Here is a 144,179-nt window from a genome sequence, read left to right as displayed (position 1 = left end):
TGATAGGGCGCTTTTTCGATAGCAAATATCTAGCTACAGGAGTTTTTCATTTGGCTTCACAAAGTACTGAATGTGCAATCTAAGGGTGATTCATCCGCCAATCTAACATATCAGCCATTTAACCAAACCTAAGCTAACGTTTGTGGTAAGATTTATTTCTTATCGTGCGCAATATAATTTCATAAATGGAAATTTCTACATCAATATCCATAGTTTATTTTAAATAACAATTCAAACACGTGCTAGCACTTCAAAATCTTCCCCTTATAATGAAATTTATACAAGGAGGTGCGAAATTAAACTTCTGATAACAAAAGGTACACAAAAAATGCAAAACAAGCAGAAAACAACATGTACTATTCAAGCGATAAATCACTGCACGATCGTTTCTCGCATTCGGTCTGACATCAGCCTTAAGGTGTGAAATCGCATTAATAACATTAATGAATATAACGTACACTAATTATAAAATTTTGACACCTGATAAATCGTAAATTTTCTACTGTAATCTTCGAAGTTGTCTCTCATTTTCTAAAAAAAAACGGAATTTTATCTTCTATATTAATTGAAATGTGCCAATGCGAAATACTCGTGACTAGCACAGTGTTATTCGACGTAATAAGTCAAAAATGTTTCTTACTTTCTATGTCAAACAAGATTAATAAATAATCAATTATTTTGAGTAAGACGCTCTTTAAAAACTATATTTTAGATTATGGACGATGATTTGACTGTGAAATTTCAATAATTATTGAAGGACATGAGCATTTACCATTTTTTCCGAGTTGTTGACGCTTTTGTAGTTAGTGTGCGATTTGGCATAATTATAAGTATGTATACGAAAATTCTACGTTTCTTTTAGGGGATGATTTATATTAATTATGATGTCCAAAAACGATAAAAATTTAAGGTATCCAGGTATTCAGTAATATTTTTTCATTGTTCACTTATGTTTGGAAGGTGTATTTCCTGAAATAAAGAACTAAATTGATATATTTGCATTGTATATTGACTCGCACTAAAGTATGTAATTTTATTATTCGTCTGCACCGAAACTAATATACCCTTCACAGGTGCATTTATTTTAGTAACTATGTGTTTAAGTAAATCTAAAGACGTAAAAGGGCGGTGGTTTTCATCTAAACTTCTTTTTCGCCAGGTTGTTAATAAAGAAAATATTTCCTTTAGACGTTTATAGTTATTTAAGTTCTAAGATTTATTATTAACATAAACTTAATGAAAAAAAAATTATAATATTTATATATTTATATATTATTGTATATATAGTATATCATATACATATATATTTACTGTTTGCTTTATAAAAACACAGAGAAAATGTAATATATATTTATATTTCTATAATACATATTTATGCTATATAAATTATATTAGTCATATCTATGATCTACACCTAAAATTATTATACTAAGTTGTACTAATATTGAATCTGAATATACATATCTAAATATATAACATATGTATCTACTCTCTAAAACTTAAAATATTCCGTCATGATCACTATATGGTGTTTCATATGTGATACATGAGGTCATTGCTGAATTCATGTTTGTCCATACCCAATCTATTGCTGTTTGCTGTTTTGTTGTGGCAGCGTTGTCCAATGTACTAGATTGAAATCCCTATCCTGTTGTTGTTGCTATCCCTGTTGTAATCGAGCTCTAAATCGTCAGTTGCTGTGAGGCGACATAAGTTAAAGTCTCCAAGGACTACTGATGGTCCATTAAACTGCTCATTTGTCTGACGGATATTATTTACCACTTGCTCTCTAAATTCTGGCAGTCTATACGTGGGGTTCCTGTACACAAGTGATAAAGAAACTGTCGAATTGTTTACGTTTAATAGTTGGTAAACGTTTGCTGAACCTGTGACGTTTCTTGAGAATGATCCTTCTGATAGATAAAGCTGACCTACTAGCTCTACCCTCTAAATGAACTGCAACTTGAGCGTATGTTCCACCTTGGCTTTTATGTATCGTGATGGCTTCAGCTGGGATGACAGGAATTGTCTACGTTCTATAGTTATTTGTTAATCTCGCTTGTATTGGAACGCTCATGATTGGCGTCCAATCTGCATTGCGACTATGAGGCTGCTTGGAACGTGCAAAGCTTCTAATTCTTGATTCTGCGAATTTCATCCATAGACGCGCCAATGTGCTTTCAAGTCCAGGCGATTCGATATCCACCTGCATTAGTTACCCTGTAGCACCATTTACTACTCCATCACTCGTGCTTATGTTGACTGTTACCATATATTTAACATTGTGTTTTGAGTTGCAATGTAACAGGCATTCCTTGTGTTTCTGATGGCTTGAAGCCCTTCACAGCTTCTAATATGTTTGCCCTGCTGTGTTCTGTTAAGGAACTTGACTTAATTGTATCCATCGCAGTCGAAATGAACTCGTCGGTCATCGTGTTCGCCAGTTTTATTGTATTGAAATTATTTGCTCCATCATTTGAATAAAAGAGATGGATGGCTTCGTTGGGTAGAGGACTTTTCCCTGCTTTTGATTAATTGGATGTCAACGTGCGTCATATATCCCTCTGACATGTTATTCAAAGCGATGGCAAATTCTTGATCTTCACGCTGACGCATTATTTCGGTGAGCTCGAAGTATCAAAATTGATCCCAAAGCGAGGTTTCTGTAATTGCACTGTAATGATCATTCCAATTCGGCGCAAATATCCATAGACCTCCTACTGGTGGCAACTGTTTTAAGTCACCTAATACTATGTTCGGACCGACAACGAACATAGTATAACACTATAATTAGAATGCCTCCAAAGTAAGCACTTCTCCAAAAATTTGCTTTAGCCTACAATCTAAATACGCAAACATCTTTGCTCCAACCATTGAAGGACTGGTTGACGGGGAATGAAAAAACGGAATAAAGTTTTAGACCTCAAATTCTAAATGTTGCTTTGCCATTGTCTACGCAGAGACCTTGGCAGTTTTAGGTTTACTTCCTGGTACACTGTTAGCGCGCAATGTCAACTACTGATATATAGTCGTTATAAGTCGGATTTTGCCCACTCCAGCACCACCTTCGACATATTCGTAGAAGATTTTCTTCTTACTGACATTGTGCATTACTTGAGCAAAATATTCCCTCTGCTTGTTGTTAAGAGATTGTACCATTGCCAGTAAATCTCTTTCTAATATTAGAGGTGGTAGTTTAATTAATCGAACCGCCTGTTCCACATTATTGTTATCCTCGTGAAAAACATTAACATCTCCTACTAGCTCTGTAACAGCTAGAGCTCTGAATTAGCGATCCAAAAGTTGAGAGGCAGCTTTCTCATCAACTGTTTAAAAATTTGTCATATTTGAGCTTATTCTGCTCAATTCGCAATTGTGTGCGTTGCAAACACTATCGACATCATTATTTAAGAGCTCGGTATCCTCATTTCTCCATGGGTGAAACATCATGGCAGTTTCTCTGAAGAAATCTGCTCTTGAATTATCAACGCTAAGCGTTTCCAGCGCAGAATAAGTACTTGCTTCCTTTTCCTTAAAAATCCTCATCCATCTTTTAATGCCATTGGAAGTGCAGCTGTCGTGTCATCCTTGTTTTCTACTTCATTGTAGTCTTTATTAAAGATATATTCCTACATATGTAGTTGTTTTGGAAAATCTGAACCATGCTGCAAAATCTGCTAAGCATAGTTCTTCCAATTGATCGGGTCTTTGAGAGTAGTGCTCCAGTACACTCGGTACATATGCAGTGGACCAATAAAGTTTACATACACCTAGTTCCATTAAATTACGACACGTTTATTTGTTTTAAAATTAATAAATTTTGTTGTTTTTTTCTATCCATTTCAAGATATGTATATTTAACATTAAATATAGCATATCAATTTTTTTTTTTTTCACACAAATACAAAATTAATGCTAAAGCTTAAAATGCGAATAATTCATATCAAAAAAGTTTACGATTATTTAAATAACGAAAAAGAAATTACAATAGTTTAGTTGGCCTACATTTTGTTGCTATTATTGTCCCTAGACGTCGACGTATGCTCCCCACTCGATTTCCAGTATTATTTCCGGATATTTTGACACACTAAGTCGATGATCCAGCTTATTTTGGCCTTATTTTGAGATCCAGATTATTGAATAGGATTAATGCCCGGTGATTGCGGGACCTATGAAATTATTTTTAATTCCATAACAACCATTCGCGTACAAGATAAGACATGTGTTTGTGTTATCCTGTGGTAAATAGAAGTGGCTGCTATTAACAGCTGATTAAAACACACTTAAAATTTAAGTTTTTTCTTAAAATGTTCAGATATTTATGTACATATGCTTATCCATTTTTGAAATGTACCAAAAAAGAATCCCCAAACAGTAGGGAATGTGTTGAATAGTGCTGGTTTTCATAGACGAATCGCACATACATAAGTAAGGTTAATAAAAAGAAGAGATCGGCGGTCACTGAACAATATTTAAACAAACCGTATTGGTTTTGGGAAAACATTGTGTTCACCGACGAATCAAAATTTAATATATTTGGTTCGAATAGATCACGAAATGTGTGATTGGATGTGATGTATTTATAAATATCTCCCAATTACTCGCTTCCGATAAATGCACTCCCAAAATATTATAAGCTGCTTCTTGAGCCGACATTTCCGATCCGTTTACAAATTTGTTTCCGACGTGCTGCAGTTTTCTTTTAATGGAGAAATTCCCAGCATTTATTTCTTCAGTAGTGTTGATATCCATCTAATTAATTATATAGCTGCAGCAAGCATAGGCGTCTAAAATTAATTCAATATCCATATTTGTTCTATGCAAGTTAAAGATATTTTTATTGTAGGCATTTAGAAGTCCGAAAATTTTCCCTTTCAAAAAATATGGCTTTTTAACGGATGGGCGAAGAGCGAGCTTGTATCCTTCATAGTCAGTAATCCGCTCATCGGCCAAAAAATTTTCAAAGCAGTTCAATCGTATTGTTTCTTTTTCTGCGAGATCCGTCAGAGTTAATAGTTCCTGTATTTTTAGAAATTGCAGTTTGTGTTGCTCAATACCTTCCTCATTCTCCAAGGAGAAAAGAGATTCTGTCCGCGGCATCGGTGGATACGGGCTGTTGAATCGGCACATTTGTTTTGTATGCAGGTCTCTAAGGCAAGCTCGACCATGTCTGTGTTTTTGGTACCGAATAAATTCTTGTAAATCCAAATCATCCCAATCAGTCGTAATGTTTCGGTCGATAAAAGTTTCAACTTCAGTTGTGTTGATGATTCCATCACTTTCTAATTGCGGTGCATAGTTTAACCAGTACATGCCATGACAAGATGGTGATCCCCTATGCTGAAATTCAATTCTACAATAGTAACGGACTACTAAATGTACTCCAAACAGTCCGTTTTGTAACAATTTCAGCATTTGGCGGAATCGATTGTCAAAATATCTGGAACATGTAACTGGATCTGTCCTTATCAATCTCGCCTTTTCAGAACTTGCCCTCTTCTTTCGAAATGTCTACTTTATCTACTAGTTTCTTTAATATGACCAACATCTCCGGCCATTTTGTCTCTGCAGCTGACATTGTTATGAAAAATGTTGGCAATCCAAACCGACGTTTCATGGCTAAAACTTTTTTCTTTTCAGCCTCCCAATGTGCAGGTGAGGATCGAAATCCTTTGAGTATATGATAACCGTCATCATGCTGGATAAGGTTGCTGACATAGTTTTCATCCCTCACATTTACAGCAGTTATATTTCTGATCCAGACTTTTTGCACAGCAAATAGAAATAGCATATTTGATGCGCTCCAACTCCTAGAACTTATTAATATACAGAAGCACGTCAACATGCACGCAACGTCGATCATAGCATCGTATTTCAGATCGTGCAATTTTGCTATAAGTTGTCGTGGATGTCCTCTTCTTTCCGCAGTAAATTGTTGGATACAACTTCTGAGCATTATCGTCGGTTATAACATCCCTTAGGCACTGGTGCCATTGCAACCCGTTCAATCGATGTGTTTTCAACGCTACTTTATCTGCAAGATCTGCAATAAATGGCACAGCTTCCTCGTTTCCTACGTTTGCCAGCCAATCACTTGACATTTGAATGTTGTGCTTGACACAGAGCTCTGTATCCAACAGATAATTCAGTTCCTGCAATATTTTTGCTGGTCGCACTGTCATAAAATTTTGCTTATATTCCAAGTGCCGTGTCAGGTGCACTTGAATAATATGGCTGTTGTACAATCGTTCGTGACAGCATGGTGACCGTCTCTACAACCGATATTAGCCTTTCCTCCAGACACGTTAAATCTTGAAAACATTCCGGAATATCAGGAAACTCTAATCCTTCTGAGAGGCAGATATTTGGCATTTTACCTTGTTTGACCAACCGATAGCAGGTACTGCAAAAATTATATTTTCCGAAGATGGAAACTTCGATGACAAGTAAAAAACTTTTCTAGCATCTTCCGACTGCGTGAACTTTGATGAGGTGTGACGTTTTTCTAACTTTTTTACTTGGTGAGGGAACCAAGTGCCCCCACAATACATGCATATTTCAGTGGGCCCTTTTTTATTAGCAATGCGTACATATCAAAGATGTTGGCAGCTTGCTTGTTCTTCTAGCAGTGCATCCGGAGAAAGTTCACGACGTCTTCTGATATTCCTCCTGGCTTGCCTTTCACTCTCCAACTGACGATTTGCGAGATCCGACCTATGGAATCGTACTCTTTCTAACGTTGAATCCTGATCGTTTGCAAGTTGTTGCCTTGTTTGCTGGCGTGTCACTCATCTTTGAGAAGAATTTAAAATTTGTTCACGACGTCTTCTTATTGGATCTCCTCGACGACTTCTTCTCAATGCTGCATCTCGCTGCCTTTCTCCTTCTTCGTTCCATTGTGTCGCGCTCCTGACCTCTATATTCCGGATTCAAGCGCCTGATTGAATGTCCTATTGTGTCGCTCTCCTACTCCGCTGCTTTGTGAAGCAGGTTTTGTCGTCTATTAGAACGTGCAGAACTGTCCCGAATTCTCTCTTCATTACGGAAATCCAAATTTGAACTGTGTAATTGTGCAATATCGGCGTTCCTCAGTCGCTTTATTTCAAAATTTTGGCTATATTGTTGTCCGCTTCGATTCAAAGCATTGCGACGTCTTTGTTCCTGCGACTGCCTAGATACTTTGTTATTTTTAAAAATTAATATAAAATATTTATACCAATAAAAAATATACAAAAAAATTAACATTTAAAAATTAATACATAATAAATAAGTAAATAATAATATATTCCAAAAAATGATGGTTACTAAACAAAAAAAAAGGATTTTTTTCGATAAATCTGAAAGTTGCTTGTGTTGTTCAAAGTTTAAGCTGCACCCGTAAATTGAACTTTCCAACTTTGTTTTTTACCTAGGTTTTGTTTTGTTCCTACCTATCAGTTAGTTAGGGTTTTAAAACAAAACAATTATGTTTACAAAATTACCAGTTAATTAGGGTTGGATAATAGGGTGGGTCGATTCCGGATTTTTCGATGCGGGATTTCTAATAGTGCGGAAAAGTTGCCTTAGTACTTCCTGATTCCAATGCAACTTTTTGTTTTGAGATCGGATTGCATCTTCAACCCCAACTCCGGCCTTGAAATATCGAAAGTTCGCCTAAAATCGTGAAATTGTCTACCTAGCGCCTGAAATATGCATCTCAAGGCAAAATGTATAAAACAAAAGTTATTTGTCACGTCATTTGCTATCGAAATGGTACACGTGATCATGGTCGTAGGACAAACCGTTCCCGAGATACGAGCGAAAAGGCGGCGCGCCACAGCGTAAGGTGAAAATTGTTGCAGCTCTCAGCTACCCTGTATTGGTCACCCAGAACCCACCGCGTGGAGGTGGCTGCTCTTCGGGTTCCTCCCAAGCCCAACCCAACCAACCAACCATATGTCAGGCTTGTTTTAGTCTGAATCTGTGTCAAATTTATTGATAAAATCAGATTTTGTACTAAACTTTGGCACTTGTTGCCTAGATTTCAGTGTAGAGCGTATAAAACGATCACGAGATTGGGGGCCAATAACTTTAGAAGATGCCTCTGTCACCAGTTTGACGGTTCTCTCGACTGCCACGGTGTGAGAGGGGAATTCACTAAATTTCCATACCTCTGCAGTGTCTCCCGACAGCCCTTTTATGAGTTCTTCGTTAGAAACTGAACAAAGAACTGGTGGAACAGTCAAGGTAATAGTCTTCCAGTTAATCATATCGTAATAATTATTAGCTTTGAAATTCAGCTTTGGTACTTTATTACATCCAACCCTTCCATTTACAGTGTCAGACTCTGCTTCTCTGGCTGCCAGAAGACGGTCAAGGGCCAACTTTCTGACTTCTATCCGTTCGTCAGTCATCATACTAAGGAGAATGTTTTCTGGAAGAGCAAAGAAAGCATTCTGTTGAATGGATGAATCGACAACCTTGCGCAGTTTAGCAGGTAAGTATCTCGACCTTTGAATTGCAGCATAGAGATGGCGCGAGCCATCTTTGATTGAACTGTTGAATCTTACTGAGAACAACAAAGGTGAGTAAACTGTAAGTATGTACTTGACCAAAATCTTTATTTCCTTTGTTGGTTTGTCAGTAGAAATGTATAATCTCAGAATTCTATTTGCACAGGTGAGCCAGCGAGATTTGCACATGTTACCTGGATGCATCGACGCTAAATCTGAGGAACATTGACCGGAAACAGCTTCTGATATTTTATAGAGATAAGCTTGGTCTGTGCTAAGTTGGGTCGGATTAATAACCTCAGAAGGTAATTGGCAGAATGGAAAACTTTCAAATTTGACAACAGGCAACTTCTCACAATCAGGAGCAGTTTACCTATGTCGCCAGAGAATGTATTTGGACTCTTTGAGACACCATCTATGTGTTCGAAAAGAGCACGAAATGGAAGTTCGTTGAAATGTAGAAGACAAACAACCCACTGTAATGGCCTACATATTCTTTCTTCTAGTTTCCGAATGATTCCACCTTTCCAACCTGTGTTCGTGTTGGTGCCATCAGCACCGACAACTTTTAGATGTTCCACATCAACTGAATTGTCTTGCAAATGTTGCCATATAGCTTGCGTCTCATGCTCAGCTGACCCGGAAGGAGAGGTGACGTGGCCAAAGTAATGACAACCAGGTTCCGCTATAAGAGAAATATGTTCCTCTTTGACAGTGTCGCGGTAGTATTTTTCACCTTCGCTGACTTGTGTAAGTGTATTGTCTTTGCGGCCGTCAAAATACAGCCCATATACAGAGTCGATACTTTCGGTGTTTTGGAGCTTAACTCCAACACTTTTTTTTGCCTGACTAATCTTGCATTTGTTATAAAACCTGCTTTTTTGGCAACCCTAAAAGCAGATGAAACAATCAAGGAGGCTGCTCTATCACTTACTCCAAATCTTTGGGCAGCTAAAGCAGTGTGCTCTAATACTAGTGTGTTTTGTTTGGTTTTAGAGGATGGAAGAAAAAATTCATCATCAGCATCGTTTTTGGAAGAATCCATGCGCGACGCACCTACATTGTTATCGTCTGTATGAGAATCTGGCTGTTCTGAATGGTCACGTGTTCTAGCTGATACTTTTCTGGTAAGTGTTGATGTTCAATGACGTTTTGAAAGCTTTTCTTTACGTTCATTTTTCTTTGTAATATTTTTTGTTTCAGGTAGATCAACACTTCCAATGCGACCAATTCTTCTGGTTCTCTGGTCCAAGAGAAATGGTTGTTTATTGATAGGAACTTTCCTTTCCTTTGGACAAGTGCAAGAAAAAAAATAAATGCATTTACAAGCAGCGATGTCAAATAATTTTCCGGCAGAAGAGACAAATTCGTCTCTTTTAGAGCTCAAACCTATTGGGTTCCTTAAAAACATTTGTTTAAGAGTCAGAAATTTCTTATGGTATGTGGTGAGCATTTGTACAACTCTGGTGTGTGAAACTATCGGAATAGATGACTTTTAGAAAGTATTTTCAACTTTCAAAAGAACATCCTGGTAAGTAGGTAACTGGGACTCAGAGAGATTGTACGGATATATGCCAAACACAGGACATTTCTGTCTAAATTTAAATTTAGATACAGACATTTTGAGTCTGTTGAGAGAATATAAGTGATAGCACTCGGCGAAATCAACGACAAGACTGAAGGAACACGATGAAAAAATATTTATGTGGAGACCAGTCCGAACGTGTCGTATGGCGCAGAGAAATGAATGTAAGTGATAGCAATCGGCGAAATCAACGTCAATAATGAAGGAACTCGATGAAAAAATATTTATGTGGAGACCAGTCCAAACGTGTCGTATGGCGCAGGGAAATGAATGTAAGTGATAGAACTCGGCGAAATCACCGACAAGAATGAAGGAACTCGATGAAAAAAGATTTGTGTGGAGACCTATCCGAACGTGTCCTTTGGCGTAGGTGAATGAATGTGAGTGATAGCACTCGGCGAAATCAACGTCAAGAAGTGTGGCCGCAAGCCGATTTTCACCTTGCGCTGTGGCGCGCCGCATTTTCGCTCGTATCTCGGGAACGGTTCGTCCTACGGCCATGATCACATCCACCATCACCATTTCGGTAGCAAATGACGTGACAAATAACTTTTGTTTTATACATTTTGCCATGAGATGCGTATTTCAGGCGCTAGGTAGACAATTTCACGATTTTAGGCGAACTTCCGAAATTTCAAGGCCGGCATTGGAATCAAGAAATACTAAGGCAACTTTTCCGCACTATTAGAAATCCCGAATCGAAAAAAGTCCGGAATCGACCCACCCTATTGGATAATTATGCTGACAATGTTAATTATTCATAATTATTTGTATTAATATTACTAAATAATAACATATCTGGAGAAATTAGGGATTTATTTATTATATGACTAATTTAATCATATTTTTGGTTCACTATTTAATGGCAAAAGTAATTCATGTCAAATTTTGTGATGATATTTAGCCAGAGTTGCCCATATATGAAATTGATTTTGATTGGTCAGTTTGTATGGCAGTCCGACCTTACCAATTCTTTTGAAGATTAAAGCGATATCTTGGACAATAAGCCATGCTAAATTTCATGAAGATTTCTTGTCACATAAGAACTTAATTTTGATTTTTCCGTTTGTATGGCAGGCTTTGTTATCCGAGCAGCATAATTTCTTCAACTATGCAAGCATTTGATTTCGGTCATTTAGTTTGTATGTAAGCTATATGCTAAAGTAATTCGATCTAAACAATTTTTTCGGAGATTATATAATTACCTTAAGCAGTAATCCATGCCAAATATCGTGAAGATACCACGACAAATGCGAAAGTTTTCCATCCCAATGAGAAAGTTTCCCATGCAAGCATTTGATTTGAACAATTTCTTCCGATATTACATTATTTCTATGAACAATAACTCATACCAAATTTCCTGAAGATATATCGTCAAATGAGGAAGTTTCTCATGCAAGCATTTGACTCCGATCATTCAGTTTGTATGGCAGCTATATGCTATAGTTAATCGATCTGAACAATACAATTTCTTCGGAGATTATATTATTACCTTAAGCAGTAATCCATGTCAAATTTCGTTAAGATACCACGTCAAATGCAAAAGTTTTCGATAAAAGCCCTTGATTCCGATCATTCGGTTTGTATGGCAGCTGTATGATATACATATGTATGTATAGAGCCGCTCTGAACAATTTCTTTGGATATTACAATACTTCTATGAACAATAACTCATACCAAATTTCGTGAAGATATATTGTCAAATGTGATTTTCCTTACAAGAACTTAATTCCGATCGTTCAGTTTGTATGGCGCTATATGTTATAGTGGTCCGATATCCGACAAATGAACAGCTTTTTGAAGAGAAAATGACGTTTGTAAAATTACAAAACGATATCTTAAAAGCTGAGGGACTAGTTCGTATATATACATACAGATGGACATGGCTAAATCGACTCAGTTCAAAATACTGATCATTTATATATATACTTTACAAACTTTGTGGCAAACTTAAAATACCCTGTTCAGGGTATAAAAAAACAAATACAGTGCAAAGTGGCGTGACAATAATACATATATTAGAAAGTTAGCGTTACTACAAATAGTTAATTGTCGAAGTTGAATCAAATTTCTCCCAACTTCACCAACAATGGCTAAATCAAATATGAATGGGGAGCAAGCAATGTTTCCGCTCTCAATTAACGATGTCATTAAGGATGCTTTCTCCTCGTTTGAAGAGAAGTGGATGCTATTTTAGCCCTAATATACACTAATCCAATGGCATCTGAGTATCTTCACAAATGTGAACTTTTTAAGCAAGCGTTTATCTTATCAGAAGGCGTAGACCATGGAATAACAGGTAACGTTTGTCTAAAGTCAGCTTATAAAGCTTGAAAGCCACCAAACAAAGCTTGATTTTCTTGTAAATCTTTGAAAGTTCTTTCCCAAGCTTTTAGTAACTTCTTATGAGCCATGCTGTATAAATTTTGCAGCTCCAGGCGTTTTTGATATATTGAATGTAGGTGTTTCATTAACTTGCATATTCAAAGGTAGCTTCAGCGAAGAATGAGCTGTACGACCACCATCCACCAAAGCGGCTGCGATACCAGTAGAAGCTAGTACCAGTGGAATTTTATTTAGAGAACGTACCGCTGTTAACAGTAATGATATCAAAAATGTTTTTCCGGTGCCTCCTGGCGCATCCAAAAAACAAAATCCACCACCCCCACTACAAATTGCTGGTATAATAGATTCTGAACTGCTGATTCTGCTGAACATTCAATTTCGGAACATAAGAATTTAATTCATTGCGATCATACGTTGTTCATGTTATAATTCCTGATTGAAAAGATCATGCATACCTCGATTTGACAATGTAAGCCCAATAGCGCTAATGTCTTGTTTGATATAGATAAGCATACATTTTCCATTATCACCAAAGTTTCATTATAAATTTCTGGCGTGAAATTCATTAAAGGATCTGAAAAGCTGCGACGAACTCGATGTAAAATGTCTTCTGCCATATGTTCTCGATAAGTTGTCCACAATTCCATTGGATTGGAAGGAAAACACGTTGCCAATATAATCGAAAATAGTGTTCGTATTTGTTGTGGATGATCAGAAACTGATGCATCTGCAAGAATAGTATTCCAGTGCATATTATCCTCCAACAAAGAGATAATCGCCAAAAATGCTTAGACTCAGGTGTAACTCCCAAAACCAAAGAGCTCAAAATTCAGCGCCGGTAATATCACTTTCCATTAGCACAACATAATCACGGCGTGTCAGTTTTGAATTTGAATGCTTTACAAACTACAGACATTAATCCAATATAACCTGATGCGTGCAAACTATATTCCAATGTATTATCATAATTGAACGCTGCTCGAATAAAATTTCCTAAAACACGTGCCCTATTTTGCAAAATTCTTCTACCTGTAGTACGTTGCCGATCAACTAAATTTCTTTGCAAATGCTGCACATCATTTTCTCCTAACTGCTACCTGTGAAGCAGAACGAGAATATCTTCCAATATTATTACGTTTGGATGACATTATTCAAAATTAAAAATCAAAATCTGCAAATTTTAAATTGAACACAGTGAATAAAAATTTTAAATCCACTTGAAACAATAATAATTTTAATTTAAAGAAAAAAAATCTAATCAAGCACAAAAACAGATAAATTTGCTAAATATACACTCGACTCGTACGACAATATTCCTTCTTTGTTTTGTTGCCGTCTTATAAGTATATTCTTTTAAATCAATATTGAAAATCGAAACGTATTTCTATATAAACTTTGGTTTAATCTGCTGATTAGCTTTCTTGCCATTTTTTTACAAGGTGTTTTTGCCTGGTAGGGAGGCTGCGTTGCAGGTATAAACCATTTTAAAATTATGTTGTTTACTTCTAACAAAATTCTAAACTTAAAAAAAACAGGAGCCTGAAGCTCATTTTAGTAGCTTCTAGGGTTCTGTTGAGCTTCATTTTTGTGAAATAGCCACATCTAATTCGTATTTGCAGGGCGCGTGCACGTTTACGTAGAATATCTCATTATCCGCGCGTTTATCACGAATGTAATGGAAAACTTATATAAAGTGCAAAACTGTACGAACTTTGATATCCAGTTAAATGTAAACCAAAGGGAGAACTGTTTTACTTGGCATTGTACATTTTGCTCGAACCTTTCAGAATTTACTCGCTCTGATCAGCGTTATTAAGATAAATGTTAACATATTATCTGTCTAAATTTGACAATCTCTGTTATAAATAAGTAATGGATTTTTTTTAATTTACTCTCGTAAGTCTGTTAAAAATGAACTTTTCTTGATTTTTTTTACAAACCATCCTCATTGGATTCTTTTCAAAGTGGTTCAGGACATTTTTCATTTCATGTAACGGTTTAGTCAGCTATAGCGAACAGACAAAAACCAACTTATTTTTATATATTTGATGTAAGAAGCTGATTGCTTTATAAATGTCCAAAAGTTATCAAAACGCCTGCACAAAGCCCCGATCAGTAGAAAATCAGAAAAGTGGTGCGACAAAATTTTAAAAAATAATTTTTTTGTTTTTAAACTTTTAAATACTTATATGTTTTAGTCTTGCCTGAACTGCAAAGAAAAAAAATTGTACACTTCAAATAATGATTTTCGGTCCCATCTATGTACATACAGACAGTATTCACCTGCAGCCACGCATTACTTACCATTCAAAATTTTTAATTTTTACACATATTTGGCAACATTTTATAGCGGTATCGAATTTTTTCTCCATGGCAGAAAAATTACTTTTTTGCGAGTTTATTTCTAAAATATGGCTTGCGTAATTTTATTCATACCTTTTTACATTTTATTGAGCCCACTTCTGACAATAAAGGGTAATTTTTTTGTCACATTTTGAAATTTATAAATTTTAGACGCGTTTTTCTCAAAACTACTTTTTCAAATTCCGTTTTCACTGTCATTTCAAAACTACTTGACCGATTCATTTCAAACTTTGTATACATTTTTGACATATGTATATAATACCTCCCCCATCGTATAGGAATTCTTTATTTTTCCATAAGAGTGTTTTCCACCCCCGAAATGGCGCAAATTTTTAGTGGAAAATAGAAGTTTTCAATTTGAATGGCCGCCAAAAATTTTTAAATAAAAAACAAAATTATCAGAGAACGATGTGCGGAAGATTTGATTATAAAAGTTTTTTTTCAAGACGTTCTGAGGGAAGCCTATTAGTCTACCAGACTGACCTACAGAGGTTATTATAATAATATTTAATGTACTTAGATTCGTAAAGAGAAACCCGGAGATCGAGGGTGTATGGTGGGGGCCCCCTGATCCATCAATTTATTGATATTATGTTTTATCAATTTTGCGAAAAAATTAATTTCATTTATATTTTTTATTTATGTAAAATGTGCTCGTTACCATAAGTATATGATAGCTAGATCCTGAGGAACCATTGGTGCTGATCTCAATAAATTGAGTTTTTCAATTGATTTTTACCGCTGAGAACATTATTTTATAACATTCCAAGCAAATATTCTAACGAGATATAGTAATTCGAATAGGAACAATTTTTGTGAATTGTTGGAGAAAAAAATCTGAAAATAATTGTTTAAGGCACTAGTCTCCCCTGAGGATTGCTGACCCCGATTTTCCCCTGTCTCTTCTCTACTTTGTATACCGCGGCCGGATCGTCTAGTAGTGTATAAAAAAACCTAGATAAACATATTTTGTTCGAGCATATTTCAATTTAATGCCAAACAAAGTGAAGTTACCTAATGACATAAAGTAAATCAATTCTCACGACAGTGAGTTCTACGACATTAGATTGACCTGGGACCAAAGGTCTTCATCCAAATTCCACCTCGATTAGGTGTACTCGTAACACATGAGTTAAACTAACTCAAGTGGACCCTGAAAATTTCGATGCGCCGCGTATTTAAAAAAAATTCCATATCTTCGGAGTGACATGAATGAATTTTTTTGCATATTGCACCTGTTCGGAGTAGTTTCTTTCACGATGGAACTACCAATAATATGCAGGATCAATATTAAGTTATAATTTATACTTAATTAAAAATGTTAGGTGGGTTTCAGAGGTACAAAAAAGGTATTTTTACGATTTTTTTTTAATATAAACAATCATATATTTGAAAAATATAATATGTTATATAAGGTACATATTTGAACAATATCTCCTGAAATATCAATACAAAAATGTTGAAAATTCACCCGCTGAGACCTCATTTCCCTGGGCGGTTCATAAAAATGTGCTCTCGCCGTGGACAGCATAAATTATTATTGGTTCATATAAAATTAAAAAACTAGCCGTTAGTACCTATCTAAATCTCGTTTTTGAACATAGGAAATAAGAAAATATTAAACTTTTCCTTATTTCTCAGACTTTGAACAAAAAATCGAATTTTTTGGTCAAATTTTCGCCATTTATTGGTGAAAAAAATAAGTTGTAATGAAACAAGAAAAAATCCTTCGTTCAGTAACTAGATAATGTTATTTTAAAAACGTGTACACAATACGAACTAAATCGGTCGATAACATTTCGAGAAATCGTGTCCGGAGTGGACACATAAATTGCATAGATTACTTCGCAGAAGTAGTACTCGCGCAGACTTTAATTTAAGAACATAATTTTTTGTGTTGTTGAAAAATATATAATTAGAAGTATTTCAGTGAAAGAAATAATATAAAAAGGGATCCGGAAAGCATACTACAACTGAAGAAAGGGGAATAATTTGGAACATATATAAAAAGGGCAAAAAGAGGCCGAAATTGCTAAACTAATGGAAATTTCTCATAAAAAAGTATACAAAGCAATCAAATCATGTAAGGAGAATTCCCAAGTATTGGTCAAAGGCAGGATTCGGAAGCCACGACCATGTAAAACGGATGCGCGTACAGACGCTGCTATAGTATCGCCAAAAATGATCCATTTAAATCATCACGGCAGGTAGCAGCTGATGTCAATCAATCATTGGGCTTAGAAATATCCTCTAGACTTTTCAGAAGACGTCTGAATCAGGCAAAATTGTTCGGACGCATATCAAGGAAGAAACCACTCCTTAAAAAAAAAATATTTCAAAACGACTGATCTTCGCCAAAGCTCATCAAAAGAAAAGCTTAAATTTTTGGAAAAATGTATTGTGGAGTGATGAAACAAAGGTTAACAAAATAGGACCAGATGGCAGAATATTTGTATATCGTCCTAAGTGCCAAGAATATAATCCTAAGTACACTCAGAAGACGATAAAGCATGGTGGCGAAAATATTATGGTTTGGGGAGCATTTTCTTGGCATGGTGTAGGTCCGCTCGTAAGAATCAATGGAAATATGGACAATGAGAAATAAGAACTTGCCAATAAGTGCTTTAATGCTACAAGAAAAAGCCAAAACCTGCATACAAAATTAAAGAAAAACGAAGATGGTTTTTACGGTTTCAAAATTTCAAGCAAAGATACCGCATTCGACTTCTTCAAATATCGGTCGAAAGATTGTCTTCACAACCTCAGAAAATTAACCCTCTTATAGAAAAAGTTAGAGCTAAAATGACGGAATAGGACATGGTGATGGATCAGTTATATCATGCTGATGACTTCGCTTTATTTTGTGTTGCTCAAACGATATTGGAACTCATAAACTCAAAATATTGGGAATTGGGAAGGCATAGAATCCACTCTGTTTTAAAAATTTTTAATGTCTTATTAAGCAAAAGAACTTAAAATCCGCTTGGATGACGTCGTCTATTTTCATGGCTTCATGAATCATTCGTTCCGCAGGTACAAGTTCCTTTTGAATTTTGTCATTTTCTAAAACATATTATTTATAAGGTGACATCATTTTTAAAGGAGAGAAACTTGCCAATTAAAGGTCGTCCCCTAATCGACAATGCTCTGAGGCGCCTAAGGGAGAAAGCTGTATTTCAATTATTAGAAAACAAGAAAATACAAAAAGATTTCACATTTTTTTAAATAAAAATTTTCTCAAACTTACATTTCCTATCATATCCGTTAAGTACAAATTTATATGTATACGAAACTATAATAAAATGTGAATTTAAAGGTGTAAACAAACATATATTAACTAATTATTTTTGGGTTTTCGGAAACGTGAAAATTTCGCAATTAGTTCATGTTTTCGAGCGTGCGCTATACTATTATAGCTAACGATATTGTCATATCGTAAGTTTGTACCTTCGTAATTAAAATCAATATAAAACAAGTAAGGAAGGCCTAAGTTCGGATATAGCCGTGAAATTCATTTAGGTGCTGGCGAAACTTTATATTTAACAAGTAAAGAAGGATAAGTTCTGAAATAACCGAATATTTCATACTTTTGCAACTTTCAAAGATTACAACCTAGATAATACCTTCAGGTACATAAGGCTTCTAAGTAATTATTAATTGAGGTGGATTTCGGTATATCTAGATAATTAAGGTTTTCATTTTCATAAAAAAAATATTTTGAATATCTAGCAATTGCATTATTTCTGAGCGTAGATCAGTTTGCAATTGTTCGCGCATATTAATGGTCAATTAAAGTGTTTCAACATTTCATCATTGACTTAAGAAAAGCGAAGAATGAGTGTACTGCCCGTAATCACCACACAGTTGTGATCTAAAATTATGATTGAACTTTTTCTCAACACTGCAGTAATTCCGCTGTTTTGTAATGTTAAGTGTATGTGTTAGGTTTGTTATAAATGCTCTTGCGTCGTTCACCAAAGTAGCCGTAATGCCAGGCGTTGTAACTGTCAAAGTGTTTTTCTGTTGTGATATTAGAAATGTTTTACCGGTTCCACATGGTGCAAAAAATTCGTCTTGTTTAGTAGTAACTATCAGTATAATCCATATATGTATACGAAAATTACTATACTTTTGAAGCCACTATGTGTTGTTATTCATTTTATTTTTTTTTAAGTAAAAAATTATTTAAATAGTTTTTATATGAATTTTAAACACATATTTATGATTTAAAATATAGTTTACGTATTTATGAATTGTATTGACTATTAAAATAAAGAGATAAAAAGTATCCTATGTCCGTTCCCTGATTATAAGCCATCTACCCACAAATTTCAGCCAAATCAGGTTAGCTATTTTTGAGTTATATGTATATAGTGGAACTAACACGACTTTTTTTTATACATATATAAAGATATAACCTAATCTGTCTCGATTAGTTTTAGGTGATACATACAACTGTTAGGTTAACAAACTATTAAAAATCATGTTTTGTTTACTGAGTGCGAAATGTTGTTGATAATTTCTGTTCTTATTGCCAACTATCCCAAATTATTCCAGTGGTTTAAGTTCTTGTTATATGGTTTAGAAAGCGACCCTAATCAGCATATACAAGTATTATATAATAGGTAACATGTTATGTTTATTTCAAAATCAAAAGTTCATGTTTACATCTATTTTAATGTTGATTTAACACCGTACTTTGTAATTAGGCGTGTATGTACATAATTACAGCACTTACCTGTTAGTTTGAAAATGTGCCTTTAATTTTGTCCAATCCACTTTCCAAACCGTCCCTTATCTCATCTTTTATTTTGTTAGCTGTGTCATCCTCGTTCTCATGATAATAAATAAAGTAGACCAATATGCCGACGATTAGGAAGACCACAAAAAATGCGCTTATAATTGAAATTAAAACATTTAGCGCACAGGTAAAGCAGCTGAAAAAAAGTTGAAATTTATATACATACAAAGCCAAAATATCGAAAAGTATAGACATTTAATTCATCAACGAAATTATCTTTTAAATTTTGAGTTGATAAACGTGAGTACATTGGAGATATGATGAATCACGAACTAGCTGAGTAGATGAATGACAGTATTAGAATAGAGGTATTTAGGGAATGCTCAAGTATACAGCTATATCTCGACCATTCTCGACTCTTCCAGTAGGATTCTAATTTTACCCACCGCCAAAAAAGTTCTGAAAAAAAAGGTACGTCAACTTCCAAAACTGGTCACCAGCCCCAACTAAATTATCAAATGTATGCAAATGCTCAAGTTGAATTCTTAAAATAAAATTGCCTTAGAGTAATACATTCTCGCGAAGCAATTAAAAAATACCAACACCAAACTTACCTTATATCTCAGTTAAAGGTTATTCTATTTAATTGTCTACATCCATTTTGAAGTCTACTTGAAATACGAATACGTCAAAACACGGTTATATTCTCCAAACCATAACACCATCGTAACATTTACCTTTTTTTTTAGATGAGGAGCTTTTATAACGGGTGATCCAAGTACCGTTTTCTATAGTCTTCTTTTGACAGGTCAGCGTGAGTCGTGTCAAGCCGTCATGTTGTTTCTGTTCAGTACTGTTTGGCATTGGAGCCATGTGTAGAAGTTCACATAAGAAAGAAAAGTTCCCTGAGCGCCATTCACTCGGGAGTGGCCAGAAATGATTCTCTTACGTATGGTTCAAGCAGCTCACGACTTCCCGTCTTAGACCAAGTATCCTCTGTGTAGCCAAAAAACATCCGTTTGAAGGCTTAACGTCCCCTCACCAGGGATTGTGACCTGGAATGTTCGCTCTCTTAGTTGAAAAGGTGCCGCTGCCCAGATGGTTGATGCCCTCGTAAAAAGAAAGGCTGAAATCACCACCGTCCACGAAATGCGATAGACGGGACAAGGACTGAGACGAGTAGGTCCTCGCGGCCTTTACAACAGTGGTACTATAAAGGAGCGCGTATTCGGTGTGGGATTCGTAATGAGAGAGAGATGTCAAAATCGTGCTTAGCGACTTTAGCGCCAGGGTGTCCAAGGAAGGTACCTTTAAAACAATGGTTTGTGGCTGGTGGACTTCTCCGGGGGCCGAACTATGGTTATCTGTAGTACTAGACTCCAGCATAGGAAAATTCATCGAGCCACCTGGATGTCTTCGGAAGGAAAAGCCACCAACCAGATCGACGGTGTTGAGATAGACGGAGGACACATCTCCGGTGTTTTAGACGAACGTACGCTCCAAGATCTTAAAATTGACTCGGAAAACGTCGTATCGGAGCGGAGAGAAAACAGACTGCCTACCTCGCAATGTTACAATCGACCACAACACGAGGGATAGATACCGAGAACTAAAGAGGGAACCAAGAAGTATTTGCAGACAAAAAAGAGACAGATTGAAATGCGTGAGTATGAAGAGCTTGACACGCTGGCCAATAGGGTAATGCAAGAAAATTCTACGAAAAGATGCGGCGTCTAACAGAAAGTTTCAAGACTGGAGCATACTGTTGTAGAACCTCCAGAGGTGATCTAGTGACTGATGCCCAGAGCATACTTATGGAGGGAACACTTCTGCAGTGTGCTGACTGGCAGTGAAAGAACAACTCCTGGAAATGGTGAAACCAATCGAAGAACTGTAAGGTGGCGAAGAACTGATAAGGAGCATGCATCAGCTTCTTTGTAGAATATGGTCAGACGAGGGCATGCCCGACGAATGAAATTAAAGTGTGCTCTGCCCAATCACCAAAATCGGAAATCTCACAATTTGCGTCAACTACCATGGGATAAGCTTATGGCATATAAGGTTCTATCGATAATACTATTGTGTGATATACAAATTAAAGCCCATCGTCAACAAACTGATTTGACGTTATCAGTGTGGTTTTATGCTGGAAAAGCAAAAACTGACCAGATATTTAGGAGGATGAAGTCATGTGTAGAAGTTCGCGCAAGTGGGGAAAGTTCTCTGGTCGCCATTCACTTGGGAGTGGCCAGAAACGATCAGAACGAAGTATTCTCTGGGTAGCCTAAGGACATTCGTTCGAAGGCGAGCTAAAGTGAGAAGGCGAAATATCCCTTACACATGGTTGTGCGCTGGGTTTGGGACCCGCCACGTAAAAAACGCCCCCAATGAAAAGATACCAACTGCCTCGGATGAGCCCCAATCGATGACAATGGAGCAGACGTTCCATTGCCCGACCATGAAAAAGTTGGAATAGCAATTACCCGCCTGAATAACAAAGCGGCGGGGGCCGATGGATTGCCGGGTGAGCCATTCAAACACGGCGGTGAAGAACTGATTAGGAGCATGCGTCAGCTTCTTTGTAAAATATGGTCCGACGAAAGGATGCCCAACGATTGGAATTTAAGTGTGCTCCGCTCAATCCACAAAAACGGAGACCCCACAATCTGCGCCAACTACCGTGGGATAAGCCTCCTCAACATCGCGTATAAGGTTCTTTCCAGCGTATTGTGTGAAAGATTAAAGCCCACCGTCAACAAACTGATTCGACCTTGGAGTGTGGCTTTAGACCTGGCAAATAAACAACCGACCAGATATTTACCATGCGCCAAATTTGGAAAAAGACCCGTGAAAGAAGATTCGACACACACCATCTCTTCGTCGATTTCTGCTGCTTTTGACACCACGAAAAGGAGCTGCCTTATGCAGCGATGTCTGAATTTGGTATACCCGCAAAACTAATACGACTGTGTAAACTGACGTTGAGCAACACCAAAAGCTCCGTCAGGATCGGGAAGGACCTCTCCGAGCCGTTCGATACCAAAGGAGGTTTCAGACAAGGCGACTCCCTATCGTGCGACTTCTTCAATCTGCTGCTGGAGAAAATAATTCGAGCTGCAGAACTTAATCGAGGAGGTACAATTTTTTGTAAGAGTGTACAGCTGCCTACAGGAACCAGCATAAACACAACCGACAATGTCAGCCTGGAAATCCAACGCAGGATAACTCTTGCCAACAGGTGCTACTTCGAACTGAATAGGCAATTGAGAAGTAAAGTCCTCTCTCGACGAACAAAAACCAAACTTTATAAGACACTAATTAATCCCGTCCTGCTATATGGTGCAGAGGCACGGACGATGACAACATCTTATGAGTCGACGTTAAGAATTTTCAAGAGAAAGGCAACGGCGAATCTCGCAGCATTCATAATAGGAAAATATTCTACCGAATAGACCACATTCAGCACGCAGTAAAGAAAATAAAGCAGTCGTAGCTGAGAGTTTACACCAAAATCATGGAGTCGATTCGGCGGCGTTTGCAGCAACTCAGACTGACGTATGGAACGACTTGGCGCATTTTGCATCGATATACATATTAAACTGAAAGCGTAGAAAATACAGTTTGTGCAAGAACTGAAGCCGCTCGACCTTCCCAAGTGACATTGTTTCAAGAAGACCCGACGTTTACCAGGCAAATTTCTTTTTTCTGGCTCAATGGGCAAGTAAAATAGCCGCATTTGGGACGAAGAGCAATCTGAAAAGACTGGCATTTGATCCAGAAAAAAACAACGATTAGTGTGATTTGTGAGCCGGTGGAATCATCGGTCCAAATTTCTTCAAAAATGATGCCGGTGAGAACGTAACTGTTTACGCCGATCGTTATCGCGCCATGGTAATCGATTATCCGATGCCTGAAATTGAAACTCGTGATCCCGGCGACATTTGATCTCAACAAGACGACGCTACTTCCAACAAATCGCATCAATCAATGGATTTATTGAGAGAACACTCGGTCGGTTGGCCACCAAGATCGTGACGTTATAGCGTGATCAGCGAAAAACGCTACTCCCTGCCTCAGTTGCCTTCCTTAGCGAGCAAAATGTGTCAAAAGTTGAGCCCGTGGTAAAAACGTAGAAATCAGCCATCAATTACAATTCTTCATAATATAAAATATCAAAACTGAAAACAAACTATTAAAAGTAGTTTATATATTTATAAATAATAGCTTTCGACTCTGATTTTGAGTTAGTTTAAGAAAATTTCAAACATATTAAATACAACTTTTATAATTACTACAGTATATCGAGATTGGCAACCCTGCGTTGTGAGAGAGTAATCAGCTGACACGTTTCTACGGCAAAAATCCAAATGCCGTGGATTCCTACGGCATCCTACGGCAAAGCGAAAGGGAGTAGCGTTTTTCGCTGATCACTTACATTGCGCTCCCATAAGATAGGTCGTATCATCTCTCAGCGCTCTTAGACTTTTCCCTGTGGGGATATGTAAAGTCCAAAGTCTATGTGGACAACCCCGATATGCTCGAACCAGTCATCGAAAATTGGACTCAACAAAAGGACCATTTAAGCCGTAGCGCGGCCAACATTTCAATGAGATAATCTTCAAAAAATAAATGCCAAAGAATGTTATTTTGAATGATAAGCATTACCCATTACATTTGAAGTTTCTGCGTTTTTTCTTTAAAAGTAAAGCTTCGAAATGTATCACCCTTTAGAAGTCTTCCAAACTTTTTATTTAATAGCTGCACCACTTTTGATATAGAAAAAACGGAATTGAAAGCAATCCTCAGGATCTTGCAGTTTTCCGTTGGTGTCAAAGTTATTGCACTGCTGCCTTTGCTGCCGTTACACTTTTTCTTTTTTTCGAAATTAATTGATTTAAATATAGAGTTTTTATATGCAAATGATCAGGGTGACAAAACGAGTTCAAATCCGCCTGTTTGTCCGTTCACCCGTGCCCGTTCACTGGCACCATAAGAAGTTTTGTATTGTAGATAGGCGTAATCGGACTACTGCCGCGCCCATAAAACGTCATTAATCAAAAACGTATACTGAGGGACAAACGTTTTAGCACGGCTGGAGTTGCAAGAACGTGGGACTGTATGTTTGGAATCATTATATTGCCCACAGTATATTTGATCCACAAGACTCAACTTTTCTTCGCTTTGTTGCAAGTTTTCTTTCAATATGTTCATATATAAAGTTTTGGACATTACTCTATCAACAAATACTCAGTTCTCAACGCCTGACGAAGCCATACATCCTCAAACCATGACTCCATATTGTTTTACGGTATAACTAATATTGTCTCCATATCTGTATTCGATCATCGCTTTGGAAAATGTTAAATCTGTTTTCGTCTGTGAAGAATACTTTGTCCTAGAAGTCGAGAAATTTGTTTTTATACTCTAGAAAATTCTAAAGGTTTTTTTTTATTAACCTGGCTAATAAGAGGATTTTTTCGAGCTATTCTGGACTTGCACCCCACCCAATTCGAATAGCACACACCGCACTGTTTTCGGATGCGCATGTTTACATACATAATTCTTTCCTAAGGACAGCAATAACCTTTGTTGGATACGTGCCACAAACATTTTCTTACTACTTACGCGGGCGGCCCGAACGGCCAAAACTCTAGAGACAACGCACATCTTTAAATCGCTTAACCCTCTATCACTCAAAACTCTCAGCGTGGAAGAAGGCGAGTGGGAATTTTGTTATGGAATAATTAGAGTGTAAAGTATTTCAAAAAAAAACATCCCCAAGTGATTTGCGTGTTTTTTTCGAATGACAGGTAGGCAAAAGGTAAAGAGTGCCTCAGGGCGCTCATGACAGTTTATGCCAAATATATGATGTGGTATACACGACAGAGTAGTAGATTGGAAAAGAAAGATAAAGCAAAGATGAAAGATAAGCAAACACGAAATATATTCAAAAGAACTAATTTTTATTGTGATAATTAAACAGTTTTTTGCGTTGGTGCAGCACAAATGAAGATTGCATTTGGAGCAAACACACTTTGTTTGCGACTTCTTACAGAGTTTACACCATTTTTTTCCGCCTTCTTTGCCAAGCCAAATTGGAAAATGGTCTTGACCATCGTAGTGCACTTCATGTACGGGATGTTTTGACTTTTGGCCAACTCCCGAATTGCTTGGCTCTATAGCAGCTACAGCTTCACGAAATCGCGGGAACTGCAAAACCCGTTCATGTTTGGCTGATTCATGACTTGAGTCAGTTACCTTTTCTGCATAAATCCGTTTATGTGGTAAATACGCATTTGTGATCGCCATGTCAATGAAATGGTAAAACAATCGAGTTATTGCATCGTTTGACTTCGCTCGTATGTGGTACCGGCCGATCAGAGCGTCCATCAAGTCAACACCGCCCATGTGATTATTGTACTCTTTGATTATTTGAGGACAATCAATTTCCAAATATTTCTTCGCCTTTCTGTCGTAGCGAGCTGCTTTCGATGGCTGTTTGTTTGCATCTGTATTGGATCTTTGAAATGGTTGAACGCCGACGTAGTATGTTGATGCCAATCGTACTAATTTATTGTCTTTCCATAAGACTGTGGTTATGCCAACACTATATGCTCTCCCCATATACTCACATGAATTCGAGGAATTCGTAAGGTGCCTAAACTAAATATGCCTCGAGCTCGCAATAATACCAACACGGCAACGATGTATAAAAATTATCAAAATACAGAATGTGATTCCTGAAGTTTGGTATAGTTTGCGATAAACGAACAACAACGTTCGACGTGGCTCCAAGATCTGGTTGTCCTGGTAAGATCACATTGTCGCCAGCACCATTATAAACCTCGAAGCGATAAGCGAATCCGCTTGTATCGCATAACACGAATAATTTGATGCCCCACTTGTGTGGTTTGTTTGGCATGTATTTTTGGTGCCACACATTTGTTCATCGACGCACAATCGGGCTGTTTTGGGTACGGAATCAAACCGTGTGTTTAAAAAAATCAGACAACGCTCTAATACGGAACAACGCATCATAACCAGGCTCTCCTTTTTTGGCCCTAGTGTTTTCATCACGAAAAGACAAATATTGTTTTATCGCCATAAACCTTGCTTTAGGCATCGTTTTTGCTATTGGTTGAAACGCATTTGGGCCCCAATAGCTTTCCAAATTGGGATAGCGGTAAATGCTCATGTAAACAAGAATGCCAATGTATTTGTAAATTTCTTCGCGGGTGTTATGAACTTGGAGTTGATATCGACATTGCGAGCTGTCCAGCTCGATTCTAAAGCAATCTTGTCAACCATTTTCTTAGTGAAGAAATAGCGAAATATCTCCATCGGAGTTCTAAGCTCTTTGATTGAAGATGGTAGGCTTGAGTCACCACGGAAGGCCACCTCATTTACATGCAAACACATCGATCTTTTTCGCCATATAACTTTGGAAAACTCAGCCGAATCTTTGGTTATTGCTTCAATACGTATAATAAATGGAATTTTAGATTCACAAATAAAATGAACACAGCATCTAGACATATTACCTGTTCCGCTGAAACCTCCAGAGGAAGGCACAATAGACTGACCACTACAATCAAATTCAGGCAAAAGGGAATGGGCACGTTTTGGTGGCTTCAAACGTGGTGTTGAAGTTGATGGCCCTTCTTCTCCTGAAGCTTCTTCAACTTCTTCATTTGGCGAAGTTGAGGGAAGATCTTCCTTGATTGCACTCAAGTTCAACGAAAACTTGTCCGCTTTATTCAAAAAAGCAGATTCGTCTTCATCGATTTGGTGAACTACCTCCGATATGTACCGTTCATCTTCGGGGCTTATTTCATTAGGTTCGAAATCCGGATCATTCATATCGTCATCGCTACTAAAATCAGCTTCTTCGTCTGTTTCAACCGATTCCATAAATTCACAAATTTGCTAATCGGTCATTTCGCTCAGTTTGACCTTTTTACGGTTTCGAAAATCCATTTTCAGCTATAAAACAATGGCAGGCACTGCAAAAAAAACATAACAAAACAATAAAAAGAAAACACAAATTTTCATGTAAACTGTTATAAGTGCCCTGAGGCACTCTTCCATTTTGTTTTCTCACCCGATACTTTATTTCATTTTTCACTTTCACTTGTATGTAAAAGGTAAAAAGAACTACTTACCTTTGCAACAATAAAATTTTGAATAGAATCCGATAACAATATATATGTATATATATTTTTGTTTTGAAATTTTTTTTTGTGAAATTAATTTTAGCTTTGCACACTAGTAAAACTCATACGAAACGTAACGGTAAATTTAAACGCAGCGTGACAACCTGTCAAAAATAAACTACACTCACAATTGAAGTGTTGCCAACAAGCTTGTTTTTAAGCTTTATGCAATTTTTTATTTATTTATTATTTATTTTGAATTCCGTGATGCATGCCTGAATTAAGTTTGCTCGTCTGTCAGGGCTAAAAAGTCAGCCGGATGTTCGAAAATCCTGATATTAGTTATATGGGGGGTAAGTCAAGTTTTCGCTCATATTTATCTATTTTAGGTGCAAAAATACACTGTTATGAGTAAAACATACTCTGTACTCAAATATTGGTCTTTTATATTCGGCATAAAGTCACCCAGAAGTTCGAAAATTTTTATATTAGGTATATGGGATCTCTGGGAAGTATGGACCTGCTTCAAGATTTTTAACACACAGGCATACCATTGTCAGAGAAGTGCTTTCCCTGATTTCAACTTTTCTCGGCACCCTGATCATTTATATATAGATAACCCTATATCTATCTCGATTAAGTTTAGGTGATACGTACAACTAGGTGAACAAAACTATAATACCCTGTAGCAACTGGTTGCAAGAAATGAGCACTCGAATGGTTGATTAGTGATAAGCATTAACAACAGGCATTAGGAACGTTGAAGAAAAGCTTTGGCAGAGTTTGGGCGAATCTGCTACACAGGTAGGCATAGCTGTGTAATGCCTAAATTAACTATTTATTTATATACTTAGTTTTTATTATGTGTCTTTAGATGACACTCAACACTTTTCAGTTTGCTGGTGTGTCGTCAAAAAAGTAACATTGTGTTTATATGTACGATAAGTGTTTAAATGAGTTAAGCATCCACCCACTCTACCCGTAAAAACTGGCGCACCCTAATAAAACAGCTTAGTTCACCACAGCTGAGAACACCACAACACAACTCACCATGCCTATACACCAACAAACTGATCAAAAAGGATGGAAAACGGGAAACATTCAACATTTCATTTTATCACTTTTCGTTTTGCGACTCATCCCGCGCGTTTGCAATAACATCGTTTGGACAGCTGATTCGGTTGTTACACCGCTTCGCACATCTGTTTATTCGCTTGTGCATGTGTTTATTATACTCGATCAGCTGGACGAGAATCGGAATTTTGGCGAAATTTAAATTGATATACTGATGCATTTTTACTTTGAACAATTCGTCACACACTCGTCGCATATCAACATACTTTCGCACGTCAACAATTCGACCATCAACATATTCCATACACACATTCGCGAACACACTGCGCCCCGTGGGACTTTAAATTTCCAAGGGGAATAGTCACCGTCGCTGAGCTTTAAGCGACCGGGGGGGTCGGCAGGTCGCGGATAGCCGGACGGCCTGTAGTAGCAGGTTAGTTGCGAAATAAGTTTAAACGAATAAGCAGTCCCCGACGAGAAGCGGCGGGAGTGGAGGTCTTCACCGCTCCTTTGAAATATGTGTCTCCCGCAACATGCAAGGGCATGTTGTGCAATAAAAAAAAAATCCAGGCGTGACGGATCCATAATGGGCGGCTTTCTCGTAAGCGTCTATTCACCATGTTAGGTGCGGATGATTAAATCTACCTGACCGGTACACGACGCAGCATACTGGGAGTCCCTTAAACTCTTCGCAAGCGACTTCTCCGCTGACGAAAGGGAGAGGGTGAGGTGTCAGTAAACAGCCACTTCGGTCCTTGGTCAGGAAGTGTGCATTGGGCATAGGAGTAGTAGCCTATGTTGCCCCGGGTGAGCGCCGGTCCGTACGTGTACTCAGGGAACTGGGGTAGGGGCATTGTCCCCGAGGGTATACCCGTTCCAGTCTATTTCGGCCCACCCCCCTGCACACGATGCGCTGTATGAAAGAAGTAAATGGAAAACAATGCGAGAAACAATACGAACAACATATATAATGAAAGCGGAATTTTAATGAGTAGCCGTGCTGAAAACTCTAGATCAGAGGCAGATCTGACTGTGAGGACACCAAATACGGAAGTAGATCCATTCAAACGTGTATCGAGAATAGCCCGATCGCCCAATCAGACGCCCGTAATCAGTAAACCGGTGCGAGCGAGGTCCTCACCACCGGTATTAGAAGATAGTACACCTCAAGCCAAAGTAGCACAACATCCCGGTGCCTACTTCTCTGAACTAGGAAGTGCCATAAAAAGACTGACTGAAGCAATGCATCCGCCGCAGCGGTCTATAAATAACAACATGAGAAACATCCTTAGTTCTGTAGCAAAGCTATATTCAAAAGCCCTGGAGGAGCACACAGGAATGTTAGAAGCAAGACGGAAGGTACAACTCAGAACCGCAAACACGGAAACAACACCAAAGAGGCCGCGCGAGGAAAATCAGCCCAAACGGAAAACACCGTCAAAAAGAAATAAAACGACGCACGAAGAGGCACCGAAAAACCAGCAAGCGGAGCGAAGCAAAGAGACATCAGGAAATAGCCCTGATAAATCCAGAAAAGAAGAAAAAAAGATGACGGCTGGGTAAGCGTCAAGCGCAAGCCACAAAACCACAAAAAAATTGACCGAAAGCCACCCCCACGGCCCGATGCTATAGTCATAGCGCGCTATGGAGATATGTCCTACAGAGACATCCTTATGAAGGTGAGAAAAGAAGAAAATCTGCAGAAACTCGGGGAAAATGTATCGCGTATTCGGAAGACAGCCAAAGGTGAAATATTGCTGGAACTCAAAAAACCCAAATGGAAAGTACGAGCGAACTAAGGGGCGAAATAAGGAAACTGTTAATAAAAAATAAGCAAAGCGCTTTCCCACGAAGTCATAGTAGAGATTCAGGACCTGGACGAAATCACAACCAAAGAGGACATTTCGGAAGCTATACGGAAGCAGGTGAAAGGTGATTGGAATATGGGCATCTAGCAGCAGCATGTAAAAATTCGGACGACAGGAGCAAGTGCTGTCTAAGATGTGGCGAAAAAGGGCACTTCGCACAGACGTGCGACAAGGCTCCGTTGGTACGATCAACATGCTGGGAAGATCAAGAGCTGGCTCACGGCAAAAAAGCTCCAACTAGCAGCCCAAAAAACGGAAGCAGTGCTAATTACCAGCAGAAAAAAGTAGAAAATGCTACTTTTAATATTGATGGCTATAGCATAACGACTCAGCAGACGTTAAAATACCTAGGCGTTGTAATAGACACGGCTTAATTATTACACGCTCATTGAAAAGTCATGTGCAAAAGCGACGCGAATAACGGTGGCCCTATCCAGGATGATGGCTAATATTGGAGGACTAAGCCAGGGCAAGCGAGCACTCTTGGCTAAAATGAGTCAATCGGTGCTAATGTATGCGGCGCCAATATGGGGACCAGTAAGCATAATAAGACATACGCGAAGAAAGCAAGAACTCTGACTCGGCTAAATGCAATAAGAGTTATTTGTGGATTTCGCACGGTGCCACACGAGGCGGCCGGGGCATAACGGGTATCATACCACCGGACATAATGGCGTTAGAGCTCAAAAGAGTCTACGAAAAATCTAGAAGCGTTGGGAGGCGTCTTACAACAGCGGAGCGAAATAAAGAAAGGGAGGAAAGTTTAGATGAGTGGCAGAGGCGCTGGGACATAGCAGAAAATGGAAGGTGGAAATACAAGCTTATCAGAAATGTGAAAACATGGGTGGAGAGAAAGAATGGCGATTCTGATTACTACCTGACGCAATTCCTGACCGGACACGGATGCTTTCGAGAGTACCTGTATAAATACGGTCACGATAACGGAACAGAATGTTCATTCTGCGGAAATGGCAGCGAAAATGCTTAACGGCAGTGAAATGCAGTCGGAGTTAGGGTTTAGTACGTAGGTGTACTGTTACGCAAGTTCAGCATGGTATGATCATCCATACTGGGCGTGGTCCCGAAAGAGGTGTACCCTTAGCGTGCAGTATGAATCGCGCATGCCGTCCAGGACTGACGGTATCTATGAAAGATTCCCCCTTCGAAACAAAAAAAAAAAAAAAACAAAAACAAACACTGCGCCCCGTCGTCATCACCCGGTCCGCTTCGCTACCGCATCGATACTTAAATTGGAGCGCCGTCTGATCGCCGTTGATCTTGTCATCGATTCTATATATACACATACATACGAGTGGACTTATTTTTTCCTTTTGAATATTCCTTGTGAACCATGAATAATTTCGATTGAAAATTAAATGTGTCTTAAACTTGATTCTCATGTGCATTTTTTGTTTATCAGAGGTACTTAGTGCGACAGTGGGTGAATTATTAAAACAAATGAAACCTAAAACGGGCACGAAATGGAAAAGCACCTAAGCAACAAAGCATAAAAACGGATCAAGTGGTGAACACAATGACTGCGACAGACTGCAGCAGCACGACAGTGAACTGAAAACGTCGTTGTTCATCTTACTACATGTACATTTTGAGTAGCAACAACAACACAATGGCCTGCATGTACACAAAACAACGCAGTTGTCCATTTTGTACAGAGCCGTAACTAGGGCGTGGCGAAGGTGGCACCCGCCACGGGCGCAACAGTCGCAGAGGCGCAACGTAGGTTGAGCCTACATACGCCTGACGAAATATCGGTTGCTGAGCGTCCGAAAGAGCTACCGTCTGAAACTGGCGCGTCACCCACGGCGGTCGAAACAAGAGACATAGGGCGCGAACAGACCGAAAAAACTGCAGCGCCAGAGCCAGTGCAGTGGGCAGCAATGCGGCAGTACCACACGTGCCAGTGCGAATGTAATCGTCGCGAGGCGCGCACAAAGCAAGGGCACCCGTGGACGTGCTATTCCAGAAATCGGGGGCGCCACGCTATTAGTGCGAGTCTGTCAGTCCTGTTTCTGTGCCCACTGCCGGCCGTGCCGTGTGTTGTGCTATAGGCCAGTCAGCCACAATCTGTGTTCATCTGTGATCCAGGTGACAAAACGCATGCTTTTTTCAATAACATATGATGCAATGATGTAAAATTGTGCAAATTGTAGATTTTGTTTTCCATAGACAATGAAGACTATCGGAAGGTGCTTTCTGATTTTCGGTATAACTTCCGGTTTAGCCGGAAATACTATCAATTTTTGTCTTTCAAACGAAACATACATGTTTTTTCTTCAGTTTTGGAATAAACATTCATTCCCCTCTAGAATAATATACAATGTGCATAAATTCCAAGAAAATAGTATTTGAAAATTGTATCCTAATCTAGCAATATCAACTACACATCAAGGTTCCTATTTATAATATCCATGGAAACTTGCCATTAGTCGTTTTACGTTATTGTATAGGATAATTAGTTCCTATTCCAAAATCAAGGGAAAAATATGTAGGTGCCATTTGAAAAACAAAAATTGGTAGTATTTCCGGTCAAAGCGCAACTCACTCAGGTCGAGCACAGATGAATAGTGACGGAGAGATTGCAAAATGTAAATGCAATAATAAATAGATTGCTGTCACAATTAACCATATACCGAGAGACTTTCTTCACAAAAATTTTGCAATCATCAATTGTGACAGCTGAACAATTGCAAGTAACACCAGATTTCCAAGATACTCGAAAACGACCAAAGAAAATGATGCCGGGAGAAAAAGCGAAAGATGAATCTCCATCTATAAGTGCCCAAACTCATTTCAAAGCAGGATTGATCCAAGTTCTTGATCTTATGATTGCTCAAATGAATACCCGGTTCATCGCTTTAAATGAAGTTGCCGATGATTTCGCATTTTTGAGCGGTCAAGCAATTGTGAACACCAGTGTTACTCAACTAACCAAAATAGCGGCAGATCTCGCTATCAAATATCCTGATGACTTGGATCCGCATGAATTTTCATCAGAAATTGAGAGTTTCAAATTTCAAGCAACGACGCTGATGAGTGAAGCCAAAGACATGAACCATTTGAATGTATTAGAAAAAATATTCGATCTGTCGCTCGAGGATGTATATCCGAACATAACAACAGCACTGAGAATATTCTTATGCATGCCTGTTACGACGGCTACTTGCGAGCGTTCTTTTAGTAAGCTAAAACTCATCAAATCTTATCTTCGTTCCTCTTTAGACCAGGAACGGTTGGCGAATATTTCTATTTTGTCGATTGAGAAGGATACTACAACACGTCTTAATTTCGATAAAATAATCGATTTATTTGCAAAGGCGAAATCCAGAAAAGTATTATTCTGAACGATATAAGCGATCCTTGTATAAATTATTATTGAAAATAAGATGTACGTTCTTTCACTTGTAAATATATGATTTTTGATTTGGGCAACATCGGTTTCCATTATACTATATGGTAAGGGCGCAAGCAAGGTTGTTGCCACAGGCGCTGAAGCAGCTAGTTCCGGCTCTGATTTTGTATGTACACAATTTCGTTGCGGCCATACTAATTCCTTTCACTTCAATGAAATTTTAATATTTTGTTCAAAATGAAATTTTTTATGCAAAAAATAAGTAAATAGGTAAGTATTTTTGCTTTAAATTATCAATTGTTATTACAAATGATATAATAGAGCTATAATATAGCTATTTTATGCTCTTATTTGTAAAATAACGTCAAGTTTGTTAGAGCTGTGAATAATTTTACATTTTACATATTAATGGCATCACCACTCCACCTCCTCTTTCTATCTTCCATTCTACTGTCAACTCTACTGTCGTCCTACTGTCGTTGGCAAAAATAGGAGGATATTGAAGTTAGCGAGAACGACAACTGTCGGCCTGCAGTCGTGTAGTCGTGCAGCTATCAAAATAACACTGCCCATAAGAACGTGTGTATTTTAATATTTTACAGATGTAGTTTGCAGTCTGTCGCTCTCTATGTGTTCAGCGCTTCAGACGGGCGAGAATAATTAAAACAAATATACAGACAAACAACAGCACAGGGAAGTAGCCAGCTGGAATACGGCACGGAGAACAAAACGCAGAAGGCAGGCAATACATACACCCTACAAAATACTTATACCATACATAGTACCAAGTGAGGATGTTATGTCCTTTATTTATTTGATATAAGTATGCCTAAAGCTTATAAAATTTTACCAAACACGGTAAAAGCCGAAATATTGTTTAAAATAATAGATGTATATATCGGGATATGCAAGTGTAAAAATAAAGAAAAATGCAAATATTTACTTGTTACAAAGTCCCGCAGTACCCTTTATGCTTAATAAAGTATTAAGCAGGACTGCAGTGCATATTTACTTGCGTACGAATTCGCGCACTCCTTCTATTGAAAAATATAGAAAGGTACCTTATGCTTACATACGGCATAGAATCTGCATTTCTTTATATACCCTACACTGGGTGCCAAATTATTAATAATATAAATTATAATTAAACTTCAAAAAAAAAGGTAATCGTAACTTTCCGTAAACTTCTATACGGAACGATTAGGTGTATTGGAAGGAATACAGAAAAAAATCATTTTCACTAAAAATACATAAGTTTGTGGACACAACGATACAAAAAAACTCGGGTATACAAAAAATTATTCACTTGAACAACATACGTTCAAACATACATACATACGTACATACATATATGTATATTTAAACATACACAAATATTCAAAGTCCACATTGGCAATTATCCGGCCATACCTCTTTGGCAAACAAAAACAAGCAGGATTGTGCACAAAAAGCGAATTGATCTTTCTAACGATCTCTCAATTGCTTATAAACAAGGCATAATCATTAGCACAAACAATTCGTGCATACTTATGTACAAAGCATATTGATCTCTTCGACGAGCTCTCAATTGCACAAAAACAAGTACATACAAGCCAATTATTAGGGTGTGCCTATATACCTATATAGAAAATACTTAAAATTAATATTTAAATTATTACTTAAAATTATTAAAAAAAAATAAATTTAAATAGCAAGTAAACAAGTAACGGTATCAATAAAACAAATAACCCGTCTTTAAAAGAAAAAAAAACAGTAAGTAGAAAAAAGTATTCAGTTCACACTCTCAATTTAAAAAATATTTCTACGTACAACTAAAATAATAAACAATAACCAAAATCAAAGTATACCTGGAGCTACACGCTCAAAACAGGTTGCTATATTTATTTCACAAAGTGACAGTTTATTAAGATACTGCACTAGATTTGCCTCTTCACAAACTCTGAATCGTTATTAGAAATCAAAAATCAAAATCTTAAAAATTTTTCGAATCGCCTCCAAGCGGCTCATGACGCCATTCTAGATTCTGACGATTCAGATACACACAATTTCAAATCCTCGGCTTACGCAATATATGAAAACTGCTTAGACTAATACGAAGAAACAAAAGCTTTGATCTCCGATCAATTAAAGCTAATAAAAGCAATTGCACCTACTCCACGTTCGAGAGTAGAGCTGCCACAAATAGACAGTCAAGAGGTAAGTTTAGGCATCCACCTCGAGGTGCCGGCATGTGACACAGAAACATTCTATGGAGGTCATAAAGAATGGCCGTCCTTCCGGGACATGTTCACAGCCGTTTACATCAACTATCCACAACTATCAAAAGCACAAAAATTGTATCACCTCAGATACAAAACAAAAGGTCAAGCAGGCGAAATAGTCAAACAGTTCGCATTAAATGACGACAATTTCAATTTGGCTTGGGAAGCTCTAAAAGCTAGATAGGAAAACGAAAGAATACTGGTCGATAAACAAGTAACGACACTAATGAACTTGCCAAAATTAAGAAAGGAACAAGTGAAGAATTCATCAAACTAGAATCCACTGTTTGTAATTGCTTGTCAATTCTATCGACACTAAATATTCCCACAGACAATTGGGACTCTATTCTGGTAAACATATGTACCGCAGCATTACCAGAAAATTCGTTACTTTCATGGGAGCAATCGCTCTCATCACGAAAAAAGTGCCCAACGTGGCAACAAATGAAAGATTTTCTCACCACCCAATAAGAAATTGAGGAAAGGTTAGAAGAAAAAATAATCAAAACTAAGAACAAACACGACCAAAATGTAAGCTTAAATAGACCCCAAGTTAGTAACAAAAACAGTTCAAACAGAAACCTTTACAAAACGCAATCGTTCACATCCGGACTGAAAAAACAAACGTCATGCGAAATATGCAAAAGAGGGCATAGGCTTAAATGTTGCGAGAAGTTTAAAAACTTAAAAGTTAACGAACGAAATCTTTTTGTCAGGTCAAAAAGTCTTTGCAAAAATTTCGATTGCTACACAGCGAAACTCAAAGTAGACCAATTTCAGAACCAATTACCACCATAAAAACTCAAGTTGACGAAACCTAGAACGAATGCCTCAATTCACAATTGAAGAAATTTCGAGAAGTAAGAAAACCCCCTCCCCTATCAAATAAAACTATAAAGAATCAGTATTGTGAAGCCTCTTCTAGAGCCACAACTACTCGATCAAATATTGGCCGGTTCGTCGTATGACTACCACTAGAGCCACAATTTTCCAATACCCCACATATTAAAGCTAACAATATTAAAAACTCAAACACATACAACTTTTCGGCCCCGCAGGATAGCTTTCGCCAATAATGAAAAAACAATTCTGAACAAATCCTAGAGCGGTGGTGGGCTATTAAACGCCAAATTAGTGCATACGTACTAAAACATAAAATAATATATATCACAGTTGTATCAAAAAGTCGAAAAATCGACATTTTCATTAATTTTCAAAAATAAATAAAATTTCAAGAGGAAGTTAAGGGATCACCATCTTCCCAATGCGATAAAGTGACGCACCCACACTCAGAAAAAATTTCGCTCTTATCGCATCTATACAAGCGCTCCTCATATGGCTGAGTTAGGGAAATCAGCTCTACAAAGCATCAACTTAATTATGAAGAATTTTCTACTCTATAAATTGAAGCCGTTCTCCATTCACGGCCATTCTCTCGCAAGATCCCTCTAATTTCATAGTCCTAAATTTAGGGCTAAAGAGTACCCATTCTGGCCACATCTGAGCTAGGCGTGGAGTTACTATCCTTTATAAGTCGATAACATAGAAAAGGCAAATAATAAACAACTGGTATACCATACCGATGAAATAAAAAATTTAAAGGACCGCTAATGAAATGAATAAAAGCAAACGACGCATACACATGTTTACTATAATAATAAGTCGAATACGGGCCGTACGCACCTAAAAGTAAATAAATAAAAAATATTATCTTTAACCCCTTGCCGTATCAATTAGCGCAACAAAATTCGCTTCCAACTGTTCACACGCAACTTACACTAAACAAACCAGTTTTGATGCTTACGAACTGGCACACATGTTTTACAAATTTACATAAAATAGAATACTACGATTTAATACGATCATTATAAAACTGATCTGCAGTAGATAATGCGCTCAACTGAAGCAATGTTTTTTGTTTACATTACTTGCCGAAAATAACGGGAAAATTTCAATTCTCTTCATCAAATGTACACTTCTACACACCATGAGCCAGGCTCGTGGAAATACGTCTAGGGGTTAAAACCAAAGGCATTTTCAGGATTTACAGCATGTATTGTGTGCCCTCGGCAACTCTACTAGCAGTACGCCGAAATACATGCAATAGCATATACACACGCAATACTAGGAAAAATATTTGCCTAGGGGGCCCAGGATGTTTAAATGAGTTAAGCATTCACCCATTCTACCCGGAAAAACTGGCGCACCCTAATAAGACAGCTTAGTTCACCACAGATGAGAACACCACAACACAACTCACCATGCCTATACACCAACAAACTCATCAAAAAGGATGGAAAACGGGAAACATTCAACATTCATTTTATCACTTTTCATACATACTTTCGCTCGTCAACAATTCGACCATCAACATTCGCCATACACACATTCGCGGACACACTGCGCCCCGTCGTCATCACCCGGTCCGCTTCGCTACCGCATCGATACTTAAATTGGATTGCCGTTGATCTCGTCATCGATTTTATATACATATGTATATACTAGTGGACTTATTTTTTTTTTTGAATATTCCTTGTGAACCACGAATAATTTCGATTAAAAATTAAGTGTGTCTTAAACTTGATTCTCATGTGCATTTTTTTTGCTTATCAGAGGTACTTAGTGCAACAGTGGGTGAATTATAAAAACAAATGAAACATAACTATACATTAAACAGTAAGTACTTACTTGATTAGATGTTATTCCTAAAAATTTACTGATTTGAATAACAATGCATTGGTAATGCCTTTGCCTGAATCAGTGGCGTAGCTACAACTTCAGGCGCCCGGGGCCAAGGATGTTCTGCCGCACCCTTTTATCTACCTAACTACAAATTTCATGAGGTGGTTCGAACAAAAGTGAATTTTTACAAAATATCTTCGATATTAAGTATATAAAATTTAGGAACTATACGGTAATACGGTTTTTGAGGAAATTGTTGGTAAATTTACAAGACATCTTATTAAAAGTCATAGAAAAAACCCATTTTCGCCCTATATCTTGTAGATTTTTGATACAATTTGCAGGAATTGGAGTTTTTAAATACCATTCTTGAAAATTTGGAGAAATAAAAGTATTTGTTACATTTAAAGCATAGGGTAACTGTGAGAATGACACGTCGCTAGACAAAGCTAGAAAAGTGCATCTTTAAGTTCTATCACTATTTTTAAGAAAGATATAAGCCAAAAGATATAAGACAAATTCAAAGACTGAAGAGTATTCGAGTAAAAATTAATATTTTTCATTCAGATTATTACATTGTGAGTGTACAACTCTTTATCTTTCATAATAAATTTTGTAAAAAAATTTGTTGAAGTATTTTTCTGAAAAACAGCGAAGATCGTTTTGCCGCCCCCAAGACGTTGCGCCCGGAGCGACATAGACTTTGAATGAGATTCATTCTAATGAAAAGTTATTTGAAGTTTAAGGGACAAATGTCATCAGCCATTGAGTTGTCGGGTACTCAAGTGGTAGTAGCAAATGGACTGATCGGTGATTTAAATCTGGTACCACGGGGAGCAGTAAGCCCTTGGATTTCGCTACAATCTGCTCAATGGGTTTCGCCCTTTGTGGAGATTCGTGATGGCTGTGGTTTAAACTTAAACGTAGGTAGGGTTGAAAAATTCAATCCAGTATGGAATCGCACATTTAGATGGGCCTCGAACCCGACCAGGGTGGAGAAGGTGTCCCTTCCAATTGAAACCAAACATACGTTCAAAAAGCAGTTATTATTTGAGGCGCTGATCAACGCAACGCGTATTGATCTATATATAAAACACCGTGTGCTAGGCCCCCGTCGGCAGATACTTACGTAAACCAAAACGATTGAACTTGATACAGGGTTTCGACCCCAATTCAATCCCGGCTACCTCTTTATGACTTGGCACCCAGATGGGGTGTACTCCGCTGCAGAGTGATAGGCAGTCCGACTGTTCTATACATTTCTGTTATACTGTATGTATACTGTTTGATAACTTTAAACTTTTTTGTGAAGTTTACGCTTTTGGCAATGCCGTCCCTTGGCAAAAGAACCAGTGGTATACATTTTTTGTTGGGAAAACTGAAGCAAGTTATCTTGCGATCGTGCCAATATGTATACATACATAGATCGCAGTGTATTGCGTTTGCGACATCTGATTTACAGTCTCTAGCTGGACTCTCATAAAGATCACCTGTGATTGTAAGTAGCCATACTCGACACACTTGTTATCAAACCTTTTCGTTATAAACGACTTACAGATTTATTTTACTTTCGTCCTTTATGTGCCAAGGATAATTGAATTGCATATTTTATAATTCTCCATATGGCCAGTGCCTCGCTATGACAGCTGTAATTGGACCTACATATGTAATAAGTCTTGGTTTTTGTTTTGACATAGTTTGGCCAAAGATGTTTTATTATTCTGCGTTTGGTTGTAGATATCCATATATTCTGTGCTACGCTGGTTGATCTTTGGCGACGACAATGCTGGTACTGCCGCCTGGCAGTCTGCGCAAATAGTTGCCTCCTGTATCTGCTCTCGCAGTTCTACCATAAAACTTCACAGGCCTTCTTTATGGTGGATGCTAGCTGAGTTAGGTAGACAGTAAGAAAGAAAGATGTGAAGCTCCTCGGAGTATACTACTGGTTTCAAAGTTTTTAATGCCATTTTCTGTTCACCTGTCAAATCAATTAAATTTGACGTAGTGGCTGTATTCTCTCCTTAGAATATTTAACAAGTTTGCTGGCGTACCAAAGTCAAATTACCTGCTGGACTCGTACGAAAACAATTAAAAAATGCAAAGTAAACAATAAAGCAGATCGGGAATGGCTCAGATACAAATATATACTATTTTTAACTTTATAACAAAAAACCATAGCCCAGAAAAGATTTTGTCAAACCCGCTTGGCACTTAATGTGTTAAAATGCTTCAGCTCATTGTTGTCACTCCTTTTTAGAAAATATGACAATAATCTGGTGAAAATCAGATTATAGATCAAGTGTTGCTTCCATGAAGATTGGACAAAATCCTGGCAAAATTCGGATATTGCTTACTATTGGGTTTCTCACTTTGTTTGTGAAAGTCTGCAAAAAATCGATTTATTTCTTGTCCAATTTTATCTAAACCTTTTTTCTTAACCGCCCATATAGGGTTATTACAAGGTGCGTTCCAAAGTAAACAGGACTTTTTCTTTATTTCACTGAATGGAAGTGAAGCTAATGCGTTTTAATAGTCAGTATGTTTGTGTTATCGGTGCGAAAATGAGCTTCGAACAAAGAGCCAGCATTAAATTTTGTTTTAAAATTGGTTAAACTTTTATCGAAACGTTTCAATTGATGAAACAAGTTTATGGTGATGATTTCCAATCCCGTAGCAGAGTGCACTAGTGGTTTCAACGTTTTCAAAGTGGTCGTGAGGACATAAATGATGATCAACATGTGGGCCAATCAAAATCCGTGATCATCGGAAATTCCATCGAAACTGTGCGTGAATTCATCAAAAATCAGCCAAAATCATCATTGAAATTCATGGAAATGGAATTGGACATCTTCAAAACATCGATTTATCGCATTTTGACCGAACATTTGGACTTACGAAAGGTCTGTGCACGGTTTGTTCCGCACAAATTGACTGACGACCAAACTTGCTTAGAACCCAACATTCGAAGGACGATTATTTGATCAAAAATCACATTTTAACCATTAACCACACTCACCTTTCCTTTTCGGAAAAATGCATTTGCCGATGAAAGAAAAGCGTTATTCAGACGCAGAGGCCATTCAAAAGGCTTGCACCGGCATACTGGCGGCCATACCGGCAAACGAGCTAAACACTCGCTCGACATGCTTTTGGACCGTGCAAAAAGTTGTATTGAAGCAGAGGGACACTATTTTGAATAAAATAAATTGATTTTGCCGAACAAAACCATTTGGTCTGTTTTTTTAAGTCCTGTTTACTTTGGAACACACCTTGTATAAGCCAAAAGATTCTGGATTTCAGTATTTACGAAACCTGATACCCCCCTCGGGTAAGGGAGAAGTCTTAAGTACACTGGGTCTTCATTTTCACCGTCAGATCGGGTAACGATCTTAATTTATGATTTTTGAGTTATCGTAGTTACCAAGTCAATCGACAGAAAACAGAGGTTTCGAATTGGCTATATATTTAAAAGCTCTGGTAGGTTCTTAGTTGTCCCAGTACCAATTAGTAATTTAAGTTCTTTCCTTCCTTTGACCTAAAAAATTTAGCTAATCGACACTGATTCATTGGGTGACTCTAAGCTCATCTTTCAAACTTTACCGCCATCATACTTATTGTTTCACGGGAGCCGCATGGATATGTCAATCCTCTGATCACTTGTGGAATGGTATCCAAATTTTATTATTATAACTTTATTTTTAATATTTGGGTTTTAATTCATAACGCTTATGATCAGTCTAGTTTTTGCCTTAGAGCAAGAGAAGTTATATGTCGCATAAGAAATAAAATGAAAGCTCTTAAGGAGGTATTTTAGCCTACTAATAAATTTTTTTTTTATTTTCAAAGTTTAACTATTCGAGAATGTGTTTTCAAGAAGGGTTTTCGAATCTCAATTTTTTTCGGAAATATACACAGTCTCACAAAAGTAGTGCATACGTATACGTGTGTATAAAGTAAAAAACTTAGTTTTTGCTTACGAATCATGTTATTTTATTTAAAGTTCTTTTTTCATAGCACACATTGAAAGAATCAAAGCTTTGGTGATTTCTTCCGATATTCTACCCCATTCCTCAAGAAAAACTGTTTTGTGCGTGGATATTGAAGTAACGTTCGAAGCTTTAAGATGATCCCACAAATCATCTATGACATTTAAACACGGCGACTTTGGACGATGTTCTAAGAATGTTTGGGGTCGTTAACCTTTAAAGATATGGACTGGCGCTTCCTCTCTAGATTCCTCTAGATTTAGTTTTTTTACACTTAGAAGATAACAGTTCTTTAAAATATGTATATACACCGTCCTATCCATTATTCCTTCAATGAACCCTGGTATTTGGTGCTATGCAGCCCCATACTATCACTGATCCTCTTTTTTGGGGTCAAGTAATGAATTTGATTTAAGCTAAACTTTTCTGTAGGCAATAACTTCCGAAAATAATAAATTTATGTTCCACAGGAAACTACGCGTTCCCACAATGTAGGATCAGTCAAATGAGCATTTTCTGCTCAGGCCATGTTCCTTAATTCACTTTTACATACAAACCATGTCATTCGGTTAGAGAATAAAATTTGCTTGTTCCAAAAATCGAATAATTTTGATGTGATATCAAAGTGAAATGTCTTGTTCTAAAAACCGAATTCATAAATTAAAATGTAGTTTAACAAGAAAAAACGTTAACTTCGGCTGCACCGAAGCTAATATACCCTTCACAGCTGCATTTCTTTTAGTAACTATATGTTCAGTTTGTATGGAAGCTATATGCTATAGTAATCCGATCTGAACAATTTTTTCGGAGATTACATTGTTGCCTTAGAAAATAATCTATACCAAAGTTGGTGAAGATACTTTGTCAAATGTAAAAGTTTTCCATACAAGAACTTGATTCCGATCGTACAGTTTGTATGGTAGCTATATGCTATAGTTAACCGATCTGACTAATTTCTTCGGAGATAACATTGTTGCCTTAGAAAATAATCTGTACCAAATTTGGGTAAGATACATTGTCAAATGTGAAAGTTTTCCATACAAGAACTTGATTCCGATCGTTCAGTTTATATGGTAGCTATACGCTATAGTAATCCGATCTGAACAATTTTTTCGGAGATTACATTGTTGCCTTAGAAAATAATCTGTACCGAATTTGGTGAAGATACATTGTCAAATGTGAAAGTTTTCCATACAAGAACTTGATTCCGATCGTTCAGTTTGTATGGTAGCTATATGCTATAGTTAACCGATCTGACCAATTTCTTCGGAGATTACATTGTTGCCTTAGAAAATAATTTATACCAAATTTGGTGAAGATACATTGTCAAATGTGAAAGTTTTCCATACAAGAACTTGATTCCGATCGTTCAGTTTGTATGGTAGCTATATGCTATAGTTAACCGATCTGAACAATTTCTTCGGAGATTATATTGTTGCCTTAGAAAATAATTTATACCAAATTTGGTGAAGATACATTGTCAAATGTGAAAGTTTTCCATACAAGAACTTGATTCCGATCGTTCAGTTTGTATGGCAGCTATATGTTATAGTGGTCCGATATCGGCCGTTCCGACAAATGAGCAGCTTCTTGAAGAGAAAATGACGTTTGCAAAATATCAAAAGGATGTCTTAAAAACTGAGGGACTAGTTCGTATATATACAGACGGACGGACGGACAGACAGACAGACGGACATGGTTAAGTCGACTCAGCTCAACATACTGATCATTTATATATATACTTTATAGGGTCTCCGACGCTTCTTTCTGGGTGTTACAAACATCATGACAAACTTAATATATCCTGTTCAGGGTTTAAAAACCAAATCTTATAACGTTTGATTGGAGGGACAGTTTTCTGTCAAGAGAAGTCTCGATGTGCATCATTCAGATAGGTGTGCATTAAATCCGACAGGGCTCTTTGAACATTGGGTGACTTTAGTAAGTATTGGTTAACAACCAACACCTATACAAAATGTTGCAAAAATAGATATCTTAACCGGACATTGTCTTATTGGGTCTCACCCTCTACATGTTCCACTAGTCATACCTTCCACGAATGTTGTTGTTTTAACGGTTATCAGTCCCGTTAGGATGGTAAGGGTTAGGGATTGTCATCGACGTCATCTAACGGGAGGCCCAGGAAACGTGCTGTTTCGACGGGTCGGACCAAAGGGAAAAAGGTGTTATATGAATGGGGTTGGTAGGGCATGCAAAGAGGTGGTCAGTGTCATGCTGAGACTCGTTGCATGCAGGACATACATTGGGTATGTCTGGATCAATTCTGGATAGGTAGGAGTTTAACCTGATACAATATCCCAAACGAAGCTGCGCTAGCGTCACTCGCGTTTCTCGCGGCAACTCGAGCTCTTCGTCTGCGATGGGTGGTGGTTTGACTCCAAGAACGCCATTCACGGGAAGGGAGTCGGTGAAGGTGTTAATGGCTCCACTGTGAATGGCGGTCAGTACTTGTCGAAAGTCAGTTGCGTCCGAAGTCCGGGAGTTTCGAGATGTAAAAATTAAACAGTAGCGGGGAGAGAACACCACCCTGCGGAACCCCCTGTTTAATTCATCTCAGTTTGGATGTTTCACCTTGAAATAGTACGGATGATTGACGACCGTGAACTACCTGGTCCACCTCCTTAACCCTGGAGGAAGCGTGGTTTTCTCAATGTCCTACAATAGCGTTGTGTGGTTGACTGTGTCAAAAGCTTTTGACAAGTCCAACGCTACGAGGATCGTTCTCTCGCAGGTTTCTGGTTGAGGCCATGAACTATCCGAGCGTTTATGACGCTAAGTGCTGTGGTGGTGCTGTGCACTTTTCGGAATCCAGGCTGGTGGCTGGCTAGGCTCAGGTGGTGAGTAGGCAAGGCCTCAAGTGTCTTCACTACTGGGGAGAGGAGAGCTATCGGACGATAAGTTTCTCCTTTGTTGGCTGGCAGGTTTCCCAGGTTTCAGTAGTGGGACCACTCTTCCGACTTTTCATACATCGGGTTTTGGAAGAGTGGTGAGCGACAGATTGAGGACCTTGGTGAGATAGCCTACTCCCATCGAGCCGAGATGCTATAGCATCAGCATGTTAATTCAGTCGTTTGACATTTTGCGCAGCCGTCGGTTAACACATCTCTTAGCTTTGTCTACCGAAGGGTGCAGTGTAAACTGCCGTCTGACGAAAGTAGCTCGCGCACTTCTTCGGGTCCGAAGAGGCATGGCCATTGAATTGAACCTCAACTCGGTCGTCGTGTCTCTTCGGATTACACAAAGCTTTGACAGTAGCCCAAAGCTTACTCACACCGGTGGAGAGGTTGCAAGACTTCAGGTACTCCATCCATTTCGTCCGCTTATGTTGATTTACCATACGCCGAATCTCCAAATTAAAATTCTTTATTCGGGGATCCACGGGATCGGCATGGCATAAGATGTCGCGCTCATTCGCTAAAACGGCTGCTTCGGCTGGGAAATTGGGGCGGATTTCCGCTATTCTTCCAGCCGGGATGAAGCGAGCGGAATCTGCTGCGATCACCTTGGGGAATCGACGTTCGCCAACGCATACGTCCGTAGGAATGGGTAGAGCGTTGAAAGTGCTCTCAGTAAATTCTGTGAAGCCGACCCAGTTAGCTTTATTAAAGTTTCAAAGTTACGGTTGTCCAGAGAAACGAAATCGGCAGGTTTCTCGATCGAGATAATTATGGGCAGATGGTCTGATGCGAGAGTAAGCATAGGTCGCCAGGTTATGCTATTTATCAGACAATGGTAATACAGGGCGAGCTATTCCAGGTGCCCATAACTCTGGTGGGGGCTTCGTCATTCATTGTGCATAATGTCGAATCGTCAACCTGCTCCGCCAGCTCCATCCCCCTACGATCATTTGACAGACAGGAATGCCAAAAATCGTGGTGCGCGTTAAAGTCGCCTAGCACCAAACGGTGGCGCGAGTTAAGGAAGATAACAATCCTTATCATACTCACGAACTCAAATACATCAACAAATCGTTATCAGCATACATAAACATAAAAATATGTCTCATGACATATACACATAATAATGTATTGTAATTATCAGTAACAGATAAGAACTTATCCAAAAATATTTATTAGCTTAAAATAAGAACACAACAGAGCAACATGAATGTTCTGTCGATACTACAAATAGTTGTAAGCAAACCTAATGTCTTTTAGTCTTAGTATTACCACAAACCAAGAAGGTATATTGAACTCAATAAAGAATAATAATAAACCCAAAACTATTATTATTTAACGGGGGCTCAACCGGGATTGCAAATCAACTTGCTTTCCAGCCAGTCTTTGAAATATAAGACTTAAAAAATCAAAATCCCCGGTCTTAAAGAAAGACACATCAGGTTCCCGAAAAATTGGAACAAAAACAGAATTCTAAGGCACCACTAAAAACTGGAGCACATCAAGAATTTCCGGAAGGAAAAAAGGGCAAAAATACACTGCAGTCGTACAAAATCAGAATCAGTTACGATAGCATCAGAAATGGCACAACTACGCACACACATCGACGTACTAACTCAAACTTTGCAGCAGCAAAGCATTGATATGCAGAATCGACTATCAGCGATTGAATCAAGCCAATCGTTTAAAGGAGTATCGATGGTCGATCAACACGAAGCAATACTCTTGCACATAAACGACCCCAAGGAAATTGACCTAGAATTATTCAAAGCACTTCCACGGTTCGATGGAAACAAAGATCAATATAGATCCTGGAGATCGCAAGTATGGACCTTTATGGATGGTATAGAAGGATTCACCAACCACTCTAGATACTACAGTGCACTTGGTATAGTACGCACAAAAATAACAGGAGCAGCAGCAGATATTCTTACAAACCACAACACGAAGATGAATTTTTATTCCATAATAAATAGATTGGATTACACGTTTGCGGACCAAAGGCCACTATACGTCTTTTTAGAGGAAATGAAAAAGATCGTACAAGGATGGAAAACCTTAGCCGAATTCCACAGTGAAGTGAGCAAAGCGCTTAACTTGGCATTATCAAAAATTGAGATGTCCGAAAACCAAAACAATGGTTCTATGAAAGACTATGCAAACCAGGAAGCAGTAAGGACCTTCATCCTAGGGTTAAATAGCAAATATACAAGTTGGACATTGTATAGTCATAACCCAAAAGATTTGGAAACAGCTTACGCAGTAGCTAGTACTATTTACCACGACAATGTGAATCGCCAATTCGAGGTACATTCTAATCTGCCAAGGGGGAACGAGCAACAACGATTCCATCAACCTGATGATAAAAGGAAATATAATCCTCGCTTCAACGAAGGCCAAGTTCATTCACATAGAGAGGACGGACAACATCATCAATACAGACCAAACGTCAGAATATAGAGGAATTATCAACCGCAACAATAACTCGCACCAGAGGCCAACATATTACTTCAATCAACCAAGGAATCCGCTTCACCAACAAAACCGCACAAGCAGACTACGATGGACATTTTGAGACACGGAGTACTTTTTTAAGGTGAGTAAACGGGTTGCCTTGTATCAAAACAAAATGTGGATTAACCGTCACACCCATTACAATTTTAGTGGACACAGGATCAACTAATAATTACATATATTAGCAACAAATGTAATATCGTTAAGTCAATACAAATTATTCCTTTTAAAACAAAAACTTTACATGGCTTTTCAGTCATTAATTCAAAAAAAGTGATTGGGACATATGGATCAAAGAACGGTTTCCGTTGAGCGCAAAAATGTTCATGCACGATCAATACCCGAACTATCAGCACATTCGGCTCAAGCGCTCAAAATGGCATTCGTGAATGTTTTCGCTACTGAGCTAAATTCAGCTCAATTGCGGTAAATTCGTTTGCTTGCTGAGTTTATTCACGCTCGTGTTGAAACAGCTCTACTCAAGCGTTCGCTCATTCGGCTCAACAATGATCGTGTTGAATGAAAACAAAAACACAAAAGAGCAAACTCAACGCCTATGAGCAAACTCAATGGGTATGAGCAAACTCAACGCATATGAATAAACTCACTGTGCTTGAATAAAAGCGCCGTCTCCTTAAGCGATTTGCAGCACTTACATACATACATATGTCTGTTTAAATTTGAAGAATTTTTTGGCAAATATTTTAAAATATTGTTACAGGATTGGCAGTATATACATATGTAAATCCATTCCAAATAGTGCCATCCTCTTTAATAATTTCAGATAATACATTCCAAACATTCCCTTATGTCGGGCTGACAATGTGTAGGCGTTTGTACGTATTTTTTCTAAAATATCTTCTTGCTCCATATCGACGGGATGACAAATACATACTAAAATATAAGTTGTGTACCAAATTCTTAGTGCAATGCATGTGACACATAAGCTGATCGCGAACAAAGCATACAAAAACTATATACATACCAGAGAACTGCAAAACTCACTTTTTCCTTAAATCAGCTCATACGCAAAAGTTTCTATTCAATTCCAATCACTGAGCGAAAGTGTAAACACAATGGCTACGACAGACTGCAAACTACATCTGTCAAATATAAAAATACACACGTTCTTATGGGCAGTGTTATTTTGACAGCTGCACGACTACACGACTGCAGGCCGACAGTTGTCGTTCTCGCTAACTTCAATATCCTCCTATTTTTGCCAACGACAGTAGGACGACAGTAGAGTTGACAGTAGAATGGAAGATAGAAAGAGGAGGTAGAGTGGTGATGCCACTAATATGTAAAATGTAAAATGATTCACAGCTCTAACAAACTTGACGTTATTTTACAAATAAAAGCATAAAATATCTATATTATAGCTCTATTATATCATTTGTAATAACAATTGATAATTTAAAGCAAAAATATTGACCTATTTACTTATTTTTTGCATAAAAAATTTCACTTTGAACAAAATATTAAAATTTCATTGAAGTGAAAGGTATTAGTATGGCCACAACGAAATTGTGTACATACAAAATGGACAACTGCGTTGTTTTGTGTACATGCCGGCCATTGTGTTGTTGTTGCTTCTCAAAATGTACATGTAGTAAGATGAACAACGACGTTTTCAGTTCACTGTCGTGCCACTGCAGTCTGTCGTAGCCATTGTGTTTACACTTTGAGCTAAACATTTCGTAAAGTGAACGAGCATGAGCTAAATATTTCGTGAAGTGAGCAAACGTGAGCAAAGCATTTCGGACCGAAGGCTCACATTGTACGCGAATGAGCGATTCGGCAACATGAGCTGATTTTTACTCAACGCTGTGTTTCGCTCAGTGATTGGACTTGAATAGAAACTTTTGCGTATGAGCTGATTCAAGGAAAAAGTGAGTTTTGCAGTTCTCTGATATGGATATGATTTAGTATATTATGAAATAGATAAGCTAAATGAATTCGATATGATATTAGGAGAACAGGGACTTAGAACTCTTAAAGCAGAAGTGAATTTATTTGATTATAGTTTAAAGTACCAGAAGGAAGTGACCCATAACGTAGAACACAAAATTAATTTTACTATCAATAACCCTCAATACGAAGAAGACATTAGAAAACGAATGCAAAAAAACGTTCAAATAAGTGAAACTCTTATTTTCACTACAACTACTCAGCCGACAATTAGGACCCAGACAGAGGAACCAATATGGACAAAACAATATCCATATCCCATTGCGGATAACGACTTTTTGAATAAAGAAATTAGCGAGTTATTAAAAAATGGAATTATTGAACCAAGTAAAAGCCCATATAATTCACCCATATGCACTGTTCCAAAACAAGGCACTGACGAACAAGGTAAGCCAAAAAGGAGAATGGTAGTTGATTTGCAAAAAATTAATACTCAGACAATCACAGATAGATATCCAATACCTGATGCAAATATGACTATCCAAAATTTAGGAAAAGCAAAAGTATTTTCAACTATAGATTTAGAATCAGGATTCCATCAAATTTTAATAAAGGAATCCGATAGAGAAAAGACCGCTTTTGCAGTCAATAGAGCAAAGTATGAATTTGTTAGGATTCCGTTTGGGTTGAAAAACGCACCTTCAATCTTTCAACGATGCGTAGACGATATCTTACGAGAATATATTGGTAAAATTGCATATGTATATATAGACGATGTATTAATATTCTCTTCCTCACCCGAAGAACATGTTGAACACGTTTCAACTATAATAAATGCACTACATAAAGCCAATATGAAAATTTCAGACGAAAAGTCACATTTTTTTCAAGACTCAGTGGAGTATCTTGGCCACATCATTAAGCATAATAGGATTACTATGGATCCAAACAAGATTGAAACAATAAAAAATTTCCCAGTTCCAAAAACGCTTAAAGAACTAAGGTCATTTTTAGGATTAGCTAGTTATTATAGAAAATTTATTAAGAATTTTGCATCTATCACTAAACCCTTAACTATTCATTTAAGAGGAGATCAAGGAATGATAAGAAAAAATCAGAGCTCCAAAGTAGACATAAAATTAGATGAGGCAGCACTGGATGCACTACAAAAAATAAAAATAGCACTTCAGGAACAAACAGAACTCTTTCAACCAGATTTTTCGAAACTATTGGGGCAGTCCTATCTCAAAATAAATAACCAATTGCCTTCATTTCAAGAACATTAAATGATACTGAACAGAATTATAGCACAAATGAAAAAGCCATAGTTTGGTCACTTCAAAAGTTACGAAACTATCTATATATAACTAATTAATTCTCTGGCACATGGTGGGATAGACGACACTGTGTGCAGATGGATACTATCGATGCTTGAGAATAGGAAGATTATAGCTTCAAACGGCGCACAGTGAGACAGCCCAATAGTAACCGCGGCAAAAAATGGTTTTTGACGTGTCGTCCAATTTGGATGAAATTTTCACAGTATATTAACAGATTTATGAGTAACAATTCCCTGAAATTTCAGCCTCATAACTTCATTACTTTTTGGTCTAGAGCAAGTCAAAGTTGAGGTATGCCAACGCGCTTGAAATATGTTAGTTCAATATGTAATAATCAAAAGCTTATTAAAATAAAAATACATAATAAATGCAACTTTCAAGTATTTTTTTAATTAATTTAGTTATTGTAGAATGAGTAAATGAAAAAATAAATTTAAAAAAAACACAATTTTTTTTTCTTAACAACAGAACTGTGGTGCAAAAATTGAATATTTTGCATTTTCAATGGCCTAGGAAATATAGAGCAGCCCCTCGCCCTAGGTTCAGACTTATACCAAATGAAAGTTTGAAATCTCAGCTTTAATTTAAAGTAGAGGACATATAGCAAAAGTTTGCAAAAGCACATTAAACATACAAAAAACTACAAAAAGTACGTAACGCGCACATTCTGTCGCTATACGTACAGTATGTTAGCATTCAATAGCATGTTTACAACTTTTTACTTTTATTTTTTTTAATTGTTTACTATTCTCTTATTGTGCAAGAGAATAGAAATAAATTACATTTGTTTTTTGTTAGTTATTCAGAATTATGCTTTAAAGATCATTTATGTTTTAATAAAAATATTCTTGTTTACATAAATTTACGTTATTAATTTGATAGATAATTTTGTTGAAGGTCATTGACTTTGGGTTAGATAGTTGCATAATTTTTAATTTAAATTGATAGTGCAAGACATTGTTCTTATCTAAGTTGTGTTATGATCACTTTCTAATGTGGTTGGTTTAATTGTTATATTGTAGTGCCGCTTGTCGCCTGGCAGGAAAATAGAAAATAGTCTCTTGCATTATAATTATTTTTGTTGTCCAAAGCTCATAAGCAGCCTAATATTGTGAGCATAATTTTTGGTTGTTGTTGGTTTTTGGGCATTTTTTCCATCCGCTGAGCCAAACCAGTTTTTGTTTTGCTCAAACATATGTACATTTTGTGTACTCGTGTACTTTTTTTTTTTGCTACAGGAATGTTATCCGAAGAAGCGCAAGAAGCAATGAATAAGGAGTATAGAAACTGTAGGCTATTCCATTCTCGTAAAAATTCACGTTTTTCTACGAATGAAGATGTAATGCACTATTTGCAAATATAATCAGATCCTTATATTAATTCATTTAGAATGAGAAACAAATTGAAAAAATTAAATACCATGATGATGTTAAAAAATTGATTGAATGAAAAAAAAAAATATTGTTTTATTTTATTGCATTTCAATGGGAGGTGGGCGTTTTAGTGAGCGTGTTATTGTAATTTTTGCATGAAACATTTTAAATGATATAAATTACAGTAATATAGAATTTGAAGGTTGTATTTAATATATTTTAGAAAATATGGCACTTTTTATGTTGAGGTAGTATGGGTGATGGGGTTAAAAGTGGGCCAAAGTTCAATTTTTATTTCAAATAATGTTTGTAACTATATAACATTCAAGTATACCAAAATTGAAAGTTATACCAAAAGTATTACGGACAATACGGCATTTTACAAATTTTGACTGTATGACAGGTGGGCGTAAAAGTGGGCGAATTTCCTTAATTTTTTTTTTTAAACTGGAATTGTCTCAAAAATAACCTGTGCAAAATTTCAGAGCTCTACAATGACTCCTTGTATTTAATGCCGGCGTTGTCTCACTGTGCGGCGCTGCAACACAAACAAGCTATGTGAGTAGAGGAACGCCTCAAGGGGGGGTCCTCTCTCCGCTTCTATGGGTTGCAGCGCTGAACGAAATACTACTCCAACTAAACGGCGGAGGAGTGAAAGCAGTAGCGTATGCAGACGATATAGTGTTGTTGGTCTCAGGCATGTTTCCTTCAACAGTCAGCGAGATTATGGAAAGAGCACTTCGTAGGTTAAACCTATGGGCTAAAAAACAATGGTCTAGGAGTTAACCCGAACAAAACAGAACTGATGCTATTCACTAGCAGAACCAAAATACCTCAGTTTCAACTTCCGGTACTAAACGGTACTACACTCACTCTATCCCTAATACTTGGGGGTGGAGATTGACACCAAACTGTCCTGGAAAATAAATATAGAAAAAAGAATAAACAAAGCATACATGGCCTACTATACTTGTAAGAAAATCGTCAACAAGAATTGGGGCCTTAAACCAAGTATAATCATGTGGATGTTGTGAGAACTAAATATCTATACAGAATTTAGCCCACACAACCCATAAAGGCACACCCTAATGTTTACAACACAACGGGAAAACCACGCCACTTCTAGAAATACAAGAAGATTGAAGAACCAGATATGCAGATGATATAACAACAAGAACGCATACGCAGCGGTAAAAACACGCCACGCAAACAATGCAGCGGAATAACCACGAAGACGGAGAAATCAGACAAGGAGATAAAACAACAACAAGCATGCATACGCAGCGGTAAAACCACGCCACTGCCAGCAACATACGTCGTCCCAGCAACACACGCCATCCCAACGCAACATGTTGCGAATGTTTTAGCACGCAGCACAGGCTTGCTGGGGAGTTAGGCGACGGATGATCAGGGAGTCAGCACGGGACTGTGACAGCGTACGCACGTTTGGCATCAGACTACGCAGTGAGTTTATCCTCTGGCTAGTCTTGGTACCCTGACTTGTGAACGCCGTCTGTTAAGGGTGAGCTTGGTAGTGAGTCTATCCTCTGACCAACTCAACCTTTAACATCGCGGTCGCTAACGCAGTCTTCCGTGATCCGGGATCTTTACGCGGCAAAGTAATTAAAAGGACCTCTCCAGCGTAGCAGAGGAGCGTAAACGGGTATAACAGTGCAGCGTTATTGAAGCCTACGCGAGCGTCGGCAGAAGTAGCCGGACGTAGTCATCGTAGCACGCGAGTGTCAACGTGTACATCAGGACAGCGTCATTGAAGCCTACACGAGCGCTGGCAGGAGTAGCCGAGCGTAGTCGTCGTAGCACGCGAGCGCCAACGTATACGCCAGGACATCGTCATCGATGCATACAGGATCGCCGCCAGAAGTAGTCGAGCGCAGTCGTCGTTGCGGAGGAGCGTCAACGTGTACGCCAGGACACCGTCATTGAAGCCTACACGAGCGTCGGCAGAAATAGCTGAGCGTGGTCGTCGTAGCACGAGAGCGTCAACGCACGTCGCAGGACATCGTCATTGCAGTCGTCTAGCACCCAGGAACGCAACAGAGCGGAAAACGGTATTGCCCTAACGGGCCACACAGAACCGTTACCCTGACAGCGTCGTCCTCGGGCGACGACAGTATAACGCAGGAGACAATTTTGCAACATAGATTAATACATATTACATATTAATATAAGTTGAATGAAATAAAGTACGATTCGCAGAAGAGCCCCAATATTTACAAATTTATTGTAACGAACCCTGGACACGGCGAGTATACCTCAGCAATTTATACTTGTAAGAAGCAGAGGCAGAAAAAAGCTTCGTTACAATTGGCGCCCGAGCAGGGACCCTGCGGATCGTATAACATCAGGAAGCCATTTAACACGGAAATGGCAGATCTCATGTGGTTAGACAACGTGTCCAAGGAGCAACTAATCTCCTTCGCGCAGAGTCTGGGAGTTGACCACATAGGCACCACGCGGGAGATTCGTAAGCGCATAACTATACTGGCAGCCAAGGCGCACGAAGACCCCGAAATGGAGGGAAAATTTTCAAAGATGGAAGCTGCATACAAAACAAATGAGATCGCTTTACGAGACGAAGGCGATCAGAAGACAACACAACCACCAGACCAAGACAGAGGGCCTGGGAGCACTTTCGCAGAATCATCGCGGTTGCAACCACCACCAATAAACAGGTTACTTCAACAGAACCACATGGTCACATTCGCACCCATCATCGACCAGGTAAGGAAGTGGTCCGTGAAATACGACGGTGGGCGAGACCCACTAGCGTTCGTTGAGAGATTAGAAGAGCTCTCCGAAGTGTACATGATAAATGTAGACATCCTTCCGAGAACCATGCCCGAATTACTGTGCGGTACCGCTCTCCAATGGTATCGCAATAATAACGAACATTGGGAGAGTTGGACAACCTTCAAAAAGGACTTTCTCCGGTTCTTCTTACCAGCACGTTACTTCGAACGCCTCGAAGATAACATACGGCAACGAAGACAACACGTGCGAGAAAAATATAAAGACTACGTTCTGGCTATGCAGAACTTAATGCGACACGCTGGGTATAATCCGGAGGAGCGACTGGAAAGGATTTTTCGGAATAGTCACACCGATTATCTGCTCTACATTCGGCGGCGAGATTTCGAGACGCTAGCCGAACTCATCACACTGGCAGAAGAGTACGAAGGGATATATGAAGGACAACGACGAGGAATAGAACCACCACGACGCGAGGTGACGAGACACATCGTAGGTGACCACGAGGTGAGAAATGCAAGTAGGCCGTTACCACGTCGTCCACAACACAATAGATGTGCATCGCCAGCAACTATCTACGAGCAGAGCCTTCAGGCCGGGAAATAAGTGCTTGAGATGTGGCCAGGAAGGTCACTACGCTAGGAGTTGCCGTAATCCCAAGAAGTTATTTTGTAGGGAGTGTGGTAACCAAAGAATGTTGTCAACAACAGGGAAACGACCAAGGGTTTCGCCAAAGACAAGGCGCGGCGGACCCACGGAACTCAGCGCCGAACCACCAGTAATTATGCATCAGGAACGAGGCCGACTATACGCCTTAATCATGCTAGGCGGAGAACCGGCGGAAGCCGTCATTGACACTGGCGCCTCGAAAAGTTTCGTATCACCACGAGTTGCAGAACATATGGACTCAACCAGGAATGGTAAGAAGGTGACCGTAGCTCTGGAAATACAAATGGCCGATGGCACCACGAGCAGGATCTTTGACGCCGTGGAGACCAACATTCAACTCGGACAGACATCGCTAAAAGCAGTGCTACACGTGATGCCCGGAGCGATTGATGACGTCATACTCGGATTGGATACACTGGGGAACATGGGAGCTGTCGTATCCTGCGGAGGTCATCAGGTAGTGCTGAAAGCGTCGGATGGTCAGCAATCAACAGTCTCCCGCACCATGTCATCAGAAGCCGTAAGCAACGTGACCCTTACTACGCCAGACACCCGCCTGCTAAAGCGCAGAAAGAAGAGGAAAAGAAGACGTAAGCTTAAGTGCAGGAGGGTCAATCGACTCGAGACTTCGTCGACCGCCAACCAGAGAAACGAAGCGGCCCGCATACGTGACCTCCTAGACAAGGAACTCCGATATTTAGGTCATGTGATCAGTGACAAAGGCATCCACACCGTTCCCGAGAAAGTTGCAGCAATCCAGGAACTGAAGCCCCCAACTAACGTAAAAGAAGTACGTCAATATATTGGGATAGCCTCCTGGTATCGCCGCTTTGTACCCGACTTCGCGACCCTGAGCCAGCCGCTCACAGCTCTCTTGAAGAAAGGGAAACACTGGAAGTGGGGTTCTGAGCAACAATCAGCATTTGAAAGCATCAAGCGAAAGTTAACGGAGGCTCCCGTCCTGGCATGTCCGGATTTCAGACAGACATTCACGTTGCAGACGGACGCTAGCAACATCGGCCTTGGAGCTGTGCTGACACAGAATCTGGAAGGGGGCGAACGCGTAATAGCCTACGCGAGCCGAAAATTAAACGAGGCGGAGAAAAACTATTCAGCTACCGAGAAGGAGTGCCTCGCCATAGTCTGGGGAATTCGGAAAATGAGACCCTACCTAGAGGGATATCGATTCAAAGTGATAACCGATCACATGTCACTGAAGTGGCTGAATTCCATAGAAAGCCCTTCCGGTCGTATAGCACGATGGGCTTTAGAATTACAGCAGCATACCTTCGACATCGAGTATCGTAAAGGGAAACTGAACCAAGTAGCAGATGCACTGTCCCGACAGCCGCTAGAGACCATAAGGCAAGCGACGACGATGGCTCCACAATGTAAATGGTGGCGAAAGCGAGTAGAGGAAGTTCGCGCAAATCCAGAGAAGTACGCGGATTACATGGAAAAGGATGGCCAACTTTATCGCCACATTCCGTGTCGGTCCCAGGATGAAGAGGCTGTACCCTGGAAGTTATGTGTGCCTAAACCCCTCCGCATAAGGGTGTTACAAGAGAACCACGATATACCTAGTGCCGGACACATGGGCATACGTCGGACAGTAGCCCGAGTCGCCAATCGATATTACTGGCCAGGAATGTATCGCGACATTAGCCAGTATGTACGCCGGTGTGAGTCCTGCCAGAAATACAAGGAAGGACAGCAGAGACCAGCAGGGAAGATGCTTTCACAGGTGGCACAAGAGCCGTTTGCCACAGTTTGCACCGACTTTATAGGACCCTTACCGCGATCAACCCATGGCAATACAATGCTACTGGTGTTTTTCGACCGCTTCAGCAAGTGGGTTGAATTAGTCCCCATGAGGCGCGCTACAGCTGAAGGACTTCGTCGCGCATTTCGAGAAAGAATCCTCGCAAGATTTGGTGTTCCGAAGATTCTTATTTCGGACAATGGTGTTCAATATACTAGTACGCTATGGCAACGTTATCTAAAGGAATTAGGGGTGCGCCAGCAATTCACCGCACCTTATACCCCTCAAGGGAATCCCACGGAAAGGGTAAACCGTACGATCAAACGAATTATCGCACAACTCAGCAAATCTCGACACCAGCAATGGGACGATTTTCTCCCAGAAATCGAGCTCGCAGTAAATTCCAGCATCTCGGCCTCCACAGGGTATAGCCCGGCATTTCTCGTACAAGGACGAGAACCGCGACTGCCAAAGGCCCTCTTCGACGAAGTTAATATCGGCACAGGTATGATGCCCACGACGGCTGAAGAGAAATACAAGAGGATGCAGGAAGCCTTCCGAATCGTTCGACAAAACATGGAGAGAGCGTCTACGGACCAAGCCCGCCATTATAATCTGAGGCGTAGAAAATGGACCCCCGCGATCGGAGAGCTAGTTCTCGCGAAGGAACATCAACTTTCTAAAGCCGCGGACGGTTTCGCCGCAAAGTTAGCCCCGAAGTACGACGGTCCTTGTAAAATCCTTAGATACATTTCACCAGTTATCGTATATGTTCGAAAGATCGACAGCGACAAGGAGAAAACAGTGAACATCAGCGAATTGAAGTTGTACAACACTTCCGTAGCGGCGTAAAAACAAAAAAAAAAAAAACAAAAACTGAATTTATATGAAAAAACAGAGAAAAAATTTCAACTTCAGTTAATTTACAAAAAAAAAAAAATTTTAAGTGAAATTTATTGGCGAAAAAAAAACATGAAACCAGTCAAAAAAAAAAACAACAGATACAAAATATACATATACTTATAGGCGTAAGTCTTAGAATTTTTTTTTTAAGCCAAATGACCATTGTAAATACAAATGTATATATAATTTTAGGCGTAGATCTTACATTATTTTTTCTATATCAAATAACCATTGTAAATTAACAATTTTTTTTTTCTAATTTAAATAACCATTGTAAATTAACAATGGAATGAATTGAATTTTGCACAGAATGCAAAACTCTCCGAAGTGGGGGGGGGGTGTGAGAACTAAATATCTATACAGAATTTAGCCCACACAACCCATAAAGGCACACCCTAATGTTTACAACACAACGGGAAAACCACGCCACTTCTAGAAATACAAGAAGATTGAAGAACCAGATATGCAGATGATATAACAACAAGAACGCATACGCAGCGGTAAAAACACGCCACGCAAACAATGCAGCGGAATAACCACGAAGACGGAGAAATCAGACAAGCAGATAAAACAACAACAAGCATGCATACGCAGCGGTAAAACCACGCCACTGCCAGCAACATACGTCGTCCCAGCAACACACGCCATCCCAACGCAACATGTTGCGAATGTTTTAGCACGCAGCACAGGCTTGCTGGGGAGTTAGGCGACGGATGATCAGGGAGTCAGCACGGGACTGTGACAGCGTACGCACGTTTGGCATCAGACTACGCAGTGAGTTTATCCTCTGGCTAGTCTTGGTACCCTGACTTGTGAACGCCGTCTGTTAAGGGTGAGCTTGGTAGTGAGTCTATCCTCTGACCAACTCAACCTTTAACATCGCGGTCGCTAACGCAGTCTTCCGTGATCCGGGATCTTTACGCGGCAAAGTAATTAAAAGGACCTCTCCAGCGTAGCAGAGGAGCGTAAACGGGTATAACAGTGCAGCGTTATTGAAGCCTACGCGAGCGTCGGCAGAAGTAGCCGGACGTAGTCATCGTAGCACGCGAGTGTCAACGTGTACATCAGGACAGCGTCATTGAAGCCTACACGAGCGCTGGCAGGAGTAGCCGAGCGTAGTCGTCGTAGCACGCGAGCGCCAACGTATACGCCAGGACATCGTCATCGATGCATACAGGATCGCCGGCAGAAGTAGTCGAGCGCAGTCGTCGTTGCGGAGGAGCGTCAACGTGTACGCCAGGACACCGTCATTGAAGCCTACACGAGCGTCGGCAGAAATAGCTGAGCGTGGTCGTCGTAGCACGAGAGCGTCAACGCACGTCGCAGGACATCGTCATTGCAGTCGTCTAGCACCCAGGAACGCAACAGAGCGGAAAACGGTATTGCCCTAACGGGCCACACAGAACCGTTACCCTGACAGCGTCGTCCTCGGGCGACGACAGTATAACGCAGGAGACAATTTTGCAACATAGATTAATACATATTACATATTAATATAAGTTGAATGAAATAAAGTACGATTCGCAGAAGAGCCCCAATATTTACAAATTTATTGTAACGAACCCTGGACACGGCGAGTATACCTCAGCAATTTATACTTGTAAGAAGCAGGGGCAGAAAAAAGCTTCGTTACAATGTATACGGCTGTCATAAGACCTATACTTACATATGGAGCTCTGGTATGGTGGCCAGCGCTAAACAAACAATACAATATTAGAAAATTATATGGAATACAAAGAGCAGCATGTGCGGGTGTTACGGGTGCAATCAGGTCATGTCCGACTGATGCGCTCAATGTGATCCTGCATCAACTACCAATGGACATTTTTATTCACAAAACAGCAGCTATTGCGGCGATAAGAATAAAAGAATTGGGAGGTTGGAATCAGCAGAACTACGGACATAGTGTAATTCTAAAGAAGTTCACTATTAATAAATCAGACTACATTCTCCCAAAGCTGAATTTCAATAGACACTTCCAAGTGAGGATATCATCTAGACGAGAATGGAGAAGAGGTTCAGTGGTAGAGGAAGATACCACCTCAATCTATACCGACGGGTCCAAAATGGACTGTGGAGTAGGCACGGGGGTATTCTCCGCTGATCTAGGCATATCTCTCTCTATACGTCTACCGAACTCGGCTAGCATCTTCCAAGCAGAAGTACTAGGCATAGAAAAAGCCTGCGAAGTTCTATTAGAAAACAACGGGAATATACATAAAGCAACTATATTTACGGACAGCCAGGCGGCCCTCCTGGCATTGTCTTCACCCATGACAAATTCCAGTACAGTTCACAACTGCAAGAGAGCACTAAGCTCAATAAAAGACAAGCTCCAGCTAAACTTGATCTGGGTTCCCGGCCACAGGAACATTTTCGGTAACGAAAAAGCAGACGAGTTGGCAAAGGCAGGAGCTTTACTCAATGAATCCATGGCGGAGCTAATACCAAGCCCGCTAGGATCGATAAAAGGAGAGATCAATAGACAATTTCAGCAAATTGCAAACAACAGGTGGAAAAACATTACAAAATGCGTCATAACTAAACAATTATGGCCAACATATGACAGGAAAAGAACCAATGACTTATTAAATAGGTCAAGAAAAAGTATTTACAGAATAACAGCTACCACAACAGGGCACTGGCCATTTGGGGAACATGCGTCCAAAATGGGATTGCCCTACAACGACATCTGCCGTGGCTGCGGAGTAGCAGGGAACAAGGAAACAATCTTCCACTTTCTCTGCGAATGCCCAGCTCTAGCACAGATCCGACACAAAACACTCGGAATCCACCAAGAACCAAACCTTGAATGGATTTCCACCAAAAGCATATCGGACATAAGTAGTTTCATCGAAACCTCAAAATGGTTTGAGAGAAAAGGTGAAACGTAATAGCAGATAAAGGAGGTTCTACGAATAGTGTATCAAAATGGCACATCAAGTGCTAATTGAGCCCGATAGGGCTGCACTCCTACCTACCTGCCTATCTATATGGGGTAGCAAATTTAACAATTTACACATGCCATCAGTCCCTCATATATTCAATATCAGACAAGAATCCGAATACGAAATTAAAAAGGTGGAAAAATTTAATTGAAGAATATGGAGCAAAACTTGTTTATAAACCAGGACACCAAAATGTGCAGACGCTTTATCAAGACAACAAATAAATGCGATTACTGATTGTTCTCAACATTCGGCAGAAAGTTCACCTGCAGAATATTTCAAAAGGGTGAAACAACCATTGAATTCATTTAGAAATCAAATTGTACCTATTTATGATCCAGCCAACGTAGGTGTATCAACGAAAACAATTTTTCCAAATAGAGTGCGTCATACAATACACTACAAAGACAAGAATTACTTAATAGAAAAATTAAAAGAAGTTGCAAGACCAACTGACACGAACGCTTTAAAAATAGACGAGGAAATATTATTTCATGTCAAAGATGACATTATTGATAATTTTCCAACTTGCCCATTTGTAATACGAGTATCACCAAATCTATTGATAGATGTTATAAACATAGACGAACAAAAGGAACTAGTAGTAAAGACACACAGACGTGCTCACCGCAATTATAAAAATAACACACAAGAAATTTTACTTACACATATTTGGCCCAACCGAAATTCAAAAAACAAAAAATGTTTTCGTAACTCGCTCATATTTTTTTTACGTGAGAAGAGACCCCAATTGTTACGAAAACAAACACAAAAGAGAATAAAAAAATGTTATTGGCGTGTTAACAGCTATCAAACACGTTCAATTGCATAGCATGCTACAATTTATTTGCAAGCTTGCATTGATCACAAAAGTTTGAGTGATCAGGTCGAAGTTGTGAGTGGTTTTTTGGCCTAAAATATTTTTTGTATTGAAGGTTATTGCTAAAAACTTAAAATTTTTGTTTTACACAATATTTATTTTTGCACTCAAGTATTTTGAAAAAATTGTTTTATAACCACCTGAAAGGTAAGATAAATTTTAAAGTTTTCAAATATTTGATAGACTAGAACTTCCAAGTCCCACGGAGTTCCGTGATGGGAATGCCAGCAGAATCTTTGTTAATGAGCCCAAAACAAATTTAAAAAATAAAAACCTGCCAATTTGTTGCCTTTTTTTAGTATGAGTGAAATATCGCGAGAGGAGCTATTTTGGATTTGGTTGAGCAAGGTGAAAAGCGAAAAAACAGAAGCGGTCGAAAAGCATGTTATATCAATTTTTGGACCAGATATTGACGATACCAAAATTAAAGATCGTATAAAAAAGCTTTGCTTCCAATTTCAATCGCGATGGAGCAAATCTCACCGTGATAAAGCAAGATTTATGCATGACAATGCTATTTGGCTAAGTTCAAAAATTTCTGTAGCTTCGGAACAATTAACTATGGCTACCGCAATGTATCTGAGATCCTGTGGAAAAAGAGACTCAGCAAACATTGTCAAAGAGTTGTCGGCTTCATCCCCTTCGAGAGGTACAGCTATAAAAAGAGGAAGGGTAAGCATTACTGAAAAGAAAAGTCTTACACCAGATCAAGAACTGGCCATGATCGTAGACGAAAATTTATCAACTGAGCAATACCGTGGAATACGATTTTATACGTTACCATACAGTCCGAAATTGTATCCATGCTATGACCTCGTTAAGCAATCAAAATTATTGTGCTACCCAAGCCTTGTTAATGTTACTGAAACATATGCCGAAATCAATTTGCAATCCTTAATAGACCACACGGTGAAAAGATTAATAGACGCACAATATGAGGTTTTTAAGTCGTTCCCTGCCATTCAGGATGAATTAAGCATAATAATAAAATGGGGATGCGATGGAGCTGAACAGAACCGTTACAAGCAAAAATTTTCGGATGACAACATGTCAGACGAAAGCATGTTTTCTCTTTCGATGGTGCCTTTTCAACTTAACTCTGGAGCTGAAGGAAGGAAACATATTTTTTGGCAAAATCCAGCTGCGTCTTCGACAAGATATTGTAGACCGATCAAATTTATTTTCACGAAAGAGACGCGTGAGGTCATTAAAGCGTAAGTGGGGCATATTCGGCAGCAAATTTCTGTTTTGAAACCAACTAGCTTTGAGCTTCACGGTTATAGTTTCACGGTTAAAGCCAATTTAATTCTATGTATGATTGCCGGCTCTTTCAAATTATACGTCATCGCAGGCGTGCTATTTATGTGGTGCAACTCCAAAAACTATGAACGACATGAATGCCTTATCACAGCGCGAAATCGATGAAAATATGCTTGCTGTTGGTCTTTCACCTCTACATACCTACATGGAGGTCTTGTTGCACATTTCTTACCGATTGGAAATAGAACAAGTCAGGAAGGGCTAAGTTCGGGTGTCACCGAACATTTTATACTCTCGAGATTTCATTATCCGTCAGTTACATATTTTTTGTTTTGCTGTAAAATTAATTAGATTAGATCAATTTGTGTACTGTGAGTATTTTCATTTCCTAATGTACATATATATTATACAGAGAAGGCATCAGATGGAATTCAAAATAGCGTTATATTGGAAGAAGGCGTGGTTGTGAACCGATTTTACCCATATTTCGTACATGTCATCAGGGTGTTAAGAAAATATTATGTACCGAATTTCATTGAAATCGGTCTAGTATTTCCTGAGATATGGTTTTTGGTCCATAAGTGGGCGACGCCACGCCCATTTTAAATTTAAAAGAAAAAGCCTGGGTGCAGCTTCCTTCTGCCATTTCTTCCGTAAAATTTAGTGTTTCTGTTTTTTGTTAGTCGGTTAACGCACTTTTAGTGATTTTCAACATAACCTTTGTATGGAAGGTGGGCGCGGTTATTATCCGATTTCTTCCATTTTTCAACTGTATATGGAAATGCCTGAAGGAATCGACTCTATAGAGTTTCGTTGACATAGCTATAGTAGTTTCCGAGATATGTACAAAAAACTTAGTAGGGGGCGGGGCCACGCCCACTTTTCCAAAAAATACGTCCAAATATGCCCCTCCCTAATGCGATCCCTTGCGCCAAACTTCACTTTAATATCCTTATATATGGCTTAGTTATGACACTTTATAGATTTTCGGTTTTCGCCATTCTGTGGGCGTGGCAGTGGGCCGATTTTGCCCATCTTCGAACTTAACCTCTTATGGAGCCCAGAAATACGTGTACCAAGTTTCATTATGATATCTCAATTTTTACTCAAGTTACAGCTTGCACGGACGGACGGACAGACAGACATCCGGATTTCAACTCTACTCGTCACCCTGATCACTTTGGTATATATAACCCTATATCTGACTCTTTTAGTTTTAGGACTTACAAACAACCGTTATGTGAACAAAACTATAATACTCTCCTTAGCAACTTTGTTGCGAGAGTATAAAAATGTGGATATAAATATGTATGTATAGCGGTACTGAAATTTACCCTTTTTTATGTGTTGAGACATATCGAGTTATGTTAAACTACGTTTTTGCCAAAATGTTACAACTAAGCGAAAAAACATCAAGATAAGGAAAAAATTTAAAAGGTCATAAAAAAAACTGACACGTACGAACGCCAAACCCTTTGAGGGTTTTACTATACTGACCTAGTACCATCACCCTGACTTGGAATTTCTCACCCCCCAGACAATAATCCCAAAAATGTTCCACAGTGTAATTAATATAAAAGATTTATGGTGATTAGTTTTAAATTTACATTAAAAGTTCTTAAAAGATCAAGCGGTCGCACATGTGCTCATATGTATATAGTTTATGTATGCGTGCATATAAACAAATATGACAGACCATACGCATAATGTATGTAAATTTGTCTACATGCAATATATGTACATATGTTAATATGTACACTCAATGCTTCATGCGAAATCTACGTTGACACGGACAACCAAGTGCCGAAGCTCACGTTTTGTCAACGGACCTACGCGACAACAAAGCATCACAACACTGTGTTGTTGGTAGAAAATCCGAGCTGTGCCGAAAAAATAAGCGAACGAGCGCCGATTGTCACCGCTTCCCTTGCCGCCGTAACAGCTTCTCCTACAAACCAGCGTAAATACATATGTATGTTTCTATATGAGCTAGCATACATATCGACACAAATTTTTGCAAGCCGCGTAAAAATATTTTTTACATTCCTTGACAACTATGTCCCGGTTATGTGCCACAATCAAAGATACAGATTTTTGTAGTTTGTTAAAAATAAAAATGTAATATGGTACATAAGCGACCGCGGATACTTAACACGTTCGCGTTGATTTAAATTTAGCGGGTGGCTGCCAGATCATCACTTAATTTTTCCATACAAAATTGAAGGGCGGCAATTCCCGCTTTTTTCTACAGGTTAATTTTTTTAAATAGTCTGCACAAATTAGGGAATTCTCGCCATTACCGGAATTCCCGCATTTAATTTTTCAAGAGCATTTTTATATGTGCGGAAGAAATTGCGGGAATATAGCGCGGGAATTCCCGCAATTTACGCGAATGTGTTAAGCGAGTGGTACTTAAAACAATAATTTCTATGTATTTCAAAAAACAAAACGTGAGATTCAGCAAGATATAATATTGGCTGTTAAGAGTGATGAGGGAGGGATATGATTTTCATTTAAGCGGAGTACTACTTAACCGGGAATCACTGTACACATAAATCAGACGAATATTGAACATTTTCTTCGATACATTTCTTGACTTGAAAATCGACAAATAAAGTATGTTGTCAATTTTATTTTAATATACAGTTGTGTTCAAAATAATAGGAGTGCATCACAATATAGAATACAAAGTTATGTTTTTCAACAAAAACATGAGTTTTATTAATTTTTCTTTTATCCACGAATTTAAATTTTTAGTAATACACAGTAAATGAAAAAAATAAATTCTTTAAATAAAAACCTCAAATATTCGGTGTTCAAAATAATAGAAGTGCATCACAAAATGCAATAAAACTAAAACATCGGGATTTGCTGCCATGCCTCGTTGACTGTGCTCCATAATTCCCTTGCATTTGATAGTCTACGGTCAGCAACAAGTTTATTAATACCTGCCCATTCGTTTTTTTTGGAATTAAGGTCTGGCGACTGAGCAGGCCACGACATAACCTCAACTTTATTGACCCGAAGCCATTCCATTGCAGATTTATTGGCATGTTTCGGGTCGTTATCTTGCTGAAACAACCACTTTAATGGTATATTCCATTCCGCTTATGGCAGCATAACTTTTTTCAAAACATCCACATACACGTACTGATCCATGGTTTCTTTTATCAGATGGATTGGTGCCACGTCGTTGTACGAGAAACTTTCCCACTATGCACCACCATGTTTGACGGTCTTAAGAGTGTATAACGGTTTATATTCCATATTTGGTGGACAACGGATATACTGCCTAGACCCTGAGCCACTAAATAAAACTACCTTACATTCCTCTGCTCACAAAATATTTCTCCATTTCTCCGGTTGCCAGTTGCCATGTTCCTTGGCGAATTGGAGCCGTGCTCTAATTATGTTTCTTTGTCAACTATGGAACTTTTCGCGGACTCCGCGCAACTAAATTATATTCCAATAAACGTCTACGAACTGTTACGTCACTAACATCAAGATCTTGACGCTTTTTTATTTCTCTAGGCGACGCTTTGGGATCTTTTTTAGACGACTGAAGTATGCGTCGATCGATTTCTTTAGTAGTTTTGCGTTTTTGTCCACATGTTTCGGCTTTATTTTTGTAGGACAGGGAATTTGATATCATATGATCAGAGCACCCGAGTATTTCTTTAATTTCTTTATAAGTTTTCCCGTTTTTTCTAAGATTTTTAATGATTTCACGTTTTTTGTCGCTGGGATGCTTTCCTCTACGCATTAATTAAAATAAATGACTTATCCTTTAAAAATCCCATCGTTTTTAATTTTTTGCACTTACTTTTTAGTTTTTTTACAGATTTTGTTTAAATAAAAATGTTTTATACCACTTGATAGCTCACACTCCTATTTTTGTGAACAGTGCAATTCAGTGACCGACACAGATTTGAACTCATAACATTGGAAATAATTTAAACAGCTGAAGTTTATGCTTTGTGTTTTACTCACGGAATACCGTTAGAAATATTTCTTGAAAAGTGCTTGTCGTTCATGGTCTGACATGATAAATTTTTTGGGGTAAATATTTTTCTCAGGGGCACTCCTATTATTTTGAACACAGCTGTATTTGAATACTTATATTTGCAGGGTTGTCACTTTTTCCTTCTCATACAAATATCAGAAATTGTTCAATTTATAATTTTTAGCTTTTGCCATCGTCGCAAAAAGACGCTTGTTGGCAAAGGCATGCTCGGGGAGATGACACCATTTGCTTTTATGAATGAAGCGAGTTTGCCTGTTTAAAGTGCGCTTGCGTTCATGAATGAAAAAGCAGTTGTTGTGCGTTTTTCTACAAATTTGGGCATAGACTATTTGGCTGCCATGCCTATTGGCTTGCGACGCCGCTGATGCTATTTCAGAAATTTGTTGTTTTTGTAGAACAATATTTGCAATTTTTGCGGATGACATATCTACATGTGAACGCACATAAGTATGTATGTTATGTATGCATTCTTTTTGTGGGAATGCCATGCGCACATACATATTTACATGTGTACGCATAAGTATGTATGATGCTATTTGAAAGATTGTTGTTTTTGCAAAGCAATGTTTATAGTTTTTGGGGGTGAAATATTTGCATGTGTATGCATATGTGTACAAGTATGTACACTTAAAGTAAAAAAAAACGCCGACAGCAACACTTTTCCTGTTACGGAGCTTTTTTCCTCATTTGAAATGCGTAACGGAACTTTTTCGTTTCCTTTATTAGTGTTGCTTTAATTAGATTTTTTTATCTGTAATATTTCGTACCGGTGAATATATTAATCGGTGTGAAACAACGAAAGCCAGCAAAAAATGGTATTATCCGAGAAAGAAAAAGTTGATATAATTGCGTATAAGCGGCAAAACTTATCAAATGTCGAAATTTCGGGTATGGTTCACTGCAATGAATCTTCCGTAAGACGATTCTGAAAGAAATATTTGGAAACGGAGAGCTTATCACGCCGTCCTGGAAGTGGGCGTCCACGAAAAACAACTGAGCGTGACGATAGAGATATCGTCAAGATAGCGCTTCGTGATCGATTTAAAACTGCTCCAGAAATTGCTGCGGAATCAAAGAATGGTCATAACATGGAGATTAGCACCTCAACTGTGCAGCGTCGCTTGAGAGAAGTAGATTTATTAGCTCACAGACCCGCTAAAAAGCCACTTCTCACAGCGAAAATGCGTTCCACCCGTTTAAACCGGTGTCTGGAAAGGAGAAATTGGACCACCAACGATTGGGCACAAGTCATCTTTTCAGACGAGTGCAAAATAAATCTTTAGCTCAGATGCAGGATGCGTAGTGCGCCGCAGAAAAAATGAAAGATTTAGTCACAACTGCATGCAGAGTACGGTGAAGCATACCCCATACATAATGGTCTGGGGAGCGATAACGAGTTATGGAGTTGGAAAGATTTTTTTTATCGAACGCTTCGTTAACTCTTCTGTCTATATTGAAATCATTAAACAAGGTGTTATGCCAACGATTGAGCAGCTGTCAGAGCACGAAAAAAAAATTATATTTCAGGACGATTCTGCACCTTGCCACCGGTCGAAGTTGGCAGGTTTACCATCGAATCTAGAAATTTTTACTAATTTCTTTTAACAAAATTATAATAATATAACAATAATCTTTTTATAGGTAAAAGAATATAAGACTCTTTTGGGAATTGACTCACTGGTATGGCCGCTAAATAGTCCGGACCTGAATCCCATTGAAAATATGTGGTCAATTTTAAAAAGAAAAATACGCCAGCAGAAGCCGACTAACATCAGTACTTTGAAGAAAATAATCGAAACTACTTGATATGATGATGTTTCAACAGAAATTGTTAAAAAACTGTGTGAGAGCATGACAAAAAAAATTTTATTATACAAATACTATTTCCATTGGTAATACACAAATCGGCGTTTTTTTTTACTTTAAGTGTAAGTTTGTGTAGGCGTTATTTGTGTACCAATGTCATACGCACATATTTATGTATGTACATATGAGCAGCGCGCACATGTCATTATTGATAAGTGATAATATGATTTGAATTCGCGAAAGCGAACATAAACACATATGGTCATGATACATGTGAATATAAGTTTTGAATGATAAAATATAGGATTTATGTACATTTATCATTATTGTAATATATTTAATTTTTTTAATATATTAAGATAGTTTGTTATATACATACATATAATGAAGTATACACATAAGCATGGATATATCAAATACAAAAAATAATTAAAAAAATAGGCCTTATTTTCACATTAACTACCAATATTGCTTTGAAAAGGTTAATTAATTCAAATGTATTCAATTGCACCTGTATTCATAAATATGCACAAAAAGAATTCATATGAATACACATGTTTGCATATAAACATATAAAAATATAAGCAAAAGAGCGAACATATGTACGTCTGTTAGAGCAATATATAGTTTTGAGCATAATTTTTATTCCACGCTCAGTTCTGTTCAAGCGCAACTGTTAAGATTTCTCCTGCCAAGCTGGCAGTGGTGAAACTCCCTAATCTCGACCGAGTTAGCCAAAAATATTTTTACGTTCTCCGCGCCGTGAACCTTTTCTATGATAAACGTTCTCTGGTTATAACCAGTCTTACAACTGCTGGAAAGAACTAATTAGTCTAATACTGGAATTCTGTAAGCAGTTTCTAATCACTATTTGAGACATTTTGAGGTAAAGTCTCAATTTGTGACTACTTAGTTACTATTCACTAAACATTAAATATTTCAAAAAAAATTTAAACAATAAATATGAAGTTGTGTGTTATTGAAAAAATAAGTGCAGTTATTTAAAATACTCTAAAGTTAATGTATTTTCATCGCAAAAAAGCGATTTGTTTACTCTCTAAAATCCTCACATGAAATGAAGCATTTCCTGCTTTTTCGGAAAAAATTGTGAAAAATTTCTTGTTTTCCATTTCATTAATTAATTTTGACAGAATATTTCGAAGATCTTTTGTGCAAAAGCTTTTAGCAAAGTTTGTTACCTGTTTTTAGCTGTGTTTATACAAATACCACAATAAAACATCGTAGTATTGTTACCAGCAAAATACTATATTGCTCATATGGTATTTTGCTGGTATTTGGTGACACACATATGGTATTTGTACCATATATGGTATTGTTACTACATGTCTGTCACAGGTATAAGCAACCCAAACACGAAAACGTTAAAAATAAATCAATTTTACATAAATTGCCTAAATATTATGAAACAAAGTCAACATATATTTTTATTTTTATTGGTAAATATGTTTTTTGACTATGTTATAGAAAATTTAATATTTGTTATCGACATATTTGTTGTCATTCAAGTGTAAAAACATCTCTGACTAATGAAATATAATTTATTATGCAAAATAGTCTCATGTCACAAAAATTTTCTCTAACTTAAGATCTTAAATTTAGAGACTTGAGACTGTATCACAGTACACAATCATACGGTAAGTTTGGTTACTATAAAAGCTTGCGGCCTGTGATTAGTCCCAAGTAACTTGTTTTCTCTCCTATCGTTAGGCTGGTATCATTTATTAGGGGGGTATTCTGGTCTAGAAGCATGAATTTCAGGTAATTTTTAAAGTGTCGTAAAAAAAGGCAATTAATATTTTTACTATCCATTTTTTTATTAGTTATTTGTTAATTTTAGAAGGGTACAGAAAAAAATTAAAAACTAAAAAATTTCAAAACTTTTGAGCTGACGAAGTGGGGGTCTCTAAAAATATCCACGTGACCATACCCATGATTTCAACCCTCCTAGTTATCTGAAACCAAAAAAAAAGATTATTAATCTAGAATAATGTCGCAATGGCCGTAACTACGGAAAAGTGGGAAAAAATTGTTTTCACTAAATGGCGACTGAATGAAAAACAAGTTTTTTTAGATCACTTTTTCTGACTATTTCGAATTTTTTAAAAAATAATAAAACTAAAAATTTTGGGGATTGGGATAGTTCCAACCATAGACAAGCATATAAAGAAGACTCTATAAAATTCCAAGTAAATCGGTATAGTAGAACCTGAGAAATCGTGGGTATCGTTCCGAAAAAGTCAGTTTTCAGAAAAACGCGTTTAAAGTTTCGCGTAAAGTCTTTTGTTCGATTAGATCCGGCCAAACCAGTTTGGATGCCGGGTCAGAAAAATGCCTATATCTCCGAAAATAATTTGAATTTTGAAAAATCCTCTTGTACACATATTCTTGAATAGTTAAACTTCGAAAATAAAAAAAAAACGATTTTTTTTAATTTCTAGACCAGAATATCCCTTAATGGCAGCATAACTTAGGTAATTCTGTATTTCCTTGTGAACAATACTAGCTCCGTCTTGCTAGCTTTTATATTTAGTCCGCACGATACGGTCCATCGATTTTTTGTATATGTATAGTGTTGATATCATTTTCACGAAAACTTCTTTCCAGTGACGTTATGGCGTCGTCACAAAGTATCGTAGGAAAAGGAAACATGAAATTAGGTCACAGTACAAGTTATTGTACCAATGTGAATGTTTATACGTATATACTCCATACATATGTACAGTTTAGATATCTTTTTGGCGATATGACATCATCAGATAGTACCGCTTGTGGAAGGGAATATATGAAATGAGGTCACAGTACAAGTTAAAATACCGAAATAAGTACAACATATGGTAAAATGTTTAGGTACACAATAACAACATACGTAGGTCATACAACGTTTATGTACACACATAGCAGTTAGAAGTTGATGTACACATTATTTTATATTAAATCGTGTAAAAATACAAACCCATTGTATGGTTCTTTGATGGTGAAATTAATAACGATGCATTTTTTCATACAGTGCTTACGATAGTCCTTTAATTATCTTTTAATAATATTTCCATATATTAAACTGATATGATGTCCAGAAATGCAAACAATTCTCCAAAAGATGAACGAAAATTGAGGTAGATTTGTTTTAATCGAATAAAATCCGGGACAATTATTCTCCGAAATCGTACCGGCTGTGGAGGAATTTTACTTTATTTTCTTTAACAGTGTTATTTGTATATTTGTTGCATTTGTTTCAATATTAACTTTTACTTTCCAGTCTTTCTTGGGAATCTTTTGCTTGTAAATCACGTTAATATTCAATAGATACTAACTTGCAACAAAATAAACATAGAGTGCTTCTGTCTGACACCTTGTTATTTTCATCTTAACAAATTCGGTAAATTAAACTTACATAAAAGTTACGTATGTATGTATTCGATCTAATTGAAAAAATAATGGAAATAAAATATATTAGGTTGTCAAAAAAGTCTTGCGGTATTTTCGCTAGTTGGCGCTGAAAGCGCGTAGTTCTAGTTTTATTCGTCGCATCGGGTCATGCTATACCTTTTTGGAAAGCGCATTTCTCGCGCTAACACGTGTTTGATTGATTGTCGTTTCTTTTAAGTCGTTCGTGAGTTATAGCGTCGCAAACATGGAGCAAAATAAAGAGAAAGTACGGCATATTTTACAGTACTACTATGATAAAGGCAAAAATACATCTCAAGCCGCCAATAAAATTTATGCAGTTTATGGACCCGATACAGTTTCTATTTCCACTGCACAACGATGGTTTCAACGTTTTCATTCTGGTGTAGAGGTGGTCGAAGATGCGCCACGCTCCGGAAGGCCTGTCGTCGAAAATTGCGATAAAATCGCTGAATTGGTGGAAAGAGACCGGCATAGTAGCAGCAGTAGCATCGGTCAAGAGCTGGGCATGAGTCATCAAAAATTCATTTCAATTTCAATAAAAAAAAAGTTCAATAAAAATACCGCAAGACTTTTTTGACAACCCATTATATATAAGTAGTGAAAAACGGCTGCAGCTTGTTGTCAAAACATAAAAAATGAGTGTTGCCCAATAATGATAGAATACAAGACTTTGACAATGATTTACCGTTACTTTTCTAATGGGAGCGCAATAAAAATGAACACTCACCATCGCTTGTTCGGTCCGCTTCCACCGACTGTAACGTGGATGTCCGCGAAATTTTGATTTTTCCCGTAGCCTCGAGGCAGCTAATTACTTTCTTACAACACTGGGTTGCCAGTCTTTATATTTTCTATGAATTAAAAAATAAACTTGAAAATATTTGAAATATTCGTAAACTTACTCAGATCTTCGAATACAATCATTTGTACCTATAACTATTTTTAATAGTTGGATTTTAGTTTTGACCTTACATTATGAAAAATTGTAATTGAAATTGTGATGTGTGCAAAATTATGTATGTATACACAATCGCAACATTGTTCAAAATGAACAAAAAATTTCTATGTTGCCACTACAGGCACAACTTTCGACAAATTTCGTTTGGTACGACCGGTAATTACGGCACGTCGGTCGCTAATTGAAGCATTAAGCTGTGACAATTGTTACCAGGGCTGTAAACTGGTTTTGAACCGAAACGCCTCTTTTTGCAGGCTTTAAACCGAACCACGAACAAAACCGCTTTTAATTTATTTGCGGAAATCGAGTCGAAATCCATTTAAATAAAATTGTTCGGTTCAAAGTGAAAATGAACAATAAAATTTTTAAGTTAAATAGTACACGACGTGCTTAAAAATTCCACCCTTATGATAAGATGTTATAAATTTGCTTGGTTTTTTAAATAAAATTGATGCAATTCACAGGAAAATTAAAACCGAAGTAAAGAAACTTAGAACATATACATTGTTGAATCCGTTTCGATTTGAAAACTTGTATAAGGGAATATGGATGCATGATTCAATTCATACAATATGTTTAATAGTTTACTTGATTTATATATTTTTGCTTAAAACGTCGAATAACGATTGTCAGCTCATTGAAAAAAACTTGTCAAATTCTTAATCCAGCATAAGACATCGCGCTTAAATTTCATATTTTTTGCTTGGTAAAATTAAAGTTGAACAAAGCTGGATGGTGAAGCCGTGAGTTCCTGAGAGTTTTAGATTCCGCTTATTTAAATCACAGATATCAGGTTTTATTATCAGACTCAAAAACAGATTAAGCAAAAAGGGCATTAGATTAATAATTTGAAGTGTGAATCTAAGATACAATGTTAAGAAACTCCGGTGGATTCTCCAAAAACGAATTTAACCACCGATGATGAACTAGAATCAAACTTGAACAAATGAATAAAAAAGAAACTTTACCAAAATGGGAAAACAATCGTAAACATGATTAATTGTTTTGACAATATTATGCCAAAATAGAGCGTGAGTGACGCGTTTTTACCTATCAGCGTTAACCCCGACGCATCCCTAAATAAAGCGGCAACTTTAAGTCAAATTTTCATTTAAATTATCAAATTCCAAATAGAGGCACTTCTTTATTTTTGTTCAGTACTGTTTGGCATTTCATCATGGAAAGACTTACGCCAGAACAACGTTCACAAATACGAAAATTCAAGTTCTGTAAAGAATCTCTTTCACGTGCTTCGCTCAACTCATGGCCAACTCGGCCTACGAGCGTACTATTCGCAACCGAGCGAATAGACCACATCCAGCACGCAGTAAAGGAAATAATCAGTTCTTTTGAATGATAATAAACATTCCCCCAATAAATTTTTGTGTTTCTGTGTTTTTCTTTAAAGAAATAGCGAACTTCGAATTAGATCACCCTTTACAAGAATTAAACATAGCGCGACAATAAATTTTTTCAAAAATTAAAATTTATTGAAAATTAAGTTTTTCCAAAAATTAAAATTTATTGTCCTAGCTGCTTCCGCATCTCACGTGTCGGCTGAAAGATCATTTTCAAATTTAAAATTTATATAATCAGACTTAGGAGAAGTCATTAGATAAAATTCTTTTAATAATCTTAAATTTGGGTCAAACCGCGTCAAGTGGATCCTGAAAATTTCGCTAAATCACAGATTTTAAGAATTAACACGTCATTATGTGAGGGAACAGACGCATACTTCGTGATATAAATATTTCGCCCAATTTCACGCTTTTGTTAATGTTATTGAAGGTTGAGTTTTAGAATACTATAAAGTTATAAAATTATTTTCTCATAAACTACTGCAGATCAATCGATGAAATTTTGTGTAATCAAAGAAAAATAATTGTGCTACATTATACATTTTTTTCACAGTCAATTTGTTTAAATAATAATATTTTACATACCTATATTTTTGTTAAAAAATAACTAATACAGTATAATCAAGCAAATCAGTACAATTAATAACATAATAAACTATTTTCCATTGATGCATGTCACTTCTTCAGGTACGACCTCCATTTCACATTTTATATCAATAAATGCATTAATTATTGTAATAAACGCTGAAAAGTTTTATAATTCTAATATTGTATAGATTTTTTTTTTGTAAATTTCATTAAATTTAGAATCAGTTTAATTATAAAAACCATAAATAAATGTAATAAAAACACAATGAGGATGAATTATGGTATTATTACATTAAGTAAATTAAACAAAAAAACATAAATAAAGAAATATGTAAAGTAAAATTGTATACATTAATTAAATTGACAGAAGAGATCTAGCGAGTAGAATCTTTTAAAATTTCTACGTTGTAAACTATTGTCCGGCAGTTGAATAGCAAATATATTTTCACGATGCTCCAAACGGAAGAGGTAATGTCTACTAAATTCTTCGATTGTTTCCTTTACAGTAAAAAACTATAGATCCGTCCGACATCGTTGCTCACATAGAAAGGAGCGCCTACTGTGGTGCACAGAATCTTATTTTGAAAAGCTGAATTCCTTTTAAGGTTGAATTCGCTGCATTACCCTAGATTTGAATGTCATACGTTCAGATCAGCCTAAGTATTACCATATAAATTAGCAACTTATTCTTCAGACTGGACCTGGGATTTTGGCCAGAAGCCAGTATAGCTATGCCAACTTTAATCTTAGCTAAGTTTTTTTACGTGATATTATCAAGTGCGCCTCTTATCAATTCCCAAATATTTTGCACATGTGTTTGTTGGTAACAACTGACCATATAAAGCTTTCTGAGGCAATTTTTATGCTTAATGGTATGTACTACTTGTACGGACTTTACTACTTGAAATTTACAAAAAATTTAATGGTATGTACTACTTGTACGGACTTTTCGGTACTAATGACAATGTTCCATTCGGTTTTTTAGAGCATTCAATTGCATCTGTTTTCTGTAAGCAGTATTAAGGTTGCCATTTGATGCTAGCAGTGCAGTGTCATCAGCGTCTTTGTGGAGTCAAAGTTGATCTGTGGAAGGTCTGCTGTATAAAGAATATAGAATATAGTACACTGCCTTGGGGCACGCCAGCACGAGTAGGTCTCAAATCCGACTCAGCATCAATGGATCTAACATGGACCGTCCGATTATGCAAGTAAGACTTAAGCAGCAAATAACAAGGCATTGGTAGTTTTTCCCTTAATTTGAATAATAGACGTAGATGCCGGAAATTCCATTTGACCAGCAACACCCAAAAATTGCTGACTGCCGCATTGCTGGATCCATCACTAAACTCGTTAGGACTAAACGTGTTTTGGAGTTGTGTGGCAAACACCTGCATTTCTCTGCATTGGTTCTGCTACAATGCTCTCTGCTTGTAGCATAACAATGTGCTACATACATATGAACATGCACACATACACATATATTAAGATAGTTAAGATAGTTCTTAAAATTGTATATAAATACGTGAAAACTCTAAATAAAATCAGACTAAAACAAGAAAAAACATTAACTTCGGTTGCACCGAAGCTAAATACCCTTCACAGGTGCATTTCTGTTAGTAACTATGTGTTCAGTTTGTATGGAAGCTATATGCTATAGTAATGCGTTCTGAACAAGTTTTTTGAGTTTACATTGTTGCCTTAAAAAACAATCTATACCAAATTTCGTGAATATATCTTGTCAAATGTAAAAGTTGTCCATACAAGAACTTGATTCCGATCGTTCAGTTTGTATGGCAGCTATATGCCATAGTAAACCGATCTGATCAATTTCTTCGGAGATTACATTGTTGTTTTAGAAAATAATATATACTAAATTTCGTGAATATATCTTGTCAAATGTGAAAGTTTTCCATACAAGCATTTGATTCCGATCGTTCAGTTTATATGGCAGCTATATGTTATAGTGGTCCGATATCGGCCGTTTCGACATATGAGCAGCTTCTTGAAGAGAAAATGACGTTTGCAAAATTTCAAAACGATATCTTGAAAACTGAGGGACTAGTTCGTATATATACAGACAGACGGACGGACATACAGACAGACAGACGGACATGGCTAAATCGACTCAGCTCAATATACTGATCATTTATATATATACTTTATAGGGTATCTGACGATTCATTCTGGGTGTTACAAACTTCGTGACAAACTTAATATACCCTGTTCAGGGTATAAAATATAATTCTCGCAGAATGAAACACTTCTCGTAGAATGAAATAGTTCTCACAGAACAAGACTTGACTATCATTTATTTTCCCCCACCAGTGGTAAGAAATATTTGATAAAGTTTGTCGTTTGTTCAGTACATGTAATGAAATATGTGTGAAAAAAATGAATTGCTTATTTTAAGCAAATATCTAAATAATTAATATAAAGTAAATATGTAGAAACATTGTAGTGAAGTATAAGTGTATAATATGAAAGGAAAAGTTACTATATGTATATCGATAAATTTCAAAATAAAATCTATCCAACCATACCACTTTTAAACTTGAAATCGTGGGAAAGTAAAGTTAAAATAGGTATGCACGGATAGAGGAGGTCTTTCAGATCAAAACAATATATATATATATAGTTCCGCTGACTTATGGTTTCCGAGATATTTTCATATAAAGTTTAAAAACTCAACTATTTCAAACGCGTGTTTCTCCGATACTCTTGTAGAACCCCCAAAGGTGATCTAGTCACTGATGCCCAGAGCATAGTTAAATTATGGAGGGAACACTTCTCCAGCCTGCTGAATGGCAGTGAACGCACAACACCAGGAGAAGGAGAACCCGATTCCCCAATCGATGACGATGGAGCAGACGTTCCATTACCCGACCATGAAGAAGTTCGAATAGCAATTGCCCGCCTCAAGAACAACAAAGCGGCAGGGGCCGACGGACTACCGGCCGAGCTATTCAAACACGGCGGCGAAGAACTAATAGGGAGCATGCATCAGCTTCTTTGTAAAATATGGTCGCACGAGAGCATGCCCAACGATTGGAATTTAAGTGTGCTATGCCCAATCCATAAAAAAGGAGACCCCACAATCTGCGCCAACTACCGTGGGATTAGCCTCCTGAACATCGCATATAAGGTTCTATCGAGCGTATTGTGTGAAAGATTAAAGCCCACCGTCAACAAACTGATTGGACCTTATCAGTGTGGCTTCAGACCTGGAAAATCAACAACCGACCAGATATTCACCATGCGCCAAATCTTGGAAAAGGCCCGTGAAAGGAGAATCGACACACACCACCTCTTCGTGGATTTCAAAGCTGCTTTCGACAGCACGAAAAGGAGCTGCCTTTACGCCGCGATGTCTGATTTCTTATAGGCTGTGTATTTTGAAAAATGATGTCGATAAGGTAACACTCCGATTATTTGACAGTTTGTAGTTTTCTCTTGTTAGAAAATATTTAAATAAACAGAGAAGGTACACTTTAAAGATTGATATAAGTTCAACACCACCGTTTTATTTTGTAATATTTTACCTATATTCTGGTAGTGAATTTAAAAATCACGAAATATCTCCTCGTCATCAAACAAACAGTCGTCGCACTCGCGACTTGGCTCTCAACGAGTTGACAGTCATAACACCAAATTTGTAGATAATTCTTAACGATTTTTCTTTGTTTATATACATATGGATGTATATATACATATCTCTATAACATATATACTATACATATGTCCTGTATATGTATAATATGCAGCAACCGATTATGTTTAATAAAAATAAAGATTTATGGTCCTTTACGCAAAATCGCATAATAATGAGCTTACGAGATATATGACGACATTGACATAGTTCACAGCGGCTGCTGGCTAGGTCATGTTGTCCGGATGGACGAAAACACTCCAGCTCTGAAAGTATTCGACGCAGTACCCGCCGGAGGAAGCAGAGGAAGAGGAAGACCTCCACTCCGTTGGAAGGACCAAGTGGAGAAGGACCTGGCTTCGCTTGGAATATCCAATTGGCTCCACGCAGCGAAAAGAAGAAACGACTGGAGCGCTGTTGTTAACTCGGCTATAATCGCGTAAGCAGTGTCTACGCCAATTAAGAAGAAGAAGTTTCTCCTATTTATAATGAATTTTACACTTATATTTTTAACTTTTATATCCACTAACACTTCACGAATTTGTTTCTAACCATTTATTTTACATTAAATAGTGAGAGATTACATTATATTAAAAATTAGTTGAATACCGTTTATTCATATAATAAGAAATGGTTGCAAACAAGCAAAAAATTAGTGTTACCATATTTTGCACGAGTATTGTGACAAAAATAAGAAAAAAATAATGATTATGACGTCAATACAAAATTCATTATCGTAAGATGAGTGATGTAAATAGGATAGGCCAGGGTTATTTTTTTTTAAAGCGGTCGAAGGCCGCCAACGCAAAAAGGAGTTCAACGCGAAAGAACTGAGCACACCCAGGTGTTCGTCGGACCAGGGTTATTTTTTCTGAAGCGCCATTCCAGGATGGAGTCATGTGTAGAAGTTCACGCAAGTGAGGAAAGTTCTCTGATCGCCATTCACTTGGGAGTGGCTCTTTTACACATGGCTCAAGCAGCTCACAACTTCCGGTCTTTGACCAAGTATCCTCTGGGTAGCCTAAGAACATCCGTTCGAAGGCGAGCTAATGTGAGAAGGCGAAACATCCCCTGCTTAGGGTTGTGCGCTGGGGGTGGGACCCGCCACGTAAAAAACACCCCCAATGAAAAGAAAGCGACAGCCTCGGAAGAGAAACCCCCCTTTTGATGACGACCATGGCAAACGAAATAAGGACTACGAGATAAGGGCATGCACCTGTAATGTCCGGACCCTTAATTGGGAAGGTGCCGCTGTCCAGCTGGTTGATGTCCTCGCGAAAATAAAGGCTGACATCACCGCCGTCCAAGAAATGCGATGGACGGGACAAGGACAGAGAAGAGTAGGTCCTTGTGACATTTACTACAGTGGCCATATAAAGGAGCGCAAGTTTGGTGTTGGATTCGTGGTGGGAGAGAGACTCCGTCGCCGAGTACTATCATTCACTCCGGTGAATGAACGTCTAGCCACAATCCGCATCAAAGCGAGATTCTTCAACATATCGCTGATTTGCGCCCACGCCCCGACGGAAGAGAAGGACGATGTGACCAAAGATGCCTTCTATGAGCGCTTGGAGCGCGCTTATGAGAGCTGCCCCCGCCACGATGTCAAAATCGTGCTTGGCGACTTTAACGCCAGGGTGGGCAAAGAAGGTATATTTGGTACTACGGTCGGTAAATTCAGCCTCCACGACGAAACATCCCCAAATGGGTTGAGGCTGATCGACTTCGCCGGGGCCCGAAATATGGTTATCTGTGGTACTAGATTCCAGCACAAGAAGATACATCAAGCTACCTGGCAGTCTCCGGATCGAAGAGCCACCAACCAGATCGATCATGTTGTGATAGACGGAAGACACGTCTCCAGTGTTCTAGACGTGCGTACGCTCCGAGGTCCTAACATCGACTCGGATCACTATCTTGTTGCAGCCAAGATACGCACCCGCCTCTGTGCAGCAAAAAACGCACGTCAACAAACACAAGGAAGGTTCGACGTCGAGAAGCTGCAATCACAACAGACAGCCGAACGATTTTCTACTCGGCTTGCACTCCTGCTCTCTGAGAGCACTCGTCAACAACTCGGTATAAGGGAACTGTGGGACGGCATTTCAAATTCCTTACGTACAGCTGCAACCGAAACCATTGGTTTTCGGAAAGTGCAAAAGAACAGCTGGTACGACGAGGAGTGCCGTGTCGCAGCGGAGAGAAAACAGGCTGCCTACCTCGCAACGTTACGATCGACCACTACACGTGCGGGATGGGATAGATACCGAGAGTTGAAGAGGGAAGCGAGACGCATTTGCAAACAGAAGAAGAAAGAGGCCGAAATGCGTGAGTACGAAGAGCTTGATAAGCTGGCCGACAGGGGTAATGCTCGAAAATTCTACGAAAAAATGCGGCGGCTTACAGAAGGTTTCAAGACCGGAGCATACTCTTGTAGAACCCCCAAAGGTGATCTAGTCACTGATGCCCAGAGCATACTTAAATTATGGAGGGAACACTTCTCCAGCCTGCTGAATGGCAGTGAACGCACAACACCAGGAGAAGAAGAACCCGATTCCCCAATCGATGACGATGGAGCAGACGTTCCATTACCCGACCATGAAGAAGTTCGAATAGCAATTGCCCGCCTCAAAAACAACAAAGCGGCAGGGGCCGACGGACTACCGGCCGAGCTATTCAAACACGGCGGCGAAGAACTAATAGGGTGCATGCATCAGCTTCTTTGTAAAATATGGTCGGACCACCACCTCTTTGTCGATTTCAAAGCTGCTTTCGACAGCACGAAAAGGAGCTGCCTTTATGCCGCGATGTCTGAATTTGGTATCCCCGCAAAACTAATACGGCTGTGTAAATTGACGCTGAACAACACGAAAAGCTCCGTCAGGATCGGGAAGGACCTCTCCGAGCCGTTCGATACCAAACGAGGTTTCAGACAAGGCGACTCCCTATCGTGTGACTTCTTCAACCTGCTTCTGGAGAAAATAGTTCGAGCTGCAGAACTAAACAGAGAAGGTACCATCTTCTATAAGAGTGTACAGCTGCTGGCGTACGCCGACGATATTGATATCATCGGCCTCAACACCCGCGCCGTTAGTTCTGCTTTCTCCAGGCTGGACAAGGAAGCACAGAAAATGGGTCTGGCAGTGAACGAGGGCAAAACGAAATATCTCCTGTCATCAAACAAACAGTCGTCGCACTCGCGACTTGGCTCTCACGTCACTGTTGACAGTCATAACTTTGAAGTTGTAGATAATTTCGTCTACTTAGGAACCAGTATTAACACCACGAACAATGTCAGCCTGGAAATCCAACGCAGGATTGCTCTTGCCAACAGGTGCTACTTCGGACTGAGTAGGCAATTGAAAAGTAAAGTCCTCTCTCGACGAACAAAAACTAAACTCTATAAGTCCCTCATAATTCCCGTCCTGCTATATGGTGCAGAGGCTTGGGCGATGACAGCAACCGATGAGTCGACGTTACGAGTTTTCGAGAGAAAAAATTCTGCGAAAGATTTATGGTCCTTTGCGCATTGGCCACGGCGAATATCGCATTCGATGGAACGATGAGCTGTACGAGATATACGACGACATTGACATAGTTCAGCGAATTAAAAGACAGCGGCTACGCTGGCTAGGTCATGTTGTCCGGATGGATGAAAACACTCCAGCTCTGAAAGTACTCGACGCAGTACCCGCCGGGGGAAGCAGAGGAAGAGGAAGACCTCCACTCCGTTGGAAGGACCAAGTGGAGAAGGACCTGGCTTCGCTTGGAATATCCAATTGGCGCCACGTAGCGAAAAGAAGAAACGACTGGGGCGCTGTTGTTAACTCGGCTATAATCGCGTAAGCGGTGTCTACGCCAATTAAGAAGAAGAAGGCCGAAGGCCGCCAATATAGAGAGGAGTTCTATGCGAAAAACTAATGTGTTATTTATTTCCTGTAATTGGGGTATTATTGGTTTTCTTTATTTCTTTTGGTTCTTCTGTAAAATATGTACGTAAGTTAGCACTGATTATTAGTTAGAATGCAGTGTTACCTTATCGACATTATTTTTAAAATAACTAAAAGAAATAAAGTAAACAGATTATACCTAAAATACGAGAATCAACAACCTATGTAAAAATGAGTTCTACGGGAGGAAAAAAAATGTATACACCCGATGTTGGATCGATAAGGATAATTTTTTTGAAGCGCGGCCGAAGGCCGCCCCCCTAAAAAGGAGTTCAACACGAAAATTTTGATACACCCCGGTGTTCGACCGACCAGGGTTATTTTTTTTATAGGTTGCTGAATCTCGTATTTGGGGTATAATCTGTTTACTTTATTTCTTATAGTTATTTTAAAAATGATGTCGATAAGGTAACACTGATTATTTGACAGTTTGTAGTTTTCTCTTGTTATATTTAAATATACACTTTAAAGATTGAAATAAGTTCACATTTCACTTTTATTTTGTAATATTTTACCTATATTTATTAATTTAAAAATCACTTAGAACACTCATCGTTGCAAAGGCTAGATTGTTTACAATTATGAGGAAAACGAGCGTTGCCACATCTCAAACACCAAATTTGTAGGATTCTTAACGATTTTTCTTTGTTTATATACATATGTATATATACATATGTATACATATATACTATACATATGTATGTATATGTATAATATGCGATTTATGTTTAATAAATATAAATAAGTAAAAATCTATAATAATATTGTAAAATTTATATCATATCGGGGTGACTGAAGTACTTTCGCGTAGTACTCCTTTCTGCGTTGGCGGCCTTCGGCCGCGCTTTAAAAAATAACCCTGGTCGAGCGAATACCCGGGGTGACTGAAGTACTTTCGCGTAATACTCCTTTCTGCGTTGGCGGCCTTCGGCCGCGCTTTAAAAAAATAACCCTGGTCGAGCGAATACCCGGGCTGACTGAAATACTTTCGCGTAGTACACCTTTTGCGTTGGCGGCCTTCGGCCGCGCTTTAAAAAAATAACCCTGGTCGAGCGAATACCCGGGGTCACTGAAGTACTTTTGCATAGTACTCCTTTCTGCGTTAAAATAAAAAAATATATATTGAGTTTCGTTATAAAGTGGTTATATTTTTTGGTTATCTTGCACTAATATTCAAACAAAGTTTGAGTTTTCATTACAAAATGGTTAAATATTATTATATAATATTATTATATAATATTAGTATATAATATTACATATTTGTTTATTAAATTAAATAAAGAACATATCCATATGAATGGATAGAGGAATTTTTGGGAAAAAAGGCATTTCAGCGAATTTCCTTATTATCACATGGCAGCGCTCCATTTCGTCGTAATTTTAGCACACACATGATGTTCACTACAGTGTAAAATGTAATTTTTAAAATAAAGATTTCTTCGGTAAAAAAACTGTTAAAAGTGTAAAATGTGGATTTATTTAAAAGTTTATAGTTTAAATTAATTAATTTGAAGTGAAAAATGTGAGTAAAGTGTGTTTAATGCGGTAAAATAGCTTGTTGAAATGCTCGATTTTTGGGAATTTTTGAACTTTAAGGTCGAATATCTCGTAAACTAAGCGTTTGCGGTACCTATAACCCTATATATTTTTTAATCAGGAGGACTTCCTCTTTCCAACGGTACCTTCAAATCGCGGCGCCGAAGAAATCGGAATTGTGCCAACAGGTCTATACGGGGTCGAGGGGGGGGTTTAATAAAAAAATCGATCCATCCTCTTTCCAATAAGTGGGCGTGAGGGGGTAGCACTTAAATGGCGCAATTCTAAACATTCCCCAAATTTTTGAACTTAAATTGCAAATATTTCAAAAACATAAGTCAACGCCAACTCAATCAATATTTTGGCTGGGATTTAGAATAGCATCCCCGGATTTCGGGAATAAAATGGGTATCACTGGAAAGGTGACGTTCTCCAGATCACGAAAATATATATATATAGTTGCCGCTGACTTATAGTTTTAAAGATATTTGCATTTAAAGTTGAAAAATTGATAACTTCTACATTGGTAATTTGTATATTGTGAACAACTTTTTCACTTATATTATGCACTTTTCACTTACTAACACTTCACTATAACGTTTCTGTATATTATTTTTTTTAATATTTGTTGTAAATAAAGCTTTATTTTAATTATTTTATTTTAGTTACAATTCTCTGCATTTGCACAATAGCGCGGCGCGGAAAAAAAAATAACCATGGCAACCCTTTTCTTATTGTGCAAATGCAGAGAATTGTAACTAAAATAAAATAATTAAAATAAAGCTTTATTTACAACAAATATTAAAAAATTAATATACAGAAACGTTATAGTGAAGTGTTATGTGGGGTATGCCATTCTCTTTTTGGTCCTATGAAGTGCTTATGGAACTCACCAGCATGCTACGTTCCCTGCTAAACACTTGCACATTTTGGATTACAATAATTCAAGTACGAATAAACTTAAGCCCAAACGAATTTCAAGTTTAAGCAATCAGAATATGACAAGACAACACACGAAACTAAACGTTTGGTAATAAACACAAACAACCCCTTTGTGATGCCATTCTCATAATCTTTGATGAATGATGACAAAATCGTTCCTCTGGTAATCCGATTATTAAGAGGTGTGATAATTTTAATCGTATCAATTATCAGCCCTATTATCATGCCCTCACAAAAGTCACCAACCTCACTACAGAGATGTTTCTCACTATAGTGAGGGTTACCTAATTCTGGCGAAAATTCAAAAGCTCAAATGCTCACTATTATCACAAATATCTGTGACGTGTGAAAGCAGCCATCATAATAGAAAACATCTGTGTTTGTCTTGTTTTAAATCAATATTTTACATTTTTTAAAAAATTGAGAATTTTGTTATTGCATGATTATATCCGTTTTATGGCCTATATCAAGGATCAAGCAGATGGTGTAACAGAATGAGTGCGGTTTAAATGCGTATTTTGAAAATACACGAATACCGATTGTCGAAACAGTAGGACAAAGCAAACGTGAAATCTTTGGACGAACTGCTTGCATCCACCATTTATGTGATATTATGAAAAATGTATAAAAAAATACATAAAAATAACTTAAGTAAAATAAAAGACGAACTGTAACTTTGTTTGATTTATCTTTTAATTCAATGTTTAACTAAAAAACATTGTTTTAAATTATATTTTTTCACAAATAACTTGTTAAAAATGCTTTTCCACAGAGTATTCCATACCCAAGTTTTACATTGGTAAAAAACAGCGAAACGCGAAAAAAAAGCAGATGGTGACTTGGAATAGGGGGCGAGTGATTTAGAACTGAATCATCTGTCCCTTCCTCTTTTTGTCACCTCCCAACTCGAAATGTTTGCAACGCTTCAGTGGTGTCTGCTTGCGGTACTTGCATTCGGTGCACTCCATACGCAACACAATCTTTTTGGTGGTCTTAGCCAGGAATTCGAAAATAAATAATTATTAGTAAAAGGTATAAATACCCTAAAAAATATATATACAATTGTACAAATGTATAATTTTGTATGAATGTTCCAACTGAGCAACTGACAGTAGCGTACAATTGCAGTTTGTAAAGTTTTCAGCATTCAACAATAATATTGCCTAGATCTATCCCACCAAAAGAGCCTTATAGCATCTTTTCTCGATTCAATGGCAATTTAGTTCTACAAATATGCAAATAAATAGCAGCATATCGCTTGCAAATTCGCACCTTCTTTCTGAAGATAGGCTTGGTTTGACCACCGAAACCTTGTTGTTTTCTGTCGTAACGACGTCTGCCCTGAGTACCTTTACGCTCCTTCGACTTCTTGTATTGTGTCACCTTGTGTGGCTTGTGGCACTTGCACTTCTTGCAAAAGGTGCGTCGCTGTTTCGGCACATTCACCTAAAATTTTATTATTAACACACTTCAACACATTCCAATAAGCATCATTTCAATGCGAAATTCCAAACTAACGTAGCATCTAATGTTGCAGCTGCTCCTGAGTTGTCCTTTCCGTTTTTGTTCGCCTAGGAATATATGAAATTATTGTATACATATTATTTAAAATTTGCTAAATTACTTACATGAGCTGATTATCCATTGTTGTGTACTTTTTTGTTTGCTTATTTTTCTTAAAACAGCTGTTTGACAGCTAAAAGCTTTTTACCTCACGTGGTGACTTTTCTAAGCTTTTTTCTTATGAGGTTTGAGCAAGAATAGCCTCACAAAATATGCCTCACAAGAAATCTCTCAAATTTTTCCTCTCAACTCAGTTGAGAGGTTATTTCAGAATAGGGCTGTTAGAAGCAAAGTAAACATCTGGTATGTAAGAAGAACGCTTTGCCTTTCATGCTTCTCCCAGATACATACATATGTATTTCACTATTAGAAGCAGGAATAATGGGATGCCCAACTCCTCTCTCACTGGAAGTGAGAGAACAATTGCTAAACGTCAAAACCACCTAAACTTTGACAGTTGACTGGAATATATAAACGGAGGGATTTGTTGCATCGTTCAAGACCTCTTATAAAAAATGTAAAACAATGAATATTAAATAAATTTGTGAAATTTAAAGATATTTTATGAAACGTTTTGTAATTTGAAGCATCATAGTTTTATTTTCAATGGAAAATGATTAAAAACATTTAATGATTGAGAGCTAACAAGCTTAAATCCTTTTATTGGGTATTGAAAGGACAAAAGTCAGTTGTTCTAATATTCTTTAAAAAGATTTAAATAGTTTCTCTATATAATAAATAACCACTATTTAGTAATTTTTATACGTACTACATGTTGGGTGTTGGGTTAATAAATGCCCAAAAATTGTTATTTTGTACGATCTGGCCATAATGGAAAATGTTATAAAAAACGCTTATTTTGAGGCGCTCTCACACTGGAATAAGTTGGGCATCCCATTATTCCCGATTAGAAGTTTTCTTATTTTAAGCTTAACATAATATTAAATTTTAGGTTCATATCTCAAAAAAATATTTCGTTTTAACTGAAAAAGTTCTAATTAATTATATAAATGCGGAGGGAAAGAGATTGTCTTTCACGCAACCTCTCGCTCGACTACAACAGAGAATAAACAAAGAAAATAAACTTTGTGCGTAATATGTTTGTATATATGTGTGTAGTAACATAAATATTTTCTTTGTGATTTAAGGAAAATTTATAGCAGAACCAGTCAAAAACGCTACTCCCTTCCTTCCTTTTTCTTCCTTAGCGAGCAAAATGTGTGAACAGTTGAGTTCGTGGTAAAAACGCAGAAATCAGCCATCTTTGTTTGTTTTCATTTGAACCATGGATAATATGATACGAGACTCTCGCATTGGCTCTCATTTTTCCCTCAATCAGGGAATTTTTGACAGTTGATTTCAGAAAAGGCGGGATGCCAGAAGTAAAGCGCTATAATTACTTGACGATATTAGTGTGAAATGAAATTTCTTTGAACTGTGCGAACATATTTTGGCAAAATAAATGTTAATGTAAATTTATTAATGATTTTGTATTTTAGCTTTTATATATGTATGCATTTTCAAAGTATTTTATTTAGTGTTTTGTGTAATTTATTACATACTCAATATAATGTTTTTCAGCAGTGGCATCATTGACAAATGTTATAAAAAATGCGAGTTTTGACAGCTCTCTCTCGAATCAAAGAGTCTCGTATCAAGAATGATAGAGAAAGAGATTACGCAATGCGCATGTTTGCTTTCAGTCAGCTGTTCTTGCTGACGTCACGGTTGACTTATTATTCGCCCGCGCTATTGAAAGTGAATTCGAATTGTGTTTTCAAGTGTTATATTAATTGTTAAATTCTATATTTTTAAAATGCGTTGTGCAGTGTTCGGTTGTAATAATAACAATGGTAAAAATAGTGCTACGAAGTGGAGATTTTTTCATTTCCCTAAGGATAAAGCCGCATTAAAACAATGGATTCAAATAATGTACTGGAACAGATGACGGAGCTGGTTTCATCAATGAGAGTCATTGGTAAAAATGGTTTGCTTCCACTCCAAAAAGGTAATACTCAAGCTACATATATATTTAGATAAGTTGATTTTCTACAGTTTTTGATTTTACTTATGATTTATAGGTATACTCCAAAGCAATAATGCTTTGAAATTGCTGCTGGATGACTTAAGACAATTGATTACGTTTTGACCTTTCGATTGAACCAGAACATTTTGGAAATTTTTTTTGACGTAATCAGGTCAAAAGGTGGTCTTCACGATCACCCTAACAGGCAGGAGTTCAAATATAGGCTGCGTTCCTATATACTTGGTCACAACGAAGGAGCGATCACAGAAGAAGGCAATGTTGAAGTCGACAACACACCAGATTTGGAAGGAAATTACTTATCTCTAACCGGTAATTATCAAAATATTAAACGTACATAGTATTATAAACCTAAAACTACAGAAAACATTATTATATAAAATTGTATTGATGTTAACAAATGCAAATATGTACTTACATACAAACTAAGTTTTTGCATACTAACCACTGTTTTTTATCCTAATTATACTAATTATAATAACTAACAATTTATTCCATTTATTGATACGCATGTACATATGTATGTTTATTATATTTTTGCAGGTAATATTTTTCAACGTGTGTCAGTTGATCTGAATTCCACTGACCCAATTGAAAAAAATGATGACTTGGAGATTCTCAACAACGATGGACTTGAGAGTTTTGGTATCTGCCACAAACTCGGTAAAGACAACACCGAAATTTGTGCCAATTCCGAAAAATGTTCGTCCCATACTTGGGTGGATCACCTTTCTGAAGGAGGACTCTCAAAACCAACAGATATGTTGATGGAGCATATGAGAGCCTTGCAAGCAATATTTGACGACGTCAATGGTAATGATTTGCATATATGTATGTACAAATTACGTCCAGAAACACATAGATTTTAATGATTTTGTAAATTGTAGCTCGAAAATAAAATAATTATTTTTCAGAGCTAGAATGTATTTTAGGATTCGTTCCTTAAATAAAAACATAATTGAACATATGTTTGGTAAAAAAAGAAAATTAAATAAAACAATAAATTGATACTTGGTTTCAAAATATTCAATCTTTTTATTTACATAAATGTATATGGTTGAAACAAACACAGCAAAGATTGTCTCTTTTTAAATAATACAATGAAAATTCAATTAAATGAATATTTGTAAATGTTCACTATAAAATATTCACTTATATTGATATCTTTTATTAATACTCACTTATATTGATGTTAAATTTGATGATATTCATGATTTTGTATGCCTGCAATACAAAACTGCTTCGTATTGCAAAGAAAAACAACCAACTGAAAATCAGCTGATTGTAAGTTGGTCAACCGTGACGTAGATAAGCAGAACGAACAAAATTTGAACTCGTCATTGCGCAATCTTGTTTCTATCATTCTTGGTCTCGTATCATATTATCCATGATTTGAACAATGTTGCCATTGCTCAATACGCATATATAGTTTTGTACCCCAGCTACCAGCAGCATGAGTCATGGGAAGCAACAAAAAATGGACTGGCTCAGCTGAAGACCAAGTCTCTCCCGCGTCTCGAGCTCTCGGAGGCGCATCTTCCTTATAAATTATGGTCAAGAGTTGCGCCTATGTTGAATCGACATTTCGAAAATATTACATTTTGGACAGACTGTGAAATCGTTTTACATTAGATTAAAACACATCCATCCTCTCTACAAACCTTCGTCGCAAACAGAGTGTCCGAAATCCAAGAGTTGACTGACAAAGTACATTGGGGGCATGTGCCAACAAAACAAAACCCTGCGGATCAAGTGTCTCGGGGTTGTAACATGGACGAATTGAATAATTCGATATGGTTTGGCGGCCCACAGTTCCTCCTAGAAGACCCTGCATTATGGCCAATTAATAGCCACTTCCAGCTCTCACCAGAAAACGAAGCATTAGAGAAGAAGAAAAATACATTTACACTAATTTACACTAATTTCGATGGATCAGACGACCACCAAAAGCCTCTATGGGATAGGATCTGACTTCAGAAGAGCTAAACTTGAGTTTTCTAAAAATGGCACAACGAGTGGTCCAACATTCAGAATTTTCGGATGTTATTAAAAAATTGCATTAAGTTACCACCCTACCCGCAAACTTGCAAGAACTCAGCCCGTTTTTGCATGAGTACTCGGATATAACGCTGTCGTTCAAATTAATCCGAGCAGGAAGTCGCCTATTAAATGCACCTCTCCCATACGATGCCAAATTTTCGCTTTTACTAAATAAAAGTTCGCACTTCGTTACATAATATTTACGGTTCCTGCCCATTCGAAATCATCACGCTGGGACTAAAATGTTGGTGCACTTCTTCGAGAACGCATATGGCTATTTAATGCCCGAGAAGCTTGCAGTAGCCGAAGTTGCAAAACCAAATAATGGGAAATTTGTCAGTCGAAAGACTTCGAGCACTACGGCTTTTTGTTATATGTGGCGTAGATTTTTGTGGTCCGATGTACTCATCTCTAAAAATACGCGGTCGACCACCCGCGTATATTGCAGTTTTCGTTTGCTTTACTTCCAAAGCAGTACATTTAGAATTAGTTTCAGACCTATCTTCTAATTCATTTATTTTGCCCTAAAAAGGTTCATTGGACGCCGAGGGATGCCGACGAAGATATTCAGCGACAACGCCACTAACTTCGTCAGCGCCGATCGCAAGCTGCACGAACTGAAGGAGGTGTTTCTAGCAATGGGTCCAGAATTAAAGAGATTCGCAGCAGACGAAGGGTGCAGCTTCATCTTTATACCACCAAGGGTGCCGCACTTCGACGGATTATTGAAAGCCGCGGTGAAGTCCGCCAAACGCCACATCGTTCGCGTAACCGGCAACGCGCTACTCACAGCAGAGGAGCCAGCAACACTGTTGGCCAAAGTGGAGGCCATCCTCAACTCTCTCCCCTTAGTACCAAGACCCCAACGACGGAGAGGCGTTACCACTAGCGCATCTACTAATAGGATTCTCCCTGCGAGCAATACCCCCAGAGAAGGAGCCAGTGCACCCAGTTCGTTGTTGTGAGAGATGGCAACTTGTTTGCTGTCTCAAGCAACAGTTCTGGCGACACTGGTCCAAAGTATACCTGACGGGCCTTCAGGAGCGCAACAAGTGGCTGCTCTCCAAACGCAATTTGCAGCTCAACGACCTTGTTCTCGTCCACGAGGACAACGTGCCGCCGCAGCAGGCCCATGTTAAATAAGTGCCTCTTGAGCTTGCGATGGCCAGTGTAGAAGGCGACTAATAGCCTGAGTTTTTCCCTTGATTACATATTTAAATCTTTTGAGGTTGTAACCATTCATTAGCAATTTTACTTGACGCATGCCTGGGAGTTGTTGCCAATCCCTCTCTCACTGTTTCATCATTACGGAGCAGCTCTTTATGGTGTGGAGACCAACTGTTGATAGATGCTGCAGAGCGGACAAGCTCATCAGCCAGTTCATTCCCGGCTATACTTCTGTGATCTGGAACCCAAATAAGGTGCACATGGTTACATTCAGATAGACTCTTCAGTCGTTCTATACACTCCTGCACCAATAGTGATTTTAAGAAGAGATCGCTTTGAGTTCCGCTTGGCTATCGCTTAGTATGGCTATACGTTCATTGCGATAGTTGCGTTGGAGGTTTAACTTTACGCAACGACTTATAGCAAATACCTCTGCTTGGAATATGCTCAGAAACCTACCCATAGGTATGGAGAGTTTTGTACGTGGTCCTGCGACCCCTGCGCCAATTCCCTACGATGTTTTCGAGCCGTCGGTGTGTCACCTGATTGTTCCGTCCTTTAGCAATAGCTCGATAGCGAAGTTGCTCCATTCGGCCTTGCTGCTGATGTCTAAGAAGGCGCATAACGTTACCTCCCAGTTTCCAGCGAACTCTGTATCCCTGAGGTTAGCTAGTACAGAGCAGTGTTTGTCCATCTGCCTGCTCTGTAAGCATGCAGGGGTGACATTATCAGAGCCTTGGACCTTATTTCGTGGTCCAAGATCTTTTCCATACTCTTTAGTAGGAAGGAAGTTAGACTAATCGGTCTAAGGGATTTAGCCAGTGGGTAGTCCTTCCTTCCCACTTTCGGTATAAAGATCACTTTTGCTGTCATCCATGGTTGAGGGATATACGCCAGCGCCAGGCTATCTCTCATCAGCTGAACAAGGTATGGCAGTAGAGCCTGCTCTCCTTGTTGCAGAAGTGCTGGAAAGATGTCGTCCGCTCCCGGAGACTTGAATTTGGGGAGCGAGACCATAGCCCACCTGACTGAGTCCGCAGTGAACAGTTTCCTTGCGCCTACCCAATCTAGGCGAGACGGCTTATGCTCTGCGACAGGTAGACACTGGTTTTCCTCATCTGTCTCCGGGAAATGCGCTCGCAAGAGTGTTGTAGCTCTCTCCTCCGCATTGATCGTATAAGTACCGTAAAATTTTTTGATCGCTAGATCTGTGTTCGTCTTCCCCCTAGCTAGAGCTTTGTGCAGTCTTGCTTCCTCTGGTGTAGAAGAGACGTTTTCACAGAAATTTCTAAAACTCTCCTGCTTTGCAGACCTAACCTCCTTATTATAGGCAGTTAAGTAGCTTCTATACTCTTCCCAGTTCCCAGTACGCTTGGCTTTGTTGAAGAGCTTACGTACTTTTGATTTGAGTTCCGAGAGTTTTCTTGACCTTCACCCCTAGCTCGAATCTCAAGATCCTTTGATCTGACAGTGAAGGTTCTGACGACACCCTCCACTGCGAGACCACCCCCGACATGAGTCCGTTACTCAGGGTGATGTCCAGCACTTCCCTCCTCTTACTTGTGACGAATGTAGGTTCGCACCCCACATTCTCAATACTTAGATTATTACTAATAATAAGTTTAAGGAGATACTCACCTCGTGCATTACAGTCTGTACTCCCCCATTCAGTGTGGTGCGCGTTCGCATCACACCCCAAGACCAGGGGCAGTTTGTTCCTCCTGCAGTAATTCACCAGGCCCTGCACAGCCTCGGGGGGCGCAGTATGCATGTCTCCTGGAAAATAGGCCGCTGCCAGGACGAAGTCCGCACCTTCGTTGTCTCTGGCCTGCACAGCGGCCAGATCCTGTGGTAGGAATTCTGAAATGCAAAAGTGATTAATATTCCTACTAACTACTATACTGGCTCAGGATCTCAAACTGGAGAGATCCGATATTACCTTGTTGCAATGTCCGGTGTGTTTAACCTGCTTACGACAGCCTTACTCTACGGCGCTCAAAAGCACAGTGAATCAAATTAATGCGTTGATCAGCGCCATGAAAATACCAAGCATTTTCAGTACCAATTGGCAGTGTGGAATGGACACACTAACCACCTTGCTCGGGTTCGAGGCCCATCTAAAACCTCTGCTCTGGGTCCGGCACCCGGTTGCAATGCAACTCCACATTCAACAGACAAAGCCAGTTCCTCCCGAATTTGGGTTTTAACCGCAACCACCACGATACTCCCCGAAGAGCCAGTCCGCATGAGCAGGTTGGAGTTACCTCCAAGGGCTCCTGCTCCCCGTGGTACCAGAATTAAGTCTCCGGTCAGACCTCGTAGCCGAAGCTACTACCAGTTGAGCTTCCATACGGCTCTGAACTGGTGGCCAGGGGTTGGACCCCATACATACATCACATACAAACACCAATCATGAAAAACTAACCCTAAATCCCAGCTACCCGCCTTCGCCGCTTAAATAATTCACGCGCAAATTACCCTAACTCTTCGGTATTCTGACTAGTGGAGATCACACCACTAACATCTAATCGTCCATCAGTCCAGCTAATCCCCATACCACCCAGATCCCTAATGTCCGAGTACTTCGGGCACTTTGCAATTAAATGCGACCAATTTTCTACCCCCGCCCCACAAAAATGCCCCGACCTATCCGATAGGTGCATCTGATGCAAAAATGTATTCAGAGGCCCATGCCCCGTAAGCAGAAAACCCAGACTCAGACAAAATCTGAAGTCTGGGTTATCCTCAACGAACTCAACGTCCCGAATGTACTCGTACGTCACTCGGCCGTTAAGACTATTGTCCCAACGTTCTTGCCAACTACACCTAACTCTATCATTTAGGAGCCTCTTGCTCCCTAGATATCTTTCCCTCTCGACATCATCGTCGGAAATCCAGTCATTCCGCAGCAATGACACACTCCAGCTCCTTCTTAGCCTGAAGGCATCACCACGCTGCATGACAATCAGGTCAAGAGGGGGTGAACCTAACAAAACCTGCCTCGCATCCGTGGAGACGGTGCGACATACCATACAGGGGCTCCATATGTGGCACAGGCCACAATCTGCAGAATTGTCACCGTTTTTTCCCTCGACATGTTCACCCCCACACCTACGTGTTCGTAGTTTTCACGATCTCTAAGAGATCTCCTCCCGCCCGTTCTAGTTCAGACCGCGAGCGACCTTCGACCATAAGAAGTAGGTCGTCCGCATATGCACAACACTTACAGAGTGGCTCGAGCTGCCCAAGCAGAGTGTTCGTCATAAGGTTCCAAATATATGGACCACTGCGGGTAGCCACGAACCACTCCAATCTCCACACTCCCATTCATGCCGACAAGAGAGGCCTTTCTGTCCAAAAAATAACTCCGCCTAAAAGTAATTTCCGGACAGCCAAGCTCCTCCAGTCGTTGTACCACTCGATCCCAGCATAGGTAGTCAAACGCCCCTTGAAGTCAACAAATATGCCGAGGATGTACTTGTTGGCATTCTACCTAACGACATTCTGAACATAAAACCACGCATCCTCTATACTGCGTCCTTTCCTGAACCCAAACTGCCTATCAGACCACATACCCCGCGTTAGCTCCTGAAGCCGTTCCACCATGACTCTTTCCAGCACTTTTCCAAGTACTGAAAGAAGACTGATGCCCCGATTAGATCGAGGATCGCTCCTGACTTTATCAGGGGACTTCAGGAGAGGAACAACCCTAGCACTTTTCAACTCGCATGGAAAGTATCCCTCCCAGACGCACTTATTATAAATGGCCTCCAGTTATTCCGGAATGAACTTCCATAAGCTTTTGCACATCTCTCCGTTCAAACCATCAAAACCTGGGGACCATTTAGACCTAACCAGGCCAAAGGCGTACCCCAACTCCCCATCATCTAATTGAATGGCAGGCACACTCTCTCCACGACGATAACAGAGTGTCACCGATGCGAAGAGATGTGACATCCTCCCTCTTACGACCCTGGCAGATCCTATAGAAATGACCCCTGAGGTCTTTAGTTTTAACCAACATTTCCTTATACTCCCTATCTGCACAACTAAATTCATACCTAAGCTAGGACAGTCTATCCGAATTGGACCGACGGGCGCGTTGAAACTTTCGCCTCTATCGCTTGACAGTCCTCTTCAAGGTTAACTCATGCGTCCACCATTTAATTTTTCTAGTCTTATAGCTTTCATACCTCCTAAGTACCCTATCATTTAATCCCCAAACTTCCTCATATAGACGAGCGATTTTCTCGTCCTTCCCCAACTCCTCAAATTCTCTAAGCGTTATACTAAATACCGCTTCCCTAATTATTCCATATTGTCCATTAGTCCATATTGGTTCCAGTCAGTACCAGTGGTACGCCATCGCCGCAATGGACTCTCATAAGGTGAGGGAGGGGATTGAGGGGTAACCATAATTTGAATCAAATTATGGCTCATCGAACGTATACCATTCGCTCGGCTCATTCAAAATGTGGAGGCTATTAGCCATCACCCATTCGCTTAATGCCTCACCTCTACTGTGGCTTTGGTATCCAGACGAATGCCGGGATTCCTTACTAAACCACATCGAGGACGAGGCATTCGCATCCAGCCCTATGATAAATGGGCTACTACTCGCAAGTAGTAATAGCTTATCCATGTAGCCCAGGCAGGGCTCTAGGGGTCCTATATATTTACAATATAAACTAGCTACAATCATCCTGCCGAATTCCCTTTCTATAGCAACACATATACCCAGTTGCGAAGAATCCACAACTACGCAATCGTAGCGTGGATTATTCACAACTATTGCGGCGTTGGCTCTAAGGTTAGTGAAGACCTTAAAACCCCCAGGAAGACCCCGAACCACACCATTGGTGGCGTAGGGCTCCTGGAGTAGAGCAATACCACACCCACTCTCAGTCATGCAACCCCCCAACTCACACATTACGGCATATGACCCCTGGCAGTTTAACTGGATGATCCCACCCATCAGTGTCTGGCGAGGGCGCGCTCAACAATGCCACAATAGATAGGGCAGACAGCTGACATCATAAGAAGCCCAGCTGGTCTACCCTTAAACTCACAGTGGCGGCAATGTGGTGCATTGACGCAACCGGCAGCTTTGTGGTCTTCTTGACCGCACCTCCGGCAGACATCTGCTTTAACCCTACAATCACTCACCCTGTTATCAAATCCCATGCAACGGAAGCAACCAGCGACGGGGCTATCTGGTCGCACTCTGAAATAAAACCACTTTATGTAGCACCTACCTGCCTCCAGGAGGGCGGAAATCAACTTGTCCGTACCCTCCAGGACGACATTGGTGCTACCGTCAGTGGCACCCTCCAGGGACGACTGACCATCCTTACGTCCGACCTCTGGGACGCCGGGCTGAAATCCAGCCGGAGTAGTTCCTCCATGAATTATTCATCCACCCGACGACCCTACTTCCGGTTGACAGTCACGTCCAACCCCACCTCCTCGAATTTTTTGTTATTCGCCACTCTCTCTCTCTCTAGAACAGAGGGAGTGCGAATAACCGCCCCACCACCCTTAATTGGTCTAACTTCGTGGACCCTCACACCAAATGAGGGACCCACCTCTTTGACCACCTTCTTTATAACTTCCTTAGAGGTCCCTGCATCAAAAATTTTACGCATCGAATACCAGCTCATTCAATGCCCCCGTTATCCTCTTGGCAGCCACCATATGGCTGACTGCCCCACCCCCAACAACAACCGCTCCCCGCGAAATATCCCGCCATAATCTCCCCCTTTCCTGCCGACCTCTTTAGCGCGCCCGACGACCGTTTCTTTACCAACCGTTTTAGACTGTTGGACCACCGCTTTCTCAGTGGTGGCCACACTGGCACTCCCGCCACAACTACCGCTCCCTCCCTCATCCCCGCACACATTACGCGGCGACCCCATACGCGCAACCGCTTTTTCGGTGGTGGCGTCATTAGCACTCCCACCACAACTCTCACTCCCTCCCTCGCTTCCGCCCTCATGACGCGGCGACCCCAAAGGCGCCTTACTCCGCGGTGGGGACCTTAACGCTCTCGTCGCTTCCCCTTCGCCACCCGACGTGGAATCATCCACCACCGTAGAAGTGGCGGATTCTCCGCTTCCTGCGAGGGTCTTCAACCTTCTCTTCCGTTCGGGAGGCATCTCGCGTACCACTAGTGCAGACTCTCGAACAGAAAGACTCTGGAGCAGCTGCTCTCCAGGTGGTGCCGTCTCAACGCGCTGAAAAGTGCGACTCACGCGCAAGCCCGCTTAGTAAAAACGACCACCCAAGCGGTCGATTATCGCGTGCTCGCCGTAGCACAGCTCACAACCCCTACCAGTGGTCGGATTAAGGCCACTCAATTGGCCCCCAGCTGGATAATGTCCCCGTAACGGTCCGGAGTCGACCGATGTGGCGCTGAGCCGAATCGCACCGTGGGCTAAACGGTTCGCTGATACGACCGTTGGTCCTCGCAGGAGTCGCAATCTCACACGCTGGACAGATGCTTGCACCCTTTGGGCAATCCTGTCCAAATCCTTCTAACACTGAGCCAACTAAACGCCAGATGCTCAGCACAGAACTACTGTCAGGTAGTCCAGTCAGCAATAATGCCAACAACACGGTGCTTCACTTGAACCGTGCGAAGCTTCCGCCAATAATAACAATGTAGATGACCACGTTGTCCGTATATTACTTAGTAATAATAAAATTACTTACCCCTATGTCACGACGATTTTGTACACAAAAATGCACAAAACACTCGCGGTCACTAACCCTCACTACCCACGATCGCACAAACAATTTTACCGAACGCTACGCACACGCACCAGGCAATAACGGTGCCAGCTAAACTGCGTAAACAAACGACCGCACAAAAGAAAATCGCCGAAAAAACACTATTAAAATATCGCAACGATGCGCACGCACGTCTATCCGCGTCGACAGTCAACTAACGAATGATTATCTTATTGCAGTCCAAGTTGAGGCCCATGACCTCTCCTCTGTGGACCCATGGCTCCTGTATTAACAGGATGCTCAGGTTATTCGCCGAGAGCCTGCTCACGATTACAGTGGATGCTGACGCCGCGTGATGCAGGTTCACCTGGGCAACCTCCATTCCTGCGAGCACAATAGGATCGGTTCAATGTGGAACTGGTCCTCATCTGCCCCGTCCCTCGTAATACCGTCCAGAACCTGAAGTCCCTCTAGAAGCTCTTGCGTAGAGGGTTGCACCCCCTCTTCCAACATCGGCCCCTTCGCCTTGTAGGGCCTCATGACTAGCGTGCTAAGCCGACAGCTCAGACGGAAGCCCTCCTTACGGAAGAACTTATAGGACTCGTCGTCCACACACAAGTTCAACCTCCATCCGGAACCCTCCACTTTGCTGTCGACCACTCGCCAGTCCGAGGTATTGATTTCGTATGGTTTTCCCTCACATCTTGGGAGGAGTAGGGTCATGCAGTGCATGATCGGAAAGTCATCTCCCCTCTTCACGCATAAAATGGGGCCTTCCCGTAGCCAGCTGACGCTTGCTTCATCCTTGCAGTCGACCTGTATGAATCCGCCTTTGAAGTAAACTCCCTAGAAGGCTAGCGGGTCCTATACATCTCTTCCATGAGGAGATCTTGTAGAGCGGTAAGCTCCTCCGCTCCCCGAGTCTCCGCCGGGTAGGTCAGAGGCAGCACAGCCATCCGTATCCCTTTTAATGCATCCGCATATCTGCGCTGTCCCTCAGCTGCCCGATGAGGATTCGGTGCGGAGAGTTGGCCTCCTGCTATCTGGGTATAGTTGCCCCGTTCTCTCTTGGAGTTTGGTGGCTCCTGTGGCGTAATCTGTCTGCTATTGGGTTTGGATGCCGGAGGCGTCGTCTTTACGTTTCCAGTCCTAGCAATTGGATTTGAGTTGTCTGGCCCGCCACTCCGAGCCCCGCTGCTCCTCTTACTGCTGGATCCGGGGAGGCACTGTTGCCTCTGACCCTGTTCCTCGCTATTTTTTCAGCTTCCTCAGGAGTTCTACCCTCCTGGAGGTACGTTAGGTACCATTTTAGGCTGGCACCACTCCTACCCTTTCTGCGAGGGTCATCTTGCCAACCCGGGCGACCTTTTGGTGGTAGACAACCCTGGATTAGGAGGTGGTACTTCTTGGTTGCCGCACGCATGCGGTACCCCACATCCTGCCACCCACACCAGTTGGGATGCCGAGTATGCCTTGCGACTTAAGCCCCTGCACCACGGCAAGGTGCCTACCATTCGCGCCCCGGCGCAAGCCATGATGCTTTTGTATTCAGTATGAGTAGTGCAAAATAATATCTTACGCAATAAGAAGCTGGTAATCGAGGATCGTGGCTTTGAGAGGATATGCTTATTGGTCCACCAACTGTTGCTTACAACTTAAAATTCATTCATATTAATATTCTATCAAATACCACTTACTTTTTTCTATCCATTAACGTCTTTCTGATGGCTAGCTCCTTCCACTTTTCCTCAACACCCACTTTATCGCCTTTTGAGAAATTGCGTGCTAAATCTAAAGTTCTAAGAAAAACGTTCACATACATAGGCATGTTTTTATTTTTCTTTTATTTTATTAAATACTTACATTTTAATAAATGTTTCTTAAGCAAACCGTTGATTTGGATTCAAAGTTAAGTAACCGACCTTCGATACGTTATCAGTAATTAATGCCTTCGTTATATGTTAGGTTATATTTAGCCTTGGGAAAAAGTAATAATTCCTCTTCTTTCACTACACGTCGGTGTGATTAGCTTCCTCGTTCTCCCTCATTGATTTTGCGCATCTGTTTGAGCCATCTTTTACTGAAAATAGTTTGTTTATTTATTGTTATGGTCACCCGTGTGTTGCACAAAACTGGTCGATAGGTCATTTGTTTCGTTATTCATTGGTCACAGAAAACTGGTGCAACGGTCATCGCGACACTTGCTATGCGCTATTTGTTTGGTTATTCATTGGTCAAAACTGCCGACTAGTTAACTTTTTCCTTATAAATAAAACAATTGAAATTTTTATTTTATTTCTTTTCATTTAATTCTTTTTTGAAGTTTACATGTTTGTACATAACAGTTATATTTTTTCTTTCTATTTTTACAAATTTCCAGTAATTATTTAGGATTAGATTTTAAATATTACTTTTTAGATATTCATACTTATGTATATACATATGTATATCACAAACTGAAGTTTCTTTTACAATAAATTTTTTAGATACATTTATGGTATTTACTATATTAACATTATTTTTTGGTAAAAAGCTTACATATAAATAGTTCTTATTGTTATACTGTTTATTAGTATTGAGTAATTTAAATATAATAATAATAGTGATTGGGTCGGACTGGAGATTTTTCCTCCGAAATTTGCAAATATCGAAAATGAAGAGAAAGAATTAAATTTTGTTTGTATTTGTTAAAGTATCTACATTAAAAATAAATATTATAATTACTATACAATACTATTTAAGTTTGTACACTCCAGCTGGCACTCACCCAAGTAAGATATGTAAATTTCTACACCAACTTGTATAGGTGCTACCGCTTTCAACACAACTACTGTGTCGTTTGAATAAGGCCATGTCGAGTGAGCGTTTGGTACACGACTGTGGTTAATCTTGCTTTGAAGTAGATAAAGTCCAGCACTCCCAGCGTTGAAAAATTCACCCGCGGCTTTAATGAATACATATGTTTACGTTTCAAATAATAATATGATAATTAAATATTAACTAATTGTTGTTAACTTACATTCTACCACTTTATTGTAAATTTCATCAAGTATTGTCTTATTACCTTCGCTCACTTTTTACACCCATTCCGCCAACGGATTCGTCGCAATGCCCTGACTATTTGTACCATTCACACCCATTAATGTCTTAAAAGCCTCCGCGTTCGTGAACTAAAGACAAACACTTGAAAATATGTATGTTAAACAATTTTCGGGAACATTACACTACAGCAGCTAATTGCTCGTCCGCAAATGCTGTACTAAAAATTAGTCCATTTATTGGTCAAAGTGTTCACTCAACATTTAGTGATATATTTTTTGGTCTGGATTGAAGTGACTGGAAAAACTGTTCTTTATTTATACATGGCCATTAAACGAACAATTAACATAATGGGGATGTTCGAGCAAGCAAATAACTGCAGCAATATTGCGACAGTGTTGTTTTTCTGCAGATACTCAGCTGATACTTATATTGCAAAATTTTTGCGTCGAATATGATGCCTTGCTATACTGCCGCAGTGATTGAGACTCGAACATCCCCAATGTTACAACCATGATGTTGTTGGACCGTATTCTGGCAAAGACACTACCAATGCATTCACACATCTTATAGCCCTGACAGACAACAGCATGGATAATATGATACGAGACTCTTTGAAAGTGTAAACACAATGGCTACGACAGACTGCAGCGGCACGACAGTGAACTGAAAACGTCGTTGTTCATCTTACTACATGTACATTTTGAGAAGCAACTACAACACAATGGCCGGCATGTACACAAAACAACGCAGTTGTCCATTTTGTATGTACACAATTTCGTTGTGGCCATACTAATACCTTTCACTTCAATGAAATTTTAATATTTTGTTCAAAGTGAAATTTTTTATGCAAAAAATAAGTAAATAGGTCAATATTTTTGCTTTAAATTATCAATTGTTATTACAAATGATATAATAGAGCTATAATATAGCTATTTTATGCTTTTATTTGTAAAATAACATCAAGTTTGTTAGAGCTGTGAATCATTTTACATTTTACATATTAGTGGCATCACCACTCTACCTCCTCTTTCTATCTTCCATTCTACTGTCAACTCTACTGTCGTCCTACTGTCGTTGGCAAAAATAGGAGGATATTGAAGTTAGCGAGAACGACAACTGTCGGCCTGCAGTTGTGTAGTCGTGCAGCTGTCAAAATAACACTGCCCATAAGAACGTGTGTATTTTAATATTTGACAGATGTAGTTTGCAGTCTGTCATAGCCATTGTGTTTACACTTTGAATTGAGAGAGAGCTGTCAAAACTCGCATTTTTTATAACATTTGCCAATGATGCCACTGGTGAAAAATATTAGATTGGGCATTTTATAAACTACTTTTGGACATTTTGCAATTTCCACACTACCACTGAGGTATGCAAATAGCACGTTACCGATATTATTTTTGGGTGCTCGGTTCCCCAGTAGGCCTATATCACCCATATACAACATAATATATATTATTAAAAATAAATACATAGTTAACAAATAAAAAGAATATATATAAACATCAGAAACGAAAACAATTCATAAAAAATATCACAATATGTATGCTACATAGTACTAATATGTAGATAAATAAATACATTTCTTATAATTAATGTAACAATTTAAAATAATAAATGAACACAAAAACAAAACAATTCATAATGTAACAAATTAATGTAATAAAAAAACAGAAAAACCAAACAATTCATTTAAAAATATCACAAATTGAAGATATATACTTAATTAATATAACTTAAAATAATATTTACAGAAATATACATATACACAATGCCAAAGTTTCCCAGAACCCAGTTTTAAATAACAAAATATAATTAAAAAGACGAAACAAGAAGCTGAAGAAAAATTAGGATATAAAATTGTCTCGAAAATATTATATTTATGTGCCAATTTTGAAGCTATTTTTTTCAAAAAATCCTACATATATGAAACACATAATATATTTGTTTTATAGTGAGGTCTACTAAGGTTCCTATTGAAAAACTTAAGGGCGAAAAATATACGAATCCTAATATATAGTGCTAGATTAGCATTACTGTCGCTTTTACTACAACATTTAAAAGGGCTGACATGCTTCATTTTATCGAATAATAACTGCCCTACGCCTATCCTGTGACAAACGCAATAAAATTCCCTAACAAAAATTATTTCTATTTCTTTTAAGTAATCTAAAAATCCTTGAGGCGGCTTAATTAAATTGCATCTGTCAATTTGCCTTTCTTGCGTAAAGAGGTATTCGACTGAAAACTCATCTCCTAAATAAGGTAAGGGTTGAGAGCAAGTGTGTGCCCTAAATATTTTTAAATAAAAATAGCCACTAACATATGCAAATGCATTGTCTCTAAAAAAATCTACCTCAACATCATCTACCTCGAAGTTGCTGTCTAATCCTAGCCTATTGAATGAATGTTCAGGTCGTGGAAGTCCCTGGAACTCTTGCCACGATAAGTCCTGCACTAAACGGTCATTACACACACTTTCTCTTATATCATTCGAAATGTTAGGAGAAAAGCTTTCGTTGGGAGCTGTCGGTTCGCAGCTTCCGTTGGTTACCAAGTTGGCGTAACGCAACCCCCATGATTTTTTAAACAAATTGCAGAACATATAAGGAGTTATCCTTACACATCTGCCACCGCCCCTTCTGATTTGTCCAAAATAATTTTCAAGGTTGTCCTGACATAATCATCTCGTCTGTACATGTTGAAAACCTGAGCGTGACAAGAATCGCCACAATCGTTTTAAACTATTTATGTTAAGGATCCAACCCATAAGATAGTTGAAAGATGTGCACTATATCGGACCAACTTATCGGACGCGATTTCAAACATACTTTATTTTTACAGTTTTCGAGACAATTTCTGGTATTTTTTAAAAGGTGGGGACAATCATTAAAAAAAACACCTCTTTGCCATTTACATTGAAGGATGGGCGCTCTGTGCAAACCCCTAAGACTCTAGCTAAATTGAGAAAGTTAGAACCCTGATCACAAACAAAATGGCATGGATTAAGACCTATCTTTTGTAGCTGGGTAATGGCCCCAAAAATATATTTTTTGGCTACATCACCTTTACAGGAACCATGGACAATAAAATACGATAGGGGGTGAGACCAAGGTGTTCCACCAATACCTTGGACCATCAGAGTCATCGCACTATTACCTATTCTACATATGCGATTTTCATCGCCGTAATCCTCAACTCCTACAATTTTATCAAATTTAGGTAAATACTCTTAAGTGCCATTTCGTCACACAAAATAGACACGAATTTTTGTTCCTGACTAAATCCCCGACTTCTTAACTCTAAACATCTAATACTACTGCCATTAAATCCTGGATCGCGGGGCCATTCCGAAACAAACTCGTCCAGAGTTCTCTCATCCGGAAACCTAAGGATTGGCTTAAGGTGTCTGTAAGCTAAAGGTGATAAGAAGTATACGCCTAAAGCCAGTATTTTAAAATAACTGTCGTATCTACGACCATTGGGATTTCGGTTGAAATTTTGCATACTATTGCGCACTATGGCGCTTATCTGTGGAGGAAAATTACTATTAAAGTGGCCTATTAAATCAAAACCTTCCTCTTTCTCCTTTAATTCCCTCTTTATTCTTCTGTATTTCTTTGCTAAATTTTCTAACTGATATTTTAAGTAATTGATTTCCCTTTCCTTTTCTTCTAATTTATTTTTCAAGCATAAATTTTCCTCCACCAATTTTTGTTCCCTAAGAGCTCCTGATACTAAACTTAAATTTGTTTGACTGCCTATTTCCCTGAAATTAGCTATCCCTAAAAACCCTACTTCCTCCTTGGCTTCTTTTGCCACGGTTCCGGTTCCGGTGCATTTGGCAAATGCGTGTCCGGAACAGCATTAAGCCTTAGCGTTTTTTTCAACTTCATGGTTAAGGAAAGGTGCCGATCACAGGCAAACAGATGCTTAATTTTGGTGTCTCCTACACCCAACCGATTCAGCCAAATTAATTATCTAATAAAAATACAAATAAAGAAACCCTACACCTTACAACCAAAATCTTATTTATATTTATTTTAATTGAAGCAAATACTATTATACTTTTCTACTTATTAAACTATTATTTATTTTTAAATACTACACGTAATATATATACTATTCTAATTATAATTTTTCTACCAAAATACTGTAATTTTTGAAGTTATTTCTACACTAAGTACTACAATCAATAATGTGATACAATAAAATATTTATTTTTATTTAACATACAAGTACGTAGTAGAATTTAATTACAAATATATTATTACTATATATACTTAGATTAGTAAATTACACATTTTTAAGAACTACTATATTAACTCTATAAAATATCATGCACAAAGTTTAAATTTAAAAAATACTATGTACAAATACTCATAGTTTTTAACTTTTGGACTAACCTGTCTTTATCCTTTTCCTTACAAGGAAAGTTGAAAATATGCTCTCCGCCTTCGCATCCAACCATACACTTCCTCACTTTCGGCATTTTCACTAAATTATACAAAAATAGTAAATTAATAACTTTGAAAATACATATATAAATAATAATACACACAACACACAAAAATTTTGTTTACCAAATATGCACCCACTTCTATGAAATTCCGTTCCACACTGATTTTGTCAGTTAATTATAGCGGTTTATTTCTGGCATCCCGCCTTTTCTGAAATCAGCTGATAGAAATTCCTTGATCTCCATCGCTGTCAAATAATCAGGGAACGCGTAAAAGTAGAAAAAGAGAGCCAACGCTAAAGTCTCGTATCATATTATTATCCAGGAATAATGGGATGCCCAACTTATTCCAGTGTGAGAGCGCCTCAAAATAAGCGTTTTTTATAACATTTTCCATTGTGGCCACATCGAACAAAATAAGAATTTTTGGGCATTTAAATTAACACGCCCAACGTTTATTACGATTGCAAATTATTATATATTGGACTTTTAATATATGGCGAAACCACTTAAATCCTTTTTTATGATTTTATGATATATTAAAACAACTGACTTTCGATCTTTCAATACTTAATAAGGTGAATTAAGCCTGTTAGTTGTCAATTAATGAATGTTTGTAATCATTTGTAATAGAAAATTATTTCTATTATGCATCAAATTCCAAAACGTTTCATGAAATATGTTTAAATTTCGCATTTTCTTTGATTTTTATTGTTTTAAATTTTTATTAACGATCTTGAACGGCGGCAACAAATTTCTCCGTTCACATATATTTTTGGTATAATTTCAATCTGGCCGTTCCAGTCATTTCAATTGCAAAACGTCAAAACCTACCCAATCCAGCCAACTGTCAAAGTTCGGTAGGTGAGCGGCTCTCACATTTCCAGTGACAGGAGAGTTGGGCATCCCATTATTCCTGATATTATCCATGACGACAGCGCTAATATGCATTAGCGGTAGGGATGCAAACGATGCATCGATGTGTCTGAAACATCGATGTTTTTGTCAAAAACCATCGATGTTGTGATTTCAAAAACATCGATACATAGATGTTGCCTGGATCGATGTTTTATGTCGATGTTTTTTCAAATTTTACTCCACATCTTTGCAGCACTTTTTCTCGGTATTAATGCGAAAACATCTGCTTCGAAACGCTTTAGCAAACTGTCATGTGTTTTGTTGTAAAATACGGAGAATTCGTTGGTTGAATGTGCACTTGAATAATACTAAGAATTCGCTTATGAATTAATGCGAAATAAGTTTTACAACAAATCGAAAATACATTTTGTGTGACAGTCTATTTCGTGCTATGTATGTTAGAAGTTGTTTTTGAGCGTTTAAATATACATACATATGTAAGTTTTGTTTCGAATTCATCTGTTGTCAATCACAACTTTATTACAGGTGTAGTGAATATAAAATATATGTAAATAATTGCGTTAGACGTTTAAATATGTACATAATATTTCAGATTTTCAAAATTAAAAAGCAAGGTCTGGAGCTTCTTTATGAGAAATTCAGATGCTTCCGCCACATGCAAACTCTGCAACTACAAATTAAAAACGGGTTGGGGTCAAAATTCTGCTTTTTTGGAAATTCTGCATTCATAATTCCGGAAGTCGGAACACCGGGAATCAAAGTTATGGAAGTCAATATTCTGGAATTCAAAATTCTGGATAACGAAATTCTAAATTGCAAAATTCTGAATGGCAAAATTCTGTAATCATATGTTTTATTGCCTAGTAAGTAGTTTTTTACAATTGCATGATTGTATTTGTTATTGTTATTTCTTTGTTTGTTGTTGTTCATTTACTTTTTTGTACAACCATAATGATTTAGTTGACTATGTACCTACATATACATACATATATGTACTGACTAAGCAATGTGTTACTGCAATTTTATTAATAAAAACGTGCTAAATATTTTTGTGAAATGATGGAAAATATAACTGTGGTGAAGTCCAATAAAGGAAAAGACATGTTAAACGTCGACGGCTACTTCTTCTATGTATTTAGAACGAAAAAATAAGAAAACATTTAACTGGACTTGTTCTGAACCAATTAAAAACAAATGTACCGTGCGTATTGTCACACAATTTTATGGTTGTGAACATGTTAGACGAAAAAAAAGAAATGAACATTCTCATGATCCATTAATGTAGTATCTATTTGATCTTTATTTGTTAATAATGTTGTTTTTTGTCTTTCCGATAAACATGTTTGAATTTTGGAATTATTTTGGTTATGTTTTGTTTATGTTATATTATTATGTATGTATAAGCAAATTTATATAAGATACACGATTTGGCTAAAATTTTGGGGAAAAAATTTCCAGAATTAATTCTGGAAAACGTAAATTCCGGAATTATGAAAAACCAGAATTTTGAAATGCAGCCAAAAAAGGCGAAGGAATTGCGGAATTCCGATTTCCAGAATTTTGTCGACCCAGAATTTTGATTCCGGAATTTCGACTTCAGAACTTTGATTTTAGAATTTTGACCGTTTCCCATTAAAGAGTTGGGGTCAAAATTCTGCTTTTTTGGAAATTCTGCATTCATAATTCCGGAAGTCGGAACACCGGGAATCAAAGTTATGGAAGTCAATATTCTGGAATTCAAAATTCTGGATAACGAAATTCTAAATTGCAAAATTCTGAATGGCAAAATTCTGAATGGCAAAATTCTGTAATTAATGATTAAAAATTATTAATTAATTACAGAATTTTGCCATTCTGTAATCATATGTTTTATTGCCTAGTAAGTAGTTTTTTACAATTGCATGATTGTATTTGTTATTGTTATTTCTTTGTTTGTTGTTGTTCATTTACTTTTTTGTACTACCCCTGCAAAAAATTGTGCGACTAATCTCTAAAGAGAGTATTCCGGGACTAGTCTCGATGTGGAACAATTGAGTATTAATTAGTCGCAACTAGTCTCAAACGGGTATAATTGGAGATCAATTAGTCTCAATTAATCCCTATCGGGTACTATTGGGAAAAAAGTTAGAATTTTGGCAAAAATACATTCATAAATTTCAAAGCAAAGTTACTGAATTTCCTTCCATTCAATTATCATAACCTATTACATTTAAAAAAAACCATAAGTAATGAATTTCGTACATGTCTTTGCACTAGCAAGAGGCGGTGTACAAAAACATTGAAACTTTTTACAAACTGAAAAATTTTTATAAGAAATTGTAATCAGAACGAAAGATAATTGAACTATCTCCATTTTCATATGCGTTAACATTGTATATTTTTAAACATGCTTATAAAACAAAGCCCATGCTAACAACATTTTGTATTTCGACATGTACTTTTGACTTGCATAAAACAATAAATATAGCCTTGAAGCATTTACAAAATAAATGCATTTTTTTTTAATTCATTATGGATTAAAAGATAATTAAACTATCTTTCTTTTAGTATACATTAACATTAACAATTTCCAAACATTTTTATGAAAAATAGCTTTTTCTAACAGAATTTTATATTTCAATCATGTACGTATTTGACTTAAGAGCGGCATTCAAATGTAGGCTTCCATGATGATACTTGGTTTTTAATAAAATCTGGATCTGTAAAAGCATTGATAATAGATTCAAGAGCAACAATATAATCCACCAATAAATGCTTACTTAAAAAAACCAACTTACCTTATTATCAAATCCCCTTATTATCATCCCGTGCCATTTCAAGCGAAAAAGTGTCTGCGAGTCAACCACATGAATATTAAGGTAGGTGTCTATGAGACAATCACATCAGTATTTTTGTTATATTTTCATAGTGTCTCCTTAACAACACGTCCGTAAAATTGTTATTCTGGAGCATTCAAACATATCGCAAGATCCACATTGTTCTAAGAGAACCTCATCTGGAACTTTTAAAAACCGAAATGAGCTAATACTACAGTGGCTGGAGAAAGAGAGTGAGCATGACTTCAGCGATATGGATGATGAATGCAATGACCCCAATTTTCAGCCAGAAACGGCACTTTTAGATAATGATGAAGACAATGAAGAACAATATGCGACTACCTCTGAGCCACAAAATATTTGTGAAGAAGTGAATCAACACCCAACAAGCGACTACTACAAAGGTAAGAAAGGATTTATGTGGAGTGCAAGAGCGCGACCAAAAGCATCTAGAACAGCATCCCATAACATATTTAGATTACCAGGTCGTCTGCATACTTCTACCTTTGAGGGATATTTACAGCTTTGGTCCAAAATTTTTGACGAATCCATGTTCAATTTTTAAATGTAGTGACGCAGATCTTCGCACAATATTCGCAACCGATGGCAGTGGCCGTGAAATATTTCGTTGAGTATGTCAAATTTACGTTTTTCTTCTTTGGTAAACTGCCTTAGGTTTGACGATTCAACTACCAGAGCGGAGCGTCTCAAAGAAGATCAACTTGCACCAATTTCAAATTTCTTCAACAAATTTATCCTAAACAGTCAACTTTAATATACACCCGGACCATACCTTTGCATCGATGAAATGTTACTGCCGTTTAAAGGTCGCTGCAAGTTTATAATTTACATGCCTCAGAAATCAGCAAAGTATGGCATTAAAATAATGTTGTTAGTCGATGCTCGCACATACTACATTTACAATGCTTATATTTATCATGGTAAAAATTCTGACGGCATAGGGTTAAATGAACAGGAAAGGAAATTGGCAGTACCAACTCAGTCTGTATTAAGACTTGTGAAGGTTGTCGAAAACTCAAACCGGATCATTACGGCTGACAATTGGTTTAGCTCTATACCACTTATGGAAGGGGTTGGGGTCGAAATTCTACTTTTTTGGAAATTCTGCATTCATAATTCCGGAAGTCGGAACACCGGGAATCAAAGTTATGGAAGTCAATATTCTGAAATTCAAAATTCTGAATGGCAAAATTCTGTAATCATATGTTTTATTGCCTAATATGTAGTTTTTTACAATTGCATGATTGTATTTGTTATTGTTATTTCTTTGTTTGTTGTTGTTCATTTACTTTTTTGTACTACCATGATTGTATTTGTTATTGTTATTGCTTGGTTTGTTGTTCTTCATTTACTTTTTTGTACTACCATAATGATTTAGTTGACTATGTACCTACATATAAATATATGTACTGACTAAGCAATGTGTTACTGCAATTTCATTAATAAAAACGTGCTAAATATTTTTGTGAAATGATGGAAAATATAACTGTGGTGAAGTCCAATAAAGGAAAAGACATGTTAAACGTCGACGGCCACTTCTTCTATGTATTTAGAACGAAAAAATAAGAAAACATTTAACTGGACTTGTTCTGAACCAATTAAAAACAAATGTACCGTGCGTATTGTCACACAATTTTATGGTTGTGAACATGTTAGACGAAAAAAAAGAAATGGACATTCTCATGATCCATTAATGTAGTAACTATTTGATCTTTATTTGTTAATAATGTTGTTTTTTGTCTTTCCGATAAATATGTTTGAATTTTGGAATTATTTTGGTTATGTTTTGTTTATGTTATATTATTATGTATGTATAAGCAAATTTATATAAGATACACGATTTGGCTAAAATTTTGGGGAAAAAATTTCCAGAATTAATTCTGGAAAACGTAAATTCCGGAATTATGAAAAACCAGAATTTTGAAATGCAGCCAAAAAAGGCGATGGAATTGCGGAATTCCGATTTCCAGAATTTTGTCGACCCAGAATTTTGATTCCGGAATTTCGACTTCAGAATTTTGATTTTAGAATTTTGACCGTTTCCCATTAAAAACATCAGGTAACACGTCGAATCTTCGCTGTCACGTTGAGAATGTACATAGAAAAGTACTACTCGATCAAGTTGATAATGCAGAACGCTCCTCTAAAACTACGCCGCACTCGGAACCAAAACTGCGAAAAATTTCTGAAATAATTAACATATCACAAGCCGCTGGGACGACAGCGTCAAGTGAATTATCCGAAAATAGTAATAAGAAGACTGCATGTATTGAATCGTCTCCTAGTACATGTACTCCGTCAGTACTGCAAAATAAATCGGATCAGTTGCCAGCGCTGATCCAACCTAATGTTAAAGACTTTTTTGAGCAGGTCAAAAGTATTTCTTACCAATATGGCCCTAAATCAAGGAAAATTACTGAAGGAATTGTGAAATATATTTTAATGGACAACAAGTCATTTTCCACCGTAGAAAGAAAAGGTTTTCTGCAGATGATGAAAGAACTGGTTCCGCTTTTTAAAGTTCCAAGTAGAGAAACAATAAAATTACGAGTGGATGAAAAATATGACGCGCTGTCTTCAATTTTCAAAGAGTATATTCGTAAATGCGACAGTTATTGCCTAACGTATGACATATAGACGGAGACAATGAAAAATCAGTCGTTCCTTGGGGTAACAATTCATTTTTTGGACAATTTACGTTTGTTGAGTGGGACGTTAGGAGTAATACGGCCGCTTATTTAGAAGAAACTCTGTTTAAACTTTTCAACGAGTGGAACGTTTCCATAAATAAAGTTTCTGCTTGTGTAACTGATAATGATTCCACCATGATGAAATTAAATAGAAGCTTGTTTGGCGAAAAAAAAATAATACCCTGCTTCGCACACACGCTTAATTTGGTTGTAACGCAATCAATTGATAAGTCCACGGAAGTATCAGCTTTGATAACTAAGGTGCGCGACATTGTTAAGTTTATTAAAAGAAGTGTTAATGCCAGTGATAAATTGCGGAAGAAACAAATAGACGGTGGGGTTTCTACAAGTAATACTAAGAAAATGATTTTTGACGTAAGAACGCGATGGAATTCATTTTTTTATATGTTAAGCGGCCTTTACACGGTCACATATATGTGTGACAACATGTGTGACATCACACCAAGTTGGACCGTGTAAAGGGGAAAAAAACATGCTTGTCACACATGTTCAAAGTTTTTAAACTTGTTTAATTTTACTGCTGGTGTGTCACACAAATTCGATCGTGTAAAGGGCTGCTTGATGCACGCAGTGTATTTTTTTTAGTCGAAAAAAGACAGCGTGCAGGAATGGTGTCGCGCATGAACGAGCAATTTTGGAAAGAAAAAGAATACAAAGAAAGTTTTTGTAATGCTTTGGGCAAGATATTTCTAGTTCTTTTAACAAATTTGTATGCGAGCGTGTTGGTCTTTTCTTACGCCAATCTTGCACCCAAATTCGTTTTTTCTTGCCACTTTTTGCAATTTCTTCCTCTTTCTCCATTTCTAAAATTTCTTCAATCAGAAGAGCTGCCACTAATGCGCGTGCCATGTTTACTCGTTAAAAGCTGAACGAAAATGAAAAGTTCACGCTGAACGAAAACGTCAAACTTTTGCATCATGCCATGTTCGCGAGCATGTGTGACCGTGTAAAGGCCGCTTTAGAGAGATTTGTCCAGTTAGCCCCTATTTTAAGTGAAGTACTGCTCACTCGCCCAGAAGCACCAACTGGCTAAAAACAAAACAGTTTTGTATTTAAATAATTTAATAAGGATGCAAATAATGGCGTTAGTACATCGGATTCTTCGGATGAGTGTGCAACAGAAAATCCGTTTGATAGTTGGAGCCATCCTAAACAGTTGGCAAACCAAAATATGAAATGTAAGTTTTCCAATTTATCTGCTATTACAACAACGAAAGTTGAAGTGCAAATGTATCTTGGATCAGCTGTTGCTTCTATCAATCAGAATCCAACAGAAATGTGGGATGATATGAAAAATGTATTTCCTGAATTGTATAAACAAGCTTCCAAATATTTATCCATTGTGGCCACTTCAGTCCCTAGTGAACGACTGTTTTCTAAGGCTGGAGCAACGATCACACAGCAAAGAAATCGCCTGACAGGGAAAAGACTTTCGAAATTGTTATTTTTAAATACTGTTTTAAATAAATTATTTGTTGTTTGTTCAAAAACTATTTATATCTTTTATTTATTGAGAAAAGGTTTTAATGGGTAGCTAAAATATATATCAATTAAAGGCGTACTGCTGTATTTCAACTATTTATGATTCTCAAATAAGCTTTTTATGCTCACTAATAAAATACGTTAAAAAGTTCTAAAATCCATCGATGTTTCAATGGCCGATGTTTTTGATTTTGATGTTGTTTGAAGAAACATCGATACATCGAACCATCGATGTCATTTCAAAATGTTTGTATCCCTAATTAGCGGGCTTAATTTACATTTACTTGCGCATTTGTCCCATGTTAATGCAAGTTTGTAATGCACAAGAATTTCGTGCATTTAGCTGGGGTCGAATCGTTACATCCGCGAACGTATCACTCGTCACGTAAAAGTCTGTATTTCTTATTATGACATACGTGATCGTAGCTGGGCTCGAATCGTTACATCCACGAACGTATCATTCGTCACGTAAAAGTTTGTATTTCGTATTATGACATACGTGATCGTAGCGCTTATATACGTGATCGTAACGCTTCTATCGTAATCTGGCATGATGGCAAACGTGAACGAGTATATAAACGTATCCGTTCGTTCGAATCGGCATTCGAACGCAAATTATCAATCGTAATAGACAAATTTATGGAAATGTGAGCAAATTTTTTTAAATTTTATGTTTTTTTATAATTTTTAGTAATAAGGAACACAAATAAGAAACCAATGAATGGAATATCTCAGAAAATAAAAAAGAAATTATTTATATGAACAAAATTTTTGTATTTTAGTTGACATTAAAAATAAAATTATTTACAAGGTAAAAGACCTATACATATTTGAATTAAATTTATTAAAGTATATATTATTTGGTCTCTTATCGTTTAGTCGATTGTGGTGAGGCGGTTCGCTACCCCGGTGCCCATTTCTTGTGTGTGATAAGAATCGCAATTTTGAGAGTCGTAACTTATTGTAAATTGTATGCAGATTTTATGTAATGCCTCACAAACGTTAGTAAATCTTCCACTTTTGTGGGGTGATACCTTTCTCTCTTGCCATATGCTAAAATTCTCCACCGCCTTTTTAAGATTCAAATGCTTTGTTCAACAATAATCTACAAAGAAAACGTTGTTAATGAAGATTCATAATTTGTTTTATACCTACGCTATTGCTACGATCTCTAAGCTATTTCCGCACTAATTTTTTATCCCCATCACTTTCACTTGAGCTCAAATAAAAAAAACAACAAAGTTGGATATTTAATTAGCTTTTTTTAGTTTATTGAAAATTTCTCAAAAGTTTTGACAGTTCCACATCTATTGTGACCTAAAAATACGATCCAAAACAATGTGGAATTTAAAAACTATTGTGAATTGAAAATACATTACGATCCGTTTGCTATCGTATGTCATAATGCCAATCACTGCATACGATTGACGTATCACGTAATTTTCTTTCGTATGTTTGCCGATCCACGGATGTAACGATTCGACCCCTGAATTTACCTAATTTGATCTAATTTGAATTGATCGCAATGTCGCAATTGTACAATGACTGCTAGTGTAAGTTCTGAAACGATTATAGCTATAAATAATAACATATTTGCAACTTACCTGACGCTCTTCAAATCATTTACGATGCTCCAAATTTTTCTTCGTATGGCGATTCAATGACGGCAATTTTTAACGGATTCATTTTCAATATCTGATTCTCATTCTTACATATTCAAAAACTTCGTATGAAGAATGTTGCTACTCTTACAATAGAGTTTTACATTTTAAGACAAAATGTTACATGTGTGAAAAAACGTTTATAATATAACACGAACGCTATAGTGCTTTAAGTTCACAAAATATCATCGATTAGCTTCTACAGAGGAGGAATATCCAAAAATAATGTAAAAATAACTAATGTTTTTTGAAATATTTACGTTTAAAAATTCAAAAATTTGCACTAAGAAAACATGTTATTTCTCTATGTTTCTCTAAATTTTTTCACATTTTTCTCTTGTTATATTTAAATATACACTTTAAAGATTGAAATAAGTTCACATTTCACTTTTATTTTGTAATATTTTACCTATATTTATTAATTTAAAAATCACTTAGAACACTCATCGTTGCAAAGGTTAGATTGTTTACAATTATGAGGAAAACGAGCGTTGCCACATCTCAAACACCAAATTTGTAGGATTCTTAACGATTTTGTTTTGCTTGTTCTTTTGCGTGATTCTTTTTTCTATATTAATTATAATAAAAAATACTTTCCAACAGTTTTCAAGTTATAATATTGAGTTGTGAAAACTTGTTCCATATACACATGTATATATACATAAGTATACATATATACTATACATATGTATGTATATGTATAATATGCGATTTATGTTTAATAAAAATAAATAAGTAAAAGTCTATAATAATATTGTAAAATTTATATCATGTCGGGGTGACTGAAGTATTTTCGCGTAGTACTCCTTTCTGCGTTGGCGGCCTTTGGCCGCGCTTTAAAAAAATAACCCTGGTCGAGCGAATACCCGGGGTGACTGAAGTACTTTTGCGTAGTACTCCTTTCTGCGTTGGCGGCCTTCGGCCGCGCTTTAAAAAAATAACCCTGGACGAGCGAATACCCGGGGTCACTGAAGTATTTTCGCATAGTACTCCTTTCTGCGTTAAAATAAAAAAAATATATTGAGTTTCGTAATAAAGTGGTTATATTTTTTGGTTATCTTGCACTAGTATTCAAACAAAGTTTGAGTTTTCATTATAAAATGGTTAAATATTATTATATAATATTATTACATATATAATATTAGTATATAATATTACATATTTGTTTATTAAATTAAATAAAGAACATATCCATATGAATGGATAGAGGAATTTTTGGGAAAAAAGGCATTTCAGCGAATTTCCTTATTATCACATGGCAGCGCTCCATTTCGTCGTAATTTTAGCACACACATGATGTTCACTACGAGTGTAACATGTAATTTTTAAAATAAAGATTTCTTCGGTAAAAAAACTGTTAAAAGTGTAAAATGTGGATTTATTTAAAAGTTTATAGTTTAAATTAATTAATTTGAAGTGAAAAATGTGAGTAAAGTGTGTTTAATGCGGTAAAATAGCTTATTGAAATGCTCGAATTTTGGGAATTTTTGAACTTTAAGGTCGAATATCTCGTAAACTAAGCGTTTGCGGTACCTATAACCCTGTATATTTTTTAATCAGGAGGACTTCCTCTTTCCAACGGTACCTTCAAATCGCGGCGCCAAAGAAATCGGAATTGTGCCAAATGCTTATTATCGGTGAGGTTTTTCGGTTTTCGGAGTCCACTACAAGGAGCATCATCAGGTTATGACGAGAGTGGAGAGAAAATTTCCAATAGTGTACATGTGAAACCGCCTTAAAGCTAAAAAAACGCGCTAGAAAACAGTATTGCGCTCAGTTGACGCTCTTTTTACATTACTTTGCCAGTTTATTCTAATGTTCGTAACTGCTTTTATTCTTTTTGAACACATATGCATACAAAAACACTTTTAACATAATCACAATGTTTAAATAAACATTAAAATTAATCTCCTCCAAACGCATTCTATTTTTTGTCTATTCAATTAATTTCTTGGAATATACGGACCACTTCGGGAATGCAGCCCGGCGGTAGTCACACCGACTATTTAACACAACATACAGAATTTCCAGTTTTCCTAAAAGAAACAATTATTTTATGTTATGTTGCCCTAAGTATCTTACATTTTAATGTTTTTAAAATGTGTTCATTAAAACTTATTCTTCCAGTCATAATTAAGGTTCACACACCTTTTTGGCGCATACAAATATCACGTGACTCCCCCTCAGTCTCCTTACCGAAAATACGTGAAAAATTATATGAAAATTTTTAAGAAATATTAAGCATGGAAATATCTATTAAGTCGTCAACTAAGAAGTTTGAGTTTGAGTTTTTTCGCAGCCACACTTAACCGCTTTACCGATATATTTGAACAATTGGTATCTAGTAATTTGCAGCACTTTCGGCATATTTTACTGTTTTACTATCAAAAGGTAAAAATGCCGTTCACGCAAAGCGAAAATTGTGTGATATGTATAGAGAAGATGTGATGACCAAACGCCAATGCCAAAATTTGTTAGCGAAAATTCGTTCTGGTAATTTCCATTTTGAAGATGCCGCAAGCAAGTCCTGGAAGGTCTCTTGAAGCCGATGTGGATAAAATAAAGCCGTTGGTTGATGTAAATCGTTGAATAACAAAAAACAAAAAAACACACAAACTTCAAATTTAACGAATGATTATTATCATTCGAAATAACATTCTTTGAAATTTATTGTTTGAAGATTTGAAAGAGGTTGGCGGCGGCGTGTGACTCGTGATGTTTTGATCCAAGGTCTGAATCGAAGCGGGATTGTCCGCATAGACTTTAGACTTTTAATTTTTTATTAGGTCACCTGTTCAAGTACTAGTAGCATCCAAAGTGTGAACCATTTTAAACAAAGCGGATTTTAAACGATTGCCTCGACCTTAGTTGAAATATCTATGCAATTTATGCCTCTAATTAACTTGCACATCTACGGCTACTTGGAATAGATAGATTTCGTTGCCCAAGTCACCTACATATGTAGGCAAAGCGGTTTTTAGGATCCCCACCTAATATTGAGCTAATTTTTTAAAATCGCTGATTTAGAAAAATTTTCAGGGTCACTTGACGTGGTTTGACCCTCTGGTTATATTATGTTACGTTTTTATGTAGGTTTGTACCGAGGTGAAGAAAGAGCAATGAAGTTTACAGTGCCGTGAATTTTAAGGGAACAAGGTGATAATCTTTCAAATATTTGAAGAATATTTTTCCAAAGCTTTGAGAGGTGAAAAGAAACCTGTGGTCTTTGTAGGCCTTTAATTAAAAAAAATATGGATAATATTTTCCCAAAGAAGAAAAAAGCGTTTAACATGATGCATGACTGTTAATTTTTAAGGGGTAACATGAGTTTACGCATTTCAAAAAATCGATTATTTTATTGTGTTATTAAATTCTACAACACCTTTAGAATATTGTCCTGTTTAAGTTGATCCGAGTAATATGTAGTTTCTGAGGTACAGCTTTGAGAACTTGTGCGCTCGATGCTAGGTAGGCTAGATTTCTCGAGAACTACTCAAAAGATCCTCATAAAATTTTACAAAGATCTTTGAGATAAAATTCTTAAAGACTCAAACGAAAGTTTTTTTTAATTACGACTATTTTAAAAAAAAACAATGTCCCGAAATTTTTATTTTTTTCTCTGTAAAATTGTTTGCCGAAAATCTTATTTTCAGTTTTTTTTTCTTCGTCAAAGTTCCAAATTAACGTTTTAACTAAAACACTTCTTTTTAAATTATCCCGCCAACGCGGGAGTTAATTTTTACCATAAGTAAAAATGAGTCAAAAGAAAATAATGAGCGGCACCGAAATGTGTAATCTTTATTTATACTCTTAAGACTAACTTATTACATGCTTCTTACTTCTATTTATACGAGTACAAACTAGTATGTTTACTTATTACTAGTTGATAGTTTGTCTAAATACAGATTGTATTATTTGTTTACGTTTGTTTACATATATATTGTAAGCCTAGATACATTTGCTTTGCTTTAAGATAAGGTTGTTGTGGTATTCAAACTCAATGTTGTTTTGATACTTGTTTGTTTAGGATTGTTTGTTGTAGTGATAGTGCATTTCAATTGTTCCAACTCAAGGTTGTTTCTGCATTCTGTTTACTGGAACAAAAGGTTGTTTTGATGTTTGTTGCTATTGTAATTAATACATTCCTTAACTCTCCCTTTTGTTAAAATGAAATGTCCTCATTTCAAAACATCTAGGCTTGAAGTCGGCTTATAATAATTAATTATTTTATGTGTTTGATTAATTTTTTTTTTGTTTACCTTTTTATATTATATTATATAGCAAATAATTATTTTTGCATGTTTCTTATGATGCTTTCTTTTCTCTTATAATTTAGTTATTAATTAGCGTCAATTTTCTAAAATTCAACAACGATTTTCCTTTTTGGCTTGCCTTGTTTTCGGTACCTTTTTTTGGAATTATTGGCTGTGTTTGTGGAAATTTTCACTTTTCGTATGTGTTTGATTAATTTTTTATGTTTATAATTATTACCATTCTATATTATATACTTAATTTTTTTTTCGTGTTTCTAATGATCTCTTCTTTTAGTTCGTTTTGAATTAGCGTTTATTTTCCAGAACTCAACAAACAATTTTCCTTTTTGGCTTGCCTTGTTTTCAGTGCCCTTTTTTGGGTAATTGGTGTTGCTTGTGGAAATTTTCACATTTCGATTGAGGATAAATTTGTATAAATTCCTCTTGTTGCTTGTTACCATCAATGCAGTTACTTGTGCTTGGAGTTGGGCCATCTTTGCTTCTTCCTAACTGATAATTAACTGTCAAATGTTTCGAGATTTTTCAGGATTCAACGTTGTCCTCTTTTTCAGGGTCTGTTGCGAATCTTGGTGAAAGTATTATCCATTATTTCAGGACCTATACTTTTTTACCTTGTTCCAGTTTTTCAGGAATTGTCGCTGTCGCTGTTCCAGGATCTGTTGTGAACCTTGCTGAATTCGCCGCTTTCCGTTTTTTCGGGATCTGCTTTTGATTCATTGCCATTTTTTTCTGCACTTTTTTCAGGCATTTAGTGCTGGAAGTCCTACTTCCTGTGGAATTTTTTGATTTATTCCTTTCGGAATAAAATCTGGCTTTTTGGATAACAAATAAATATGTCATCCCGGTTGAGCCACCAGTTAATTTTTACGTTAAGTAAAAATGAGTCAAAAGAATATATTTTGAGCTATCTTATTACATGCTTCTTACTTCTATTTATACTAACTTGTATGTTTACTTATTACTAGTTGATAGTTTGTCTAAATACAGAATGTATTATTTGTTTAGGTTTGTTTACATATTCATTGTTTGCCTAGATACATTTGCATTGTTTTAAGATAAGGTTGTTGTGGTCAGCGTTTGAAAAACTACGCTACTCTCGTAGCATTTCATTTTACTCTTGCTACCGCTGTCACTTTGTCGGGAGCCACAAGATCGTAGATCATTGTATAGGAAATACTTTCAACTTTAAGAATCTTTTTGAGTATTTTTGTTTCAGCTACTCATTCGGCCGGAATCAGTCAGCAGTTGCAGAATTTTTTTTGGCACCTTCGAAGATAGCACATAACTCCTTTATTTTTCAATATTTTTGTAAAAAAAATGTTTGAAAAAATAGCCGAAAATATACCTTATTATTCCCAAAGAACTTCGAAACATTCGATAGAGACTTTCTTTTAAAAAAAGTTCACGAAAATCGCCTAATTTTTCATGACACTGGTATATCCTCTTAAGTCAGCAATTAGTATTTTGAGCCGGTATACAAATAAAAAAAAATAAAGAATTATGGTTATGTCTAAAAAGAGTATTAAGGTACCTTAAAGATCCTGTCAATTTAGGTTTATGTTCGAACCTGTAAACTTTAAAGATACTTTAATTGGATATGTAGATTCTGATTGCTCTGGAAGTGAATTCGATAGGAAGAGTACTACAGGATACATAGTTAAGTTGTTTGGTAATTGTCTGATTTGTTGGAATACTCAGAAACAAAATTCAGTGGCTACATCTTCAACTGAAGAAGAATATATAGCTTTATTTGAAGCAGTCAGAGAAACCTTATGGTTAAAATCATTAATTTCAAGTATAAAATTTATGTTAAATGAACCAATAAAAATAATGGAGGATAATAAAGTTTGTATTATTATAGCCAATAATCCCACATGCCACAAAAGATCAAAACACAGAGATATAAAGTATCAATTTTAAGAGATCAAATTGAAAATAAATTAATAATGCTTGAGTATATTTCCACACATAAACAGGTAGCCGATATCCTGGCAAAGCCGCCAGATAAATTCTAGTGTAGACAAAAAGTAACTTATTTATTATAAGTGTGTATGGTATATGCGTGAAGTAGGCATTGAGCGCTATGAACGATAGGGGAATATAAAATGACAAACGTCAAACAATATTACTTTTAAGGTATTATAGTTTATTTCTTAAGGGGTATAGTCTACTCTAGAATTTGAAAAATTAGATTTTTTCATATATTTAAAGTTTAGACCCTTAAGAACATATCCTCCAAAGGATTTTTAAAAATTAAAATTATTTTAAGAGCTACAGTTACTTTAGTGACGCAGTACATAGCCCGGTTCGGCCTTATCGAATTTTTTCAACGCGTTTTTCTCGAAACTACTTTTTTCCACACGGTACCGGCATTATCTCAAGTTCTATAAAACCGATTTACTTGAAAGTTTGTGTGAACCTTCTTTATAAAATCCTTTATCGTTCCTATAAGCATCGTGTCAAAATTTTTGTTTTTAATATTGTAATAAAATTCAGGAACTTCAAAAAAAGCGCAAAAAATGATTTTTATTTTCAGGCAGTCGCCATTTTTCAAAAAAAGTTTTTTTCGTGTTCCCTGAGGTAGGGAATATAACAGCATTCTTACCGATCAAGAATTTCTTTTGATTTTTTTTTTTCAGACCACCAGGAGAGTCAGGATCAATGTCATCAGGATGCGCCATTTTTTACACCTGTCTCTCCCCCCCTCTAATTATTTTAATTGTGTGAAAATTAATATTTTTTTGTAATATTTTTTTTCTGTATTCTTAAGATATCAATAAAAACACCATAAAAAATGGATTCTAAAAATATTAATCGCCTTTTTTTACGACACTTTAAAAATTACCTGAAATTCATGCTTCTAGAGTAAAATACCCCCTTAAAATTACATATCACATATTAATTACGGCAGTAACACTAACAAACATCATCAATCTTTTAATGCTATGGGGTGAACAATATTTTTTGTTAGCATATCTTTAGCGAGCACAAACAAACTGGATGGTTTACCCACTCGAGAGCATGCTACGTACAATTGCCCGGGTGAAAAACATGGTTACAAACAGACATCGTTTGGCCTTGGGATTAGTTGGTTGTCATTGCAAATGTCAATCTAATCGGAAACTGAATTCGTTTGCATTGAATTGGCACATCTGTAGGTATGATAGGAATATGTTTTCACCTTTGAAATTCCCACCGTTGTACAGCCATGGCGGGTTTAAATTACGAAGCAAGATAATTGGAGATCCAGCCTTCAATTGTATATTATGCGGTGGAAATCCAGTGAGTTCAAAAAATCTGTGGGAAAATTGATAGCTTCACTGGAAAATTGATAACTTCACTTCACAAACTGTATCAATAGATTTGTATGATACCAAGTTCTCTGGCAACAACTGTTGTATCTTCAAATTTAAATTGTCAACGACTGCATTTTTTGCTGCTAAAATAGCTATTTCTGCAAACCACTCATATTTTATGTACTGAGTGTGTACATCGGGAAATATTTTTCCAATGAGAGTATTATGCGAATCAGTGATTGTGCAGAAATCGGTCGGTAATTTTACGTATCCAGTTTCATCTGTGGCAACTTTTCCATCAACGAAGTATAAAAATTGTTTTAAGAATGTTTCAGCGGATGGATCTTGAAGCATTTAAACGCGCAGATTTACTTTCAGCTGTACTTTTCAACATTATGCCACTATGGAGATGATTTAAAGCAAGTCTTGATCTCATCAGCGTATGTTGAACGTGGAATCACGGGAAGTGTTTGTCTGAAATTACCTGAGAGCACCAACAGAAGTAGATTTGTAGAAATGTATGTGGTTCGTTTGGCATTGGCAGCAATGAGCCCATTTTATGATAAACTTGGATTCTGATTTTGAATGTTAAATTGTATTGTTGACCATTAGCATTATTATTTCGAACTATTTCTGATCGAGTTGACTTCATGAATACGTTAGAATCTGGATCCGTGTGGATAAGTAAAGCGTTCAATGGTTCAGGTGGTGTTTCAATAGTTGCACTTTTCCTGACGCGCAATACATCCCAGGTTGCTCATTTTTGAATTTGAGAGCATGACAATGAGGACATTCCTTATCCATAGCACCAACTCCCACTTTTTAATGAGCATAATATTCAATATCGGACTCATACTGGAATGCTAGACGCAAAAATGAATCAACTGTAAATGAACGTTGTACCTGTTGGCGTTGTTGGTCATTTGTTCTGCGTCTATTAACCGTGAAACGGCGTGATTGTCATTGTTCTAAACGAACAACTTCATTGTTCTGAATGTTTTTGACGCAATTGCTGCATGCTCACACGTGCATCAGCATTTTGTTGCAGGATTTGTTCTTCGGTTCTTCGGTTCTTTGGGATTTTTTATCTCTCATACTTCTGGACCTACTTATGTTTTCTTGGCATTGCTCACTGTAGAAAACACATATAAATAGAATTAATGAAATTACTTAATGATGGAATGTTTTATAAAAAAATAAAAAATTCAAATAATTATATAAAAAAGTATACTTACAACGCAAAATCCGTTGTTGGTTGGCATTTCACTCACCAACAAAGGCGCGGCAAATTTTAACCCATATAATCCCAACTTTTTTCTAGAAAAATTTTGAAGGAAAGGAAGCAATTGCGGTTACCTATGAGACACCAGTAACCAAGCGCTTAAGGCCTTTTATTCATATCTCTCGTAGTTTTTGCCGAAACCCAGCAAAATTTGGGCGCTGGCCACACCAGGGAGCACTAAAAATAAACTATGTAGTTCAGTTAATATAAGATGTGATTTCAGTTTTATTAAAGAAAATTATAAATTTAATTCAGATTCCACTTTTTAATTGATTGAATTAAAATAAATATAAATAAAATTATGAATGGAAAGCCTCAAAACAGTTTGTGTGACATCCAACATCACATTTTCGACACTTTTTAGTTGTGTTTTTATGGCACATTGCACATCTTATTTGGGTTGCATTTGAAATTATTATGTGGCCTTGACCATCAAGGCGAACTCCGTCTGGAACTCTACGTCTTTTGCAACGAGGCTTCAAGGGGCGACCCATTGTACGTGGAAGGGAGTATTTTCCTAAGCAAAGAAGTAATTATGGCAAATAAAAACATGAATAATGAATATATTTACCAAGATATGTAGTAGTTATTACTCTGATAAATGCAAGATAGTCTAATGAACGATTTTCTTGACCATCTGGAGACAGTTTATAAAGTTGAATCGCATTGTTCACGGATACGTTCAAAGGCCACATCATCAACTGCCAGTACCACTTTTTACGATTGATACTGATTCGATAACATCCCACATTCTGATCTAGTCGGTCAGTACCGCCCATATATCTATTGTACTGCTGGATACATAACGGTTGTGGAATATCTATCTTTTTCTTTTGACTGCTTGACCATGGTTGAGCCTATCCCAGAGGTAGTACTCCTTCGGCAGAGGAGGCCAAAGTAACTACGTTGTTGTCATTATAGCGAACTAGCGTAATACCTGATTTCTTATCAGTAATCTGATGATAGCTACCCCTCGGTTTGGATTTTATGCTTTTCAGTGCTGTTAGTAAAGGAAGTGACGTGAAAAAATTATCGATGTAGACGTGGATTTGAACCCATTTGGTAGTTTAGACAGCAAATTCGTAACAACGGACCCACTAACTCCTAGCTCGGGATTAGTATTACCGGTTGAAGCTCCTTGATAAGGTTCAGCTTGAATCAAATACCATAGGCGAGTTGCCATGCACCACATCTTATAACCAAATCGGATTGGTTTTCCATGGATATGTTGTTTTGTGCTATGGTGGCCGTAATACTGTACCAAGGATTCATCTATAATTACATTCGTAAAGCGCGGAAAATATCTAATCCAACTTGCGTTAAGTTTATCCCACAATGGGCGAACCTTTGTAAACTTATCTCCCGGATCAAATAATGTATTGTCGCTTACGTGCATATATTTCAACGCCAGGGTGATATGTATCAGCACCTGTGTCCCAAAACATTCGCTGTCTTGCATAGGAACAATAGCCACCCAACAAAAATATAGCAATTACAAGACGCATTTCTTCGCGCGTTACGTCAAACTGGTCGTTCCCCTAAACGGCATACTTTTTCGAGTTAAGTACTATCAAGTCTACTAACTCGTCATCATAAAATAGTTCAAACCACTCCACAGGGCTCCGAGAGTCGTTGAGAAAGTCAGGTTCAGTCCAAGTTTGCCTCTCATACGTTGGAAGATCCTTGTCCTCCCATTCTCAATCTGGCAGAGGTTTTTTCTTTGATTTTCCCACTTGGGCTTGATTCCGAATTTTTAGTTCAGATAAAGGAACATTGTCATCACTGTCGTCCGAATCAGACTGATTTTCCCGCCCAACAAATTCATGCTTCAATCCACCACCACCTTGTCTAACTATTTGCAACTGCCCTTCAGCTCGTAGCTGATTTCCAGAGAGATGATTAAAGTTTCCTGCTTCGGCGTCGTCTTCGTCACTGTCACCATCACTTAGCATGTGATTTTCAGGAGGGCAAATGTAAACAGAAGCATTTATAATATCTTCTTCATTCTCCAATATATCGACTATGTCAGCAACAGTTAACCTGAATAGTGAGTTTCAGTTATGGAATTTCCGTAAAATAAAGAAAAAAACAGAAAAAAAGAAATCGGAAAGAAAAAATGTGTCAAACATTTACTGAAAATTAACAAATGTGAACAAAAAGTTTATGAAAAAACATGTGGGCATATGTGCTCAGCGCTACAAAAATGGGGCGTCACAAAATATCTCTTACAAAACTTCACAGAACCAATAAAAACCACTTTTGACTTTACTTTTCCACTCAACAAAGATAAATTTATAAACTTTAACAAAAAAATATCACAACTTGAAGATATAACAACATAAACTTACTTATTATTTCGCGACATCGTAATTAAGATTCTATGATTGGTAACGCTAAGCATTTATCAGGATTAAACTTTAATAATAACAATAAATGTTTATTTTCTTAAAAAAAGTTTAGATTTCTAATCGAAGTACAGTTAAAAACACTATGATTGATCAGTTATCGAGCCGGATGAAAAATGATAACATTTCTAAAATGGCTTTAAAAATTAGGGGTTGGTGATAAAAAAGTAAAATTTTAGAGTTGTATATATTTTTTAATGCCAAATTATAAAAAAATAAAAAAAAAATTTCGTCCAAATATTAAAAAAAAATTTAAGGGTGATCAACCTGTATAGTTTAGGGGTATGGAAAATATATAGTAGCCGATTCTCAGACCTACTGTATACGCATATAAAATTTAGTAAAAATCGGTAAAGCCATTTCGGAGGAGCACGTTAACTAACATTGTGACATGGAATTTTTATATATTAGATGTATAATACATTAATTACAATATTATTTGTAATACAAAAATGATTATTATTATTATTATTATTATTATTATTATTAACAATTGATGAGGTTAAGTTTTTTTTTGGGTTTTCCTTAATCTCGGAACTAATTTTTGATTTCATTTAAAAATTATTTCTGGATAAATGTGGATCATTACTATTGTCCCCAGAAGGCGCAACTTGTTTAATAAGAATATCATTGTAAAACTAACTCCTAAATCTTGTTTTTATATTTGTCAATGTATCTTTTGAGGAGATGTGTTGATGTAAACCAACTTCTCTTTCTAAGAAATGTGAAATCGGTTTGCTTCATGCATACATGCAAAAGCTAAAGTGACAAATGAGAAAAAGAGCTGAGAGAGCAAAGATCAGCAGTTTTATGGTTATCTTCTTAATTTCTATTAGTTTTAATATAAGTTGTATTAGGCTCTTAAATGTTGGTTGTTGTAAATCGCGTTTGTTGGTTGAAACATGTAGCAATAAATAATCAAATATTTTAATTAAGGCTTTAAGGTTATGGGTTATTTATTTTGTTTATTAGATTTAAAACTTGGCTGAATCTTTTTGGTGTGGGGCAAAATAGGCCTAAATTTATGTACGCCTGTGAGCGCCATTTCTCCAGAGAAATGAGGATGGAAAAAAAGTTGATGTCCTTTGCAGTACCGAATATTAATTTACCAAATGTACCTGCACCCAGTCTTCAAGGAAACCAAATTTTGGCTCCCAATTCTCCGATAGAAATAGGAGCAGACGATTTTTACCCAAAATTGGTGGAAGAAAACGCGCTTCAGTGTCACGATACGAGCGATCTAAATTTGCTCGCATCTGTGGCAGAAGAGGCTCAAATAGAAATGAGGGATAGTGTCTTTGATCATGCGGATCAAGACATTAGTTTAATGACATCATTTGAAGATGAAAGCTATGTAGACAGGGGGAGTCAAACAAATTTGAGTCTGACAGCTGTAACTAATAAAGACCACAAACTGGTTGAGGAGAATAGGAAGTTGAAGGCTAGATTAGAAGAAAAAGATAGAAAGATTAGTTACTTGCAGTACCAGTTGTCAGACCTTTCGCTGAAATATGCAAATTTAAAAAAAAAATTAAAAGACATGGAAGAGGGGTTCAATTCTACTATGCATTTATGTAGCCAGCTTCCCCCAGAGATTAGAGCCATAGTAGAAAATAGTTTAAAAAATAATAATAGGCACCCTAAAGGTCGTAGATACGACAGCTATTTCAAAACCTTAGCTTTAGGTGTATACTTTCTGTCTCCCTTAGCTTACAAACACCTAAAGTCTCTCCTTAGATTTCCCGAAGAGAGAACACTTGATGAGTTCGTTTCAGAATGGCCCCGTGACCCAGGTTGTAATAACAGTACTCTCAAGTGTTTAGAGTTGAGAAGCCGGGGCTTTACAACTCAACAAAAATATGTGTCCATTTTATGTGATGAAATGGCTCTGAAGAGTCATATGCAATACTTGCCAAAGTATGATAAAATTGTAGGATTAGAAGATTATGGCGATGAAAATCGAACTTGTAGAATAGGTACCAGTGCAATGACTCTTTTGGTTCAAGGTATCGGTGGCGAGCCTTGGACCCATCCTCTAGCTTATTTCATTGTCCATGGTTCCTGTAAAGGTGATGTTGCCAAAAAATATATTTTTCAGGCCATTACCCAATTGCAGAATATAGGTCTCATACCTTGCCATTTTGTTTGTGATCAGGGGTCGAATTTTCTCAATTTAGCTCGAGTGTTAGGAGTTTCTGAAGCGCGTCCCTATTTTCAGGTAAATGGCAAGGAAGTATACTTTTTCAATGATTGTCCCCATCTTATAAAGAGTGTTAGGAATTGTTTAGAAAACTTTAAAAATAGAGTTAGTTTTAAATCGCGCCTAGTTAGCTGGTCTGATATTGTACATTTTTACAAAAAAGATTCCCAAAATCCTGTCCGGTGTGCACCCAAGCTTACCGATGCGCACCTTTTTCCCAACAATTTTCAGAAAATGAGTGTTAAACTAGCTACCCAAGTTTTCAGCGACACTATCGCTTCCGGTATGCTCGCAGTTTATAGTGCAGGGCGTTTGACTTCCCCATCTTCTACTTTTTCCAATACCGCGGAATATATTTTGTTCATAAATAAGTTATTTGACATATTCAACAGTCGGAATTTCGATGCAATTTTACCGTGTAAACAAGTTTTTTCGGGCACCCCAGAGCAAACACAATTTCTTCGTGAGCCTGCCAACCTCTTGAAAACAATTAGGATAAAAGATGAAGCAGGGTCTGACATAACCAATAATTTTAATTATATAAATGGTTGGAAAACAAACATATCTAGTTTGGAACGTTTTTGGCGCATTTTGTCACACGCAGGCTTCACTCACCTACAGACGAGACGGCTTTGTCAGGATAGTTTAGAGCATTATTTTGGACAGATTAGAAGAGGGGGTGGCAGAAGTGTAAGAATAACATCTTACATGTTCTGTAATTTGTTTAGTAAGTCATGGGGATTGCGATATGCAAACATAGTTATAAATGGAAACTGTGAACCGATAGCTCAGAACGAACACTTTTCTCCAGGTTTATCAAACCAAATTCTCCAAAGTGTGTGCAATGATAATTTAGTCCAAGATTTATCTTGGAAAGAATTTCAGGGCTTACCTCGACCAGAACACGAATTTAATAGGCTAAGGTTAGACCATCAGGCAGAATTAGAGGATGTAGAAGTAGATTTTCTTAAAGCAAATGCATATGCATACTTTTGCGGTTATCTTTATTTAAAAGTTTTTAAGACACACACTTGTACCCAACCATTACCTTATTTAGGAGAAGAAGAGGTTTCACCTGATTTTTATTTCATTCAGCAGAGGCAAATTGACAGGTGTAATTTAATTAAACCACCCCAGAGATTTTTAGACTATATTAAGGAGTTAGAATATATTTTTAATAGAGAATTTGAGTCCACCTGTCACAGAATAGGAGTAGGCCAAATTTTATTCGATAGAATGAAGCATGTCAGACCCTTTATCTGCTGCAACAACTGTGACTCAAATGTAGTTTTAACTCTTTTTGTTAGGACGAGAATATTCTTCCTCGTAAAGTTTTTTAATAGAGATCTTACTAGGCCCAATTTTAGAACCAAAATTCTTTGTGTTTCTCATCTGTAGGATAGGCTGGCAAAACTGTATCATTTTATTTTTAATTTTCTCGGAATTTTTTTAAACTCTTGTTTCTTTTTTTTGCCTCTTAATATTAATATATTCTTAATTCTGTATCAAATTTTGTATTGGAGACTGGGTGCAGATTGCTTTTTAAAAATTGTTGCACTTCTTTTTTTAAATTGAGTATTTTTAATTTATATTTAGACGCAGAGAATTACTGTGCAATTCTTTTGAATTAAATAACCATTATTTATATTGTTACTTGTGATAATATGAAAATAAAATATTGATGAAAATAAGTCTTTTGCTTATTTTTTTAATATGTTTCTTTTTGAAATATTTATGTTTTTATTTATTGTTATGAATTATTGTTTTCATGTGAATTATGATATGGCTTTATTTATTTTTTTGTACTCATTTTAAATTGTTACTCAATTATTTCTTTAATTTTGTTTTTTTGAATTGCTACTTTAAGTACAATTTTGGTTTATGTATGTATATATTTGTATTTATTTGTATATATGGGTGATATAGGCCTAATGGGGAACCGAGCACCCAAAAATAATATCGGTAACGCGCTATTTGCATACCTCAGTGGTAGTGTGGAAACTGCAAAATATCCAAAAGTTCTTTATAAAATGCCCAAGCTAATATTTTTCAGCAGTGGCATCATTGGCAAATGTTATAAAAAATGCGGGTTTTGACAGCTCTCTCTCGAACCAAAGAGTCTCTCATCAAGTTATCTATGGTGGCAATACTGACATTGTACACAAATTAAAGAGCAGAAGTTTACTTCATATCGGAATTGTACAGTTGTGTGAACAAAAAGAGGTAAACATAATTTGAAGGTTTTAGAGTTTCGCATTAATATTTGTTTATATTTACCTTGGCATGGTGGGAAATTCTAATCACTGGTAGGAAAAATTATATGAGTTATACTTGTATCAAAAACAATTTTATTTAATAAGAAAACAGCACATTTTAAAACTTCACAACACCTTAAGGTTGTTCCTATTTTGTTCACACCACTGTACATGCGATAGAACAGTAACGGTGGTGATGACAGTTGTAAAAATTCACTTTAGCTACAATTGGGAAAACTTTTCTCAAGTAGGTATAAATGCAAGGCACTTTTATATATCTGCATATATAAAAAAAAGATACTTGTAATCATAATATATATTTTGTTTAAACATATTGCAGTTCCATTTAATGTAAATGCTTATATAAATATATAATAAATATGTTGAAAGTACTTGCAACACAAACTACTTGTTGTATTATTATATTCTAATCATTGTATACTTCTTGTGATTTGTCTTATAAAGAAAATTTATTTTTCATTCTGAATAAACGATTCTTCCGAACAAAAACGTTTCTACATTTAAATTATAAACTTTAACAGATTATGAGACTTAAGAAAGGCATAACCGAGATTCGTAACCAGTCAAACGTTTAGTAAAAGAAAATTTAGGCATCGCAACTTAAAAGTGAATTAAAGAAAATAATTTTTGCAACTAACAATGGCTACTTCTGGATTGTTTTCCATTGATAAGCTCGATGACACAAATTATTCGTCGTGGTCAGTCCACATGAAAAGTGTTCTAATTCATGCAGATTTATGGGGAATCGTATCTGGTAAGCATGTGAAGAACGAAAATGCAACGCTAGAAGAATCAGCCGCGTTCGACGCAAAAGATGAGAAGGCGCTTGCGAGCATTACGCTTTGTGTCAAGCCATCGCAGTTAAATCATATAAGACACTGCACTACTTCAATAGAGGCCTGGAGGAAATTACAAGAGATCTACCAGCCAAGTGGACCAGCTCGTAAAATTACGTTTTTCAAGAAAATTCTGTACCTTAGTTTGTCTGAGGGCGAAAATGTGTCGGAGCACATAAAGCAGTTCTCTGATATCATTGAAAAAATGGCTGAAATTGGTATAGTAGTTCCAGAGGAAATGTTAGTCATTATTCTGCTATCAAGTTTACCGCAGTCATATGAAAATTTCGTGGTTGCTATAGAAACGCGTGATAATTTACCGTCATTAAATGCATTGAAAATTAAATTACTTGAAGAAGGTGAACGTCGTCAGGAGAAGGATGCAAATGTTGAAAATATCGAGAATCAACAGGCGTTTTCGGCAAGGTCGAACTTCAGGAAAAATGTAAGTGCGCACAAAAATCTTAACAAAAATACACGTAAAGGATATACTTCAAATTCGGTAACGAAGCAATCTAACGTTAAATGCTATAATTGTGGAAATAGAGGTCATCTGGCTGCACAATGCAGAGCACCTAGGCAGCAAACTCAGAATGCTATTGGAAGTGTACTTGCAACATCTGGTGTACAAGAATTTAACCGTTGGACATGGTGCGTGGACAGTGGAGCGACATCACATATGTGTTGTGAGCGCAGTTTGTTTCATACGTTTCAGAATCATACTGAAAAGGTGAGTTTAGCGGGTGAACATTTTATCGAAGCGCAAGGTATTGGGACTGTGATCCTACGATCAGGAAACGAAGATGTTATCATGAGGAATGTTCTGTACGTCCCAGATCTTCAATCAAATTTTATATCTGTTGGAAAGGCTTCGAGCATAGGGTGTACAATTTTGTTTAATAAGAAATTTTGCGTTATCAAAAATGCTGCAGGAAAAAATTTACTGAAGGCGCACAAACGCAATAATTTGTTCATTTTTGGGAAAGCACCGAATTCATGTTTTTATTCTAACGCTAATGAAGTAATGAAATGGCATAACAGGTATGGTCATTTGAATTTTAAAAGTCTACATGAATTGTCTAACAGAGAGTTAGTACATGGTATGAAAGCTTTTAATATTTCACAATACAATGAATGTATTACGTGCATGAAAAGCAAAATATGTACGAAACCATTTCCAAGTATGTCCAACTCAGTATCTAAAGATCTTCTTGAGTTAATTCATACGGACGTTTGCGGTCCAATTAATAAAACATCAATTGGTGGTTCAAAATATTTTCTAACCTTTATCGATGACAAATCGAGGTACATGTTCGTATATTTCCTTAAAACTAAGGGAGAAGTTTTACAAAAATTTAAACACTTTAAAGCTATGGTGGAATGCCAAACTGGGAAAAGAATAAAAGCTATTCGCAGCGACAATGGGCGTGAATTTTTAAATAAAGATTTCGACAATTACTTAAATTTGTACGGTATTAAGCGTGAACTTACTGTACCATATACACCTCAACAAAATGGTGTAGCTGAGCGCGCAAATCGCACTTTAGTTGAAATGGCGCGATGCATGTTAGTTCATACAAGTATGGATGAAAGTTTTTGGGCAGAGGCAATTTCTACCGCTGTATTTCTACGCAATAGATCGCCAACAAAGATTCTAGTAAATAAAACTCCTTACGAAATTTGGTTAGGAAGAAAACCAATGGTTCATTTTCTAAAAACTTTTGGATCATTAGCTATTGCTCTAAATAAGAAAGAGATTCATAAGTTTCGACCTAAAGGTAAAGAATATATTATGGTTGGATATGCAGAAAAGGCCAAGGCATATCGTTTATATGACCCAATAACACGCAAATTCATCATAAGTAGAGATGTTATATTCATTGAAAATTCTCAGAAAATTAATGAAGTCAGTGATAAGGTAGACGTGAGCGAATTGATACTCAAAACAAATAATGACGAAGCAGTAACTGACACGGAGTGCAAAGAGAATCTCGCTGGAGGAGGAGAGCAAGTAGATACCAGCAATATTCCGATAGAAAAAGATGATAAAGTTGAAGTAGATCCTATTAATATGATAAATAATGAGAAATCTAATACAAGAGGAAGAGGAAGACCAAAAATAATCCGAACTGGCAGGGTTGGTCGTCCTAGAAAGCAACATAATATATTGAATTCAATGAATAACAGCATAAAGATACCTGAAACTGTTGAAGAAGCATTACTCAGCGAATATTCTGCAGAATGGAAGAAAGCCATGCAAGTTGAATATGATGCGTTGATAGACAATAACACATGGACGCTGGAAGAATTACCTTCATGTCAAAAAGTTGTCGGATGTAAATGGGTTTTTTCTGTGAAGCGAGATGTTGATGGTAATATTGAACGTTTTAAGGCAAGGCTAGTAGCAAAGGGTTGTAGTCAGCAATACGGTATAAACTACAAAGAAACTTTTTCACCAGTGGTACGCTACGAAACTCTTAGGATGATAATTGCATTAGCAGTAGAGCACCAAATGCATTTACATCAAATGGACGTTGCAACAGCTTATTTAAATGGGGAACTTCATGACACAGTTTACATGAAACAACCAGAGTATTTTGTAGATAAAATTTTCCCAAATCGTGTCCTTAAACTTCACAAGTCGTTATATGGACTCAAACAATCAGGAAGAGAATGGAATTCAAAACTCGATTTCATTTTGAAGAAAATTGGTTTTTCGTCATGTCCAAGTGAACCTTGCGTTTACACGAAACATTCAAATGGGTGTTTTAATATAATCGCTGTTTATGTTGATGACATTATGCTTGCATCAACCAATAAAGCGGATTTAATTGAAACCAAGAAGAAAATTGGAAATGAATTTAAAGTAATTGATAAAGGACCACTGAAACACTTTTTAGGAATGACATTTCAGCGCAAAGGGGAAACTGGAGCAATTACAGTCAGCCAATCTAATTATATCAATGAACTTTTAAAGCAATATGATATGATTAATTGTAGGCCAGTTTTAACTCCACTTGAACCTAAATTTCAAGTTAAATGCAACAACGAAAATTGCAAGAAAGTTGATCAAACGAAATATCAGTCACTTATTGGTTCGCTTATGTATTTAGCAATTTTAACAAGACCCGATATTTTACACGCTGTTTCTAAATTATCACAGCGTAATAAAGATCCACACATCGAACACGAGACAGGAGCCAAACATATATTACGATATTTAAATAAAACATGTGATTATAAATTGCATTATTTAAAAACAGGAAAGTCGATTGAAGGCTATGCAGATGCTGATTGGGGAAGCGACGCTACGGACAGAAAGTCTTATACGGGATATGCTTTCCTTTTGGCAGGTAGCGTATTCTCTTGGCAATCTAAGAAACAAAACACAGTTGCACTCAGCAGTACAGAAGCGGAATACATGGCGATGTCCGCAGCAGCAAAAGAAGCCACATATATAAGAAAACTTATGCAAGAAATCGGGATTGATCCAACGAATAATCCTATAAAAATCAACGGCGATAATTTGGGGGCACAACAATTAATTAAGAATCCTGTATATCACTCCCGCAGCAAGCATATTGATATAAAATATCATCATATACGCGAAGTTTTAAATAGTAGACAAATTTCAATTCATTACGTTCCAACAAATGAGATGGTTGCCGATATACTAACGAAAAACTTAGAAAAATGTAATCATCATAAATTTGTTAAACTTTTGGGATTAGAATAATACATAAACATATTTGGGCTGTTACTGTTGCAGTTAATATTGTGTTGAGGAGGAGTGTTGAAAGTACTTGCAACACAAACTACTTGTTGTATTATTATATTCTAATCATTGTATACTTCTTGTGATTTGTCTTATAAAGAAAATTTATTTTTCATTCTGAATAAACGATTCTTCCGAACAAAAACGTTTCTACATTTAAATTATAAACTTTAACAAAATATATATATATATATAAATATATATTAATATTTGTGATATTTTCAGTTTGGTTGTTTTATCAAAATATTCAAAGAATTGAGGTTTTTTTTCTATAATTGTTCTGTTAAATTTTGAAAATCTAAGTTGCTTCTGGAAATGTATTAAAATAATAATACGCGCTATAGAAAGGGAACACATATTTTCAAAAATATAAGAAATCATCAAATAAAAATATATTTGCGCGGTATGGCATTATTGATTGAGAGTGGCTACCCTGCAAGACAGGTAGCTGTTAGCAAACGTGTAAGCGGCTTCCCTGCAAGACGGAGGTAACAGATTGCACAAACACATTGAAACATTTTCAGCTGTTCACTAACACTGTTACATTTTCTGGAATTTTCAATTGAATGGGAGAATACGTACATAAGTAAGATAGAGAAAAACTATCGACATTCTAAACATATTGTAATATTAACTTGCTAGAATAGGAGAGACGAATGCCCAATTTTTCAAGAAGAAGAAAACGAAAAGCGCAGTTTATTTTGGATTTTAAAGAGGTAAGTTCGTTACTTGATAATTTGATACTTTATAATTAATTTCTATTATTTATACATACATATGTATATTATTAATTTCTTTTGTATAGAGAAACTAAAAGGCTTAACTAGGAGAAAAAGGTAAGCATTGTGAATTGAATGTTGTGTGTATAATTAAAAATTTTAATATTACAGAAAACATTTGGAGGATTCAAATATATTGGGTACAACAAACAAATAAGAGAGTAAGTTTTAAATTAGTAAAGCTAAATAGTGCATATTTATTTCAAAAAGTTGCTATAGATTGTGCATTTTTGTGAAATATGTAATTTGTACTTTATATCTACATATATATGTATATACAGTGTCGGACAAAACTCATTGGACTAACACGAGTGTCTCATATATTCCGTCATAACTTTTTACATAGATGCATTAGAAGAATATTTTTTTTTGCAAAAGAGAGATCACATATTCTATATTAAGAAACAATGAAATTTTATTTTTCAACTTTCATGTAAGATTTATAAATTATAGTAGAATGGAAAAAAGTGAAAAATTCGTGCGACATAACTCATTGGACTTTAGCTAAATACGAAAATAAATTAGTTTTAATTTAATATTTTACTGAGTAGCCGTTATTTCTTTTGATTACAGCATATCTTTTAAGCAAAGATGAAATTAAATTACTAATATGTGTGTCATTTACTCCATTCCAGGCTCGTTTTAAGGCATCAAATAGCTTGTTTTTATAACCGTGAACCTGTTCCCTGTTAATTTGCCTGTTGACAATTTTCCATAAGTTTTCAATCGGGTTCATATCAGGAGACTGGTCGAACCATCTCATAATATAAACTTATTATTCCAAAAAGCAATCCTTCACAACTTTGAGGGTGTGTCTGGGGTCATTGTCATGATGAAACTGCCAATCAGGCTGCATTTTTTGGATAGCGTGAAGTAACATTTGGGTTTGCAGTATATTTTTATATTGGAACCCGTCCATATTCCCTTCTATTCTGTAAATAGGTCCTACTCCTTGACCAGAAAAGCATCTCCACACCATTATATTACTCCCACCATGCTTTGCTGCACCCTGCAAATGTCGACGTATAAACGCTTTCCTGTTGGTCTTCGTACACCTGTCATTCCATCTGAGATCTGCAAATTAAATTTGGACTCATCTGAAAACAATATCGACTTCCATTGCTCTAAAGACCAATTGATATGCATTTCTAAAAGTCCAAATGTGCTAACCGATTTTTTTGGAAATACTTTATGGTTTTTTCGCAGCACGGAAGCTAAAAAGACCAGCATCACCGGCGCGTCGTTGTACTGTACGCATACTTACTCTAAGTTGTAAGCTATCTACAACTTTTTTTGCTGATATCTTTGGATATTTTTTAAACTCGCCCACTATTCGCATGTCATCCTTTACCGAATTCACTCTAGGACGTCCTCCAATATTAAGTTTTGTAACGGTTTCTTCAGCTTTGTTCTTGCGTAAAATAGCAGAAACAGTTGATTTCCCCAGAGAATAATTTTTGCAAAGCTCCTTTACCGCACATTTTTTGAGAATTCCCTTAAAATTAATAATTTAAGTTCAGCTGAATGTGTTTTCAAAACCATTTTTAACTAAAATAATTTTTTAGTAGCATTATTCGGGAAAAGTTTAAATATTTCACAACACACCCGTTCTCATTAAAATAAACAATTCGGAGATGAGTGATCTACGATTTATAATTATAATTACCTGCAAAATTCTTTCCCCGCCAGATAACGGCAAATTAATTCATTGGAAGTCGAAATAACGATATACAAAGTGTTAGTCCAATGAGTTATGTCGCACGAATTTTTTGCTTTTTTCCCTTCTGTTATAATTTATAAATCTTACATAAAAATTGAAAAATAAAATTTCATTGTTTCTTAATGTAGAATATGCGATCTTTCTTTTGCAAAAAAAATTATTCTTTTAATGCATCTATGTAAAAAGTTATGACGGAATATATGAGACACTCGTGTTAGTCCAATGAGTTTTGTCCGACACTGTACATACATACATGTGTAAATGTAAAAAATTTAAAAATCAAAAATCTTTATCAAAGTAATATTTGTTGCTATATTATATTTTTTAATTAAACGACCACTTAATATTTTTAATTTTATATAATAATTATATAATATTTTTTTTTTTAGTTTTCGACGTGGATATTTGATTCCTATCAATCAGTTAAGTTTTAGTTTTAAAAAATGAACAAGAAAACCTTTTCAAACCTCTTGAGCAAGGAAAAATCGAAATTTGAAGCTACGGTGGCAAAATTTCGAAGACTGAATGAATCTGTTCAAGAGGTTTCAAATGATAGTTTCGATAGGTTAGAGTTAGGGATTAGTGATAATGAACCAAGCACCAGCAGAGCAAGTGGTAATAGGTTTGAGGATTTTTATGATAGCGATAACGAAACCAATAGTAGGTATTTGTTTGAAGAAGATTTTCAATGTGTTGAGGAGGTTGAGGACCAGTCCGATAAAGTGGTCGAATTGAAGGCGTAGGCAATTAGAAATAATATTTCTCAAAATGCTCTCACTGACCTGCTTCAAACTTTAGATAAAGTTGGTGTTAATGGCTTGCCATTATCAGCGAAAACCCTCCTCGGAACAATGCGAGAAAAAGTTTGCGTTGAAGCCATACCAGGTGGAGAGTTTTTGTATTTTGGAATAGAAGAAAACTTAAATTCTCAAGAATTTGACTTCTTAGAAAATTACGAAAAGGTGGATATTGACGTTGGAATAGACGGACTGCAATTAACAAAGTCGTCAAAAAATTGTCTGTGGCCTGTCATGGGTTCAATAGCCAATTATCCTCATGTTAGTCCGTTTTTAATTGCCTGCTTCCAAGGAAGAAGCAAACCAAATAACCCTGAAGATTTCCTTAGAGATTTTTGTAATGAGGTAGGTCTTCTTAGAGCAAACGGACTGAAAGTAGGTAGAAATCAGTTAATAAAACAGTTCGATATTAGGTCCTTTACCTGTGATTCACCTGCTCGCGCCTTTGTGACTGGAGTTATCTCTCATACAGGGAAAAATTGTTGTCCAAAATGTGTATGCTCAAGTCGTTATCTAAAAGGGAGAGTTAGTTTTTCAACCAATGTAGGATCAGCGCGAACTGATGAAAGTTTTAGAATTAGGAGAGATGGGGAACATCATAGATTAGAGTATAGGGAGAAAGAAATTATATTAGAATCTGCAAATTTTAATATGGTTTCACAGTTTCCTTTGGAACCAATGCATTTAGTAGACTTAGGTGTAATGAAAAAATTATTAAAATTGCTTATTTCTAAAGGAAATATTTCCGTAATGAATGAGAAGCTGCGTTATTTGGCAAAATATGTACCGTCCGAGTTTTGTCGAATAGTGCGTGACTTTAATGAAATAAGCAATTGGAAATCAACAGAGTTCCGACAGTTTTTGCTATATACAGGTATATTTGTTTTAAAAGACTGCATTGATGAATGCCTGTACTATCATTTTCTTTTGCTTCATGTCGGAATTCGACTTCTTTCATATGAGCAGTCAGAAGAACACCAATTAAATGTAGCTGACAAAATTTTGCAAGAATTTGTTAATTTGTTTTCAAGTATACACGGCGAACACCTAATCAGTTTTAATGTACACGGCTTATTACATTTAACTGACTGCGTAAGACGGTTTGGCGCGATTGATAATTTCTCCGCATATAAGTTTGAGAATTATATGCAAACATTGAAGAAAATGATAAAAAAGCCGGATAAAGTATTGCAGCAATTAAAAAATAGATATTATGAGAGAAAGAATATGTATGCAGCTTCTAGCAAAGTTTCAAAATTTGGGGTATTTTCGTTAGATTTTAAAAAAGATAAGGATAGCTTTTGTTATTCAGAGAAAACAGGGCCGATAAAACTCATTGGCGAAAAAATAGAGGGCGATGTTTTTATAGGCCTTCTTTTTTCTGAGACTTACGATTATTTTCAAGAGCCAATTGCTTCTGCAGATTTAGGCATACTTGTAGGTAAAGTTTCAGAAAATGAGGTAGTTTTAAGTAGGTTAGATATTAAATATAAGTATTTTTCCATACCTATAGATGATAAAATTCTTTTAATTCCACTCATTCATCACCTTTTTTATGATTTTTCATAGAATGAATTTCGATTACCTCGTAGAAGAAATCGATTCCGAAGTGGAATGCTCACAACCTTTGGGCCCCCAAAGAGGTTGCATTTAACATAAATATTTTTCATTTTTTAATAATATTTTTTTACAGATAAAGTGTTTAAACCAAATTCTTACAATCTCGTTTGCGCTCCTCCAGCAAAACTATCAGAAATTGTGGTACCGTCACCATCGTCTGGCGGCCATGCAGGTATAATGTATTAATATATAAATATATTAGTATTTGTTTTATAAAAATACATTTATGTTTTTCAGATATAATCCAGAAGCTGGATGCTATTGAGACCCGTCTCACTGCCATTGAGAAGTCCCTAACAGACAAAGTAAGTAACGCAGTATTACAGTACCAAATTAAAACAGAAGCTAATTTTTATATTTTAATTTTTTAGATGCCAGAGAAGGCCGAGGTGCAGGCGCACAGTAAATTATTGCGCGAATGCCGCGTCATTGCGGCAAAGACGCACCATTCAATTAGCCGCATCACCGGTGATTTGGAGGACGAGCATTACGTGGAGCTCGCTTCGAAACTGCCCATGTCATCGGAAGAGCACGTGCGCTTCGTGGAAGACAAACTTTCCCAAAAGGAAAGCACGGATGCTATGGTAAATATTTCGTTTTTAAATATTATGCGATTGTAATATAATTTACTGTAATTTTTTTTTTACAGATGCGGCTAATATTGAAATCAAAGGGCGCAAAAGGCAGTGTGGACAGCGTACTTCGTGGTTTGTTTTCAGACGATGTAATGTACCATTACAATTTAGAGGGGCGCAAGGAGAAGAAACCCCTACTAAAACTAAAGTGCGTAGGGTTAGTTTTTGGTAAGTTTTTTTACTGGTATATATTTGAATGCCTTAACTTATTACGTTTAATTTTAGATATATTTCCTGACAAGGATAAAAGCAGTATATGTGGGGAGCTCCGGAGATTTGTGGCCTTAAGCCACAATCGTTATAAACAGAAGAAACATAAACTAAGGGCTAAACTAATATAAGTTTTATTATTATTACTTATATATATTAGTGTTAAGTTGTAAATATTAGTTTTAAGTTGTACATATTAGTTTTAAGTTGTAAATATAAGTTTTAAGTTGTACATATTAGTTTTAAGTTGTATATATTAGTTCTAAGTTGAAGTGTCTAATTTTACTTTTAAAAATATGAATTTTTACAATTATAATTTTTAAACTCAAATAACTTGTATATAATTTTTCTACCGAATGCAATAATAATCATATTATTAATTTAATTAATATCTGATTTTGATTTTATTATTAAATAAAGCAAAATAATTTAAAAAAATGACTTTTATTTAAAATAATTGAATTTGCTAGAAGTAACAAATGGGTAACAGAAATGCTTGTTCCTGCTAACATGATTACATGTTAAAGGTAACAAACTGATAACCAAAATAATAACACTAACAGATATTCGGGTAACAAATACTTTTTGTTATCCATAATACATAGGTAAGCTTTGCGCTAACAAAAGAATTTGTTACCCGTAACATACTGTGAAGACATTTGCTAACAAATGTGTGTATTCTGTTAGAACAAGGCAGCATGCGATATTTGCCATTGGTTAGAGCGAGATAACCATTGAACATTAAATAGGTATGTGTTACTTTTTTCCCACTCTCTGAACAAAAGTAACAAATATTTTAACGAATGCAAAAGTGAACAATAACAACTCGTTTACACGTTTGCTAACAACTACCCGTCTTGCAGGGTTGTTATTGTTCACTTTTGCATTCGTTAAAATATTTGTTACTTTTGTTCAGAGAGTGGGAAAAAAGTAACACATAGCTATTTAATGTTCAATGGTTATCTTGCTCTAACCAATGGCAAATATCGCATGCTGCCTTGTTCTAACAGAATACACACATTTGTTAGCAAATGTCTTCACAGTATGTTACGGG

General features: G+C 37.3%; 3 protein-coding genes, 4 long non-coding RNA genes and 1 pseudogene across 14 annotated transcripts; 3 read left to right on the top strand and 5 right to left on the bottom strand.

Moving 5' to 3' along the window:
* Positions 1-25,472: 25,472 nt before the first annotated feature.
* LOC126763933 (uncharacterized) lies at positions 25,473-86,766 on the bottom strand. Of its 3 annotated transcripts, none has more exons than XM_050481706.1 (3): positions 86,358-86,765; positions 27,070-27,531; positions 25,473-27,000 (listed from the first exon to the last, which is right to left on the bottom strand). In XM_050481706.1, exons 2-3 carry the CDS (start codon positions 27,437-27,439, stop codon positions 26,720-26,722), a joined length of 651 nt encoding a protein of 216 aa, XP_050337663.1. In that variant the 5' UTR covers positions 27,440-27,531; positions 86,358-86,765; the 3' UTR covers positions 25,473-26,719. The 3 variants fall into 3 exon arrangements, 2 of the variants coding, with proteins under 2 accessions (XP_050337663.1, XP_050337662.1); XR_007667702.1 differs by lacking the exons at positions 25,473-27,000; positions 27,070-27,531 and adding exons at positions 71,733-71,972; positions 74,156-74,279 and having other exon boundaries at positions 86,358-86,579; XM_050481705.1 differs by having other exon boundaries at positions 25,473-27,531; positions 86,358-86,766.
* On the top strand, positions 33,377-33,985 carry LOC126764406 (uncharacterized). Its single transcript, XM_050482098.1, has one exon. The coding sequence runs from the start codon at positions 33,377-33,379 to the stop codon at positions 33,983-33,985; it is 609 nt and encodes a 202-aa protein (XP_050338055.1).
* On the bottom strand, positions 44,784-46,776 carry LOC126764405 (uncharacterized; annotated as a pseudogene).
* Positions 86,767-102,497: 15,731 nt separating the features above from the next.
* LOC126763979 (uncharacterized) lies at positions 102,498-104,533 on the bottom strand. 4 transcript variants are annotated; one of them, XR_007667725.1, is made up of 3 exons: positions 103,173-104,428; positions 103,014-103,119; positions 102,498-102,893 (listed from the first exon to the last, which is right to left on the bottom strand). It is a non-coding gene; the product is annotated as an uncharacterized LOC126763979 (long non-coding RNA). The 4 variants fall into 4 exon arrangements; XR_007667724.1 differs by having other exon boundaries at positions 102,498-102,645; positions 102,717-102,893; positions 103,014-104,427; XR_007667726.1 differs by having other exon boundaries at positions 102,969-104,533.
* A 4,020-nt stretch (positions 104,534-108,553) lies between these two features.
* Positions 108,554-123,993, top strand: LOC126764005 (uncharacterized). Of its 2 annotated transcripts, XR_007667764.1 has the most exons (3): positions 108,560-108,854; positions 108,922-109,192; positions 123,934-123,993. It is a non-coding gene; the product is annotated as an uncharacterized LOC126764005 (long non-coding RNA). The 2 variants fall into 2 exon arrangements; XR_007667763.1 differs by lacking the exon at positions 123,934-123,993 and having other exon boundaries at positions 108,554-108,854; positions 108,922-109,444.
* LOC126764016 (uncharacterized) lies at positions 110,668-117,248 on the bottom strand. 2 transcript variants are annotated; one of them, XR_007667776.1, is made up of 3 exons: positions 116,964-117,248; positions 111,107-111,330; positions 110,668-111,028 (listed from the first exon to the last, which is right to left on the bottom strand). It is a non-coding gene; the product is annotated as an uncharacterized LOC126764016 (long non-coding RNA). The 2 variants fall into 2 exon arrangements; XR_007667777.1 differs by lacking the exon at positions 116,964-117,248 and having other exon boundaries at positions 111,107-111,414.
* A 250-nt stretch (positions 123,994-124,243) lies between the features above and the next one.
* LOC126764015 (uncharacterized) lies at positions 124,244-128,673 on the bottom strand. The gene is made up of 3 exons (XR_007667775.1): positions 126,444-128,673; positions 125,826-126,389; positions 124,244-125,722 (listed from the first exon to the last, which is right to left on the bottom strand). It is a non-coding gene; the product is annotated as an uncharacterized LOC126764015 (long non-coding RNA).
* A 9,585-nt stretch (positions 128,674-138,258) lies between these two features.
* Positions 138,259-143,412, top strand: LOC126763973 (uncharacterized). The gene is made up of 8 exons (XM_050481750.1): positions 138,259-138,304; positions 140,253-140,285; positions 142,230-142,303; positions 142,354-142,452; positions 142,518-142,585; positions 142,652-142,864; positions 142,930-143,083; positions 143,141-143,412. Exons 3-8 carry the CDS (start codon positions 142,231-142,233, stop codon positions 143,254-143,256), a joined length of 723 nt encoding a protein of 240 aa, XP_050337707.1. The 5' UTR covers positions 138,259-138,304; positions 140,253-140,285; position 142,230; the 3' UTR covers positions 143,257-143,412.
* Positions 143,413-144,179: the final 767 nt, after the last annotated feature.

This window comes from Bactrocera neohumeralis, unplaced genomic scaffold, assembly GCF_024586455.1.
Source record: "Bactrocera neohumeralis isolate Rockhampton unplaced genomic scaffold, APGP_CSIRO_Bneo_wtdbg2-racon-allhic-juicebox.fasta_v2 cluster09, whole genome shotgun sequence".
Lineage (NCBI taxonomy): Eukaryota > Metazoa > Arthropoda > Insecta > Diptera > Tephritidae > Bactrocera > Bactrocera neohumeralis.
This window is presented reverse-complemented; position numbering and strand designations above follow the sequence as displayed.

Bases quoted from the DNA above. Each gene is read 5' to 3' on its own strand.
- LOC126763933 (XM_050481705.1), bottom strand. From the start codon at position 27,439: ATGGAATCGGTTGAAACAGACGAAGAAGCTGATTTTAGTAGCGATGAC.
- LOC126764406 (XM_050482098.1), top strand. From the start codon at position 33,377: ATGATGCCGGGAGAAAAAGCGAAAGATGAATCTCCATCTATAAGTGCC.
- LOC126763973 (XM_050481750.1), top strand. From the start codon at position 142,231: ATGAATTTCGATTACCTCGTAGAAGAAATCGATTCCGAAGTGGAATGC. The intron at 142,453-142,517 runs GTATAATGTATT...TATGTTTTTCAG, and splicing joins ATCGTCTGGCGGCCATGCAG to ATATAATCCAGAAGCTGGAT. The intron at 142,586-142,651 runs GTAAGTAACGCA...TTAATTTTTTAG, and splicing joins AGAAGTCCCTAACAGACAAA to ATGCCAGAGAAGGCCGAGGT.